This window comes from Rhipicephalus microplus, chromosome 1 (assembly GCF_043290135.1).
Source record: "Rhipicephalus microplus isolate Deutch F79 chromosome 1, USDA_Rmic, whole genome shotgun sequence".
Lineage (NCBI taxonomy): Eukaryota > Metazoa > Arthropoda > Arachnida > Ixodida > Ixodidae > Rhipicephalus > Rhipicephalus microplus.
This window is the reverse complement of record NC_134700.1, coordinates 181,749,846-181,853,286: the sequence shown is the minus strand read 5'-3', so window position 1 is coordinate 181,853,286 and position 103,441 is coordinate 181,749,846. Positions and strand designations below refer to the sequence as shown.

Sequence of the window (103,441 nt, the reverse complement as noted above, 5' to 3'; positions counted from 1 at the left end):
TCTCTCAATGTGACATCTGTCACAAATTTACACTTTCTTCTAAACGACAAAGTTTACGAATGAAGAAATTGTTTACTGAACCATTCTTAATTGAAAAGCAACCGATATAATTGAACCATCAGCCCAGGTATAGTTTCTGTGCAATTTATGAAGTCAGCTCACCTTTACAACTTCATGTCTCATATTAATAATCTTCCTACCCTCAATACAGTTAGGAGTGTTGCCATGAAAGTACTTTCTCATGTAAATAATTCTTTTGCCTGATTTACGCATTCAGGACAACTAAAAGAGCGGGCTAATGAGTATGAACTCTTGTATTATGTCTCTAGGCGTTTGAAGCAGCGGCCGGAACGCATCATAGCAGCCCTCGTCTATAGTGTTTTTATGAATATTGCTGCAAAGGCATGTGCTAATTGTCGGGCTACGTAAATTGTGTCACATTTTACGTTGTTATTTGTTTTCTGGTGTATGTTAATGTGATAAGGAGCATATTGTTGATCGTCATAATACCCTATCATGACTTCTGCGCAGCTGCGCTGCAGGTTATCTATCTATCTATCTATCTATCTATCTATCTATCTATCTATCTATCTATCTATCTATCTATCTATCTATCTATCTATCTATCTATCTGTCTGTCTGTCTGTCTGTCTGTCTGTCTGTCTGTCTGTCTGTCTGTCTGTCTGTCTGTCTGTCTGTCTATCTATCTATCTATCTATCTATCTATCTATCTATCTATCTATCTATCTATCTATCTATCTATCTATCTATCTGTCTGTCTGTCTGTCTGTCTGTCTGTCTGTCTGTCTGTCTGTCTGTCTGTCTGTCTGTCTGTCTGTCTGTCTGTCTGTCTGTCTGTCTGTCTGTCTGTCTATCTATCTATCTATCTATCTATCTATCTATCTATCTATCTATCTATCTATCTATCTATCTATCTATCTATCTAGCCACCTACGACTTTTAGCTCTCCTCGCCGTCCCGATAATAGTATCGGGGGTAAAATGAAGGCAACCTCATCCTTGACTCAAGTGCCTGGTAGTGGCCTCGCACGTCAAATTCCTGGTGCCCTGGTGTGTTCCTTGCTTTGCCTGTTCCATCGTGCCGCCGAAGTAAATCCCAGAGACCATACCGAAAGAGGCACGTGACTGAAATCTGCTCCGGTAGGTGTCACAATAATCCCAGCTTATCACAAGGAAAGCCTCCTCCCTTGCAATGATTTAATTCATAAATTTTCGGTAATTGTTCCAACAGATCAACCACCTTTGTGTTAAGTATTTAATTAATTACGCTCCACAACAATATCAATTCAATATAACACTTGACTTTAAACACAACCGTTGGTTTGGTACTACTTTCATTGACACACATTTTCGTACTACCCAGGAAACCGGAAAGTGGGGCTCGACAAGAAGCGCGTGTAAGAGAAACATCAGTGTCACTTGTTGATCCTACCCCTAGAAGAAAAAAAAAAGAAAAAGAGATAACACGAAAAGAAACACACTCTCACTGCATCATACAAAACAAGCACTTTATTAAAAAAAAACATTGGGATGAGTTGCAGCAGGGGCACCTCACGTGCGAAATAATGAACAAGAAATATAAATCCTCTTTGAATTAAGCACGGGCCTTTCAACGTCATAAGATGGCGGCTAGCCATTTCACGGAACTGCATAACAACGCAATATAAAAGAAATCAACCTAAAATATCAGGTAGAAAGAAAGCTACTGTCACACACTCGCAAGCACCTAGGCTATGCGTGACAGACACTCCGAGAATCGAATATCGCACGGGTAATACATGGCGTGAGCAGTGAAAAAACATTACGCGTAAATAACATTGTTCTGGTCATTCGCTCGCTCAATTCTAAGGCTGTAATTCACGTGTTATTCGCGAAGACACTGTGACACACTGAGTGTCACCCTGACTGGCACACTTTGTCTATATCACCACAAATTCTATCCGCCTTCTTGAAGTGCAAGCTTCCATTCCTACCTGTCAAAATCGATCAGGTTAAGTATACAAGTACGTTGCTGCTGCTCAGATGTGACGCTCTAACAGGATAACACTAAACACAGGGTGGCCAACAAAAGCCAGGGAGCTAAGCGAGCGAATGATCGCCGACACTTCAGCAATGCTAAAAATGGGATTCGTTTAACGCTATAGAAGCATAATTGAGTGAAGCAGATTTCGCACGTAGAATACTAAAAATAAATAGGCTTCAATAATACAGAGACAATGAGAAATATTGTACTGTTAGAATGGTCTCGCGGCGTGATCGCTTTGTTAAAAGCGCTCAAACACGGAAGCGCCATCAGTGAACACCATGCATGACAGCAGCTATACCAGTATACCATCTCTGGGCAGGGGCGTCGAGTAAAATACCCGCTGCTCATTCTTGCGATTCGCGATGGGAAATTGTGTTTGCATCGTCGCAGAATGAGCGGCGTTATCTCGCGACGCACACACAGCGAAGCCACATGCAAAGAAACAATAAACGAAACTTACAAACGCAATATAAAGGTCACACAGCAGCACCCACCGCGGCAGGACGCTGTCCACAAACAAACTCAATGAATAATGTCGATCACCATCCACTCTATTTTATAAATATGAATCAACTTCATAAAGAGAAAAAAAAGACAGGTTGTACTCTGACAAAAATGTGCGAAATTGAACACTTCGAATAACACACCACGCCAATGATCGTAGTAAGCATTGAGAAATAAAAAAGGGAAATCAAGTAAAGAGATATTCTAAAAGAAGTACATAAGGTAGAAAATAGGGGGATACATTCCCTAGTTAGTACAGAAGCCATTCATGCAAACAAAATATTAATTTCAAGATATATAGCTTGAAGCTTTTGTCAATGTAGGCTTGAAATAAATTGTACTGGTATACCAGGGTTGTTTCAGGCGCTAGGTGTTGTCTGCATATAGTGTTTACCGGCGCCACAACACACACAGCGACTCCTAGAGTGCGAACCAAGACGGGAGTTTCGTGCACATCTAGATACCTGTACATATGTCTTATCATCAGCCCATATCGAGATATATCGAAATGAGAACAGATAAGGAGCGATCAGACAGCTATTGTGGCTTATTTCAAAGTCTAATTAGATATGTCTTCCTAGTCGGTTGCAGGTTGCTTTCTTTTCCTCCTGTTTTTCGATTGGGTGTTTTATAATTCAAGTATTGTGTACACTGATAATACTACAAAAGAACAATAGCAGTAGCAAGAATAGCAATTTGCATTGTTAATGTATTATGCAGATTGATATCGCCATTGATAATGCAGATGCTTTTACGTATTCGCGTTTGGATTTACATCGGTATCGGATAACTTCGCAATGAAGCTTTTGTGTTCATCGTCATAAAAATGTGTACACGATCAAAAGCCTCCTTTTGCTTCTTCAGTTTAGCGCGATACAATGAAGCCATCCTTACTGGAAAAACAACAAAATAGGATTCGTCTGAGACAGAATAGGATTTGGGAAAATAAAGAACCTCACATACGACACTTGGACGAATATGTTTGATGTGAAACTATTGAACACACAACGTGCTAGTGTATATACACATACAGAATCAGCCTTGAATATAGCTGGCTTTGTGCATGCGTGCACCAAAGAAAAGTCAAAGAGAAAGGTTGTCAAGGCTCACGTAATACAGTATAAAAGCGGTATTTTCGCACAGGTAATGTTCGTGGAACAGGTAAGAACTAAACAATAACGCTAGACAGAAACAAGCCTGCCAGAACCACCACTGTACAGCCAGCAGGCTGAAACGTCGCGTCAAATGTAACCTACATCTTACCGATATCTTACCGACTAACAACCAGGTAATAAGAACATGTCATTACCGATGTCACAGTTATAGCTTCAAGAAAAGTGTACCACCGTTTTTCAAACACTTATAAGTGTTTTTCTAAACAACTAATCATATTTTTCTTTCTGAACTGAACTTCATGAGAGAGGTTGAATACGCAGACGTATAGTTCCCTCGATTTGGCATAGACTGCTCACTATCAGCACCGTTTCTACGCATTTCTTTGTTTCACACAGATGGAACAGTGGGCCACATGTATGGGAAAGACTTCCTTAACTGAAAATCTGACAACAGCCTTGCCTGAAGTAGTGCATGGATACCAGAAGCTCGAACACTAACCCTCCAACTGCGACGTGTTCGTTAAAACCATGTTTCACCGAAGGGATGGCGCACGTCATGTCAACAGGTTCACAGCTTCAACTTTTAACAGCCTATAGTAAGTGTCACGCGAAGTTGTTGGCAGTTGCTTAGTCTACCTCATTCTCTTAGTCTTGCTCCGATACCTTTGCCTGCCCGTGTAACTGGGTTCAGCTCAGTAGGTGTGACATCTGTCACGCTGCTGCTACTGAGCGGGCGTTATCATACACCCCCGTACAGGTGGTTTAGCTCACGTACCAACCAAGCTACTGACACCCAACACTCTACATCCGTATCGGTGGCCTTTGAAACGCCCGGGAGAATAAGTTAGGAGGGCCAGCGCGCTTAGTCCTTGTAAACGGGCAGTTCAATGGTTCTGTAGCCTCCGTCCTTGGTAGCCTGAACGACGCGGACGCGAGGCCCTTGAGTCTTGGGACGCTGCTTGTTGATGATGGACTTCTTGAAGAACTCGGCGGGCTTGCGGCGGCGCACCTTCTTGACGGTACGGGAGGCACCTGCTCTGGCACTGCCATCACTCGCACTTCTCGCGGCGATGCCGCGGCTGCCTCCGTACTCGACCGCACCTGGGGACGATCCCTGCGAGACCACCACGGGAGCCAGGACGGGCACGGCAGAGGCACTTCTTGCGACAGTGCCGCGGTTGCCTCCGTACTCGACGGCGACTGGGGACGCTGCCTGGGAGGCTACCACTGGAGTCAGGACGGGCACGACCGAGGCTGGTCGCGTGGCCACGCGCCGGAACGAGGGCTTTCGAAGCACTGGAACCTGTGAACACGACCGTCGTGTGTGAAAGTATGAGCCTCTGGATCATACTTGCGGTTTATCTCCGACATTCTTTGGGCATTGTAGATGAGTAGTTAGTCCCATATTGTGAGCTAATTAACTACTGCCCTTGGCTAACAATGAAGAAGAATGGGTTGTTTATTGCACCTAACCATATCAGCCAATATGTAAAAGACATTCATTAAAGAGAAAAAATAACAATGAGGTCAATCAGCTACCGCTACAACTCTCATTGTCTGTCAAGAACTTCAGAGTACAGATATATTCCATAATGTCGATTTGATGCCTGGTGGTGACGTTTGAAAGCTGTCGAAATTCAAAACGAAGTTAGCTCACAGCACACATGGTTATAATTGCTGGAGTCAGCCACTGAAGTCGGCTAGGACAAGGTGCCATGCTTAGATTGACTGCGTTTACTAATGCTCTTAAATGATTTGCTTCCTGGAAATAATACTAAAGTCTCCGCTAACGTACGCTGTACAATATCTGCGTTTTACATTTATGAATACTGAAATTTGAAATCATTATGTTGCTTTTACGATGGCGTTTTGACACCATCCGTCCAATTTCAGCAAAGCCATTGAAATGACTCGCAGGGTTGAAACACTTGCCGGCAGTGTCCGCAAGACAAAGTCTAGAACAAAATAACACGTCAGCGCCATCTTAATAAAAGTACACGCCGCCCCTCTATGATAATTTTTCATTCTACTATTGTTCAGAAAGCGTAGATAGGGGCGGCGGTATGAGGTCATGGGTTTGCATACCTGCTGGGAGTAAGCCTGCTGAATGGGGCCGTGTCTCGCCGATATTTCGCCGATTGGGTAGAGAGAGTGGTGCACGGGAACCTTCCTTAGAGGTGCGGCCACGAACGTCGGCGTCGCCGCAACGGTGGCCAGGTGCTGCACCTGCGTCAACGATCGAGAACACAATTGGTGGTCCTCCTGTTTGTTGCGTCGAGTGCAAATAACAGCGCCGGTTCCGCTCCATGCTCAATCGGCGAAAAATTTGTGCGTCGTTCATGCTCGAGTTTCGTTGTTTGGTTCCCAACCGAGAGTTCTCGTGCGCTACACCCAGTGGCTGATTCATAAGTTGTGGGGGAAGTGGGGGGAGGGGGGGGGGGGGCACAACGCGATCGTTTTCTATTCCTAAGCTTGTGTGGGCGCGCCACAGCCTTTCGGCCACTTCTAAACACCGATTAGGACCCATTAGGGGGGGGGGGGGGGAGGCACTGTGACATAAATAAGCTGTACTTGAATTGTGATGGGGTTATTGTGACGATAGTGACGATTAAACAAAATGACCCCCCCCCCCCCTACTTCTTTCCTCAAATACAAAGGCTCGATCCACCCCCAGCAACACCACACTTGTGGGCAGGCTTTAGATCAAATGTTTAACGATTTTGAGTGCCTCGTACACAACAATGAGAGAGCAGTGGGCCGTCCGCAATTGGAAGTTTCTAGACATGTTTAGAAAAATTATTGTCACAGACGTCAATAACATTTCAACAGAACATTTTACTCTTGGGCATATATTAACGATGAATACAAAACAGGCTCAATTTACATGAACAAGGATGCGTTTGGAAGAAGTGGTTTACGATTTACAGAACTGCGAACTGTACTATGGGAGAGCTGAAAGCCGTCCAACGGGCTAAGCTGTTTAGAAAAAAATGTTTAACGATTTCGAGTACTTCGTACTCAACTATGGGCGAGCACTGAGCCGTCCCGCTAAGCGTGTTTAGAAAAAGTGGGTAACGATTTAGAGTACCAGGTACTCTACTATGGGAGATCCTAAAGCCGTCCCGGAGTTCGGATCAACGTACCGTAACGTAACCGCTGTGAATCAACGGAAAGGATGGAATTTAAGTGCTGCGGCAACTTATCGCAAAAGGCTTGGATCTGGTAATCCTGTAGAAATGCGAGCCCCAAAGGTGCGCCGGTCTCGTGCTTAATTGTACGCAATGTTTTACAATAGCTGATGCCCTTTCGACCGTGAGCTTGCCAGCGATCAGCCGTTATTGATATGGCATCGCGATCTTTTATCTAGATTATTGAGTTGGCCTGTAATTTTAAGTTGCCATATTCCATTAAAGCCTGAATTTGAACGCGTGACTCTTCTTGTGTCCTGTAGCAGCTAAAGTGTTGTGCTACTAAGCACGTGGCACGCTACACAATGCCCGGCATGCAGGAAGGAAGCAGTTAAGAGAGTTCATTAAGCAAAATCTACCACTTCCTTCTCGGTCGATTGCATTGATGATGCCTTACCTCAAAGCTTTCTACACCTAAGTGGTTTCGCACTGCCTCAGAGATCGGAGGCATGCAAGGTTTGCCCAGCCCTATGGTGGCTTCGCCGTTGTGTTCCATATCGGCCCATCCCAGCTGCGATGTGACTTGATGAAATCATCGTATGATATGCCATGTCATGATGTGACGCCATAGTGAGGTTGGAAGACATCTCACATTTTGGCGACGTGTAATGTCACGGTGATGTCACACAGTGACGTCATATTGTGATTTTTTTAGGAGCGAAGCTCCTTAGAGACGAACAATGTACTCTGTCCGTTGGCGTGACACGCTTGGCACATACCAGCTCTATAGTGGGTATGTGCCACAGGGGGTGCGAGATGGCGGTACTTGCAGTGTTCGCTAGATGGACGCACAGACTGACGCACGGACGGAGGGCCAGACAGACTAGCAGACGGACGGATGGACGCCCGAACGGATGGACAGACGGATGGACGTACGCACGGATGGATGGGTGGACGCGCGTACTGAAGGACAGACGCATGGATGGTCACGCGGATGGACGAAAGCAAGAACGAACAGACGGACAGGGTGAAGGCCAATTCGCTTTACTCATCATTATTCACTCCGTGGATATGCTGTGATTTCGAACCGCCCGTGTTGACGCCGACTCCGTGGACGATCACTTTTCGCGCTTGACGAAACCTCTAAGGCTGTCGCTTTTGTAAAAGACGAAGCACGTCAAGCACAATGATGAAAAGCTGCGCTTTTGAACCCCCCCCCCCCCTCCTTTTTTCCGATAAGGAAAGGTGCCTGACTTTCTTGCTTATAGTTTATATTCGCACTACACCATATTTTCTAGCCTTCTGATTTTCGGTGGGCGTCACCGCATACCGTATTTGCAATGAAGAAGAGCTGGCTTATGTTTACCCTTATCCAAGAGATGGCTGTATTTTTTTTGTTGTTGTTGTTGCAGTTTTCTATGATGTGTGCACGCGAGCATGCATTTTCTATGCTTGCATATTTGAATAACAAACACCGCTTAAAAACAGGTTGAATGTGGCTGCCGACCGCACAACTTTTTAAGAGGCTGTTGAGATTGAATGGCTATGGCCCATTAATTTTCCCATTCGTTGTCAGGGAGAAATAAAAAAAAAACACAGAATGCCCACGAAGTCAATGATGACGAGTGGGCTAAGCTCCGGGGGTCATTAACCGTGAATTTCCCCATACATTGCCCACTCGATCATGCAATGACGTGAGAACACGTGCGTCTTTATTCATAACGAAGTGCACTCCATGACCGCCGCTGTCGAAAGAGAGAGAGCGCGCCGCGCCCCTAGCGGTGTTCTTTCAAACCGCAGCTTGCGCCAGCAGTGAGCGCTGGCACCGCCTCACCCTCTACCGGGCGCTTCCAGTACTAGCGTGTCACGCCGACGTACAGGGGACATGGCTCGAACCTAAAGAGCTTCGCCCCTAAAGTGCTCCTATTTCACGCAGCATGTCATGCTAATTTATGACCTAGCCACTCCCTTCTCTTACTGCGTGGTGTCTCTCGTTACTTTCACCTGTTAAATTTGATTGATATGTGGGGTTTAACGTCCCAAAATCACCATATGATTATGAGAGACGTCGTAGTGGAGGGCTTTGGAAATTTCGACCACCTTGGGTTTTTTTAACGTGCACCCAAATCTGAGCACACAAGCCTACAACATTTCCGCCTCCATCGGAAATGCAGCCGCCGCAGCCGGGCTTCAGTCCCGCGACCTGCGGTTCAGCAGCCGAGTACCTTAGCCACTAAACCACGGCGGCGGGGCTTCACCTGTTCGAGGGACCCGAAACATCCGTGGCTGAAAACCACCTCCAAAACAATAAAACACCCACACACGCATTACAATGCGGTAATGACCACGTGTGACTTGCTTTATGAACCCACCTGCTGCGGCGCCACCAGGCGGTATTGGTGCGGCGCTGCGGAGGCCGCGCTGGCGATGTGCGCGGCGGGCGGCTGCTGCGACTCGATTCGTGCCGAGGCGGGCGCCGAGTCCTGCGTGCCCGGCTCGTTGGTCTTGACCCAGGCACGGAAGCCGCGGTGGTCGGCCACGTACTGCACCTGCCGGAACAGGCCGGCCGCGTCGCGGAACCCGTACATGCCGGTCTTCACGCCGTCACCGGCGTCCTGCTCGTGCCTCGACTGACGGTTGCCGTACTCGTCCTGCGTCTCGTAGCCGAACTGGTACGGCTGTGGAGCGTAGACCTGCGCGTAAAACAGAGGTTAGAAAGCGTATAAGCCACAGGCCAGCGTCGTATAATAATAGTATTATAAGTTTGACGACGCTTACATCAACATGTGAGGGCATGTGTCAGAAGTTCCTATGGATGAATAAAACCAAAGTAAAACTTCTTGTTGGGTATAGTTGGCGCATGTTCCAAGAAAATTAGACGACGCCAAGGTGGTTCGTGTTGTCTAATTTTCTCGGAATAAAGCTTACTCAAGAAATAATAAAACTGTGGCACCTAACACACGAGTGAACACCTGAGTAAATCTTTGTTATGCTGTTAACGTTAGTTATGCTACTATTTACACGCTACGCATAAACACGTGCATTGGTTGCATGTGTGTTAACGAACATTACTTATACCATAAGCAATCACTGTACGTTGAAGAAGCGAAACTCAATTGATGCCAGACCGAATTCGCGAGTTTACAGTAGAATGAATGAATGAAATTGCTTTCACAGTTGATGAAGACATTCATTGTCCAACGCTGTCAACACAGGCCTAATACATTCAGGTAAGCTTATTTGCAAAATTAGCAGCATGGTGCCGGTCCAACATACCAGGTGACTGCTCCGTCCCTATATCTACCGAAGTATAAGAGTCCGGAAAACTGGCCTTTGTGTGCAAAGCGAGCCCTGAACGAATACTTTGAATTGCACCAAGACGCGATATTCGACGATAGTTATAGCCATACCAACTAGCTCAAGCTGCCACGCTTCTAAGTGATATTCGACCTTGTCAGCCCCTATAGCGAGTTATCTTTCTTCCCGACCTCTGACTGTGCCACCACATCTTTTACGCGAACGAATGTGGTTCATTGCGTCACCACTGAAGACGATTAGAAGATGAACAAGTGCGTTGTCTTCGAATCACGGTACTCTGCAGACATTCGCAACTTTTTCGAGCGACGCGATTCACCCTGAAGTCTGGCCAGCGTTTCGATGTTACGTTTCGGCGACACTCGGCACTCAATGGGGTTGCGAAACACAGCCGGATTTGATGGAATTCTCGCATTGGCTCGTGTGTGTAGCTTGGCAGTCCCAATCGGAGCGCGAGAAACGCACCATTTGGTTCAGGCAGAGTTCACGAGGACCGAAAGTCTGACTGCAAGCAGCTTGTGCAGGTCGTCGAAGCACCAAGCATCACGACTGGCGGGGCACCATGACTGATCCTGAATCCACACGCCAGGGAAAGCGTGCACCGAGTTTATGCGTCATCGCACGTTATCCACGGCGCTGCCTCAGCGTGCAAGACAGTCATAAAGAGTCCGTACACGAGAGTACGCGCCTGATTCCGAGAGCCGGCGAGAGGAGCGCTGACGCCGAAACACGTCGTGTCGACGCTGGTATGTATTCTGGATGAACAATAGGGCGCGCCACTGCGGACTCATGGCATGTCTTCCTTCCTCTTTCTTTTGTTTTTCTCTTTTGTTTCAACGATATGCGCACCAGTGTTACATCAGCCCTACGGTCAAGATGATCCGCATACCGTCGTCACGCACGAACTGCGCACCTTGTAAGTGTATATTACTGCGACGCATTGTACATTGTGCAACAGTATACGTGATCCGTGCGTATTATGCATGCACACGCTCAACGCTCAGTGCGGAGAGATTCCTGTACGCAGTGTATGACGACCTCGAACCAATGGGTCTGTGCCACGAAGTGGTTGTTATTGCGTCTTTTCTTGCGTTTGGCGCTCGCAGTTTGCATTCTCTGATATTTCAGGCGGAGAACTCGAACTTCTAGTGAGTCAACAGATTTCACGACATCTGGCGAGACCGAACGACACTTCGCGACTCCTCCTGAGACACGGCGAGATCTTGCGAGACGTGGCATTACATTACAATCTGGGCAAACTCACATGACCTCATCAGTGACGCCGCTACCATGACATTACCGATGACAGGACATCGATGACGTCACATGACATCGTCGCTTCGTGAAAAGCGGGCCATTCTCAACGGAAGCGCCACAAGGAATAAAACGTCGCAGCAGTAAGGTGGCTATGGAGCTCGACTGCTGACTCGAAGGGCGCGTAGTCAAGTCCCGACCGCATTTTGGTGGACGCGAAGCATTAGAGGCCCGTGTACTATCATTTGTGTGCGCGTTAGCACCACCCCAGGTAGTAAACACTTCCGGAGCTCTCTAATACGCCATTTCTCATATTCATATTACAATTTTTGGACGTGAAACCTCAACAATGTGCAGAAATGTTCAGGGGTAAACGGGTTATTTAATGAGCGTCGCGTGAGATCGAGCCCCCGCATTCGCACGTTCTCTTCTTAGCGTCAGGTAAAGAGTCCGTCGATCTTATTTATGCAATAATCATTCTCGGTGTCCTGCAGCACTCGCTGTGACATAACGAGGCACTGTTTTGGGGCAGCAACAAGCTCCAGAAATCTGATAGCCATAGCCCTGCTCGGACGACGTGACGCGAGCGCGCAAGTCGACGAGTGTCCGGCATGTGCGCAGCGCTGTCACGGACAACGCGGAACTGACCCTCTTAGTTCTCGAGGAAATTCGTGTGATAAAAGGCTATCCATGACCGAAGGCGCCTGCCTACCGCGCGGACACATGGAAGCATCAGCAGGATGTCCCTATACACACCTATAGCCACAGCATGATGAAAAAGAAAACTCCCGAAATCCTTATATTTGCTTATCAGTCCATTCTCTTTTTTTTTCGTTAGTGGTAGCACTCCATTCGCGTGAGTCTCACCCCAAAGCATGTCGACGCAAGAAAACTGAAGACGCTTTTTTTGTTTTCTTCTTAATTAATTGATTGATATGTGGGGTTTATCATCCCAAAACCACCATATGATCATGAGAGACGCCGAGGTGGAGTGCCGAGGAAATTTCGACCACCTGGGCTTCTTTTACGTGCACCCAAATCTCAGCCTACGGGGCTTACGGCAGTTTCACCTCCATCGAAAATGCAGCCGCCGAAGCCGGGATACGATCCCGCGACCTGTGCGTCTGCAACCGAGTAACTTTGCCACTAGACCATCGCGGCGGTACTCTTCTTATATGAAGCTTCAAAATAGAGCAGTCCAGCCAGGCGCCTTAATTTGCTCGCCAGACCAGACAGCAGAGGCCGCTGTTTTCACCCTGATATCGCTAAGCCTTCAATGTTAAGAGCTGATGGCAACAAAGTTGCGATGCGATGTGCGCCAATACGCATTACTTGAACCATATAACGTGAACTTTTTGTTGATTAAAATACGCAGGTATGGAGATTTTGAGACGATTAAAGCGTGGCTTCAGTTATTTCTTTTCGCTTCTGTGTCGAAATGGGGCACCGAGAATGAAGTCTTGGCGATCGTAAAGTTGATTGATTGATTGATTGATTGATTGATTGATTGATTGATATGTGGGGTTTAACGTCCCAAAACCACCATATGATTATGAGAGACGCCGTAGTGGAGGGCTCCGGAAATTTAGACAACCTGGGGTTCTTTAACGTGCGCCCAAATCTGAGCACATGGGCCTACAACATTTCCGCCTCCATCGGAAATGCAGCCCCCACAGCCGGGATTCGATCGCGCGACCGGTCGTGACGTTAAAAAGAGTGTGATTGGAGATTACCAATTTATTCGCGTGGATTTTAATGCTAACGCCATGAAGAAGCTCCAGGTGTCTGTACTATTGGTTTTTGAAAGGAATTAGCCAAGTCGCAACTAGGGATCACGTTTTCGATTTAGCGTTGTATGGTCACGGAGAGTTTATAACAGCAACAACAACAACAACAAACAACAACAACAACAAACAACAACAACAACAACAACAACAATAATAATAATAATAATAATAATAATAATAATAATAATAACAATAACAGCTAGGGCTTTACGACCCAAAGGCTCAATATGATAATGAGGGACGCCATAGTGAATGGCTCCGTAAATATCACCCCTCCCGTATTCTTTGGCCCACACTACTTCCTCACACAGTGAACGGGCCTCTACCATTGCGCCTCCATCGAAATGCGACTATGGCCGGAATCGAACCCGTGACCTACGAGTCAGCAGCTGAGCTCCGCAACCTTTACGCAGCACCGAACCGATCTGCGCATGGAATGTCGACATGCCGACACGCAACGTAATAGCGTATAGTGCAAGTGTCTTTAAGTGCCTTGATGATGACCACTTATCATCAGCTGCCAGAGGGCAACTGGTGCGCTAGCACAACGTAGGCCATGCCACGTATAGAAATGAGGGGAACAAGGGGAAGCAAGCGCAAAATAGCGAGGGAGAGAAATGGGAAAATAGGAATAAAAATAGAATGAGCAGAAGAGGAAGAAATAGATAATGGGAGAGATAAAAAGAAAAAAGAAGAACACCAGACCTGCTCGGAACGTGCAGCACAGTCACAGCAAAAGCTAGATGAGTGGCCTCTGCAGGGCCTATTCAAAACGCTAATTGGAGAACTGCTGCAATCACACTGCTGGGTACCCATACGCCATGAATAATCATAATTTTTGGTGTAGTAGGCCCGCATTCACTACGCTAGCATTCGTCATTCTTTGGACAAGCGTGATACCCGCTATACACTTGTTAGGAACTTTGTGCAATTTTTTATGCAGTGGTGGACGACTATGAGTACGGTTATGCGTGAAGTTGGGCTTTATTTTCATTTTAGTTTCATTTAAGTATCCTGCCGCCCGGTTCTTGGCCCATCCCCTTCTGTGGGAGAGCGCCATCCATCTGAGGTAATCAGCATCAGTATGCGCCACAATTCATAGGTGGTCAAGAACAAATCATTCTAACGAGTTGCACCCTTGAACTACCCACTCGTTACGCTATTCGCAATGTGTGACGCCTGGCTGTTCTTTTGATGTTCTAAAACGCTTTATTAATCATATTAACGCAATTCCTTTCCCAAAATCAAGCCTCCTAAGGCCAGTTTAGAAACAAGTTCGAAGCACCAGCCAGCGCGGCTCAATGGTAGAATACTGGACTCGAACGTAGTGGACCCGGGTTAGAATCCCATCGTGTGATTGGTGTTTTCTTATGTACTGCGTTTTTTTTTCTTTCGACACTGGGTTACAGACACTGGCGGCGGACAACTACGGCGCCGCGCTACCCGTGTTCTGATCTCATAACAGCTTTCGCTGTAATAGAGTGAAAAAGAAAAAAAATGAAGAGAAAGAGAGAAGGCTTCGTAGCTCTTCAATTCCTTCACACTTGGCATTGCTATAGTGCAAATCTGCCTTCAATTTTTCATACTTATGGTAGGTGAATTTTTCCATAACTTTGTTTACAGCTAGGAACTACCACTTCGATCAAGTCGCTTTCTTCTTAGTTTTGCGGTGTTACGTGCCAAGACGACGTTATGATGACATATCACTCAATTTAGTGCAAAACTGTGAACTAATTTTGGATACCCGAAGTTCTCCCATCGAGATTTACTTATTTTTATGGACCGAACGAAGCTGGCCACCCATTTGTAGCCGGATGTTTCAATTTTTTTCTTATCTTTGTCTTAGTCTTTGTTATTTTTTTTTACTTCACACTCTTCTTTCCCCCGTATCCCCCATTATCTTCATTTCCTCTGTTTCTTCTCTCCTCCAGAAAGAGTAAGCTGGCGTTGTGCCCCTCCAAGTGGAAGTAACCAGCTTGCTCTCTCCCTCTTTTCTCTGTGTCCTGTGTATCAGTGCATGCAAATCAAATAAATAAAAATAGGACATGCAAAGCGCACTCGTGTGTCTAGTATATATGTTGCACCTTAAGATACAGCGATGAAAATGAAAGGAATGCGCTGTCTCGGGATATCGTTGTAACAATTATGTCCACAGCCTGGCAGTTCCTTTGTCCCCAGCCAGCCGTTTTCTCCAATAACCCTCGCCGCCGAGCTTGGCAAATTAAGCGTGCCGTGAACGCAGCGCGTTCTATTTCGCGGGACATGCACACCCCCAGCACACGGCGGTGTCCCCGCGCCCGTCATCTTCGTACGCGTCGTCAATCTATTCTCGCATATTTCCCTCCCTCCTCAACGTTTCTCCCGAGAGCGGAGCCCTCATTAGATTGTCAGCGCCATCTGCAAAGGGTGGGGAAAAACAAAACTTCGCAATAATTACGCGCTCACCCGGCGGAGCAACGCAGCGCGGCAGAGAGTGAGAAACGCTTGCCAAAACACGCGGCTGCACCCGAACTCTAAATCGCATGCACATACCACTCGATACGGATACCAGTACGTCCAGCGAGACCTTCGCGCGGTAGATTCATATATTAGCGCGCCCATGCAGTGTACGGCCGTCTGCCGTGTCCAAAGCGCACGCTTTCCGCTTGCCTATTTCGTTCTCTTGTCTCTCTCGTGCGGCGCTGTGGAACGCTTGGGCGTGGTTCTGTGAATGCGTAGACTGGCGGGGACGCATGTCCGTTTCGAATGCATACCTGCGAAACCCGCCACCTGCCCGATTCGCTCGGAGGAAAAGGAGGCGAGAACCAGGAGCAGTGCACTGTAAGGTTCGAGAATCGCACGCAAAGCCGGGGAAGGAGACATGAGCGGGATTATACTGTTTGGCAGATTCTAGGGCTTTCTTTATGGTGGCGCACGGGGCGGTGATTTGTGCTAGCGACGGTGGTTACGTTTGCTTTTTCTTCTCGGAGACAAATTCACGGCACGTCAGCTGGTGATAAAATCTATGCGTGTTAAGCACGAAAATCAGTAAAGATATTTCCCGGAGAAACACAATGACTGTCGAAAGATACGATGCGGATTTGTTTATTACCGTGTTGTAATTTCCCCTTGCCGATTTTCAGTGTCGGCTATCCTAAGATGCCTGCCCATAATAACACGGAAGTACTTGTTGCTGTACTATAGTTGGTACATCATTATGAGGGAAAATTCTACGCGCCTCAAACACCACGAAAAGAATGAATAAGCAAAGAAAATAGGTTTTTATATATAGTGCTTCTTTATTCTTCTTGTGGCGTTTTAGGCGTCTAAACTTTTTCTTATAACACTATAACAACACATCTGTGCAACGCTTCCGATAATATACCTTCCCTTTTTCTTTTCTCCCTATTCTTTTCCTTCAACTGAGGAGCTAGTAAAGGTTAACTAGACTGTTAATTATAGAGTAGGAGACTGCAGGGCACATGAGTTTGACAAAAATTCTTTCCTTTATATATATAATAGTTTGCGTGTAATTTAGCAAAAGTCCAAATCGGGCGCTGTGCGCCTCTGAAAACATTCACATTGAGAGAAAGAGCTCGAAGACCTTACTTGTCCGTGTTAAAATTTTCTCCCACCACCGTTTAAGCAGCCCAGTCTGTCTGTTAGCGCAATGTTCGAGCCAAGTCTGATAGGCAACAGGTATATCAGATTACTATCCGGTTCCGGTAAGTGTTGCGCCACGGTAACCATGAACAGGACCCCCGTCTAGCAAGTGTTCTTATCTCACCATCAAAACCAACACCATTTTCGTCCACTTTGTTGTCTCAAAACCACTTGCGATACCAAACAGCGTGGTATGCGAGCAGCGATATTATCAATACAGCGTCTACTCCGGCTGTCTCAACTCAGTGACCATGTCAAAAGCAGCCTATTGCATATCTCAGATGAAGTTAAAAAATACGCGATTGGCGCAAAGCCCAGACTCCGTTGAAGGCGAGACCCATAAAATTTACTTTTTGTCGTCGACATTCTTAAGTGTGAAAAAAAATAAAAAAAAATGCAACCATTTCTTTTTTTGCAGACCCGGATTTCTTCGGCTTTGCCTACGTGCTGGTTGCAGTGTGTTTCGGGGCTTTGAAATGAGCGCGCATATCTACGTTAGAAAAGAAAGAAAAAAAGCTCAAAGCGACGCCTTTGCCTTTGCTGATTACGTTCGCCGCACCACGTATGTCGATCAGAAGGGGGGAGAAAAAGCAACACAACAAACGGAAAAGGCAAGGAATCGTACCGTGGAACTGGCCAGCAATTGCTCGTATGCACTGTTTCCACTCGCTGGCCTGATTCGAGCGCGCAGCGTGAGAATTAATCGATGCAATCAGTTTTCTGAAACGGGCTTGTTAGCCCTGCCTGCGCATTGGACAGAGAGCTTTACTGTACGCGATGACCCAGCCGATACGCTCGAGGCAAGGTCTTTCTGTGTTTCAAGAACACGCCACCGGGGAGACACGCTGGAAAAGCCCGCAGGACAAGGGACAACCACCCAGCGGGGTGCTATACACCGGGCCACGTAATGGGTAACAATTAAATCTTGAAAGGGCACCCATTGTGTTTGGGGCTCGTTAGGCGAGTATGCGAGCTTGGGTGTCTGCACGTTTCCAAATGAGGTACGCGGCGCATGGGTTAAAGACACCTATCATGTAAGCCTGGGTCGTAAAAACTTACACACACAGACAGGCACTCAAACATGCTTGCACGCGTGCGTGCAGAAAGAATTAAGGCCAATGGGCCCTGTAGGTACAGAGAAATGCTTGCACGGAGGTCTAAGGAAAGTGGTATGCAAGGACAGCGCTGGACAGTAATATTAGCAGCGGCCGCTAACCACGTAAAAACATGTCATAACCGTCCCTGCTGGCCTCCTGTTCTCAAAGTTCAGTTCAAGCAGCGAAGACATGCTGCAAGGCATTCAAGACGCATGCACCTTCGATTGGTTTGAAGTGCCGGTGATTGGAAGCGCATGAAAAAGACATTAATAAGATGATTACTTACCAAAGTCGCACAGTACCATAGGAGAGCTAATCCAGGTGTGGCGCGGTTAACTAAAACCAAGACTTCGATTCGATGCCACGCTGCACTTGTTTTCAGCGCCACTCCAGAAACACAGGACAGTGAAAGAGCAAAAGAGAAAGAAAAGATAGCGCCGTTTTTTCTTTCTGTTTTGCTCCTTCTCTGTCCTGTTTTTCTAGTGTTGCGCTGTAAACAAGTTCACAATAGATCCCAACCAACTAGCCCAACTTACCGTCTTACTGCACTATGTCTCGATGCCATGTTACAGCGACACAGTCAATACCACAACTTGTTACTTTCTCTTACGTTCGTTTACAATCGTTTTATTGTTTCAGGTGATGACGTAATTTGCTCGAGTTTTGCTGACTGTTCAAAAACTCGAATTAGACAGCTTATGAATTAGTTGTGTCTCTGATTCATGTGAGTGAAGTCGATGAAACGCAGGATCCCCTAAGTGTAGCACTCACTCTGCCAACAAAGTGTAAAATGGTCAGATTCTTTTTATTGGTTCTATTTGTCCCTTATTTTCGTTTTAACTAAAGTGTGACATCGCATAATCGCAAAATGTGACGATAGAAAATTGCAAAAATATTTTTCATCAGCCATTAAATTTTACTTCTGCACAGAAATCATGTGCATTGACGTTTGAGAAGGCCACAAATGTCATTTCACTTCAATTCTTTCTGTCAGGCTATCTGGCATATGCAGGAACCGCACTTCGATAGAATGACTTTCGAACAAACTAGTAATTTACACAGATAAGTCTCAGCGAAAAGCGCCTTGAGTAAAGCACGTTAGCTTCACATTATTTTTCATGGAGAATAGCATCTTGAAATAGATTACAGTATAGAAGGGACCATTTCGAAAGCGCAACATAATTCACTTAATAACTGATACACTAAATCAGCGACGAACCTCAGAAATACACGTCATTATAAAATCAAACGAAGCTTAATTTCAATATAGTTATATTCTTCCTGCAAGAATCTCCAGACTTTCTGACGTCGTTAACGAACATAGCACTAAAATGAAAAGCAAAACAAGCATATCATCCAGTTCTAACCGTACTTTGTGTACAAAATAAAATCTCAACTTTTGGATATGCACTACCTCGGCTATATGTCGTGAGTCTTCTCTCTTTGCTTAACTGCTTGTGTTTTCATCTTCATTGTGATAATAAGGCCCGGATCAACAAGCCAACGCGATCTCTATCTCGCGTGTTCTTTATCCGCTTTGTTCATTCAGTGTGCCTAATAAACAAAGCAAGCATACATTCGAAAAGCAATCTTCCACTTATCTTTTATCATGTTACAATTTTTGAGCCCTTATGACACGCGTGGACAATACAAAACCTTAATAAAAACGTGAGATAAGCATGACGTCGGTGAGATCAGAATGAGGAGAAAGTTCTCACCTCTTGGTCATCGTAGCCGGCTCGGGTTGAAGCAACCAGTGCGCACGCCAGAAAAGCCACCTGCAGAATAGAACAAAACGCTTAAGAGGGAATCACACAAGAATTTTATTAAAACTATCGACCAATCAGGCCATCAAACACTTGTAAGCTAAATGTCCATCATCGCTAAAGAGTGTTAGCTGGAAATGTTTTCATGTTTCGTAAAGGCGTGGGCCCGTGTCGATTGTGCAAAAAGCTTTCAGAAAAAAAAACGGTCTAAATAATGAACGCGAACCCCACAATACCAGGCCCAAAAAGGGCGGCAACCGAAGGAGAAGCTGACAGCTAAAGGAGACGGACAGAAAGAGATCGAGGATAGCTATTGCTCACAATCGAAGGGCGCTCCATCATGAGATCGCGTGCGACTGCATAACGCCCAAGCTTCGACCTATGAAAAGGTGTTTTTCTTTCTTTTTTTGTGTGTGTACCGTACTCCATTGTTGCTTCCCACCACAAGTAAACACCCTGCACTTTTGTGCGCAACAAAATGCACGATCGGAGATATTTGCTCCACGACGCATAATCTCGGGAACGCAATGGTCCTTTGCGTTAAAATAACGAACACACTGGCCTTTCGTGACTCGATCGATAGGGGTCGGCTTTACGTGATAGATTCTTGTCCAATTGCCAATACTTTCGAGTGCAAACATGAGTAGTATTTTGTGGATAGTCGAAATTGAGTGCACGAGACGGAAAAAGACAGAGCACTCGTGAGGCATAGCCAATGGGGTTAATTATATGCTGAGTCTGGTTGTGCTAAATGCGTCACTTGGTTTCTTATAAGCAGGAAAAAAATAGTAGCATGCGCATCGCCCGATGTGCTGGTGTTGGTGCTGCCTCCGTTAATGTTCACACTTCACAACTTACGTCATCTGGCCAACGCATGGCTGCGCAAAAGCCACAGTCAAGGATGTCACGAATACGGAACAACGATGCTCTTGGACGTATGCGCAACACTTTTCATGGAAACACGCTCCCACAGAATCTCCACATAAATTTTCAAACTTTTTATCATCCCCAGATAAATTTAAGAGTGAATGTACGACTGTGAATCTCGATTGGCCCTCTTTCCCTCAGGTAGCTATAGCTTGGTTTCGAAAGCGCAAACGATATACGGAACAACAGGAAGCTCAGCTATGGATCGTAATTGGTGTTTAGGTTGTCCTGTTTTCTTCCTTGCTGCGGCGGCTGCATTTCCGATGGAGGCGGAAATGTTGTAGGCCCGTGTGCTCAGATTTGGGTGCACGTTAAAGAACCCCAGGTGGTCAAAATTTCCGGAGCCCTCCACTACAGCGTCTCTCATAATCATATCGTGGTTTTGGGACGTTAAACCCCACATATCATCATTATCATCATCATCATAATCATCATCATCATCACTGTTTTCTTCCTTTCGTCCTGGTGTGCAAGAATTTTCTTCTTTTTATGATCAGACAATACAGCTCGAAACAAGATGCCCGCTACCGCCCTGCCACAGGCTGCCCTCTAATACGACCTCAATCTTGTTTGGAAGTCAAGAGCGGATCACTACCGGTTCGTCCGCAAACGTCAAACCGGCTTCGCCGTGCGGGGGTTGTCACCATCACGTTGTCGCATCGTCGACGTCCTATCGAACGAGCTGTCACACAAGCTGGATCTGTCCGAGTAGAGCTGCGCCCATGCCGAGCAAGTCAAGTGAACGGCAAGCGGCGTGCGGCTACTGTCAATCGCGTTGACACAAAGGCGTGCTGCACGCGCTGTGTACTGGACGCACGTGCACGCCCACGACTCTCCTCGCTTCAAAAGTTGAGCAGTCTTCTCCAGGCTCCGCATCGGCGAACAGATGCTCGCTCGGCGTGACAAGAACAGAAGCGCGAATGAATACATAAACGACAATCAATCGCGTGATAGCAACGCCCGTGTCAATGCCCTCGCGGAGTCTTCGATGCCACCACTCGGGAGAAACCGCTGTGCTATTCAAGCGATCACCTTAATCTATATGACCATTGCTGCCGCTGGTTCACGTTTTACAACCACTGACAATATAACGCGCACACGTCCTTTATTCTGACGCATCCAACTCGTGAAATGTCTCCTTTATATTATGCCTATTCACAGACTTTCCTTTGAGTCTAACCACAGCCGCACTGCATTGTTTAGGCACGTCCCCGGTCCAACATGTGCACCCTCAATGCCCTGTGCGACTTCACACGTAACTATAATGATAATTGGTTTAGTCTCAAAACCACAATACGATTATGAGAGGTGTCATGATGGATCGCTACAGAAATTTCGACCAAAGGGTTCTTTAACGTGCGCCGTAATCTAAGCATTCCACTTCCTTGTAAATTCGCCCACCGAAGCCGTGACTCGATTCCGCATCCTTCGGGTCAACACCACATTCACCAGACCATTGTGGCGGGTCGACACGAAACGAACATTCACCTCATCCGCCATTTATTTGTCATGTTTTTTAACGACTCCATAGCAGAGCCAAGTTCAATCATCTTGATGCAAGACCACCGCGCCGTGGTAGTCTAGTGGCTAAGGTACTCGGCTGCGTACCCGCAGGTCGTGGGATCAAATCCCAGCTGCGGCGGCTGCATTTCCGATGGAGGCACAAATGTTGTACGCCCGTGTGCTCAGATTTGGGCACACGTTAAAGAACCCCAGCGGGTTGAAATTTCCGGAGCCCTCCATTACGGCGTCTCTCATAATCATATGGTAGATTTGGGCCGTTAAACCCCACATATCAATCAATTGATGCAAGACCGCGGTCCGAAAAGAAGATTTTGGGACCTCGGATCACGGATTTGGACTTTACAAGGCCACTAAAACCCTCCTGAGCTACTTGAAGGCAACCGGACTAAAGGAGCGTCCACGAACTACCAGCGCGAGCTTGGATTGTGTCCGTTTTCATGACTGTTCATCTCTTTTTCTTCCTTTCTCTAGTTCTTTCTTGTATTATTCCCTCTCTCTCCCTCCCCACGTGTAGGGTAAGCAAATGAGTCTAGCTTGGTTAACCTCCCTGCCTTCCTCCTTCGTTCCCCTCTCCCTTCCGTCCTGAGTTAGGCGGTTTGTGGAATTCACGGAAGGTGCACAAAAAACTGTAGAAAGTAAACATGGCAGGAAAGCGTGTGTTTTAAGGACGTATAGGTTATACATTGTATGAGTGTCACTTTTCAGTATCACTTCTCTCTATTTTGATCTTCAGTTAGTACGCATTCCACGCTCATGTAATTAATTATTTTGCAACATTACGAGTACGATTCAAGGAGCGTGAAACAACGGTCGGAAGCCGTGAAATTCGAGACTGGCATGCAAAAATGTAGCAATACTAAATGATTACCAGAATTCGAAAGTGGGTTGCTCTACCCCGCGACGGAAGGCATACGAGGGGCTTCGAGCGTTGATTACCTATTGCAAAATACCTCGCGTGCACGCTGTCGGAACGGAGGACGCACGCCCTAGCATTTACGCCTTTCTTTGAAGTATTTTGTTGAGGTTTCTGACGTAAACGGAGATATGGCACAACTAGGGCGCTGTGTTCTCGAAGTTATTCTTCTCGAAACTAGGACGGTGTTTTCCGGAGTTTCTTATAAGGGAAAAAAATCGACGTTATTAGGAGTTTACCTCTGGTAAACCCCATATTATCCAAAATACGGGTTTAATTTTGCGCTTTACCTTGTTGAAATATGGTCTTATTAATATATACTTCCAGTGAAATTGCTTTACATTGTTGCTTATTACCCTGATTCTCTATTATTCATCTATTTTATCACTTTCTGTCTATTAACCCTGTTAGTAAGGCTGTTAATTGACGTGCACCGCTGTATATTCGCGACAGTGTACTTATGGGGTGGGGGGCAGCTATTCAAGCTGCTTCTTGGCCTTTTGTCCTATCATCGTCATCGTCTTGGCGAAAAATAAAGGACCTATAATTTTTTATTATTCTCAATACTCTGAAAAGTTTGATTAAATCATATGTGACCATAACGTTACGCGAACCCAGTTAGTGTATTTGAGATGACATAAAGGTTCGGCCACGCTAGAGACATTTTTGCTGTTTACGTACAGGTCGCTGACGGCTTCCGGTTTTGTGTGCCGACAATAAGTAGTAGCATTGTAACAAAACAAAAGCGCCCCCATCTCCCCCAAGGTAATCGTGAGGAAATGCGAACGCGTTTCTTGCTCAGAGAGTACATGGTGTAGTAATCTTAATGGCGTAAATTAATGATGAAACGAGGATCTGTACAGTAACCATTTATTTACACACTCATCAGCTAGCGAACGGTCGGAAGTGAGGCGCGCGCTTGACTCCTTATATATATATATATATATATATATATATATATATATATATATATATATATATATATATATATATATATATATATTATATTTGTAAGAGCGAGCGCACAGAACTGTGGGGCACAGGGAGGAGAGAGAGCGAGCGGCGAAGCACTAAACCTACCCTCTATTACTCTCTCTCTCCACATCCACAAACACGGGAGCTCCGCCGGGCTTCAACGATGCGAGTGCCCTCATACACCAGAGCGAGCTCTTCTTCTCCACTCACAATCCACTACTCCTCCCGCACCCCCTGCCCCGGTTGCTAGCGGCAAGGATAAGTGTGCGCACCCGCAGCTGTTGGTATGGGAGAGGGAGTGAGGGCGGAGAGACAGCACCTGTCGATGCGTGGACACCGACAGACACCTGACATGCCCCGACGATGAAATGCATTCGCATTTAAAGGAACACTAAGGTCAAATAACAATTTACGTCAAATGGAAAGCTCATTGTATGACAACACCTAAAACGACAATATTGTCAACAGTGCCATACTTACCGAGAAATTAAGGTAAATGCACAAGAATACAAGTGCTGCAGTTGGACATTTCCAAAATGATCCCAATGACATCAGACGGACCACCTACAATTAATCACTAGTAATCGATCTAAGTGCACTAAATAAAGAACTTTCCATGCATCAAGAGACGCAATGAAATGCTGCTTGTTCGTTTCTGTTTGATTCATGGAAAAAACACCCACCGGACGTTACTATGAGGAATGGCACGAGTAGTTCAAAAATTCAGTTTTCGAATGGTTACGCGGGACAGGTGGTGCTATCTAGTGGGGCGCAGTTGAAACAAAAGCGTGTGCAATTTCGAAGCCAATGGAGAGAAATTGATCAATGGCTGTTTTTGCTGGTGTGGCTCCCACTGCTTTCGTTATGCTGCAACTAGCGTAGTAAAGCCGGGCAACTTTGTGCAAGGCAACAGTTACGGGAGACGAACCGGTCGGTCCGCTTCTTGAGGATGGTAATTTGAAGCACGCTAACCCAATGCGGAGCACTAAAACGTGATTTTTTTTTCAAAATATGCCCTTCCTTAGTACAAAAGCACCGCTACGAGGTTTCTGGACTGCTATTTCAACAATCAACGTTGACTTAATAGTTGACTTTAGTGTCGCTTTAAAGTCTCAGCTTCTAGCCCGCTGATATTTAACACTTTAGTGCTCATGAGTGGCCACGATTGGGCTAGAGGGGCTCAAGTTTGACCTCGGATTGGCAAAATAATTCACATTTATCAATGTGATAGCGTTTAAGAGTTCATTTTGAAGAAATTACTGTGTCATCATCGATGTCGGCATGGGCGTCACTGGTGGCGAGCGAAAAATCACCATCTCGCACTTGACCGAAAAATCGGGAAAGATGCAAATAAAATTATTAATAAAAAAGATCCGGGTTCGAGTGAGGAATAACCCAAAGCTTTTTGCGTGGCAAGCAGACGTTCTACCACGCAGCCACGCGTGTCCTTGAAAATACAGTCAATATGTCTTCCTATGCTGGGAAAGGCAGTGAAAATATTGTTCATGCCTTACAAACACGTATGTACTGTATGTAGGCTTCACAATACAGCACGTAATGTCGCAGTGTTAATGCGTGGTACCAGTGCACATTGCTATCGAATGTCAGACTATATGATTATCATAATGACTCCATGGTTTAAAGCCGGCCACCCATTCCAAAATGTAGGCTTAAGACCATAGTGGGTGCATAGCAAGTTTGAAGAGATTTCACGCACATAATTGGTCTTGTTTCGAAAAATGCTACTCGTCACTGAGAATGCAGCCAAATGCGAAAGCTTCACTGTCACAAACCACCTTCAACATTATCGACTACATTGTCGTGGTTTTGGGACGTTAAACCCCACATATCGATCAATCAACTGTAGTAACCCACAATTTAAACTTTCCGGTATAAATCATACAATAAAAATGATGCACTAAGTGGTTGAAGTACACACTATGGATAAGATATCGCTATCGCGCTCAGCTCTTAAAGGCGAAGCTTAAGGATGCCCAATTTTTTTGTTCATCTAAGGTACACGTCATCAAAAGAATTAGTTCCTAACTTTAAGCGCATTTCTTTTACATGGAAGCAGAAAAAAAAAGAGTTTTTTTTTCCTTCTGTAGCCCCACCTAAGCATCAATCAGGCTTTCCGCTTCGGCTTTAGAGTGTGATAACTGAAACTCTGTTTACAAAAAAAAATTTTCGACAATTTAGAGTGGTAGTGTACTCGAGTTTTGGAGAGCGTCAAGTCGTCCCGGTATGCAAAGTCCGAAAACCGGGACTTAACAAGAAAATTCATTACCATGCAACAAAAAGCATTGCAGCTAATAACTAAAAGGCCAGATAGACATAGACATAGCAATTTATTTTCTGTTTTTCGTGTATTGTGTTTCACTGCTACCAACTTAAAGTGCTACAAACTTAAAGTGCGTATTGTGCTTCAATGCTACAACCTTAAAGTGATGGTTCTTATTTATAATCGTATAAAACAAGATTTTGCTTCATTCAGCAATATGTACCTCACTCGTCACATTGAATATAAGTTACGAAGGACGTCACTTGTTTCAGCACGATCTAGAACAAATTATGGTACCCAAACACTTGACCATCAAATAGTAGATATATGTAACAGTTTTCCGTCTGTAGTAGAATTATCACAGATAAGCAGATCTGTATATCATTTTAAAAAGAAAGTAAGATTACTCTTCGATCCAGGATGAAGTGCTTGATGCAATATGTTTTGCCACTTGCGATGCATACTTTTGTTCACCAGGTTGTACTTCACTGCATTTCAATTGTTAAGCTACGCACATTGTTAGCTCCACTTGAATTCTGAATTATGATGGATACTATTGCACCTCTTCATTCTATAAATCTATTCACAACTTTATTCTGATGGACATATACACATGAAATGGTGTTTTTAGGTTTTCGTACTTCTATAGCGATATTGCTTCAAATTCCATGACTTCTCTGCAGTGATGCTAACGAATTGTGCTGTACTGGATGTTTTTCGCTTTCCTCACCACTGTCCTTGTTTTGGTTTTTTAGTTTTTTTTTTGTTTTTTGTTCACGAAACTGTTTTTACGAGTATATGTCTCACTCCTTTTTTTTTTGTTTACGAGCCGGGATGTAGGCCTAGTCAGGAAACAGTTTCGTCTGTTCCCTTTTGCCTCATCTCGGTGGAATGTAAATGTTGTGTACACATGCCAGAATAAAGTATTATTATTATTATTATTATTATTATTATTATTATTATTATTATTATTATTATTATTATTATTATTATTATTATTATTATTATTATTATTATTATTATTATTATTATTATTATTGCTATTATTATTATTAATAAATTCACCAAAAATGTTGGATGATTTACAGTACTCGGTACTCTACTATGAGAGCGCATAAAGCGGTTACTAATGAAGCTGGCCTCAATCAAAACAGGAAAGTTTATTGCATACTAGTAACAGCACTTCAGGTAAGTACAACTGTTTGGTGTAACAAAATCACGTCAGTGGCACGTACAAACAAGAGAACGTAGACGCGATGCAACTTATAGCACTGCAATACTCTCACAGATCACTAGTCACTCAAGAAAACAAAGAGAAAAGGAAACACAAAAAGAACTAAATTTGAACAATATCACATATCATTTGTGAGGAGAAGCAAGATTTTTTTTTGTTTTAGCCACTGAGTTTTAAAACGGCAGTATGTGTTTAGAAAAAGTGGTTAGCAATTTAGAGTACTTCGTCGTCTGCTATGGGAGAGCTGAAAGCCGTCCCATGGATAAGCCTCACAACGGAAGTGTGTTTAGAAAAAGTTTATTCTCTCATGGGACGCAACAAACCTAAGGGACAAGCGTCTGCATAACAAGCACAATAACAAACAAAGGACAAAGCACAACATACATTACACATTTTAACAAAAGTGTCCAAGTCCGTAGGATGTCCATAGTTCATTCTACTAATAACTATACATACACTACATAAATGCACTAATCACAATATGGACAATGTACATGATGATTGTGCAGAATTTACAAGACTTGGTGAAGATGTTAGAAAATATGTACAACAGGTATCAATATTCATAGAAGTTACATACCTTACAACGTTAGAATGAAGTGCATATACAGAAGAGCTCACACCCATATGAGACATACACAAACACATAAAAATAGTAAACACATACTGATTACATGCACCAATCAGACATTGACAGGTGACCTGGCTATAGGAACCAGGCCAGGTGGAAGACTAATCGAACGCGTCTGTCAACTACGGACAGAAAGCGGCACGACCATTGTCGCAGAAATTCTTCCTCCCCAAGGAAGAACAATTCCTCCGACAGAAACGATAAGAGTTCAGAGTAGAGGCGTTCCAGAATCGGAAAAAGAGCACGACGACGATGACCTGCCGCAACAGCTTCGCTCCTATTACGCCATAAACAAAAAGCTGCCGCAGATATTAGAAGGCGTGCAAAGCGACTACGCGAGCAGTGACCAGATGTTACAAAGCGATTAACACCTAGGCCACAAAAACTAGTGTTAACTGACTTCCAAAACACCTTTGCAATGAGACATTGCTTCAGCATTTGCTGGTTAGACTCCTTTAACGGGCAGTTAGGACAAGTGGAAGATGGGACCATGCCCCACCTCTCCAGTCTGTCCCGTGTTGGGAGTACTCTCCATTCAAGACGCCACATAAAGTCACATAGGTGACCAGGCAAAAACGATGCCGTTATCGCGCTCCACGAGACATGTCTTGATCGTGCTAGACGGGCTGGAGGAACCAGAGAAAGCAGAAGAGCCGCCGTTGTATCCACAATGCGGCTTTCAAGAATGTCCACATCGGGACAAACCTGCTGCGCGTGTCGATAAAATGCTACTGCTGTTGAGTAAAATGCAGGCACGTTAAGTGTTTGCGGTGCTGAATTAAGCCGTGAATCTGGTAGTAAATAGCGTAACTTGGTGCCTAAGAAATAGCAGGCAAGATCACGCGTGGGGCACTAATCACCATGCAACAACCTAAGTAAGAATCGTGGGGAAAGCAGCCGGCAGCGAACAGAAACGGATGGGAATGCGAATCCATCGCAGTTTTTCGGTTGCCCATAGAGCTGCTCGGCAAACCAGCTCTGTTCCACCCGACCAGAAAAAAGAGCCAATGAGGGATTGCAACGACCTAGTGATTCGTAATGGGGGCTGTACGACATGAGAGATGTACCATGCACGGCCGCAAAACACGGTCTGTGCTAAATACCTTCTATCGAGCATCGGTAAATCATACTCTTGTGCTTCCCGGACGTGTCGTTTTACATCTTCGACTACTGAATTCCACAAGGAGGCTGATATGCCGTAGCAAGTATAATCAAGCCCCAAAATGCGAATGGAGTCACTTTTTTGAAGACCAAAAAAGGGACTTAGGCAGGCGTCTGGGCAACCAATAAATAAATATCGACATTTTCAAAAATTTAATGCAGCACCTGAAATCGTGCCATACGTAGCAAAAAGTCGTAGGCTACGGCATAAACTGTCTTCATTCTTCAAATACTACGTGATGTCATGAGCAAATGCTTTCACCGTCACGGTACCACTACCTGGAAGAAGAAGGCCTCTAACGTAAGGATCAGTGATTAGCGATTGAAGGAATGGTTTGAGGCTGAGTACAAAAAGTGCAGGGGATAAAGGACACCCCTGGCGAACACCACGGGTAACCGGAAATGGCGCACTCTCTAAACCATCAAGAAACAACGTGCTGCGTATATTTCGGTATGCGTTTCTGAGAAGCTCAACGAAGTTTTGTGAGAAGCCAAATGCTGCCATTACGCTAAATATAAAGCTATGTTCCAGGCGATCGAATGCCTTTTCCTGGTCAAGTGAAACCAAGAGTCCGCGAGCTGATTTTGTTAACGTGTACGCAACTATATCGCGCGTAACAAAGGAGAGACTGTGGATTTCTCTTCCAGGAATAGAGCATGCCTGATGATGACCTATTAAGGAGGGCATCAGGCTTCTCAAACGCCAAGTGATAACTGCCGCAAAAGTTTTATAACCAACGTTGAGGAGCGTTACTGGTCGCCACTTCTCTGGGCGAACTGACGATGGGTCATGTTAAGGTATTAAAACAATTCGACCATCGCGAAAGCTATCAGGAAAATCAAAGTTCTTGAAACAGCGGCAAATAACAGAGGTGAAAAGAGCACCAATGTCGTCCCAAAACGTTAAATAAAACTCAACAGGCAACCCATCCGGCCTGGGGGCCGAGCCACGCTTCATGGAAGACAGTGCCTCTTTCACTTCGTCAGCTGACGAACTTGTGCACAGTTGTTCAGCTACTTCAGATGAAATTTGAGGGAGCCTACTTAACATTGTGGCTGTCTCGGTGGTACCGCGATGTGATGACATTGTCGTACGAGCCATGTTGGCAAAGTGAGCTAGGAAAACTGATTGATCACGTGTCGGCGGCAACGCAGTGTGTAAGAATCTGACAGTCGGAGTTCCTAGTCGACTCGACGAGTTGAGAAGCGAGCTTTTCGCAAAGCGTAGAGCCTCAGGGTGAGCACAAGGATTACGTCTGCAACACCAAGCAGCCGCCGTCAATGACGAAGCTGCAATGAGGCGTTGAAAACGACCCCTTAAATCTCACTGCCATGCGCGCATCAAGGGAGTTAGTCGATCAACCCGAAGAGCAATACGCAGCTTTGTGGCAGTGTCCGCTAGTTCTTCGGACGTACGGCGTCTAAGGGCTCGCCTTGCTACTGAGCAGTGTAAACGCCACTGTGTCTTGAGCGCGTCCCACACCTCCGGACCACATCCCAAAAGAGAGGCGCACAAGATTCTATATAAACTGGAGCGCGTACGCGCGTCGTGCAGAATGCGGATGTCAAGACGCTAAGGCCTCACTGATGATGAAAAGGGAAAGTGAGATGAAAAGGGAAAGTCACATTCGTCTAGGCTAGAAGGGAGTCCGATACTACTGTCGACTTCGAGGCTGAAGCTGCTGTCTGACGAATCAGATGGTGGTAGGGCTGCAGCGTTAACGTTGTCGCCGCCTCCAACGACCTTGATCACGGATTGCTTGTCGAGACGCGTCAGTAAGGAACTCCCATGGCGTCTTGCTACTTCTTCAAGAAAGTCACGAGCCTGGCTTTCGGAATGATCCAATGGGCTTTGCTCATTCGGTTTCAATTCTGCTCCTGGCGAGACACCAGTGCCCGTAGATCTCACAATGTCGGCGTCTTCTGGGCACTCAGCTGCTAGGTTTAACGATGAGTCCGGTGCCTCGGTGCCTACCAGCGTCTCTTTCTCGGCTTGCGCCGACGTCGAACATGGTATGACATGTTTGCCTGGGGCAGACGCGAGGTCAATCGTGGTGGCTGTTTCTATCGCTGAGATTGGCAGACGTGGCGAGCTCGGGTTAGCCAAGCTTCACACTTCTTCATCGTTTAATGGAGCTCTCAGAATCTGATTCTGGCGTTCTTCGAGTACAGCTCCGGGTTCTCGTTCATCTGTTGCCGTTGGTGACACGGATGGTAGGGCAGGAAAGGTCCCCGCTGTAGCATCAGAATATTGTTACGTGAGTAACGAGACAAAGTATTGCGAATATATTCGAAAAATATATTTGCAAGAGCGGTTGCAGCACTGGCCAGTCTGGCTCCGAGCTCGAGCAGCCCGCGAGCCTCATCTTCTTCGTCGGGCGCACACGCGCATTCGCACTATGGTTTGTGGCAGCCTACAGGTAGCATATAACCCCCGTCGGCAAAGGCGCCGTCTCGGCGCATCTAGATGTCAAGATCATTGGGCGAGTGGTACTGCTTCAGGCGTGCGACGTGTACGATGTCGCTGGCCCTAGGGGTGGATGAAGACGGCGAGGCAGCAGGAGTGATTTCATAAGTGACGGGAGTCACCTCACGAAGCACTCTGTAGGGCCCTGTGTACCGAGAGAGCAGCTTGTCAGACAGGCCAACGTGCCTGGTCGGAGACCACAGCAGAACCAACGAACCGGGCGAAAAGTGCACATCGCGGTGTCGTTGGTCGTACCGACGCCGTTGGTTTGCTTGGGAGGTCAGAAGGCGAGCACGAGCGGTTTCGCGTGCGTGGGCGGCCCGGCTGATGGCGTCCAGAGCATATTGTGAAGTTGGAGCTGCTGGTAACGGAATCGTCGTATCGAGGGGTAATGTGGGTTCGCGGCCGAACAGCAAGAAAAAAGGGGAGTAACCAGCCGTGTCGTGGCGCGAAGAATTGTAGGCAAATGTCACGTATGGTAAAGCGATGTCCCAGTCAGAGTGATCTGAGGAAACGTACTTTGCAAGCATGTCAGTTAGGGTTCGGTTCAGGCGTTCTGTGAGGCCATTTGTTTGCGGATGGTACGACGTAGTGAGCTTGTGGCGTGTTGCACAAGAGCGTAGAATGTCCGCTATGACTTTCGATAGAAATGTGCGGCCTCGGTCCGTGAGCAGCTGGCGTGGAGCACCATGTTGCAAGATCACGTCGTGTAGAAGAAAATCGGCGACGTCAGTGGCGCAACTTGTTGGAAGGGCGCGTGTGATTGCGTAGCGTGTGGCGTAGTCTGTGGCCACAGCTATCCACCTGTTGCCAGCAGAAGACAGAGGAAAAGGGCCGAGTAAGTCCAAGCCGACGCGAAAGAAAGGTTCAGTAGAAATATCGAGTGGTTGAAGGCGCCCAGCCGGAAGCGTCGATGGTGTTTTGCGGCGCTGACATTCCTCACACGCCGCGACGTATCTTCTGACGGACCGTGCCAGACCTGGCCAATAGAAGCGACGGCGAATCCGGTCGTATGTGCGGGACACACCCAGGTGACCGGCAGTAGGAACGTCATGAAGTTCGTGGAGTACAGCCAAGCGGAGGTGTTTGGGTATGGCAAGCAGCAGAGATGGGCCGTCTGGATGGAAGTTATGCCGGTATAATGTGCCATTCTGGAGTACGAACGAGCGATAGGATCGGTTCGATGGGGAGGAGTCGAGGCGCTCAATGATAGCTCGTAGGGCTGCATCACGGCGTTGCTCGTCGGCTATGTGGTTCAGTTGAGAAACGGAGCACACGCAGGCGTCGTTGTCAGGTATGGTGGCCGATGGGTCAACTGGATAGCGAGAAAGGCAATCGGCGTCCTGGTGCAGGCGTCCAGACTTGTATATCACAGAAAAGGTGTATTCTTGCAGTCGCAGAGCCCAGCGACCAAGTCGACCTGTAGGATCTCTTAAGGATGAAAGCCAGCAGAGCGCGTGGTGGTCGGTGACGACGGAAAAGTGAGTGCCATATAAATATGGACGGAATTTTGAGACCGCCCAGACAAGAGCAAGGCATTCTCGCTCTGTGATCGAATAGTTACGCTCTGCAGGTGTAAGGAGGCGGCTAGCATACGCGATAACGCGGTCGTGTCCCTGTTGGCATTGGGCGAGAACGGCTCCGATACCGTGACCACTGGCATCAGTTCGGACCTCAGTTCGGGCAGATGGGTCAAAGTGGGCGAGGATAGGGGGCGTCGTCAAAAGTGTTATGAGGTGAGAGAAGGCGGCAGCTTGAGTGGACCCCCACGAAAATGGAACGCCTTTCTTCAAAAGATCGGTAAGTGGTTGGGCGATTGCCGCAAAATCTTTCACGAACCGCCTAAAGTAGGAGCAAAGTCCCACAAAGCTCCGGACATCTTTGGCGGATTGGGGTACTGGGAAATTCGTGACGGCACGAATTTTCTCAGGGTCCGGTCTCACACCAGAAGCATCGACAAGGTGGCCCAGCACGGTAATCTGTCGGCGGCCGAAGTGACACTTCGAGGAGTTCAACTGGAGGCCAGCTTTGCGGAAGACGTCGAGAATGGCCGACAGACGCTCAAGGTGGGTCTCAAACGTAGGTGCAAATACGAGGACGTCGTCTAGGTAACACAGGCATGTTGACCATTTGAACCCGTGTAGCAGAGAGTCCATCATACGTTCGAACGTGGCGGGGGCATTGCATAGGCCGAAGGGCATAACCTTGAATTGGTATAGGCCATCTGGAGTGATGAAGGCGGTCTTTTCTTGGTCTTTCTCGTCTACGGCAATCTGCCAATAACCAGAACGAAGGTCGATGGATGAAAAGTAGCGTGCGCCGTGGAGACAATCGAGGGCGTCATCAATACGTGGTAAAGGATACACGTCCTTTTTGGTGATTCGATTTAGATGCCGGTAATCGATGCAAAAACGCCATGTGTTGTCCTTCTTTTTAACCAGGACGACGGGTGACGCCCATGGGCTTGATGAGGGCTCAATAATGCCTTTAGTTAACATCTTATTCACTTCAGCTTGAATAATCTGGCGCTCCGACGCGGACACGCGATACGGTCGACGGTGAATGGGAGCAGCATCACCGGTGTTGATGCGGTGCTTTACAAGAGAAGTTTGGCCGAGTGGGCGGTCGTCAAGGTCGAAGATGTCACGGTAGGAAGCTAGAAGGCGTGCGAGAGCGGCTGATTGCGCTGGGGGAAGGTCAGGGTCGATCATGGGACGTATTGACATGTCGAGGCATGTGGCATCGAGTGGGCGACAAGGAAAATTGGGGCATGCGTCGGCTGCGAAAGTGGTGACGTGATCATCGGCTAAGGACCGCAACGTGGCAATTAGGATGCCTTCAGGGAGGACTTGCTTTGTGAAGCCGAAATTTATGACGGGTAGACGGGTCCGGTTGGAGGCTACAGTTACGATGCAGTGAGGGACGGTGACGTCACGTGCCAGTAGGACATCAGGAATCGGCGTGACGATGTAGTTCCCATCCAATACGGGTGAGGTCGTGGCGAATTCGGTGAATGTGAGGGCTTTAGGCGGTAAGCGGAGGAAGTTTGTGGCAGAAAGGCCGTGTTGAGGTTCAGGGTGAATATCCGGCTGAAGAGGAAGGTCTAAGCAAAGAGTACCAGCGGAACAGTCGATCAGAGCAGAATGGGTCGACAGGAAGTCCATCCCTAAGATGAGGTCATGAGGACAGTTCTGGAGCACCGTGAATAGAACAGGGATGTAACGGTCGGCGATGCGTATGCGAGCCGTACACATGCCAATGACAGGAACAGTGCCGCCATCGGCCACACGTACAGCTTCGGTAGCAGGGGGCGTGAGTACTTTTCTTAAGCGGCGACAAAGATGAACGCTGATTATGGACACATGAGCGCCAGTATCGACTAGTGCCGACAGAGAAATACCGTCCACGTGTACATCGACAAGATTTTTGTTCGTATGAAGCGTCAATGGAGGGTTTGGTTCAGACAGGGATGATGCAGCACTACCTCCAGGGGCTGCACTGTCTAGTTTTCCGTCGGGTACGATGAAAAGTTAGGCGGCGAGTGATGGCGGCGTGGCTGGGGCGACGGGGAACGACGGCGTTGAGGGGACGGAGAACGAGCAGGAAGGCGGCTGTTAGACGTGTCGAAAGCAGGGGCGGTACGGCTGGACGAATACCGGCGAAGATCTTCATATGGGCTATAAGGTGCGAAAAACTGGCTCCTATGTGGCGGCGTCCAGGAGGCACGGCAGTAGCGGGAGACATGTCCTACGCGGTGGCACCGGAAGCAGATCGGTTTGTCGTCAGGAGTTCGCCATTCCGCCGGGTTGCGAGATCGTGGAGCAACAAATGGGTCACGTCGAGGTGCATTAATGGGAATTGGTCTGGAGGAGGGGCAAGAGATGGGGCAAGCATCAGGGAACCCGCGGTTGGCGAATTCTTGTCGTACGACCGCCTGAATAACGGAGATCGCGGGGGTTGTCGGTATCGTATGTTCGAAAGAAGTGGGCTGAAGCGGCGCTGGACTTGCTGCTTCAAGTTCCCGTCGAACGATACGCGTTACACTCTGCTCAAAGGGCGGTGTGACGGTAGAATCGGAGCAGGTGGACGTAGCCGCCGTGTTTGGCAACCGAGAAAAAGGAGGGCGCACCCGACGGCTTTTTGCTGTTTCGAAACGGCGGCATTCCTGAATTACACGGTCGATGGTCGAGACGTTAGTGTACACCAGCAAATTGAAGGCGTCGTCCGCGATCCCCTTCAAAACGTGTCCAACCTTTTCAGCCTCAGACATCGCCTCGTCCACTTTTCGGCAAAGAGCGAGAACTTCTTGGATGTATGACACATACGATTCAGTTGGCGACTGGACACGGGTAGCCAGCTCCTGTCGTGCAGCTGCGTGGCGACCGGTCGGGTCCCCAAAGATGTCACGTAGCTTCTCCTTGAACGTGTCCCAGCTGGTGAGTTCGGACTCATTTGTCTCGTACCAGACACGCGGGGTTCCGTCCAAGTAGAAGAGAACATTAGCGAGCATCATGGTAGGGTCCCAACGGTGAGTTTGACTGACCCGTTCATAAAGGCGAAGCCATTTGTCGACGTCGAGGCCAGGTTGCGCAGAAAATGTCCCGGGATCACGTGGTGTTTGGACGGCGACAAAGGTTGTCGGAGAAGCCGCAGATGATGAAGCGGACGCGTTGTCACTGGAAGCCATGGCGGGAAGCTGGAGGATGCGGCCACTGCGGAGCTGCGTGGTGAGGACGGGGATCGTTCCACCTCCACCAAATATGTTACGTGAGTAACGAGACAAAGTATTGCGAATATATTCGAAAAATATATTTGCAAGAGCGGTTGCAGCACTGGCCAGTCTGGCTCCGAGCTCGAGCAGCCCGCGAGCCTCATCTTCTTCGTCGGGCGCACACGCGCATTCGCACTATGGTTTGTGGCAGCCTACAGGTAGCAATATGAACGACCCACAGGGCAGACGGTGGTAGGGTGGCTACCTCCACAACGTTGGCAGGGGCGGTCGCAACCTTCGCTTTTGTGTCCGTGCACGCCACCGCGACCACAGAATGGTGCTGTGCACTGTGCTCGATAATGACCACCAGAGCCACACCGACGACAAACACGTTGCAGACCGCGGTAGTCGAAGGTGACTCGATGACCAGAAACGCGAAGATAGTTGGGGACGGGATTTGTGGGACGCATTTCCACCGGACAAAGCGTGTGCCTGTGAGAACTCCGCGTCTGGCGCTCATGAAGCCAGCGGTCACAGTAAATACCTTGCCGTATGGGGACAAAGCCTGGACGAGTACCTCGTTGGAGACGAAGGCTGGTAAAAAAAGGCAGGCGACGTTAGTTACCTGCGGGCCGACGGGAACGACAGGGATACGCTCGCCACCGATGGTCAGGTAGCCAGCGTCGACGATGAGAGTCATGGAAGTCATGCTCTTGACAGTTACTTAGAAGTTCATGCCTCCCATGTGCTGAACGAAGTGTACCTCTGAGAGGCCAACTATTGAGGCCGTCACGTCGACGACGGTCTCCGGACTAGTCGCCGCAGGGACGACAACATCGAAGGCCTGCGCCTTCGAAGGCGTCCACGACGTCGATGGCGCCATGGCTAAATGAGGAGAACGTCCCTGACGTGGAACACGCAGGGACGTCAACAGGATCACTTCCCCTTCGTCTTCCTCTTCTTCCTGACGCACCAATGTGAGCGACAATGCCACGAAAGCTACCAGCACCCAGGGTTTTGTGCGTAAGCGCATCGTTGTAGCATTGGTGGGGACCAAGAACCTAAGCGAGTAGCCCGCTCATTTTGAACACTTTTCTCCCTGTTACTTGTCGAATATTTCAAAAGTATTTTCTTTTAAGCTGTACACAACATAAGAAAAGAGAGTGCTTAACTTCAAGCGTCTTCCTTTTATTTGAAAGTGAAAAAGATATTTTTTTTACTTGAGCACACCTTAAGACAGAAGCTTTCTGATTCGGTTTTAGTGATATTTGAAGTGACCTGAAGCCTCTTGCGAAGCACCACGTGCGGCTTAAATCTTGAAACCAAGCTAGAAGGCGAATACGCACGAGTGTAAATACTTTATTAGAAAACACTGATGCTTGTTTGTAGTAAAACGTTGATGCTTGTTGTAATTGACGCAGGCATACTTTACAAGGTTACTGATGGAGGTGCTCTGCTTTCGGTTGACGATTCTCAGTTTTCAAAATGCCCTTTGAACGTTGAGAAGGCCATATGAAAATTGGGGGAAATCATAAAGCTTATATAATAAATACGAATCAACAAAAAAAATTTTGCCGGTGTGCGCTTATCAGACTTTTTTGGAATAATCCGAAAACGCGGAGCTCTATACATAACATATATGAGTCCGAATCCCCAAAACTTCTCTTTCGTAGTTGCATTTTCTCATTAGTCAGCCAGTTTCATTGGTTATAGGTGTCACAATGCGACAAACTCTAATATTCTTTTTAAAAATTTTCAGTGCAAGACATTGTGAATGGTGGCCCTGGTATGCACACTTAACACAAAGAAAGAAGACTGAACGTAAAAAAGAAAAAATGCGCAGGTGGCTTTTCAAAATGTGCGTTCTCGAAGTATCACCAAAAAAACTGCCAATCAATTCGACTGGTCCACGCTGTTGCCGAGCACGATAATCAATTATTGGCAGTGCCCAACATAACGGTGACCGCCAGTGGAGACCTTCAACGGAGCCAATTGATTCAGACTTATTCGTATACGTTCTACCGCGGGGACCGCCAGCACTCAGAAACCAGCCGGCGACCCTTTCTCGGCGACACGATGCCGTAATTGCCCATTAAGACTCCTGGGTGCTTGGGAAATATACAGGTCATATTCGGGCAGTCCATCTACGTATAATTACCACAGAGGCGTTGTCGTTGGCGCTGATAATACCGTGCATTGTGACTTAGTCATGGTGCTGTGGACATTAGCCACGCCTTTAGGTTTTTTTAAAAAGATAGTAGGTGACCTGGCGGCACAGTGCACGCAAGACTTGCAGCAGTGTAGCAAAGATAACACTGCGTGCACGTACAAGGAGAAGCTAAACGAGCCCTCCAAAATGTGTGCTTCCCGCCTGTTTTGTGGGCTTTTATGTCTGTCGCCTCTGAATGTGCACTGCATCAAAGACTATAATGCCAATGGTTTCCCAGCTTTTCAAGGCTTTCCAGCAACGCTTTCAAGCCCGGAGTCATGTTCGGAAGGGAGATACGTATTGTAGTAATTTTTATATAACTGTGGAGAGCCTTAAGCGAAATAACATTTTGATATTATGTTGGCGTGTGATCTAGATCAAGCAGTAGGAACTCCAACACGCGTTCAGGAAAACACGGCATCCATTCTTGATCTCGTTTTTTATAGTAAAAGTTTCTCCAATGTATATGTATCTGTAGAAGACGGTCTGTCCGACCATAAGCTTGTCCTTTTCTCATGTTCTGTAGTAGATATATCTGACCAGGTGCCCTTACAGCGAAAAATGTTTAAAGACTTTAGTAGGGCTAATGGTGAATCTGTTCTCGACTATCTTGATTTGTCTTTCGACGGTTTTTCAGGCAATGATGCTAATTATCTGTGGAAAAAGTTCCGGTCGCTGTGTGAGTTTTGCCTCGAAAATTTTATTCCAAACAAAGCTAAAAAGTCAAACCACGGAAACGCTTGGATAACCAGAGAAATTATTCATTTAACGCGCAAGGTTAAGAAAACGAAAAGGCGGCAACCGAAAGGCCCGCTGCTTCAAAAGTTAAAAGATACACTTGCTAATAATATACGCGCAGCTAAACTTCATTACTTCTCGGTGACCCTGCCACAGTTCCTAAAAAGTGATCCGGCAAAATTCTGGCGCAAACTTCAGCCTAAGAAACAAAAATCAGTCGAATGTATTAAGCTCGGAGACGAGATTATTCGAGATTCTAAGCAAATCGCGATTGAATTTAACCGCTATTTCCACTCAGTGTTTTCTGACCCGTCCGTGTGTGCCAATTAAAATGATAACTGTATTAAGGTTGATCCAGATTTCATAACATTTGAAGGCATATTTGCCATGCTTCTTAATATCAAATCTAAAACATCATGTGGCCCAGACAACATCCCTAATGTATTTCTTCGTCGCTACGCCGAGTCACTCGCACGTTTCCTGGTTGAAATTTTTCGCTCGTCCTTTGTCGCAAGGCATTGTCCCGAAAGACTGGCTCATCGCCCGGGTGGTCCCAGTGTTTAAAAAAGGAGATAATGCCATCGTAACAAACTATAGGCCCATATCACTAACTGTGTCGTGTTGTAAACTCATGGAGCACATTATTTCGAACTACATTTTGAACTTCTTAGATGAGCGTAATATTCTGTCACCATTTCAGCATGGGTTTCGTAAGGGCCTTTCTACCACTACTCAGCTTATTACTTCTATTCATTCGTTCTCTGCTGTAATGGACAAATCAGGCCAAACCGACGTAGTTTTCATAGATTTCAGTAAAGCCTTCGACATAATTTCCCATTCAAAGTTAATTTTCAAGCTTAATTTACTCGGTCTTCCATCTACAATCGTAAACTGGATAAAAACTTACCTGCATTCCCGCGTTCGATTTGTAGATATAAATGGCTCTCATTCAGACTTCCTTCCTGTTAACTCCGGCGTCCCCCAGGGAAGTGTTCTGGGACCATTACTTTTCCTGATTTATATTAACGATGTAGTATCATGTGTTAAAGAAGGCGTTGAAATACGATTATTTGCAGATGACTGTTTGTTATCCAGCACAATTAATTCTTCTAATGATCAGCAAATTCTAAACGATAGCCTTGACGCAATAAATAATTGGTGCGACCTTTGGGACATGAAACTTAATATTGAGAAAACCGTATTTATGCGTATTACTAACAAAAAGCAACCATATGAACATCAGTACACAATCAATGGTCTTCCTATCTCGCGAACTGATAGCTTTAAATATCTTGGCGTTACAATTACTAGTAATCTAACATGGTCCTCCCACATTCTTAATGTATGCGCCTCAGCACGACGAAAACTAGGCTTACTAAGACATAAACTGAAAAATTCGCCTGCAAACATAAAGCTTCTTGCGTATAACACAATAGTACGACCATGCCTTGAATACGCATGCATAGTCTGGGATCCACATACAACAAAAGACATTGACAATCTCGAAAAAATCCAAAGATTAGCCGTCCGCTTCATTTACAACCGATACCGCCGTTATGACTCCCCGACAGAACTAATGCAGATGAATAAAATCCCTACTTTGGAATCTCGACGCAAAATGAATAGGCTAAAATTTCTTTTCCAATTATCACACGGGAATATCAGACTCGAAACATCGGCCTTCCTGACTCCATTATCATCGCGTCCCACCAGGAATTACCATTCTGCAAAGTTCTCGCCTATCACAGCGCGCACTAACAATTTTAAGTATTCTTTTTTTCCCCGCACTATAACCGACTGGAATAACCTCCCGCATGAAATTCTTTCATCTGACAATGTGCTGAAATCTATTGATCAAATGTTTGACTTGTAAATTTTTGTATTAATATTTTACAGTGTTTTCAAAATATTTTGTATTGTCCTGTTTATTGTTTTTACCTCGCTAAAGATTGTATAATTGTTCTAACGGCTCTGTAACACCCCCACTCCTGCTTGGGCCCATTTGTGGCCTGCAGTATTGTATAAATAAATAAATAAAAACATGCAGCTGCGCCACTAGGGACCGAGAGAGCGACCTTCAGATTTAGTTGAGGTTAAGTTTATGAGCACGTTAAAGAATCAAAGGTGGTCAGAATCAAACTGGAGTCTTCCACTACTGCGTGCCTCTCAATAGTGCATGTCATTATTACGGTACATAAGAAACTCAATTTCATTATATTGACTAACGTAATGCGAGATATCACATTGCAGGAGAATATATTTGCATCAACCACAATAGCAAAATCTACTTGGATCTATCCGTATGTGCGCCTGTTCGCACTTACTATAGCTGCCTTAAGTTCTTACATTCTTTCTTATTCGCTTCTCAAGAGTAACTTCTGCATTTAATATTTAGAGGCTTGCATCTACTTCCGATGTTCGCGTGCATTGCCAAGTACCACGACCATATAATCTCGATCCATCGAACTGAGCGTTAAACTCACGCACTTTCTGTATATCAAGTCAGTGGGGAAAAAACAACGGCACATTCTAATTTGTATCTCAAGCGAGTTGGCCCAGATAAACCAAAATGATCTATTTTGGCGTCGATCGCACCGCTGACAAGCACTATACTTGACACAGCGTTTAAATGCACCGAACGCCGAAAAATGGGACCTGCGCAATTTATATCGTAAATGTGCTGCACGTAAACGTAGGCCGGACGTTATCGATATCCTATTGCATTGCCCACCGGAAGTACTGCGCTCTCTTCCGGGTACGCTGACGCATGGCCCTCATAGTGTGAGCAAATGAAGTGTCATTTAAATAGTGCACAGAAGCCGTGAAACCAGGAGAGCGAGCAGGCACGTGATAGACTGCAGAGCAACATTGACATCGCCATCGATCTCGCACCTTGCACAAGTATATTTAGACAGCCTACGGAATGTTTGAAAAATAGGTTTAGCCTTGGGACATTCTACAGACTGTATAAATTTATTTTAGCAAGTTGCCCTGGTCGGTGTAATGAATGAACGTAACCACCCGTCAGTTCACTCGGGTAGGTCGTTTATACTCATTTATTATTTTCATTTCCATTTACTTATATATGTAATATAACTTGAACCAGTTTGTGCAATTCTCCTCAAGCTGCATGTCCGTTTGCCTGAGAAATGATCATGCTAGTTGCACATTAAGGCCGCTATTTATTGACGATTCTTAGACTCGGCTCTTCCATTGTTTTTTTCATTCACTTCCGCGTAGTTACACAAGCAAGGGCAATGTTACAGTCCACCTACAAAATGTTCTCTGTGGCTTTTTTGGAACTATATCCTAAGCTTCTAAAAACGTTCAGTTGACAAATGGGAGACAATCGACAAAACAGGAAGGTAACCCGAATATTCAGAGTGTTTAATACGACGTCAGTGGCAAAGACTGTGTTATAGACGTCTATAAATACAATATAGACACAAACAAGTACAAGTTTTACCCATGTATTTAAGTGCTACAATCAAATTTTAAGTACCGTAGTGAAGTGAAAGGCATCTTTATATAAGTAGGTGCATGTACTTATGACTGCTTCCGAAATTGGGGTTGACCACAGGAACACCCAATTCAATATTTACTTCACGAAGCGATCGATTGTTACAGTGTTGGTCTACTGAGTCCCTCGGCCTCAGCGGCTGTATCTCGATAGAGGTGGAAAGGTAGAAGCCCGCCTATCATGCAATGTCAGCATGCACAATAAATATCTCAAAGTTGTTGAAATTGTCCTTTTCTTTCCACTATAAGATACACGGCCCTTCCCTTAGCCCGAGTCGCTTTGGAACGTTAAGCGCTATAAAACCAATCCCATTCACGACGCTTCCAAAGAAATCATACGGGAAATCGATTTAGATTGGTCTCCGCCGGTAGTCGGCCTGTGCAGTACGCAGGCAGGAAGACCCCCAATCGTAGACAGTTACGATGCCAGTGGAGTAACATCGGGACGGCATCAAGCTCTCCCATAGTAGATTACCGAGTACTCTAAATCGTTAACCACTTCTTCTAAACACACAGGAAGACCTCCGTGAAAGCTGGCATGTTTGGTTCTCTTTGCACTCGGGCAGCGAACTCACACCGCTGTTATATCGTCAACCTAGATGTCCAAAGAAGACGCCAGCTTGTTTGATGAATCGCTTCACGTGCGCCACCACGGCCTTGCGGTGCTACGGGTCGACCAGTGGAGCGTGTTCGACTGCGCTCCCTTCCTTGGCGGTCAACCTCAATAAACTATCACTCGAGCGTTTCATTGGAAACATTTGGCCAGAGTGCAGGTATATTTATAGCGCGCATGATCCCTTTCGCACATGTCTATCTTTTCTTTTCGCGTTCATCTTTTCTGTGTATGCCGCGTTAAATGGACGTTAAGACGGCAGCCTTCTATGTATAACTGAAAGTTCTGAAAATCACCGACTTAGGGTGAATGGACTCAATTGCGTACGGCATGCAGAGCAAAAAAAAGTGACATACTTTGTGTAATAATATATTTCTGATAAACCATCCGTGTGTAAATAAGCATGACAGCCAGGCCTTCTCTCACTAACCGAGCGTGAACAGCTGTCTTCCATATTGCATCCAGCCGAGAAAATGGCAAATCAAAGCAGTTGCTATAGAGTTATAAGCTGTGCTACGCTTTCAATGGACCGAATCAGAAACGACAATTCGCGGAATTGGCTTTATCACGCGCGGTACTGCCTGGCCCGCGAAGAAATGCGGCACACGATGTTCTGCTGCTGAAAGCCACGGGCGACCACTGGTCATACAAAAAAAAAAGATGAAATATCATTCGGGGTGGTGGGTGCAAGGGTACCGCCAAAAAGCGCGGAGCGCGTTTGCGAACGTCCGCGTTTGTCAATCAAGTGGGAGCGCGCGTAGACGAGGAAGGTCGCGCTTCGCTTTCTCCCCAGGAATCTAGGTCGTGGCGATTCGAGAACACGCGCGAACACACGCCGCTGCACACCCCGTATAGCCGCAGGAATATTAAAGCCCTCGGGGTAAGTGTTCGCTCGCGGGTATACGCCAGCACTGATCAGACATTCATTTATGCTGAGTATACTCGTGTCGCCCTTACATCTCATGCGCAAGTGTCTGGGACAGCTGTCATATAGCTCGCTTGCGAGCAGCCTTAATCGAGGTGTCATGCGTGTATCTCATACACAATCTTGCATCAAACTATACCATCGAGGACTGCGTGCTCTATAAGTAAACCGGAAGGCAAGGCACACAGAGGCGCGTGCTTCTGGGGTCTTTGCGTCCGAAACGGGGTGAGCCACAGAGACTCTAATCCAGTTTTGCGGTTCCAATGCATTACACCACACAGCAGTTATACCGCTGGGCACGATTCGGAAGTTTTGGAGATCGATGGTATCGAAGGCCAATGAAATGTAACGGTTTGCCTCCGCGGACAGAGCGTGCTCTGAGTGGATACGGCTCACTTGCGCTATCCGGGAACGATGAGAAAACACGTTGAAGGTTGTAAAAACGCTTGAAAGACGGAAGCCTCGCGTTAATTACGCAATAGCTGCGAAATAGAGCCTGAAACGAGGAACTGCAGCGTGAAGGTATATACACGCGTGGCGGTCGAAGGGATGGACTTCATTTACCCGTACACGTTAACTGGCGAACGAACATGGCGTCGGTAAACGTATTCGTGCACGCGGGAGTTACAAGCATCTATATACAGTTGGGGAAATTGGTTTCTTTGTTTTCCTGGAGACCTTTCGGTTTCCCCGATTCGCTTCTTATTTCGAGATGACGGGGCGTTCGGAAACGACATTTCAGGCCGTTCGTTTTCACTCAAGCGAGCGAAACTGATCGCGCGCGTGTTACATGACTCCACGTGCAATGATGCACACGCGACTTCGAAACGGACGAGTGATTTATACGCTGTTCACTTGCTTGCGTCCTTGCTTGTGTACTAGTTCTCTCACACGACCTCACTCCGATTCTAGATGGTCATCGCGGCTGCCATGCAGGGAAACACCGCGCGACGAACCTCCTCTTTGCCGCGAATCGTGCCCGACCGTTTTTTTTTTTTTTTTTTTGATGCAGGCGGAAGCGCGCACACTTCATTTTTTTCGCATCACGCCTCGATTCCCGTCGCTCGGCGCGAAACTTGGCTAAAGACAAGTAATTTTATATTACTGCTTTTTTTTTTCGGGGCAAACGTCCGGCTTTGGCTTCCGCTCACTTGTCCATCCGTTTGCCGGTATACTTCCAGGAAATGCTACGCATCTCTTCATTCTCGCCATGCTTTCTTCGTAATGTCGAGCACTACGGAAGAAAAAAAAAAGATGTATATATCTCCATTATGTGCAGCGAACGCGTTTATATACTGACGTGGTGATGCTCGGTCCGTCACGAAGTAGGTTGAACTAGAAATCTCGCAGTGCAATATTGCTGCTTCTTGACGTTTTTTTTTTCCTCGCAGCATCTTCACGAACGAGAAGAAATGTATGAGTACGCCTGCTACGTTTGTTATCTCACGCTTGTGTGACCTCTTGGAGCGCTGAACCTTTTAGTCTATGAATTTGCTGACTTGCACAATTAACATGTTTCATGTCACCAATATAATACCGAACAGACGTCAAGTATTACAAGGTATATTCGTTTCTGCATCACTATGACGTAATAAGAATTTTAATAATGGTATTACGAACATCATAAATCAAATCATATTACCTCTATTTTCGGCATTCTGATATCATTCCACTTTGTGCACGTTATTTTTTGGGATGCACTCGCCACAACTTTTGTGTCCTGATTAGAACACTTAAATGTGACTTTTTCTTTCGTCAAGGAGGCCAGGAATGCCGTTCTACCATCGGTATTCCTTGAATAGCACTGCTGAAAACTATGGATTTGTGGAATTTATACAAATATGGCACGGCATTGTCCAGCAGCTGACGTTTCCCTGTGACGTGTGCCACTGCCGTTCGTACAATAGCTTCCAACGGGCATTATCACAGTTATACTTCCTCCAACAAGCACCACAGCGATAGATTTTTGCGTCATAATACGTCATCGCGGGCACTGGACGTCCTGACTTTCACGCCGGTTTCCGTACCTAATTTTCACAACTGCGGCCTCGTGTATTTGGAAATAAAGTAGTTCGCCATTCGATCGAACAAAGCGTAATGCTCGCATGCCAAACGCTGGTATTTCTCGCGCTGGCCGCCGGGCTGCTTCTGTACACACACGCGAACAACGAGAGCACGCCAACACCGAGCCTCAGGTACGAACGCACTCAGGCAGCGCACGCGCCAGCACGCGCGCGCCGTTAGCGCGCGCTTACTCGCGTGGCCCAACGTGCTCGACGCAAGGGTGTTTTGGCGTGGGCGTTCTCGCGTCCGCCGCGTTCCACTTGCGCGCCGCGTGAGCGGCTGGCAAGCGGTGGGCGCCACCGATCGCTATAGATCTCCATCGACGTCAGGTCAAGCACGTATTTCTGCTTCCAATGGCCAGCTCACGTTCTCTTTTTCTTCTTTCTTTTTCAGCCACGTAGCTCATTTCTTTAGGTTGCGTTCACTGTTGTTCATTGTCACGCGCACACACTCTCTCCCCCTCGATTGAGAGAGAGAGAGAGAATGCGCTTGACGCGACGTCATGCACTGCCAATCTTTTGAGAGTGCCCGCTACAAAGGTGTGAAACCGAGATCCAGGCACATTTTTCGGGGCAATTCCGATAAGTTTATAGGTGAACATGCCCGTACAAAAGTAATTCGTACAAAAAACTGACAGGAAATATTCATCTATTAATGGGACAAAACAGAATCTTTTCATGTCGTTTGAAGAAGTAGGGTACATAACGGGATGATAGGGCCCATGTCGCTACGTCTTTCAGATAAAGGATCCAGCTATCTAGGCGAGCAAGGCCTACACTGGATATTCTTTAGTAAACTTGAATCTGCCGCCTCCACCGCCAAACGCCACGTAACTTTTCATGCACTTCGCATCCATGCATCCTGTCCACAGTTTTTTTTTTATTACCGATTATTTCTTTGAATACGGCTCGTTTGTTACCAATAGGCTGGGTTTATGCTTTCTTTTCCTTGAGTGTTCCCCGTTCGCCTTCTAGTATTCTTTTGTTTTTCATTGCGACAATTGTTTACACTGTGTCACTTCACCAATCGTTTTGGTTACAAAAGCGTATGACGTAGTAAGAAGAGCGAGTTCATATTGCACGAACGTAGGTGAAACTCCTCCACTGAAGAACGAAGTCTTTCCTTCACAAAGGCAGCTGCGTCTCGTATCTAGGTGGAGGCTATAGTGAACTATATAGAACCAGTTCAGTATAACGGAGGCCAACTCGTTCATGGTCCCGCTGTCTCCTGTCCCACACACCGAAATCGTAACATGCTCTCGCAGCCAGAGACCACGCTCTTTCGAGACGCCGTCGAAGGACATCGATGAACCTAGGCCTCTCACCGGCATCTTCGGACGCTGAGCGTTGCTTCTCCGAATTGCAACCATGTAACGCGAAGGGATTAAATAGAAATTCGAACGTGTTTGAGTGCAGGTAGCACTCTTGATACGCTAACGAAAAGGAAAGAGACGTCGGCGAATTATTTGAAGCGACGGAACCGAAGACACTAGGCATACGCGTGCGCACAGGGCAAACGGGCGGAGCGGGAGGAGTGGGGGGGCGCTGCTGTCAATCACTCATCATCTGATGGGTGGGGACACGTCTGTGTCATGCTCTCACTCTGTCATAACTTTCCGGACATTATTTATGGTCTTGAATTGCAGCCATGTGAGCTTTTGACAAAAATGGCAGCTGAGGACACCTGGTATTGCATTTCAAGGACGGTCTATACTTCAAAGCTTCACTCCCGAAAGCCGTAGACCAAAATTAGTTTATTGTGAGAAGCGCTTCATCGATCCGCCTTCAGTTAGGCATTCACTGTTCCCGTCCCCTTTCCCCGGTTAAGGGTAGCATACCAGTCCTTCCAGAGGGGTTAACATCGCTTCGTTCCTTCCAGCCCCGCCGCGGTGGTCTAGTGGCTAAGGTACTCGGCTGTTGAACCGCAGGTCACGGGATCGAATCCCGGCTGCGGCGGCTGCATTTCCGCTGGAGGCGGAAGTGCTGTAGGCCCATGTGCTCAGATTTGGGTGCACGTTAAATAACCCCACGTGGTCGAAATTTCCGCAGCCCTTCACTACGGCGTCTCTCATAATCATATGGTGGTTTTGGGACGTTAAACCCCACATATCAATTGATCAATTCCTTCCCTCCCTCCTTCCATCCTTCCTTCCTTTGCACTCGACCAATCGGCATTACGGTGGAATCCCGCTATTATTGCGAACCCTGAAAGGAACGCGGCTCAGCTTCAAGAAGGGCACCATCAGCAATCGATGTTCGCAGTGGCCTTCATTTTACAGCCAGTGGCGCTTAGCTCTCCAAGCCCAGTGGACCGGGCCCAGTGGAGCTAAGTTTCGGTGATTGCGCGTGAACAAATTTATTTAGCGTCTTAAGGCCGAAGGCTACAAACAAAGACAGAATTAAGTGCGATGCGGTGATGAGCAGTCACGCTGACAGCGTGATTCTGATAAGTGGTACGTTGATCCTCGGCCCCCAGGAAAATGTTACAACTACACACTTTTGTCGCTCGCCTACAAGTCTGCCTATCATTCGCACGTAGCCGCCCCAAACGTGTTAGCAGCGCATTCTTTTTTGTTATGTTCATTTCATGGCCGAAGGACCAGACCTCAAACAAGCCAGCCTGAAAGCTGCTCAAGATGGAAGCGCCCGAGAGTGTTATTTAAAGTGTCAGTGTATACCAAGGAGGACAAGTAAGGAGGTAGCTTCTCCGTCCCAACTTCCTGGCGAGAAGCCGCCTGAAGGATGCATGCATGCAAAAGTAGGTTCCGTTTGATAGCTTGTTTGACATGCGATGGAGGAAGAGTTTCAGTAAATGAGTTGCTTCCAGAGATTGCCTCTTCAATGAAACCGCTGACAAAGTCCACGGGAGCGACGCGTATAGAAGGAACTTCAAGTTATCCGAGGCAAAGTCTTCGTTGAAGTGTCAGAACCTATGTGCATATAGAGACAGAATCTGACCATCCCTGCTTATTACTGTGTCGGCAGCAAAGGCGTTCACGAGAGCCTTGCCTTGGGGCATAATGTATACAGCTGTCTTTCGTCGTGCGCTTGGTGTTCACATACACTCGCAGCCGGGGTTCGTCGTATGATGCTACGCGCATGAAACGCTGCGATATAAAATGAGGATGTGTCTTTTAGCTAAAGGTAGGGTTGTTAACTAGTTTGGAAGCACCGGTATGCTATCCTACACAAGGAAAAGGGATAAGCCCTAAAGAAATATTGTGTGTCATCATTTCTGATTCCCGTTTGTTGTTTATCACTTCCTTACACTCTATAAATACTGACTACAGCTTCAACGTCACCGTGTGCGTATATTTGTTAAGATCTCTACAGCTACGTCTCCCGGCGATTAAGAGTAGAGAACTTATATATAGTAACGCACAGAAGCTTCTTGCCGCTATGCAATCTTACAATACCACCAATATCACCTGCGTGTAGTGGAATCGTACCTTATCCACTATCGAGTCTCGCATCCGTTAACGTATTAGCTATCCTATAATACGACCAGCGTATTGGGAACCCACAAGTTGCCCACCAAAGTCTTATTTTACTCAGCGTCAATGCCGAAGTTAGAAATCAGCCCTTATCTAACTCGCCCATTGTATTCGTGATAGACAAGCAGCATGATGTAACTGCCGTTTAACTACGCCGTTTTAGGAGTAACTGCAGAGATCACAATCGACTTCAGTCATTCAGTGCCCACGCTGCTTGGCGGAGACAAAAAGGCCAGCCACTGAATCACTCGTCGATCTGCAAACCGTAACCGCGCACACAGCTGGTTGTTAGCCGCGCACGCGGTCATTCGAGTCTCACATGGACTCCGCGCGACACGGTGCACCGTTATCCACTCTGTGCGCCTTGTCTCGCAGGCAAGGCAGCGCGCGCAGTAATCGGCGCGCCGAAGCTCAATCGTTCTTTGTTTATACGGCCACCGTTAGGACGCGGTGGCGCAACGGCGGCGGAAGCCAAGCGCGACCGACGACGAGAAGCGGCCCTTCGCATGGCGCTTATTAGTGAGAGAGCGCGCGCGCTTACAAACAGGCGTACTACAGCACGTTCAATGATACGCATGCACCGGCACAGCCCGGTCACCCAGCTTTTGCACTTCAATGTAGAAGAGTTCCTACATAGGCGAGGCTGTTCGTTCACCTCAATGAAGTACGGGCGTCAATCACAAAGTAGAGTGCGCACAGGTGAGTATGACTCGTCGTGCAGCGTGCTACTCTTTATTGGAATCACCTCCCTGTCGTCCGTTACGTGGAATCAGACTGGCTGTTATAGAATGCACCAGGGTTTTCACTTGTTCACCAAAAAGAAGTGTGCGTTTACAAGCTCGAAGAAGGGTTCAAAAATACTCGTAAGCATGCGTGGCACAAGTATGGGTTGCAGTTACGTGTCGTGCATTTCTTTGCTAGTATTAACAAGTGGTAATGGTAATAAAAAGAGACGTGCAAGTTCGCGGGGATATGGCTGGTTTGGTAGCCTAGTTGACACTGACACCCAAAGTAGAATAACCAGGGACGACGCAACACTGAACTTACGGACATTAAGCGAGAGGTGCGTGAACAGTGTAAGAGAGGAAGGGGTGGAGCAACTGCAGGGTCACACCACCACGCTAAACCCATCCCATGTAGAAAACACCTAAATCAAGTAGGCAACCACGTAATTGAACGATTGAAAAACATGTGCCAATTACATTTCTTTTATTCGTCCAGTTCTAAAGCATGTTACAGAAAATCGTTCCAAATATACGAAGAATGTTGCGTGGAACCATAGCCTGACGTCGTGCTCAGTCGCGCGCTCCTTCAAGTCTACTGCGCACACTCACATACGCCCACGCGCAGCGCACATACCCAGATCCATATAGATGAAAGCGGGAGGAGGTGCCGAGGTGTTACTTGTCGGTTGACGATCTCGCCGGCCGATTTCTTGCTTGCGTTTTTTTTTTTTTATGACGCGGCGTGCGTGCGCCGTCCGCCAACTGTTTACGCGCCGAGATCGGTGTGTACACATTAAAGAGATATCAAACAAAAGACCGCCCTGACGGCATCTGTGTTTCGCGGTCAGCGCACAAAGAAGCGCCTTTGTCTTCTTTTCGTTCTCAGTGTGCGGTGCGTTGACTGCCGAACTGATTTGCCGAGAGGAATGCGGACCTACTTCTTCGGCGTGGAGGCGACCTTTGCGCGTCGCTTCGAAGAGTGAAACAAACAGGAGGCCCGTGTGTTCACCGCCGGTCGCGTGATTTCGGTGCAAACAACGCAGCCGCAACTTCCGTTCCGCACACAACAGTCCGTGTGGCCAACTTTCACGCCGTTTTGTCGAGCGTTTGAGATGTGGAAGTTTGTCCGCGGCACTGGTGCGGCGGCATGCTCTTGACACGTGCGATCGAATGTGACGAAAGTTCGCGGAAGAGCACGCGAACGAGTGCGCTTGGTCGTCCGGTTCGTGTGCTTATTGTGTTTTTTTTTTCAGTGAATTTGTAGTAAAGAGGAGAAGGTCGAGCCACGGTGCTGTGTTTCTTAAGCAACCTCAATTCATGCTAGTTTGTTCGGAAAAGAAGAAGACTGTGTGCCGATTTGCGCACGATTGACGGCTCTTCATTCTGCCTGTACTCTCTCCCTTTTTAAGCTGATGTTCACTGTGCGAAGGAGAAGGCGCTGTGACAGGCAGTTGTCTTGATTCCTAGACTCTAGAGACTATCATATGAGGCGCTTTTCTCGCGTTTACTTAGACCTCACTGTCCTTGAAGGAAGAAACGTTGAGCGTGTGTGTGTTCATGCGTGTGTCTGTGTACGCACACGAAAATCAAGATGACCTCATGTTTTGGTTTCGCGAGTTGCGTGCCACCAGGTTCCCACAAGTTGGGCGCCCTCCCTATACACTTCGTTTTACCGTGCACCAGGCCAAAAACGTGCCTCATCTATTTTACCTGCCTGTACTATCAGCGTCAAATGAAACCCGAGAGGCAAGCCTTTGTGATGGTATAGTGCGCGCCGTCCACTTATCACTATGGGCAGGCACGCATATATGCGCAGAGCTACCGGACAGGATGCGCGCGCCTGTCAACCGTAATAATTGGACGGCGGGCATTATACCAACGCCAAGGCTTGCTGCTGTTAGGGCTTCATTTGACGCAGATAGTCCATCGTGGTACCATAGCTCTGCTTCCCACAACAACCGCGACTGCATGACTATGTTTTCATGACTGGTCGTTTAACGTATGCCTATAGGTACCTTTACAAAACCTTATGAGGTCACTTTTTGAGGTGAATACCCAAACATTACCGAGCGTCATGCCTGTGCAATCATCAATCTATCAGGAAAAACCGTTTCGCTTCCGGTGCGCACTTGGAATCGAACCTGGTACCTAATGAATTAGAAGCGTACGCTCAACCATGTAGCCACCCCAGCGATCTAAAATAGTCAAAAACGCGTGCAAGATCAATGACACCGATATACCACTACGCAATTACAGACAAAAACCGAGAACCCTAACCGGCAAAATATCCCGCAGAAACGCAAGAACATTGCTGCAGGGAATAAGGAAAGATAAGCTCAGTGGCCGCGAAAAATGTGCGCCGAGACCTATGTGAAGAAAGGGGCGCGAATAGCCATAGATATTTCGGCAAATCTTTCTCGACTCCTGTTAGCCGTGAACGAGTGTAGAGCCCGTAAGAGGGCGTACGCGAGGTTTCCTCGCGCACTGCGTCACGCAACAGATGTAGCGACTTTCACGTATACACGTGAGTTTACGAGCATCCTCGAGAGAGCAGAGCATCGGTACGGTTCAAGTCCGCAGACATGCGTATGTACGAGCGAAGCGTGACGGAGCCAGCATGCAGCGGTGTGCGCTACCATCCCGGCGTGTTGCGTGTGTTCTTTAGCATCCTCACTTTGCGATTCGGTTCTCAAGTGTGCGATTTAAACGGTGGTGGATTACGAGGGTGTGGAACTCTGAAAAGCGTCGTACGTTGAAGCCAAGACGAAGTCAGAAGTTTAATGCGAGCGGTGTTCGGGCAATGTGACTGCCCCAAGTCACGAGGGCCTGTCACCTTGGCCCTGAAAGACGTGTTTTCTTCTCAGCTCAGTGGAGCGTAAAAGTGCCGGGACGAGGGGGGGGGGGGGGGGCGGAGGTGTCTATAATTTTGGAACGAGAGCGGGTGCAACTCGCCGCTCTTGCGGGCGACGTTTTCTTGCGCTATTTATTGCGTATAATAAAGGTGAACGCACGGCTCTTTAAGCCTAGAAAGTGCCACATAGAAGATACACGTCATTGAAATGAACATGGTTTTCGTACGCTCATTTTGTTTTATTTTCAGCTACCTTTGTTTTCTACGTTTTCAACCACCCTACTTACGAGTGATTCAAGAAATCACAGGCAAGGGGCTTGCGTGGTCGTCCTATTACAAACGCACAGGTTGATCTCAATTAGGCGGATTGATTTCCTAGCTATGGCAACGCCATTTCAGTGGGTATGGAATGCAAAACCACTCCTGTACTACGACTCAGGTGCATGTTTAAGAACTTCGCGTGCTCAAAAGCAACACGAAGCATCATACTGATGTTATGTTTTTTTTTCCACGCACAAAGCCCCCCCCCCCCCTTCCTCACACATCTGGTGAGTGGTATTCGACGAGGGGCGACGTTTTCCTTGCCGGCAGTTACTGTGGTCAACCGGACTAACAAACAATCGGCTGTTCGTGTGTGGATGTGTGCGTGCCTGAACGTGCGTGTGCGTGTGTGTTTGTGTGTTTTTGCTTTCTGTATTGCAATGTGGCTATGGATAGAGATACATACATCATTTACCTGGGAGGGTGGCATAACATGTGTTTGGTGTATCCACTGTATACTATAGTTAAAGAAGGGCCGAAATAGCGTATGGTTTGACAAAGTAGGTGTACCGTATGTAGAAATTTCGCAAGCCATGAATCGGAAATCAGCGTATTAGTTTTGAGAACACCGCTTACCGTTTTCAGAGGAACTGGAACTATTCCTACGTTGAAGCAGAAAGCAGCAGCAGCAATCTACTGCGCTTATGATGCCATCGGATAACATTAAACTTATCGTACTTAAACTTCGTCGTCGGCGTAGACGCCTCCCATCGCTCCGGGCTCTTCTCACCACCGCTGTTGCCATTTCCCGTTGCCTAGCATTCTCCCGTAGTGCGTACTCGGGGATCTTCGGCTCACCACCGTTGTTTCGATGCCATTTGTTGTTGGGCTAACGGTTGCCTCCTTCGTTTTTAGCGGAACACTGATGAGGTGCGAGATTTACCAAATATCTGTGGCACTTACCCATTCCCGCTGATTACATATTTATGGATCCGCTCACAAGGAACGATTTGCAAGATAGCTTCGCTATTAAAAAGGCGTGTCACAAAAACTTGCGCATGCATTAGACAAAAAGCTATAGAAATGGCTCATCGTGCTATCTCTCACACAATACAAATCACATTTCGATTGCCGAGCACAAAGTACAAATCAAGTGGATCCTAACACCGTGAGAAAAAAATGTTTACAGGAAATAGCGTACCAACCACTAATTGTCGGCGCGATGTCTGATGGCGTACGCTTCTGGCATCTTTATGCCCACCGGTGGTGAAAGTGACAAGGTAGAAGCACTTTCTTGTTTTTTGTTTGTTTTTTGCGAGAACAAAACAGCGGGGGAGCTAAAAGGAGGCAATATTTCCCCCGAAGTGCACTCACTCAGGCAACGACGATATGCGTGGTGAAAGAAAACAAAAAACGTTTTATTCTTAGAAACGGCACGAGCTTCTCGGAGAAGGCAGCACTCTTCGTGTGAGGTCTACTCTTCTATAGGAAGCTGCATTCACACGATCGCGTAACTCGAGGCTGTCAAGATGGGCCCCTCCGAAAGGCCGGTATAACTGCAGCCTCTCGTCGTGCCAGTGCAAAGCGTCGAGGAAGATGCGTGGTGATTACTACCGCATAGAAACATTCAGGACCTTGCAAAACAAGAAAGCGGCGCGTGCACGATGAAGTCGTCAACGAAAAGTCGTGTATACAGCTTCAATGGATGGGCGATCTATTTATATATATGGAAACTATTTCAGGAAGTGTGTCGGAATTCGCGTGTCTTTTTAAAAAAAGAAGTTAACAATATTGTTAAACATGAAACAAAGTTATATGTTTTTCATTTGCCACGAAGATCCTTAAAGAGACACACTAACTCTTTTTGGGTTGCCCAACTCTCCAAAGAGAGTTCATGCGTCATGTACGCGGCAAGCTAGGACACCAAAAAAGAAGTCAAGTGACTCTTTTTTTTTCTTGTAGTGTAATCTCCTATAACAGGTGCTTTCACCTATTTTTGTTTGCACACCCAAAGAGTGAAAGTTGAACGACCTTGTGGTCGTCTCTTACGATGATTTGACTTATCGGGGGCTCTTCGACACAGTGCATCAGTATTTGTCGAAAACACTTTATGATTATAAAATACTGTCGCAATCAGCAAAATGGCCCCATTTTTTTTCCACATTACGTACTTACAACACTCTACAACCATCGTGCTACGTCAATGTAGTGGGGAAGTTTGACTTTCCTTTCGCAAACGTCCTGCCCTCTGGAAGCGCTTCCTCCACGGGAGCTTATGCGACGAAATATAGCACCTCGATAAAGGTTCTTACACACGCACAACAGCTTCGGCTAAGAATACGTTCTGGCATTGAGTGAACGTAACAGCCGTAATACGCCTGCTGTTTTTCTTCAGCTAAGGTGACCTGGATTGCAGTAACCCCTCGCCATAAACTAAATAGCTCCACTCACCCCTCGATTATACCTGAAAAATATATAAAAACACTGCTTAGACACAGGACGAAGGAAGGAAGTGACTCCCACAGCGCTGAACTTGCAACAGTTTAATAAACAACAACAACAACATGTACGTTTCTAAAAGGCGAGCGCGCGTGCTCATTTTCAAAGATGATAGACCAATCAAACATTAGGCACAGCTTCATGTCAGCTTCCTACACAGCCCTCTTTAACAGGCCCATTTGTTTTGATGATAAGGCCAGGGAAGGTTGGCTTACGCGGTCACTCGCTTTCCAAGATATGTGCATTGAATGCCTCGGCCACATATCTTATGTAATAGGTGTCATAATGCCCAAACAAGACTCTTGTGTGTGCAAAAAAAAACGATACGTACACACTCACTCAAGACAATGCCTGGACAAACTTGTTGATTTCTTTTCTAGTGAAGTATTACGCTCAAGAAGAAAGGTATCCGGCACAAGACAGCCATTTTACTTGAGGAAAACTTGAATAACATATTGGTGTTTGGCCGCATGCATGTACAGCTTCAGACAACAGTTCATTAACGCCATACTTGGCCCCTACTTTCCTAAACATGTGGAAAAAAAAGTGATGAAGCATGAAGTGTAGCGCATTATATGCACCTCATTTCACACTTCATGTGTTACGAAAAAGTCAATGAGTCTGACTTCTTTAGCGTTCACTACAACCTCTTTCTGCAGGGATTGAATGGACGTCGCTTCATGTAATGACCTTTAATAGCGTTTATCAACCTAACGGTATCGCGTTGCCTTCCTTTGTCAATGGTCACGTTATAGTTCTTATCCGCAGTACCGAATGCAACAATAAAGAAAACCGTCACTTCGAACCGACGTCGCCTTGTCGACCTACTTTTCCGTTCACAAACGTTCGCGCCGAGCGCTACAGAAACAGCAACGTTAACTGCCGTATACTTAAACTTGACGCGCCTAGATGGCTCGGTTATCACGCGCCTGGAAGTTTAGCCGTTTGTACGCTGCATCCATATACACTGGGACGGAATTCTCGCAAGTGGTGGTTAAAGGTTCAAAGCCCGAATTCCGGGTGTCATAAAAAAAAATAAGAAGAAAGAGAGTAAAGGAGGAGCGACGACATCACCTAAACGTCGCTGCTCCTTTGACGTTTAGTCGCGAATGCAGAAAACGTTTTTCTAGGTCGCGCCTGTAGTCTGTCACGAGGCTACGAGATGTGCGAACGCGAGCGCACTTCAGCCAGTTCGCGAAAAGCTTTTCCGCGTCGTTCGGTCCGATGAGGGGCGGTGTGCGTACCCCACCAAGCGGCGAGCGTGGCAAAACGGCACGGGGAAAACCTTTTCCCAAGTCAGGGTCAAGCGAATGAAGTATGCGAAAATTTTTCGGTGATTTCGCCCATGCAACGTGGACCTCTTTCATTTTTTCTCAGACAGCTCGCTAGTCATGATAGTTCTCTCTTATTTGGAGCAACCTATCGAAAGATGACCTGTACTATAGTGCACGCCTGCGTGAAAAAGCAAAACGTGTTGCCTGTCCTCTCAGCTATTAGGCATGAAGTTGAAACTTCTCTGTCTCAGTTTTTTTCTTTCTTTCGCATTTCAGTAAGGGGCAAGACATTGTACGTTGTTCAGAAAAAAAAAACATTCCGCCACTTATATTGTCCTTTATTTTCTAAACGAAATATACACGTTCCAAGGTATGTATTACTGCAAGTAACGTACTGCATCATTAGTGAGTAACAATGTAATTGACTCAGGGAATCGCGAAAATACTTCATGCAGTGCAAGCCATTTGTCTTTCTGAATGGGTCGATCATGTGAGAAGAAACAACTTACGAAATAATGCGGAAAATACGTAAAGAAATGCCACAGGAGCCTGTAATGAACTATGCGCTCACTCGCTTGTTCGTTCATGATGCTTCAAACACTGCACCTAAAACCACAAATATCTCGCAATTTCGTCATCTTGAACATAGCTATACGCTGCTCACACTCAAACGCGCACTACAAACATTCGTTTCAAATACTCGCCGCGCTTCCCTATCACCTCGTTGTTCGACAACCGCGGCTAAACCTGATTCCCGAGCGTCAGGCAACAACAAAAACAACTTGCGTTGCGGCTCGCGAAGCGCGAGAGGCGCCAGCGCACAAACTGGACCAATATTTCGTGGCCCGATCGCCAATCGACAAAGTTGGGGCTACGGCAGAAGGCAACCAAGCACATGCCTCCCTCTCAGCGCATCGTGCAACGACCCATTTCGGTGCTTTCAGTTCCCATCCACTCCTCCTATCTCGAGGAAGAAAAAAAAAAGAATATTTTTTATGCTACGCCTATATCGTGGGAATCCAGGCGTCGTCGTATCCTAATTCTATCGAGCTTTCTCTGTGCGAACGTTGGTTTCAACAAAGCTCCCTTATCGTCTTCTCTATGTCCTTTGATTATGATACACCTCTACTACGACAATGCATTCAACAGCAGAGGACGGTTTAGTTGCCATGGCATATAGTGTGTTCAAATATTCTTTCTGCAGCGCTTTCCTTCGCCACAATAATTGTTGCAGTTTAACGTCCTAAAACCTCGACATGATTATGGAGGACGGGATATCGGTGGGCTCAAAAAATTTTCAGCCCTCAAGTTTCTTTAAGGTATTTTAAAATATAATCGTGCTAGCGTCAAGCGTTCTCGCCTCCACCAAAAATACGGCCGCCGCGTCCAGGATTCGATCCCGCGACCTGCAGATAAGCATTATAGAGCACCACAACCACCAGACCACCGCGAAAGGTTACAGCGCTCACCAAGATGAACTCTGTGAATACGAATGTTCAGATTTTGTTTGTCGTCAAGTCCACATTTACAATCATGCATGTTCCTTTGAATTGGCGCCAGCAGAAGTTTGTGTACACTGGTGTTGTAGATGTTGGTCAAATGGGGTTATATACTCGTACAAAGCAGGTATACTGTTGATTATCTACCCACACATCCACTTATGATTCTATTTGTTAAATATACCGCAGTATTATTATTCTGTTGTTGTAAGCGAACACACCGAAGAGCCACAATGGTCACAAGCGTTTATTCAGATGATTAGAACGTGAAAAAGATGATGATGATGTTGTTGATATGTCTTTTTTTCTTCTCGTTACTTGTGGTCTTCTCCTTCTTCTTCCTATCTTTATATCTATCCCGTGCAACGACCTGGACCGCCCAGCATCTTGCCACTCCTATTCTTATACGTTCGTTTTGCGCTTGGACTCGATAAACACAAAAACAAAACATGAATTGACATTTATGTTAAATCTGAACTATTTCAGCAAGCTTATATAGTAAGTGCGATCACACCTTTGATCGCAACATAATCAATATGAAATGATTACGCATTCATTATCGGAGCAGTGCTGGTTTTGTTGTAAGTATAGCTTGCTGTGCCAGCACTTTCAACTGTCCGAATAGGCACAATGTGAGCGCTATCATACAAGCGCAAAGAAAAATGGTACCACTCCTTACGAAGCTGATTTCGACACATTTCTCATATTAATCTCCTCATTGATATACATTAAGGCCAGTACGAGCTCGGTTTCGCTCCTGAAATGCGACATCAGTGCCTTTTTTTTTAAGGTTCAGTCCATGCACTGCAAGATCAGATAATTCCCAAGCCTACCATTAACTCCCCTAGATGCCTGATCAAGCTGAAAGCATCAATATCGCCTCGCAATCAGGCAGCCTTTAGATTCCAGCTGCCGCCCAGTTGCCCTCAAACACGCGAGCACAGTGCATTCTCAAGTTCTCACCCAAGATAAGAAACGCATTAGAGCGAAACTAATTGATGACGTCGAGACGGAAACGAGCATTAAGGACGGAGTGTTACGCGGAAAGAGTCAGCTTTCTTATTTGCTGTTTTTACGGGGCCTGCCCGGCGGTTTTTTTCCACAGCTCCTACACGCTCGCCCAGTTTTTGTTTCGCGCATGTTTCAATTCTTCGGGCGAAATTGCCAAGGAGCCGATGCATATAATAAGAAATAGATGCCATATATCCATATGGAGTCGGCTCTGGCGTATATATCGAGCACTGGCTATAGACAGTCAAGGATGTCAGCCAAACCGCGCCCGCCGCCGGCCACGCCAAACGAGCGTAGCCTTGGAGGCGGTGTCGTGTCGGGTGAGGGCGAATCGGACCATAGCCTCAGGGGGCAGCGCAGGTCTGCCATGCACCCGAGTACGTCAACGCCTGCGTTCGGTGGGCTTGCGCACATAAATTACCGTGGATCTCGGAGAACGTAGGGTATTCTGTCTTCTGGGTACAAAAAAAAAAAGCTGTCAGGGATTCAAGCCCCGAAACTGTGATATCATTGTCACGGACGCCGTAACGAAGGGTTCCGGAAATTTACGTCATCTGGTGTTGTTGAGCGTGCACCTAAGCCTAAGTACACTGTCCTCAAATATTTCGGATCTATCGAAATCCGGCCACCACGGCTGCAATTCGGGCCTTCGACCTTCGGGTTAGCAGTCCAGTGACCATTGTTACCACTAGACCATTGTTAGAAGGAATGGCTGTTCAGCTGAAAAGACGCTTTCACCATTAAGGCGCACTTTCCAAACAAAGTTGAAAGTATAGGCTGAGTTGCTCCACTTAATGTCGCGACTGTCCCAAAGTTCATTTCATTTTCCTGTATTCTCACCTTCTTTGTCATTTACATTTTCTGAATCATCCGTAATGGGAATTTCTCAGAAAGGGCGTAAATGAGTAAGCACGTGATGATGAAGCAGGTTATTAACGGCAATCTTGAAGCAGGACACAGCTCATTCATAACTTTTTAGTGAAGGCGGAAAATTATCAGATTCGCCTAATCGAAAAACACGGTCCAAATGGCGGAGAAAAAATTGGTCAAGTTCTATAAGTACGTGTCCTCGTTAAATTTGCTACGCAAACAAAGTCAGAGGCATAACTACGTCATAAATTGAAGCGTGTTCAGATTAACCACTCGTTCAAATAATGAAAAATAAAGCTTTCCATCATCACCTCTTAAGAGGACTTCTAATGCCAAGGGTTACCACTTATCACTTCGTCCGACGTGACCTGTGTGACCTCTTTTTTTTTAACATTCGTTTATCTTCTTGACAGTGGTCATTATCACTCTAGCAATGCTCGTGACATCCATTCAACCTGGTTAACCTCCCTGACATTCATTTGCTTTTCTCTCTCGTGATATCCAACTACGCCGGCAACGAAACCGTTTTCCTTGACGTGAACCGTAACAAAAGTCTGAAGAGTCCAGCCATGACAATACATCGGGTTTTGCGTCGTCCATTGTTTTCGAAGAGACCCACGTCCATGCGCAACTAACCCAAAGCACGTCTTACAAATTGTTTCGATCCGCAGAAATGCGAGCGTGCATACCTGAATAGGTTAGAAAAACAAGGAACCCATTGCCGTTCACTGATTGAGTGCTCATGTTTCAAGGACGCTGTTTCGAAGGGGCGTTTAAGTGCGAGGGCCTTGCCCCACAAACGCGACATTCCGTGTGGTTGGCAACAAAAGCGATGCGCCTTGTAAAAGACGCAGCCCCACGCACTTATACGCGCCGTTGGAGAAGCAACGTGTGCCTACCTCCACGTACTCAACACTCGATTGTCGTCTAACATGCGAGAGCGCTTCCAACTGCTGTCGGTTTCGACACGAGGCATTCTCATCTCCACGATTCTCGAGCACCCGAGGAAAATGGGTACAGCGTCATTCAATTTGAAAGTGCCCTTTACGCCACACTATTGTGTAGTGCCGTTCGACTGTGACGTAATAAAATAGATAGCCGACGACAGGGGAATAGAGACATCAAAGAATCGCATTTATTCTTGTGTCCGCCTTGGTGGTACAGCGGTTACGGTGGTCGGCTGTTGACCCGAAGGTCGAGGGTTCGATGTCGGTCACGTGGTCGCACTACGATGGAGGTCAAATGGCAGAGGCCCGTGTACTGAGCGGTGTTTTTGCGAATTACGAACACTCGGTGATCAAAATGTCCGGACCCTTTCACTAGGGCGCGCCTCACAATCATATTGCAGTTTTGGTACTCAAAACTCTGGAATTTATTGGAGCTTATTCCTATTTTGACATGTTCCTTCGTGTAAATACCCGGAAGTTAATCAAGACGTTGCCCATCGAAGTGACATAGCCGCTCTTTTGAAATGTAAATATATTGAAATTAATCTTGAGCAGCAGTGTCTACGTTGTGCACTATACAGCGTTGCATGGCTGGTAGATACAAATTGACTGGTGCTGGCCCGAAGGCCTTATTTTGTAGTTCTGACACGCGCTGTGAATGCAAAATGGCCTCGTCTGCTGGCCCATCTTCACGACTAGTCACAGAATCGAGCCACCAAAGGCCACCTTCATGCGGGGACCCCGGCTACCGGACTATCGTAACGAGGAACTCGTGCCGCGATCAATAAAGACGCCCGTGAACCGCGTATTTATGAAGAGCTGACATGCTTGTTCGCCAGGACAGATCACCTTTATAAGGTAATCTGTTTTGTTTTGTCGCCTAAAAGATCTACTAAGGACAGCTGCCGAACAGGCACTTCGTCCTCTTCGTCAAACACACACGCGCATCGTCCCAGAAAGTGTCAGTATGCACGTAGCCGTATTATAGCTAATTGCCTTGGTAGCTGAACGAGAAAAAAAACATAATGGTAGTTTTACACCTAAGGAGTACCCGTTAGCAGGGTCATTAGTGCTTCGCTCGTTTAGCAACGCGAAGAAACATACTCCTAGGGCTGTGGAGACTGAATGCTCAACTATGAGTTTCTTGTACTGTTACGTGCTTAAGGCGAGCGTTCATCAAGCCATATGACTACAGCAGAATATATCATCTCGGTATTGCAATATCTTGAACCTTCACCGCTAGATTCATATTGATGTAGCGCTACTTTACTGTACTATTGGCGGCAGCGAAAGGCTTTTATGCAAATGGGTTCAGTGTTCATGCCCCTTTTTCCTCTTTGTCATTTTGTACTTGTGTATGGATATCTTATAATAATAACCTCTATCGGTGTCGGTACGATAGACCTTCAATCGAGTAACATTTTATGGCATTTCCTATTGAAATGGCACCATAAGACAGTGCCATCACCTCCTGTCATCTTCTGATCACGAGAGGAGGACATTGTTTGCTGCTTTAATGATACGATGGCAGACGACTCAGCGTTGACACAAGAAAAAAAAAAAGCTTCAGCCATAGGCCTCATACAGCCATCCACACGGATAGTCACTTGCTGCATACTGCAACGACGGCTAGGATTGTGCGACTATCTTTGATTACGTGGTGAAAGTCCTTGTGTGTGCGTGAGTATCAGTTCACATTATTTTCTCCTCTCTTTTTCTTTTTTCTTCGTTTGCTCTATCGGTTTGCTTCTCGCTTCACATATCCCACGTGTTGGTAGAAGACGATTAAGGTCCAATCTTGTTAGACCCTCTCACATTTCGTCTCCACATATCAATCTACATTTACCTTTATTATAAGTTTACAACTGCCAAAAACAAGACGTTTCAATAACTAATAGAATGTCCCATATTTAGTGTACAATGCTGTACCTTCATACAAGGGGGAGGGGTACAGGAGACAGAGGGAAGGCAAATACTCTGAGTGGACAGAGAAAAACTGGTACACTACCCGACACTTTAGAAATGAATAAGGTCACTTTATTTGCACGATGTGCGTACGGAGTATACTTATTGACTGTGAATAAAAGTGGCAAAATGGCTTTGTTATTCCAAAACGTCCGCATACATTTCTGGTCAACATGCCTGAAGATATAAGTATTGCAATCAAACACCTATGAACCACACGCTGTCTCAGAGAAAATATAGAATTCGTTATTTTTCGTGAATAATTTATACGACGTTTAGTAGGTGCTTGGTAAGTTTCAATAAAAATTAAAAAGAACTATTTCAACTGTATCACTGTGAAGACCACTTTTGAAAATCAACAAAGTTTTGAAATCTCTTGCAAGAAGAATGGCGAGCAAGCTAAAGAACTTATTCCAATCACCTTAGATGCTGAGTCTTTGGTCAGAGGCAATATATTTCCTCATCACGTAACGGCGAAATGAACAGGCTTCCATAAGATATACCAGGTTAGGCTAAGACTCTTCCGCTTCCTGCCCCATGCCACTGTTATGGCAACGTGGTGTTCCTCAAATAGTAACGCTGCAGGTAGAAGGGCCTGTATACTGCCAGTGTTACCGACAACAACGTAACGAACAAAGACAGCAGAAAACAAAGCGCCGGAAAACAAAGCGGGCGGTGGCCGCCTCTTCGTTGCCCGTGCGACGAGAGTCAAGACGCTTTCCGTTACAAAGAACCTCGACCACTGCCGCACACCACCATCACTGTCGCCTTTACTTAAGAAAGCAAGCCAGACAACGGGTGTAAGAACACGCCGGCACGCATTCTTTGCTGCATACACAGCTCCGAGTCTTCGTAAAGTAAGGCAAGGTCCCCTGCGCACGACGCTTTGGAACCTCCGCTCTTGTGGCTATGCTATAAATACGTGTTCTCGGCGATTCTTTTCTTCTCTCTCTCTCTTGCACTGTTTCTTCCATCAAAGCTATGGGACAACGGCTCTATAGCTTCTGCAACTGCGGCAGCACAGTCACAAATTTCGTCCATGTGAAAAATGTAAGAGAGATATACGAACTTCACCGGTTCGACCAACAAAAGCTGTTATAGAAATGCTTAACCTCGCAAGCTAAAATGTAAAACAAGGTCCGCACCTCTACTTCACGCGTCAGAACGAGACAAGACGTGCGGACATGCAGTTCAATCATCTGCACGGTTCCTGCGTCCGTGAACGTCGAAATTCGTTTTTCGCGGCTCCCACGCTCTGCACGTTTCCCGCGTCAACCTTGCATCGCGACAGAAGCGTTCTTCTATCTTACTCTTTCCTCTCACACCCTTACCCGTTTCCCTTCTGCCACGGCTGTAGAGTGATTACGTCCTCTGCACTGCGTGCCTCGATCAAGAGCACTGCTCCGGCATTCTCCCACGTTCAGAACGTGATCCATTCCGTTGTCAGTCGTGCGTGTATATATATATTTATACAAAAGCAAGGCGCTATAGCGCTGTATAGTATACCTGAGGGACGCCGGCAGCGCAGACACAGCGTCCTTGCCGAGCGGCAACAAATTTGCGCAATCTGTGAATTCCTTCTCCGTGCGTGCGCGGAAGGCTAAGACAACGTCGTATCGCAGCTAATCTTGATCGCAGCGCGCGCGCGCGCGCGCCCGCAAGAATGTGGTACGTATACGCTATATACCAGCAGTGCAGAACTTGATCGGCACTCAGTCCGTGCGCGGTGGCAATAAGCTTGCGAACACACGGCTTCTTTCTTGCTATCTGACAGAAAAAAACCCGCGAGCACGCGTGCGAGTCTTGTTCAGATAAATTATCCCGCGAACGTGAGACATCAGCGCGACGCGCACTGCATAAAACGATCGTGTGGGTCGGGCTAAGAGAGCCCGACCCACAAGCAAAGCGGGCTCTCTTAGCCCGCTTTGCGATCTTGTCGCCGCGGCCACACCAGACACGTTTTTCTCCTCCTGCGTGCGACAACAGCCCCAACACAGAGAGGGAAACACGCGGAGAAGGTGTGTACGGTAGCCGGCTCCATTACGATGTAGGCACTGAGCCGTGTCGCCTGTAGGCAGACAGAAATTAGGTGCCTTCTTCCTTTTCCTCATGAACCACTAACAACAACAACAACAACAACATTACGATGACCGCAGCCCGAGGACGTTTGCGTGCAAGCGCGATGTGTACGTGAGTGCTCGATCTCGAAGCTGGCACGTTACATGACGGTGTAGGCGTCGGCGCGCTGCACCGATATGCCAAGACAAAATTATATAAGGAGACTCAGATGCACGTGTAGATCTGCGCGAGCGAAAAACTGGCGGCGCCATCGGGTGCGAGCTCGTATGCACACGTTACCCGAGACGTATCGACGAGAACGAGAAAAATAAAAAGAACGGGCTTCCGTTGAATGGCCCTGCCTCTTCCCTTTTTTGTCATTTTTTAGGTAGTCGTAGGAACTGTGATGTAAACTTTTCGTTAATGCATGAATATTGCTTGAAGCGCCTGCGGAGCAGCAGGGAACCTGGTCGCAATTGCTATAAGAACGCAAAATAGTAACACAGAACAGTCCTAATGTACATGCACCTACGTTATTAAAGATATTTTCGCAGTGTTCGACGGGAAGTATGCGGAAGCTAGGGGGGAGGGGGCAAGATAGAAGGGGCTGGTCGTGAGACTATTCTGTGCCACTCGGCAAAAACGGAGATAGCCTTGTTTAAGTAATTGCTCAGTGGTATGACGCCGTGCAGGCGTCGTATCTGTACACAGTGTGAGTAGCTGTGACGGCTTCGCAGAAGCGTAATTCGACGGAATAATTGACTCGGCCTATGTAATCAAGCGCGGCGCACGAGACGATATAAGGTTTCCGTTCGACGAAAGGGGCTGGCGCTTGCCGCAGTGTATACACTGATAAAGGTCGAAATCTATAATATTACGAAACGAACCTCAGGGCAGATCTTTAGGTACCTTAGATTGTGTCCTCTAATTATAACTCGCCCCATTTCTGTACGCCGTAGTCGAGGGCTCCGGAAATTTCGACCACCTGGTGTTCTTTAACGTGCACCCAAATCTGAGTACACGGGCCTACAATATTTCCGCCTCCATCGGAAATGCAGCCGCCACAGCCAGGATTTGATCCCGCGACCTGCGGGTCAGCAGCCGAGTACCTTAGCCACTAGACCACCGTGGCGGGGCATTTCCGATTTTTTACAGTGAATTTACGGACACTGCTCACCCAATAAATGACTCTTTCATTAGTAAGAGTTTGAATACTTAGCACAACCTAAAACTTCGGGTGGGCGATAACACGAAATACTATCCCTTCTAATGCAATGACAGCACACGCAGGCTACAATTCATGGACAAATTCTGCGAACGGTTCAAAAGAAAAAAAAACAGCGTCAGAAACAGGAGATTGCAATTCTTCGCAGTATATACCAAGGACCATCCCTCAAGAATGACAATCTGATCCACGCTAAATTGCAGTGGGGTTCATGTATAACCAGCTCGAGGTAGTGCGGTAAGTATACCTCCAGCTCCATTCTCACTATAATTCCTGGAGCAAACTTCGCGTACACTGTGTAGCCGCGCAATGCGCGCATTATAGTTAACAGCATAACCACTACGTAATCATATCCACCACCCTCTAGCTTAACGCTCAACGTGCCCCGCCGTGGTGGTCTAGTGGATAAGGTACTCGGCTGCTGACACGTAGGTCACGGGATCGAATCCCGGCTGCGGCGGCTGCATTTCCGATGGAGGTGGAAATGTTGTAGGCCCGTGTGCTCAGATTTGGGTGCACGTTAAAGAACCCCAGGTGGTCGAAATTTCCGGAGCCCTCCACTACGGCGTCTCTCATAATCATATGGTGGTTTTGGGACGTCAAACCCCATATATCAATCATATAACACTCAACGTTACCCTCACACTCTTTTGGAACTCGCTATCAGTGATCGCCAGGTGCACTCAGGAGAACCACATTGTCGGGGCGATTAACAGAAGAGGTGTGACGACGACAATGGTGGCCAACCATTTCGAGGTAACAGCAAAAGAAGTGCTAACGCGTGCGCACCGTCATAATACACCCAATCTCTCGAAACAGCAAATTATCGGAGTGCGTCCGCCCGTCAAGTTTAAGACTTAGCTAGTCAACATAGGCGAGCCCCATACGATCACATCTCTTTCCAGTTTACGGGAACGAGTTCGGTTATACCTGCGCCAATGCGCCGATACGCCACGCTCTATAATTCCAGTCACGCAGTGCGTATTAAACGTTACAGCATGCTGCAACGCATGCCAGACACTGCCGAACTATCGCATGTTTTGCCTTGTGGCTTTTCAATCTCAAAGAACGAAGGCAAACGCAAGGACGGTGTTCTATTATCTGCTTGATTGACGACAGTCCTTATACAACGTTAGCAATCAAGGAGCGCGCTTGTCCGCCGTGGTTGGTGTTGCTTTCCTGCCGATTACGTGCCACACCCCGATGCAGGGTTTGCTCGTTTCCCTATATCAACCCGCGTGCGTACAAAGCTGTAAAGCAACTCGGAGCAAGCGGCAACGTGACAGAACTGCAAATGGCCAGAAAGCTCGTGAAAGTTGCGTGCGGCGCACCACATAACCGCTCCAACTCATGCGGTTTCGCGAAGTCCAGATGTGAAAAGAAACGATCGCCTCCTGCATGTCCACCTCAAAGCCGTTTGGGCGGCTACACGCAACAGGTTGCACGAGACGTTTTATTCAAAAAGCAGTTCATATACCTTTCTATGTGTAAACGCGCGGTACAGGAAGCAAAGAGTGGCGTAGTATTTAACGAAGGCCACCACCACACCGTGGAGTGTAGACAGTGCGTGTGCTTTGAGATATAACGCACGTCATTGCGGTTCCGCTGTAATGAATAGCCAAAATCAAAATCCTCGCGCGAGCGGTTGCCTTGACGGCGAATAATGAAGCGGGATTTGAATGCACGCATCGCTTCTGAAGAGGGCCGTGCTTGATTTGGCGTTACGACTGCTTCCCATTCCGTCTGCCGAAATGTCGCCACGTTTAGACCTCTGCTGTGCTGCCTTTTGTCTCAGGTGTCTCCGGGTTTTCCTCCTCAAAGCTGTGGTATTGTGCCAGAAAAAGAAAGAAAGAAAGAAAGAAAGAAAGGAAGGAAGAAAGAAAGAAAGAAAGAAAGAAAGAAAGAAAGAAAGAAAGAAAGAAAGAAAGAAAGAAAGAAAGAAAGAAAGAAAGAAAGAAAGAAAGAAAGAAAGAAAGAAAGAAAGAACGCTTCCTTCATCTGGCACGTCATAATCCTACATACCGTAAAGGTTTGACAGCTTCTGTTCAAAAAGAACTCGAAGAAAGAGGGCCGTGTGGGTCTGGGCAGTGTATCAACGTCATCGGCCATTCGAAAAAAAAAATGTTGCCCACGAGCACGGACACTTAGGGATCCGGGTGGCTGTGAACAATGGCCAGTCGTCGATCAGCTGCCGTGGATATCCTGCTAGAGCTACACCTCGCGCGTTTATAACGGGCAGTGGCGCACGCGCGTACACACCCAGCGGAATGTATAGCCCAAGAGGTGGCCGGTACTGTATATGCAACACCGCTTTTGGCAGCTTTTGGCTAAGGTGGGGCGAGCCGCGCACAGCTCGCTTCCCGTTTCAGACGCTAAGCACGCCGCGGTGGCGGTAGACTTTCCTTGCAATGCCGTCGCTGTTACGAGGTCGCGAGACCTTGGCGCCCGCCGCAGGGCGACGGTGTCTTGCGGTCTGCGGCACGTCCTTCAGAGGTCGCGTCGATGGCTGAGTGCTATCAACTTCCGCGCCGCCAGAGGCGTTGCCCATGTATGTACGTACGTGACACGGCCTTTGCACGCTGAGCGGCTGCTTTAATTGTGATCGCCTCTCGTCGGGCTTGTAATGTGTCCGCGTGCGCGATTGTTGGAACGCTCTCCTCTGTATCGCACCCCTCGGAGCAGTTTATACAGGGACGGGGTAATGGGAAAAAAAGAAAGCAAGGTGCGCCTTCCGTCGTTTGCCAACGAGGCGGGGAGAAACCGACAAAAAGGGAGGGGTAACTCTAATGCGGAAATTAAGGACGATAACTGCGAGATTGGTAGTAAGCGGTTTGCTACCATGCATTAGGAAAGGAGCAAAGGGAGCCAGAAAAGTAATAGGAAGATGAAAGAGCGATGTAGGTAAGTTGAAAACCACACGTGTCGTAATCGGTCAACAAGGCGGGCCACTCGCAGATATTTTAGAAGCACTTTCATTGCTTTGTTTTACAGCGAAAGCTGTTAAGAGATCATGACTCGGGGTGCTAGCGCGCTGCATTTTTCCGTCGCTGCCACAGCCGCCAGCGCCGCCGGTGTCCGTAAATACTATCGCACGAAATAAGAAAACTGTAAGTAAAAAAACACCAACGAAAGAACGGGATTCGAACGCTGCGTTCCAGCCCGGTATTCTACCACTGAGCCACGTCAGCGCTTGGGACTCGTTTCCAAACTCGCCTTATGCAGGTTTGAGGTTAAGAAAGAAATCGCGTTCATGTGAGTATTAAATCATTTTAGAACAGCAAAAGAACAACCAGGTGTCACAGAATGCGAATCGTGCGATGATCGGACCGGTGAATGCTCCGACCATTACAAAAGCTTGATATTGTCCACCTATTAACTAAGGCGCATACTCATTGTGGGGGATTGTTGTTGTTGTTGTTGTTGCCCCTTCGCACTGGCACATACCCACTATGGGGGATTGGCCATGAAATCTAGAAGTATCCTATATGAGATATATTAAAAGGTTTATCCTTAATGAAAAAACTAATGATGTAATAGAAAATAATAATTAACTAAAAAGGAATATTAAACTAAACAAATAATTGAAGATTGAATCAAGAAGAGAAAAGGTGAGGTAATACTACAGTAGAAGACAGAAATTTTGAGTAGACCAGACAATCGAGCTTATCTCACCCGGTCACAATCAAATGAATATGCAAATTTCATTCAAAATTAGACAAGTGTCTTCAGAAATATATTTAAGCAGGCATTATTATGACATGCGCTTTGATTCTCGAATGAAATTGCATACAGCATCGAATACGCTCCTGTGGCAATGTCCCAAGCTCCTGTGGCAATGTCCCAAGATTGTGGGGATTACAAGCGCTTCCGACATGATTCTTCATCGTCGTCAGCCACAGAACACAAAAAACTGCACAAAGTTTCTTACAACTGTGCAGAGGGTACCACGCTTCTCAGAACACTGACGAAAGATGGCGTAATGAATGCCTGCCTATACTATATACACAACGACTGATGCCGTAGTGGGTACTCTGTAAGTGTGCTTGCAGCAGCTACTCGAAGAGTGTTTTAAAAAAAAAAACCTCTGAAAAGTCATGTAGCCATGTGTCGTTGGGTAGAGGTGGTGCATTATTATACCATGTATGTAGGTGTTGATTTGTAGGCGTCTGAAAATCACGCTCTCTTCTTTGGTTTGTCTTGGATGGGGTGGAGGGTACACATGGCTACATGTGTCCGCTCTGCAGCGTACCAGACACCCTGGCACACTTGCTCGTGGAATGCCAGTGTCATGCAAACCACGACGTGCAACAGGAGCGGGACCAAGTCCGAAGAATAAACGACGACCACCTAATGGAAACGTGGGAGGCCAAGCTCGTCCTCGAGGACCTGGAAGACCATGCAACGACAACTCGTCGCCAGGGCCAAAAGGGCAGTAGAAGCCAAAGGGTTTTAGGACTAAGGAGCCCTCCCACCTCAGGGTAACACCGGGCCTCGCTCAGAACACTGTTTCTAAATAAACGTTTATTTCTCTCTCTATCTATTCCAGCTTTCCTGTAACCGTGCTGCGCGTTACGCACCGACCTGGCGGTTTTTGTGCAGCTCGGGCTTTCCGGCATTCTAAGATGGGTTGCCAAAAAGGCGGCTGTTCCCCTAAGTTCGAAAAAACTGCAGCGAGGCACTGTTTTTTGCGTTGTATTGAGGACTATGACACAGGGGTAGCATCTATGGCTTCATCACTACCACGGTGGTTACAGGCATAGAGTTTCTCTAATATACACTAGAGGGAACTTTGGCGCTAGTGTCTATGGGAGCTGCAACGCACGGCGCTTCAGCGAGCATGAGAATGATGGGTAGTACACACATTTGTCTAATATTCGTACTTATGACCTGCTTTTGGCTCGTGTGTGTTCGTGTGGCTTGGAGCTGTTTTCTTACGAAACAACTATTAGCAAATGTTCAGCGGTTGCGCTTCATCATTTTATTTTTTTTACTTACTTTCCAAATCGGCTCACGAAGTTCAAAGAGTTCAATCTTTCTTTCAAAACAAAACCGAAACACAGCAATAAACGAAGCCGCAAGTACGATTCGCCGCCCGCAAGTACGAAGACTATAGGCAAATGTGTGTGCTGCCCATCATTCCCATAGTCGCTGAACGATCGCAGCACCAGAGTGCCCTCTAGTTACTTTTAGGAAACTCTATAGTTACAGGCAGTATACTGTCTGCAACTCTCAAGCAGTAATCAGCCGCAACGAGAAGAAACGCGTTTGGATTGTCTCGGAACAATTTTTCTATCGAAAAAAAATTAAACTGATAGCAACACACTTTGATAATGGATAGTGCGAACGTTTAAAAGTTTCGCATTAGTCGAAAACCCAACGAACTGCTGAGTTATTTGTTCGAGAGATTTGAGAGCACCGGGCAATGAGCCGCTTGGCATTCGACCGATTTCCGGAGCAATCGCTCACTTTCCACCACGAAATAGGTCTCGCCGCTCTTAATGGACCACGCAATATCAGAAGAAAAAAAACTAAGACAACCTTCTCATTTCTTTTTTTTTCTTCTCATCGCGGGCATTATAATATCCACGGGTAGAGCTGCCAGGTAAATTGCAGCGCGAGCGACTAATGACGCAATCGGTTTCATGCGGGTACTGCTGGACCACGAGGGAATGCATGGTTGGCACTTATTGTAAAAAGCGGAAGCAGGGTTGGCAATGCAGACGCTGCCGCATTCAAATCAGCCCGTATAAACGCTAGAAATTAACCGGTTCGTATCGTGCACACGTGTGCGAGTCTTGCGCAAGCCTTTGAGGCAACATCAACAGCTCAAGAACTTTGAAAGTATTCTGCCATGACGCCGAGGTTGAAATGTCCAAGCCTGGATAGAAGAAGGCCGTGCGGACAGCTGGCTAGCTCCTTCACGTGCGATTTCAAAACAGTTGGTAATGATACAGCATCATTTAGAATTCGAATCAGCAGCAATGGAAAACCTTCCTGCCTTGACAGTCCTAAACAGTGTGGGGATAAGTTGACCAGCTCTTCATTGGGTCAGCACGCTTTGGTGAATGTGATGTCATCGCCCTTTGCTGCAACGAAAACCCTTAACCTTACTCGCTATACTGCACTTTTGCAGTTTATTTTTCACAACATCTTTTTAGAACTACAACACTGAGATCCCAGAGATCGCGTAAGGCGTGAAGTGTATTGCAGTTTCAGTTTACTGCTGTAGTTGTACGAGTACTTGTAGTTGTACGAAACTATTTTTCGGGCTACTGCTCTAGTGATCAGGTTTTAGTTAACTGCATATAACGGACATTAGAAAGTGTGGAGGCGGAGAGGGGTCACACCATGAGCATGCAGTAAATTGGACGTTGATTAGGTATTCTCATAATAACCTAAATGGACGGTACCTTAAATACGTGACAGAAGAAATAATATATTGAAGCGACTAAAACCAAAAGCTGGTGACTGCATTACAGTGAGAGAAAAAATGCAAAAAGCAACCGTGTACACCTATATTTACACGCACGTTGAACTACAGATCGTCCACGTATTCGTATGGCGAAAGCGACCAGCTGAGCTGTTCGGTCAATTTTATGAAGTGAAAGGTTTTCGTCACGTTAAGGAATCTAGAAATATACAAAACAAGGGTCTCAAAGACAACAACAAAGTAGATATATTATGCGCTATCTCTTCAAGTGATATTACGCGGAAGGTGACAAAAGCTGATGCTGTGAAAATGCAATAACCTCTCCTTCTCATCTCCTTCATCTGTTTAGTTTATCTCGGCGCAGCAAGATCGTACTATACGATCGTTGAACTCAAGACATTCAAAATGATCGAGAGTTCATCACCGGTCGGCGACGCCACCCTTAATTCCGGTATGGCCCGTATATGAATGACCCTCTCGGCTAGACGGTGTCCCCTGTGACCAGCACGAGTTGCCCTTCATGAAGACGCGCACGTGAGTGCAGTGCGCAATCGAGCCGTGGCGAGAGGAATTCCTCATGCGCTGTTTTTTTTCCCCCTTGTAGGCACCCAACGCTTCGCGCATACCAACGCGTCTGCCGGGAAGTCTAACGCCAAAATACAGGGCGGGTCGACACGGTTTCTTTCGCTGCTTCTGTTCTGTTGCCGTACGTCACTCCGGCTGGCCCTGATTTCAACTGCGTTGTACATTGACCCGTTTCAAATGACGCGAAGTGTCGGTATCTTATGTGCTCGAGCAATATTTTAGACCGGAATATTCATTTCACAGTCATAAAAGCAGCACTCATGATGGGAAATCGGCTCAATTTCGGAGTGAGTTAAGCCATGAAGGAAAGCGTAGTCATTGAATTAAGGCAAGAAACAGGTTTTCAATAATATAATCTACACAAATACCAGCCTATTTACATGACGTATTCAGTCCATGTATGAGAGCACCATGCGTTTACGAAACTGGCCTCGGATGTGGGCACGCCCACAACACCGGTTATATAACTGAGTTTTTTTAGCCAGTTACAAAACGCAGTACACCGGTGTACTCTACATGGGCGCAAGGCGCCATGCATGAAGTGCACCTTCTAACCTACTTGCTTGCGAAGATGACCACATTAAGTGTGCACGCGTCACGGTCATTCTTCCTCTTTGGATGTATTTTTGTTGATATCTGGGACGCCTCACTGCTGTCCGTTACAAACAATTCTTTTCCAAACACAGAAGAAGTTGTGTAAGTTTCAAGAGTGGTGCACGTATTTACGTAAACGAATGAATCGTCGTGAGTAGAAAACACGAGGCACCTCTTCTAGCCCGATAAAACAGTCCAAGCAGTGGTTGTGCGAAAAAGGGAAAATCTGTAGACAGCCGTCGACAGTGAAATTACATAGGTATGTGCGTCGTTTTTTTTTAAAGGCCGATGTCGTTCATTCTGCGCTTGCACGCTTCATATATTTCTCTTTTCGCGCGTGACAACAGCCATCACGCTTATTACAAGTGCCAACAGTTCTGTCTCCCTTTGATGTGACTCGGCGAATGAATCGCTAACATCTCTCCCGGCGCATGAAGCACATGCATGCGGTACGGTCTTGGGAATGTCGACTCCTTGCCGCAATTTCCTCGCGTAGCGATTCACTTATCTGAGCGTAGTTTTACTGCCTACCCTTTTAAAGAAGCCGTGACGCCCAGTCTCAGACAAAAAGAACATTCGAAACACGCAACAGGCGTCCACGGCTTCTTCAAGCATCGCAACAAGCCACTTCCGTGTACAACGACTTCAACGACCGCAACGCGCTTCTCTAATTTTACTACCCTCCTTTCCCTCTCACTTTCCCGTGACATTTACTGGCACCGGCAGAAACACGTACCATTGCTCGCGTCGATACCTACGCTCCGTCGTCGTGGCTCGCGCGCACGCTGCGAGAAACCAGCATTGTTTATGTATTCGCACTCTTTTTCATAACGGTTAACCGAGTTTCGCTTCTTTTCCTTCGTTCTTGGCAATTCAGTTCCGAGCTTCGCGCAAAAATTTCGGGTCCACTGCTACACGCTTGAAAACGACCGAAAAAATAAGCAATACGAAAAGCAAACTTCTTGTGGAACGAGCGGAAGTGAAACATGCCCTTATACCGTGCAAAAGTGGCACCGACACTGTATACTATAAATGCACAGCACTTACAGCGGCAAAAGGCTCCAGAATAAAAAAAAAAAGTACTAGTGAATTGGGTAAAAGGTGCGTTTACCCCAGTAGTGATACAGTATTTGTTAAGAGTGTTCTTTTTCCTTTTATTAATTTCTTCATCTTTCCATTACACGCTGCTCAAAAAGACGTGGTTTGATGTATCCATCGCGCGAAAGCCCAGTTTTTTCGCTTTTTTTTTCGTCTAATGGCTTGCTTTCATCTTTCCGTGGTGCCTTAAACGTGGCCTTATGGGTCTGACTGCCACCACGGGCAGATTAGGAGCACACGAGATGCAGGTTGACGGGAAAGGAAGAGAGGAGATTATATAGAGTCACTTGGGGCGCATGCATTGACGTTAGCTGAAGCTGAAAATGATGGAGAGAGAGAGAGAGTAAATATTCGTTCGCTTTCTTTATTCTTACTTAGTTAATTAAGCGCGATACAAACACAGAAAGAAGATAGAAGCAGGCCGTCAGACAGGTGGGACCAGTTGAAGAAGGAAAATAAGAGGACAGAGGAAGCTGATTCGGTCATTAAGCCTCGGAAGCCCAGTGTATTGGAACACTTCGCGAAACAGGAATTTATCGCGTCGCTGCGAACGAAGTTAGTAACAACTTCGGGACAGGCCGCGGTGCTTAAGTCGTTTCCGCAGAACCTGCTTCCATGGCGATGACGGCGCGCTAGCTCTCTTGAGAGATGTGGGAACGTTAAAACAATTTGTCCTTGTATGGTGGTTATACGAAAACAGAATAAAGTTTTTATGTGCTGCACGCATGCATGTAAACAGGCATCGATAAACTTTCCCATTCCGCATTATAAGTGAAGATTCGCATCGCTTGTCACTGATAGTGCGCCATACGTGTATACAGCTTTACAGGCAATCACATTATAATCGAAGCTGTGCCCGCCATAAAACGAATTATGAATTTTGCTAAGTTACTCAGTCCTTAATTTGTCTCTGTTCTGACATTGAACTGAACGAGTTTGTCGAATGGCTTTGTTAAGATTCATTGCTGTAAGACAACGTTATCTGCTGGTTTCTGCGTATGCACGGGCTCTAAGAGCAACGTTCACTGATAATATTCGATTATCATGGGTTTTTCGCTGCCCCAAGGCGGACTAGCGATAGCAGTATAAAAAATGTATCACAATTACCAACTCTCTTCCTCGTTTTCAACAGGAATGAATCTACCGTTCTTTTTTAACTATAATGCATAAACAAGCAGGAAAATTATTTTTTTCGTGTAGAAACCTGTTCGTATAGAATTAATTATCAGAAACTTCAAGGAGAAAAAGGCCAGCTTTGAAACAGTTCAGTTGTTTGCTGTATGATATCACAGTACTGATTTCATAGGCGTTGCATCAGATTACGTATAAACTGGAACAGTAAGGTGGACATTACGAAACAATCTTAAAGGCAGCCGGGTGTTCCTAGTCTCTATGAGCCGATCAATTATATCAGATTGCCCATTATAGGTTTCACATTGTCCGTATACTTACGCATTATTAGGTCAAGTGGAATAAACGCGTGACACTACAACTCTACGTGCGTCCAACCTACACGGGTATTTCGACAGTGTATGGTGAATAATTGATCATCTGAAAATTAATTGTAACTAAATAAGTCAGGTGGTAAAATAATTGCGTGCCTTTGTATTTTAATAGAGCTGATGAGCACGTGTTTAACAAGAAGTGTTGCCTGAGCCATAGCCTTCGAAATTCCATGTCCAATTCATTATCTATTCTATCTTCCATATTCATGTCTCCGTGTTCCCATAACTTTCTGCCTCATGTAAATGTTATCCACGTTGCTCAATCAATGATGACCAGCTGAGCTTTTAAAAGCAGAAAGGAAGTAACTATAGTGGATGAACTTCTACAGGCCTTCCTATTTAAAAAAAACAATAAACATATACGCATGTCCCAGGCGACCAGTACTTTCTTTGACTACATGAAAAATAGACAGGCGCCAATTTTATGCTCCTTGTCTACTTTGAAAAGAATGCGCGTTTTTCGAACCCAAGTGTAGTGCGGTAGTTTTCGATAAGCAGACATACGACACTGTAATATGTAGGCGGTTACTTGTAACGTTATAGCTGAATATATGCAAAGCACAAAATCTTCGGTGGCCATGATATGCACCCATGTGCATTCTTTTTTGAAGCTCTGCACGATTCGTACCCTTGTATCAAAAGCAGAGACCTCAGCAAAATAAGTACAGTTCTTTCTTCTCCTAGACATCTCAGCAGCACAAGCAAATGATGCTTTGTAATGCGAAAGTGGTTTTATGTTCGCGATGCAGAGTGCATGTAGACCTCACAGCTTAAAGTGAATTGAGGTATGACTAGCCTCAGGGTGTACTGATAAAGATATCAAAATGTTCTAGGTCTATATAGCAAACAGCTCTTCTTATACATAAAAAAAATAATTTGGACGTTATAACTTCAGATGTGTTTTCTATACTACGTGCCACATAACCAGCGCGAATTCAATGGATGTCATGCGGCTTTTTAAGTCTTTACAAATACAATTGTCCCGTTCGCTTGAATTATTTACCTGCAGCGCTGGTCTTCTTCGTAACAAAACCTCACTTAGGTCATTTTAGATGTCATTTAAAGTGGGGAAGAGGTGACACAGGGAATTTATTAGGTCGAGCAAATATTAGTTTGAAAGCCTAAGAATATTAGTTTTGTCATCAATTAAGGTTAAACACAACATTGTCATGTAACAGGTGAGCTTTCCTAATCGTTTTTTTTTTAAATCCTTTATGTCAACTGCGTCATTGAAGCACGGAAATATACTGCACAAATGGCTGCACCCTGCTGGAGGCCGTACACGACAACACCCTTCTTGCATCATTTTATTTGCACTTCTGGACAAGGCTACGTGCTCACACCTGTCGTTTAAAAAACCCCAATGAAACAAACTGTTCGCATGATTGCATACAGCACGCCCTTCAACCCGGACTAATTATTACCCTCGTACTAGTGAAAGCGTACACTCTAGTATAACCGGTAGGTTGTGATTCACAATCGGAGAATTATACGGTATTGCTTCTCGCCTTCTTAATGTCCTTTGCAGTAGTATAGGGAAGTTTGATCAATCACTCGCGCAAGGGTCCAGCATTGCAATTAAGAACGCAACACCTGACGCCACGCTGAGGGCTTAACGCTGTCCCTGCTAGCTGAGCAGCTAAACTGGAGACTCTAATGGGATTGCCTAGATGAAGTGTCATGCACAAGCCAACTCGGCGTTCATGCAGACTGCACTAGGAAACAAAACCCTCAATCGCTGCATTTTTTAATACGTGGTGCATCAGTCTTATGAAGGCGTGACAAGAAGACATGGATACAAGGGAGGAGAACAGGACAACACAAACATGGAATCTGCGCTGTCTTGTTCACCATTTACTCGCTTTACCCGCTTTTATAATGGCTTCCTTACCATCAGTTTAGTTGTGTGTATTCACAAACGTTAGCATGACGACGTTATAATGACGCGTTTACGTACAAAGACTTAATTTCCCGACTGCAACTACATTGCGTCATGCTGGATTATTGAGACTCACGACTTTTCTCTCTCTGTGTGTGTTTTTCACCAACCCATCCCATTCACCAAGTGTAAGACAGCGAGCTGGACAAAGTCGCGCCTACCTCCCTTCGTCTTTGTCTCTGTCCACCCGTAGGGCCATTCGATAAGATGCGAAGTTGATTGTGGAATCAGTGCGTTCAGAAACATGTTGCAGTTTAACAAAAACAAATTCTTGCGTCGTATTAAAATCATCCCCTGGAGCTGACTGCAAAGAATTAATTACTATAGCGTGGCCTTGTTGATACATTTCCGATGGCTACGCTACCCGTTTTTCGAGATTGCGCACACTTTTTCCCGAAACAATGAAATATATATATTTTTATGTGGTACTAAAGATCAGTAATAAATGTTCTGTGATGCTCAAGAATTATGCATTGACTTTTGTACATTACGCCAATTTTCGTTCCATGAAGGATAGAGAGTTACCGTACTCACGCACTTTGTTTTGGCGGTGAGCTTGTCATACCTCCTCATCTGTTTCCCTCCCGTTTACGCTGATAGACATGCTGAGTGCGTTCATTTAAACCGAGTAGACGAAATAGTTTTCGTAAAAAGCTGGACTCGGGCATTAATTCGGCCATCACGTAGGGAGAAGAGGGCAACAACGTGCCACTGCACGTCTTAAGAACGACTGCTATGTGCATGCTGTCACCCGTTACTGCATACTGAACGCCGGCTGTTTATGCACGGCCATAGTTTCTTATCACTGTTTGTTTATTTCCTTTTTTCGGGTGGATTTCTCCTACTCCGTTTAGAGTACTAAAGCATCTCTAAGCTATCTTTCTTTTTTGTGTGGACATTGTAGAAGCGTAAATATGAGTTACAGCGGACATTAAACAGACAGAGTGATGCAATAAGCAGATGTCGCATTCGCTTACTATACCGAGTGGTTTGGTTACCAGTAGATTCAAGGCGGCAGGATGAATCGAAACAATGGCTGGTGGACCTCAACTACTGACAGGACTTTCATTGCCAGTCACAGCTTCTAGCTGCATTATTCAACGAAAGCCGAACTGACAAGTGCACCATGCCTCTGCCGTCACAGTGACGTCTTCAAGGAAGCGTATCAATCATGTACAAAACTACACTCGAACACGAACTACATTGCCTTTATACTCGTTAAGTTCATTGCAACTTCGCATTTAGAGTTCTATTGAATGACGTTTCCCACACCGAGTAGCAGTCTTAAGAAACCCCCTCGAATAAGTCTTTTCTCTTCACATGCTCTTCGTAGGCCGTTCCTGTATTACCCATCGGCACAATTATACAACTGGCTTACTGCACGTGGTGTAATGTTCAACAAATAGAGTTGAACGATTACTGACTTCTTTGTTTTTATCAAGATTGTTTGCTGCTTTATTCTCGTGTTAAGTGTAGATGATGGAATCAAAACAAGCTTCCGTTCGGTTACGCAAACAAACGTACAGTATTGGCGTTTTGGAACAATGCGTAAGCACTATTACGCATGTCTAGTAGGTTGGGTGCCTAAAACAATAAATACAATGTATCGGCAGGAATTCCTTATAAGGAACGTAAACTAGTGAAGATTTCCATTATTAGGGTGCAATTTGCTTTATAGAGTTACGCGTACACTTTAAAATTTAGACCACCGAAAAACAAGATATCCTATGGTGAATAGCAAACTAGATCAGTAAAGAAATAAATTAATACAAAACCTGTCGTAAGTATGCACGCCATTGGCGTTGGCATGTCGGCGTTAATTAGCAGCTTTTCGTAATTGTCTTAATGAACGAAATGAAATGGCGTCCTCACTTTAACGTCATTTTGTCTATGACCAAAAGAGAGAGACGAAAAATTCCTCGATTGCAAGGCATGCGAGTACCGGTAAGTTGTGGTTGTGTTTTAGGCTGTGCGTCCAGTTCTATTTCTTTTCATCTTTTTTTTTTCACTCTCAATTCGTAAGTTCGTCAGATGATACGAACTTCGTTCGAAATGAAGCTAACAAAGCTTACCTGAAGCAGCTTCATCCCGGCGATTTCGGTTTCACGTCCGACGGCGAAGCAACGCAAAAGAAAATGACACAGCAAGCAGCGTCTGGCGAGAACCCGTATAGACGTTCACACACGAAACACTTTCCAGTCGGCGGCGCCGAACGGCGCTTTCAAACACCGGCTGTAGCGGCGCGAAGGTCCGAGAGCGTCAAGAGACGGCGTCGACGCGAGCGAATCGCTTCGCTCTAACCCAACGAGTCGACGACGTTCGATCGAGTCGTGTCGTGTCGAGAAGCAACCTTTCCGGAGAGTTCGCGAGTGTCGATCGGTTGCTGCTGCGCGAGAAGACTGCGCCGGCTGCTCTGGACGCAGAGTGCTTTTTGTCGCGCCGCCTCCGTCTAGCGGGGAAGAGTTTTTTTTCTCGCTCCCTTTGTTTTTGTTTTGCTGAGCGCTCTCTTAATGCACTACACGCTGCGGGCGGGCAGAGCACTCTCCCACTTGCGCTCACCCAACGAGGCCGCCGCGACTTGCCTCCTCTTCACTTCTACCTCTCTCTACATCGCCGCAGCGCCTTCGGTGCGGAAGCAAAGCGCTGGTGGAAAAAAGCAACCACTTTCTCCCCGAGGGTAGCCTTCCCCGCGAAACTCTCCCGTCAGGTCTCTTCGTTTTCCACGGTGCCCGCGCGGGACAGGACTCGCCATCGACTCGCCGCCTTAACAATACCTCCCAGTTTACACGTATCTCCACACCATTCGGTACGCAATGCCTCGCCTCCCGACTCGTTCACTTGCAGTTTCTGGCATCGCGTAACCCTAGCAATAGGTGTGAGGCGAACGCGTTAGAAAGCGTCGGTTTCCTGCACGTCAAAACGTGCTGGCCGCTGTGGCCTCGCATGCTGTTCCGTAATCTTTGCGCACCGTGCGCCCAGCTAAGAGTGAACGATTCGCATGCTTTAGTCGTGATGAACACTCTTCATCTTTCTCACGAACGCTGCCAGCTTCTCTCGATCTTTTTCCCCGAAAATGGTTTCTTCTTTGCCCCCCCCCCCCCCCCTTCTCTCGTCCTCCCCCAATACCAGGCTACACACAGTACTCGTTATTTAGTATTTTTTTTGTTCAATTTCAAATATTTTTTGTTTGGAACGATTCGCAGTCAGGAGAAAGGGGAAAAAAACGAGGCGGTTGTGATGTGTGAAAGATACGCTCGTGCAAAGACGTAACTTTCCGCGAGCATCGAGCAGCTAGGTGACCTCACGACGTTTTCACCGCTTTCTCTCCCTTTCATCTGAGTCTTAATGACGGCATTAATGTCACGCGCTATTCATAACGACCATCGCTTAATGTTGCGTGATAAATGCGCGCCTCATTCTTTGTGTCGGTGTGGAGTGAAGGGCAGCAGCCGCTTCCGAAGACCACCCGCGTTTACGAAGAAGTGATTGACTAGACGAAAGCAGCGTGACCCAAAAACAGCTTTGTTCGCACGGAGGCTGCAGACATTGGGCTTGTATTTCATTACACACAGATAGCCTGTGTACCTTCTGGATGCGTGCTCCCATCAGCGTATAATTACCGTCCATTTAGTTCAACTTTCAGTCATTCTTATAGTTTACAATTCCTTTTAACACTCACACGGTTTCTTAGCAAAATGTACTCGAAAAGAACACGCACCTCTATTGTCGAAAGGTCAATTAATAAACAGGTATGTAGAATGTAGCAAAGCTCTTGCAGTGAAGTTGCCACTGGGATATCACAGCGACTGTAATGAAAAGTAAGCTTCGGAAGTAGTACATAATTACCTTAGACGTCTTGGCAACAGTCCTTGTATTCATGTAAGGGGCCACCGGTACAAGGACAATTGAGGTAACGATTGTGAGTGGCATGTGCAGAGTGCCGCAGCATAATGAACTTGTGCAGACAACAACAAAAAATAAGAGAAGAAGGAGAAAGGGGAAGAGGTATTAGAAGAGCTAACTGAAGCACCTCTATGGCTGAGGATGATAGCGCGATGATAAGGTGACAGGACAGGTAGCGAGGGCAGACTGCAAGAACTGCTCGTCCGTATTCCTTCTGGGCTCTTTCGACTAATATTTTCACTGTTGTAGTCTCGAGCAGCTTTTGCTACATCTGTGTTCGGCGCACACTTAGGTGCATTAATAATAATAATAATAATAATAATAATAATAATAATAATAATAATAATAATAATAATAATAATAATAATAATAATAATAATAATAATAATAAACGTCTTCACGAGGCCTATGTGATTTTTTAAAGATCTTCAGCAATTAGCGACGAAATGATCCAATCTAGTTTCACACCTTTATTTTTTAGCCACCATGGTCTTCCCAGTCATTTAAACTACTTACTGAAATTGCCAACGAAACGCGTACTTGGTTTACTTCCCGGATTTTCTTTTCACCTCCTTCTCCAGTGTGTTTCCGCATACACTAGTTTTCTCCTTCCTCCTCTCTCTCTATTATTTTCCTCTCTTTTCCCCTTAAGTGTAGGGTAGCAAACCAGTTACAACCTACTTAACCTCCCTGATTTTCGTTTGCCTCTATCTCTCTCTCTTCTCCTGTGCTTCTTCCTTCACACTCTGCAGAAGCCTTTTCACAGGAATAATCCCTGAACCAATCTATTGAAGAATGGAGCTGTTCAGAAATGAAGGGAAAAACAGCGCGTACTGACAAGTGCGGAGAGACACAAGGAACACAGACGCCTGCGTCTGTGCCTCTTTGTGTCTGTAAAGTGTGCCTTAAGGAAGCTGGATGATTGGCCTTTCACCCTGAAGAAGATATCGGGATCATGCACGTACTTCAGCCCAAAAAGCCACACGATCCCTCCTACGATTCTTGAAGGCGACGTCTCTGTGCGACCACCTGTGAAACCTGAACTGTGTGTGTGGTGTGTTATGTGCAATGTGTATCTCCTCCTCCTCTCTCTCTTTCTCAATCAGTCCCCTCTCCCCTGTGTAGGGTAGCAAACTGGACTTAGTCTAGTTAACCTCCCTACCTTGTGATATTTTTTCTTCTCTCTTTGTGTCTGTCCGCCCTCGTCAGTACGCGCTGTTTTCGCCTCCATTTCTGTACAACCAACTATAGCTTGAAACGTGTTATTCCTGTTCAGAAAACTGCCAATATACCGGACTTCTATTCCGACAGCTATACCATGGCATTCATTGGCGTTGTCACGTTCCTTCATAAATCCTGCTGATTTCTAAAATCATGATGAAGTCACAGGATGACAACATTGATGGCGTCATGTTACACTAAGGTCTTGCGAATTTAGGTGTATCTATTGCAAACACCACACACACACACACACACACACACACACACACACACACACACACACACACACACACACACACACACACACACACACACACACACACACACACACACACACACACACACACACACACACACACACACACACACGCACACACACACACACACACACACATTCACGCTGGTACCACGTGTCTTTTGATCTACCATTTTTTACACAGCTTTTCTTTTATCGCGTCATTCTTATTGACACCGAAGCCAACCCCGCCGACAATAGCTCGCATTGTACGGTCACATTTATCTAACCTCATGAGACATCTGAGGCTGTCGCCTAGAAGGGCTCTTGAAGTAGATCTGAAAATACAAAGAACAAACGTGTCATTGTTTATCTTCTTTTCGGTACAATTCATGACGCCGACATTCTGTCCGAGTGACGTCATGACAAAATAAGGTCTTTACTGGTCTAGATAGGAGATAGATGAGTTGTGAATTTTATCCTGTATACCCTCTTTTGCCATGCAGTCGCTCTCCCCTTCTGGCTTGTATCACACGATTATCGTGTACGATTCCCTGATTTCACCATAATTTCACTTCGGTTTTCAAGTCTTTTACTGCGCAATCGGCTATAACCACGTGTTGGCGAAAAGCGTGATAAGCTTCTCAAAAATTTCAAGATGGATATGTTCCAACTGGGCCAAATCGCTGTTTTGATTCAGTTAAGCTTCCCAAAGGGTCAGTGCTTAATGCAGACATTGTTCACGTACCTAAAAAAAATAGGTCGTGAGGAGGACATATTGCGCTGGTAAGAAGGGTAGTGAATGGGAGAAAGAAACCACTTTCTCGTCATTGAACCTTGTGGCACGCCATTTTGCATGCCATGCCACAAGTTTCAATATTAGGGCTTATCTCGTTTCTTATATACATTAATGATATTTTTTTATTCCTCACACTGCTGAAATAGTCCTCTATGCAGATGATACGAGCATTTTTTCTTCTAGTTTACCTCACCTCCTGGACTCGGTGAACATATAGCTCCAACATTTCTCAGACCGGTTGAGTTATAACTATTTAAACCTAAATGTCAGCAAAACTATATTTATTATATTACATGCCACTAATAAATCAGTTCCTTTATCCCCTCCACTATTATTTAAGACGCAGGTATACTGGAACAAGTCTCTCAATATAAATTTCTTGCCGTACGATTCCACGAAAATTTACGATGGACACCACACATAGAATTACTTGTAAGCAACATATACCAGACCTTGCTACTAAAATCATTAAAACATCAATTATACTTTTCTTTAATTCATTCCTCCTTTCACTTTTGTGTTCTTATTTGGGGAGTTACGCCAAGGTCTTATCTAAATAGCTTGTATTTCGTGCAAAAAAAAAGAGCCCTTCACTTCATTCGTAGCTTATCATACCACGAACACGTGTATTCGCATTTTTAATCAGAGCACATTCTTTGCATTAGTGAGATATATAACCAGCATCTCTCTGAGCTCATATTTTTAAAATACATAATTGACTCTGAGTGATCTTTCACCACCTACACTAACAACACTGGAACCTACAACTTTAAACATCCCACTTTTTTGAAATCAAGAACTAGAACTAGCTAAGGTCAGCAGCTTTTAAAATGGCAAATTCCTAATTTACTCAACAGTCATCCCGAAGTACTAACTCTCATGATGTATGATTTTTCCATATTGTCATTCAGGAAGTAGGCGAAGATGTACTTCTTAGAGCATGATTGCACTTAGTTATGCCATTTTCTTATATTTGTGGGCATGAAGTATTATATATGTCCCCACTTTTCTGACTATTCGTGTACAAAAACATGTGTTTATTATCCCATATTAAACACTGTTGTCCGCACCACTGTTGCCTCTTTAACCCTTGTGTTTATTTGCTTTGCAATGACACGTGTATGTAATTTACCCATTTTCCGAAGCCTTGTTGTAATCATTATTTTTATAAGCTCTCTCTTGCATCTTCTCAATTTGATTGTGTTCTTGTGTTATTATTTTTTTTGCCAGTGCAGTCGCTTTGCATAGAAAATGTATGATGTGGTGCTAGATGCCTAGTCAGGTAATTCATAATGTCGCATTTCGTCCCCTGCACCACGGCAATCATATATTGTAAAATAAATAAATAAAAAAATAAATAAAAATTGGTTTAGCGGCCCTTTAATGTAAGGGGTATTACTTCTACATGCCACGCGTAGTACAATCCAATGCGCGGTATAGACCTCTACGTGTGGTTCTGCTCTTGTCCAGAAAGAAGTAATCTTCCTTAAATTATGACCAAATGAGTGTTCGGCCACGCGCGTGTCGCACAGATTGTGTTCCCAGAATGACCGAAGAAGTGCCTGCGCGAAAAACTAGACAATTAATACTTAACTCTATGCTACACGCGGGCAAGTAGCTAGGTTTCTCCTTTTTTTTTTTTCGGAGGGAGCTCAAGGTCTAACTGTTGAAAAAAAAGTATTTTCATGGCAATTGAAAAGTAGAAATAAAGAAAAGTTGCCCGGAAATATAGAAGGTGCCTTATTATTCTAAGAAAAGGAGAACAAAGTGGAACGCAGCACAAGAGAGAGTTATTCAGCGATTGGAAACAAATTTAGACAGTGCAGGAAAGCTCGTGCGTGCGCATCATAAAGAATGCTTCCCTACCAAATGATCTCGACTGAGGAGGCCCATACAGAGTCTGTAACGGGAAAACGAGTGACAAAAAGAAAAACGTGGCTGATCCCGCGATGTGGAAATTGGAATAACACGAAAGTGAAACGTGTCTTCACAGAGGTAGTTAAGCGTTTATTGCGCATTCTTTAGCAAAAGCAACAAAATGCAAGGTCACGTGAGGAACAGCAAGCAGCTGGAAACTTACAGCGCACGCCTCAAGCATGAAGCACGCGCCAAATTAGCATACACAGACGAGCGCGAAGTAATAACGGTCACAGCTCGACACTCAGAGCGCGCTGCTTAAACGGAAATGAAGACGCAAGAAATGAATGCACAAGTACACACAAAACAAACGGGAACAACTGTCCCAATTCTTACTTTGTTGTGTCAGCGGCGCGCTTTTTTTGAACGCGGCTGCGGCAGCGAGCGAAGTGACCTTCGTTCGCTCCCGAAATACGAGTCTGATAAGCACGCGCAAAGGAGAGACCACGCTCTGTGGAGGCGGTGCTCCGTGAAGGCCACGACCAGTAGAGCGCGCCCAACGCAAGCCGGTCGCGCTATCTCTGTATTTATAATGAAAACGCGCTAAAGATTCCGAGCTCTGAGCACCACCAAACGGTGTATGGTGTATATAAATGGCTTGCCGTTACGTTTCACGACATAGTGGTTAGCGCCGGGCGCTGTGAATCGAGAAGTTGTTGGTTTGACGCCGCGAGACAGAATATTTTCTTCTAGTTTTTTTTCCTTTGCAATCTGTTAGTGTGTATTTTACAACGTCACTTCCGTGACAGATACACGTCAGCGGAGCCTAGGTGACAACCTGGCATAAAATACTTTCTTGTTAAAAAAAAGAGGGTGGGAGAATGCAAGGGAACCAGTCGTCCACTTACGCATGTGCGGCAAAGGTATTATCGGATGCTTTCTCGGCTGAACTTCTCTCACTCTGTCTTAACAACAGGCCTGTGACAAGAACGGGAGCCATCTTATGGCAGGCAGAAATGTTTAAACAAAGAACATACACATTCGGGAAAACAGTTTTATTGGACGACAAAGAACTAAAACAGATGCTTCTCTGACACAAAAGAGGCAGAATAGCAATTATTTTAGCAAAAAATTTTGACGAATGACCCTGCCAATAGTTTTACCATATAGTAAAGGTCAATGCAAAAGAAAACAAAAAAGTCGGCCGCATCTTCCCAAGGGGAAAACTCAAGCAAATGTGTCGCAGAGGGGGAGGGGGTGTTTTTCAGGATCGTTCTTCAGGAATAATAAGTGGGTAAGAACCCCTCTGACTTGGTGGACGGGTGACCTCCCAAAACTTTGATGGTTTGCCTTTTATGAACGACACAGCATTGTTAAAGTGGTAACTTCTCACACTCGGCATAGTAGATTGTAAACTGCTTTTGAGGTAGGACATTAGTAACAACAAAGAGACAATAAAGCCAAGGAAAGCATCGAGAATGTTATTTCTGGTAATTACGATGTGAATACGAAGAATGTAAAGTAGATGAAAAGATAATTTCTTCCCGATAGGGACCAAATTTGCGGCCTGTGGGATGATGACCACTACTGCGCGGCTCAGTTGGCAGAAAACATCAGACGCATTATTCGAAGGTCGCAGGTTCGGTCCCTGCCAGCAACAAGTTATCTTTTCATCCACTTTTTCGTCTTGAAATTTATGTTACAATTACTACTAATCACATCTTCTGTACTTTTATTGTTCGTGTTGTGTGTTGACACTCAGTAATATTGTGGTTAACAAACTTTAAAAGTTCCCATCTTTGGTTATTTTGATAGAAGTTTGACATAATTCTTTGGTTGGTTTGCCGGCGGAGTTTGAGCTCCGAAAACGCCTCAGGCTACCCGTCGTGCTCTAGAGCAGGGCTCCGGTGGATTTCGATGACAGGTGGTCCTTTGGCAGGGCCTCCAGCGTTTCACTTGCGTCTAAAGGCGACCGTTGCGACCGGGATCAAGCTTGCGTCTCGCAGGTCAGCATTCAAGCACAGTAACCACTATTCCATTGCGGCAGCATAGCCTGAAGCAATGCTCGTGTTCTTAGAGAAAATGGAGCGATTTTAGAATAATAAGTACGCTAGGATTGAAAACCACTGAGCTGTTTCTAACGCGAATGCTGATATGAGTGGAAAATCAGCAATTACGTGCTTTTGGCAAAAAGGTGAAAAAATAAATGTATTTTGTTCTCTGCTGTGCGATAGCATTATGCAGCTGCTCCTTTACTCTCTGTCAATCATCTGCTGGCGAATTAACGGACTGCCCATTACCTAAGTGTTTTTACTTGTTTATTTATTTCGTTTTAAGGGCGAAGCACCCTATACGATATAGGCTTGTCCATTGTCCACCGGTGACGATGTCGCTGATGACGATGAAGAAATTAACCACATCATCTCAAAGGGAACCCATGGGATGCAAAAGAGCAGCGTTGCGCATGGGTGGCGTCACGGGTTGAACGGGCTAACACAGATGCTGCGGTGAGCGTTGGAGGATACGTTTGAAGTGATGGCTGGCGTAGGTCTTGTCGTTCTTTGAAAGTGGACATGGGCGCTGGATCAAAGCTGGCTCGCATTTCACCTGGACTATCACGGCGCCGCAATTTTTTTCATATAAATAGAATTTATGCGTACTAAAGACGTCTGCGTGCCCCCCCCCCCCCAATTTTCACACAAGGATGTTTGCACCCCCCCCCCCGCCAAAAGTATGTGTAAAATTTTACACATACTCGAGATATTTGTGTGCTTAGGATGATTTCGTGCCCCACACCCTGAAATTTTCACACATACTTAGGATATTTCCATGCCACCCAAAAATTTCACAAATACTTAGGAGGTTTTCGTACTTAGGATGTTAACATGCCCCCTCCCCAAAATTTTCGCACATGCTTAAAATGTTTGCGTACTTGAGATGTTTGCGTGCCGCTGTCCAAAATTTCTACATATACTGAAGATGATTGCGTGGGAAGCAAAAAAATGGCCATTTCAAGGGGGTGCTCCTCCTGAAATCAAGGAGAGTCCCCCCGCCCCCCTTCGCCTCTGAAAAAAATTCATGGCTACGCGCCTGAGACGTTTAGGGTAAATGTTCGACCATTCAGAATACGATGCACTATACTACGGAAAAGCATTAAGCTGTCCAAGTTTCCGTCAGCGTGACGCTTACGAAAAGAGGTTAACGATTCAGAGTACTTTGTGTGTTTGAAATTAATTGTACATGCGTTCGAGCGCTACACGCACTCTACTATAGGACAGCTGTAAGCTGTCCCGGTGAAACAAATATGTCACAAGAACTATTGACAGAATACTTACTGAAATTTTAGTGGTGGCGCCAAAGCAACTCTGTCAGAGTATTGCGACTGAGTAGCAAACTCAATAACAGGACAAAATAATATAGCTAATTCCGGAAGCCTCCCAACTGACACAACTATGTACTGCAAGTAATTTAATGTCACCAAGTTCATTCCTATCTAAATCTAAACAAAGAAGCGTGGGAAACAGCCCTGGTGCATTTAGAGCTATTCTTTTATTTGAAAACAAGGAAATGCTGTGTACGGATTAAAGCAGAGTTAAGAATAAGCCTTTTTTTCGTTCTAACACATGCGATAAAAAGTTCTATAACAACGCAAGCACGCTGCAGCTATCTCACCCACAAAACCACGTGCGGTCGCGTTACCATACAGAAAAGGCGATGTTGGATAGGATAAACTTTCATTGGATCCTACAAAACACAGATCATTGCGCCGCGAGCTGCTCCGACGTCGGGACCGACAGGCCGAGAACGTCAGTAGCTTCGCGGGATAGAGGTCAGACCTGGTGAGGCTCTGCCCAGGCGGCGCTGCGATAAACGTCGCCACCAGCGCCCTCATCACCGCGCTGGCCATGACTGGGTAGTGCAAGGAGCCGTTCGCAAGTGAACGTCCATAGGCCCTTCTCTTTCTTTCGTGTTGAGACGCGATTTCCTGAATATCAAGGACATGGAAAGCTTCTTACGTCAATATAACCTCGCTTCAGAAGAGTAGGAAGCTGATCAAAGTGAACTGCAGGTACAATTAAAAATATATTTCGGTTATTTGTAATCTAAGTGGAAGAGAGCATCGCACGGCATCGAGATCGAGGCGGGCGATTTGACGTGCGTTCGGTAACGCCTAAATGCGTAAATTTAGGCATACGCGTGTTGCCGAAGCGATGAAGTGCATACACGAGCAATGTGTCTTACGATTAGTGGTACGAAGCTCACCGGCACGAACTGCCCTGGTGATTTTCGCCTTTGCAATTGCATGCTCCCTCCGTCGCTCGCTTCCTGCGCGCTGAAATGCTTTATTGCGCATCCTACAATGTTTTGTTGACGGTTGTCTTCCGTTTGTATTTACTGAAAATAGAATACATTCGTGTACACTTTCTCGGTGTACAACGAAAGGAAAAACCGAGGTCCCCGAGAAAGCTTCGGCAATCGCGGACACCAACTGCATGCAAGAAAAACCTGATAGTATGATAGTAGTCATGACCAGCATTTTGCGATTTACTTGTATGGCATACGTGTTCATGTTTGCTATAGGTAAAGTGCAGAACTTGGAACCTTCAAAGTCTACGTGCGCGATGCTGTGTGAAGGCAACCACCCCAGATTATCGGCGGTTGTGGCGTGTGCGAACTTTATCGCGCGCGTCAGCAGTCTATATACTGTTGCACGGCGCGCACCGCGAACAGAGGCTGTGTTCAAAGTTACCACGGTTCTCCATCTAAGCTACGGGTCTCCGTCTAGTCTAAGTTACCACGGTTCTCCGTCTAAGCTACTCAAAACCAAAAACAGACGGCCGACATTATCACACTTCATCATGTGACTGCCTGTGGATAACGTGAATAATTCGCTTACCCAACACGTCCACAACCACCCATATCCAGCGCTCTCGCTGTTCTGCTTAACTACAGGTATGGAAATCGGGAAACCTGATGTCCTTTACGTCCGTTTCGATTCACAACGCAACAGTAACGTTGACTGAGGTCTTTCTTCGTAGAGCACGGAGCTGTTGCGTCTGCTTGTCCTTATCGTTCTGGCGAGTGAACCAGCACGCACGTAATAGTGGTTTTGTGACGCGTCCGACTAGCGGAAAGAATATTGCATCTTTTTTTTTCTAGCTGTTCAATGCACAAGCACACCTAATATTTAGCTCAATCATTGTTTCGCCCGTGCTAGTTGCACCTGGTTGTGTAGCAAACTGTGCAAGGAATTCGGACTTTGCACTACCCGAAACTGCATCGACAGGTGCACTACGTGTCTGCGAAATTCCAGAGCCTGACTTCAATTGATCTATGGCCCAAAGTTGCCAAGTCAAGGATGGGCTGCGGAGTGCCGCCTCTCATTTGGCAGAGGTGATGTTAGGTAAAGAGCGATTTTGACACAAAGCTGTTACGCGTCAGCCCAGTCAGTGACCTTTTCTCTCCTCTGTAACGTTCCTTCCCCCTTCTCCCCTTCCCCAGTGCAAGGTAGCCTACCTGGGCTCAGCCCTGGTTAACCTCCCTGCCTTTCTCCTTGTGTTCTCTCTCTCTCTGCCAGAGCATGTCATGTAGCGAAGCTATTTTCTCACGATATGGGCGGAGGTTGCTTGGACATTGTTCACGTTCAACATTTGTGAGATAGGATACGTATAGGTTTGCAATATCCTCAATGTACAAAGCTTGTGGTCTATTGAGATTTTGCGATATGGGAGGAAAGTTATTCAGGATAAAAGTGTTTAGTGAGCTCTTTACTATATATACGTTGTGGAAATTTCTCAGATATCCCCATCCCCGTTCAAGCGCATGCCCTGAGTGTCGCGGTTGGCGAGGCCTCGCGCCGCCTTGCGTGCTGCTCAAAGGGGCCATGACACGGTCACCCAGCCGTCTAGAGTTTTCAGCGAGAACGAGAAGTAGGGGGTCTTCTACACCTATGCAGATGTGAAAAGTGGGCTATAAAAATATTTCTGTTCAAAACAATCCCTAAAAGTCGGCGTCTGTAAACGACGCCAAACGTTGGCAACCACCCTTTTACCATGGGGCGCGTGACTTCTTATGCAGTAAGGAGCCAAAACCGTCGTTATCTATCAAAGCCTCAGCCGCTGCAAATCGTTAATATTGAATGCCGAATCGCGGAAAGCCGCAATGTCTCGTTTTCACGCGCAGCTCATCACATACGCACAAAAATGTCATTCGTCGCATTGCAGACGGTCGCACAGCTAGATGTTTGTTACGTCACGGCTCGAGAGCGCGCCAGGGTTGCTCGACTGTGCGGCCGTTCGCTCGTTTATAAAAATTTTTAGTTATACAATATTCACTCGACCTATTGCACTAAAATTTCGCGAACCTACTTGTAAATGAACAAGGCATAACCCCCATAACACAGATTATGATCGAACATTAAATGTCATGTCCCCTTTATTTGAGGTTGGGAGTGAAATCTGATTCATCCCTTATGAGCAGGGAACGAACTTAACAGTTGATGAGCAATAGAAAAGGCGACGACTCTGGTTGGAATAACAGAGAGGTAAGCTATAGCTCATATATACTCATGTTAAAAGAGTGGGCTTACAAGACTGTGCACAAGAGAAGTCCTGCCCACACAAACGCGTTGTCTTGGCTTGTCTCGTGTCCTTGTATGCTCAACCAGTCCTGTAGTACTAAGTCTCGGGTGTTGTGGTATTATTTTATCAAGAATAACCTAAAGGAGCGTGCCAAAATGCTGCAGCACGCACACATATAGAAGTCGGTACCCTGTTGCATCTGAACGCATGAAGGACAGGAATAAAACGAGAAGGAGGTCGGGAAAATGTGAGAAAGTGGGGCTTTTTTTCCCCCTGGGCACTCATCTTATTACGGCGATTGCCGAGCAACAACAGGTGGCGTTTTACGCAGTTCCTCACGCCGATCACAGTTCGTGAGGCGTGTAAGAAAACACGAGCACGTCGTGTCGTCATCTGCCCAGAGATGCCAGCACCATTAGGACGTACGGATGCCGTCAGCTTAGCGGACGTTCTTGCTCGCTGAGAAAAGACTTCCCTGTAGGGCTGTACGCGTAAGTCCACCGCTTCCTCTGACCTTTCCGTTAATTTGTGCGGCCGAATAAAGCAAGTTTCTCACAGCCGTAATACGCTCCGAGGAGTCCACTGCAGGCATACGCTCGCTCATTAGACGAAGACAGTTATTAACTCAAGGAATAGTTGTGTGTCATGCAGCGCCTTAATCTCAAGCGATGCGCCGAGCCCTATGTGCATGCAGTCATGAAAATACTGGTCAATCTCCGCAATGTTGCATCGCATGTGATGCAGAGCACAATGATTACACTACAACTAACCTATGTTCATAGCGAATGTCTGGTGAGCATGAACAGTCGCGGAATCCTCGTCTCTATTCGTCACAAGACGATCCGCTTTCATACGAATTACCGCACGAGAACCAAAGTAATGGGTACCTATCGTAACCCACGCTGCTTTAATAAGCTAAGTCACTGATAATCAAAGGCTGTCTTATGTGTAGCTAGAGTGAAACCATCAAACAAAAAGCACGTTCAAGTTCGCTATCCCAACATAACCATTCGCGCAAGTTAAGAAATTCTTAAATGAAGGCCAATGGAATTCCGAAATTAATTCCTCTTGAAGTTCAAGGCTACCCATCCAGCGCATACTATTAATGTAAAAGGATTACGTGCCTCGTGATAAGCTGACCTCTATAAACACGGCGTGGAGCGTTAAAGCACCCGTGACCCTTGATAAAGCTGAAATATAGATCAGTGTTCGGAGTCTACATCGAAACCAGACATGTATACTGCGTGACGGTCACATGGTCTAACGCAGAGTCACGCCAGTGCTTGAACTTATTTTGGAAAAATAAAATAATTTTGGAGCCGAAATGATGCACGAGGAAGAATTAGTGGGCGTAATATTTCGTGCCAGACGCGTAAAATCGCTGCAGGTGTCCCACCGCGTGTACTGCGCAACGAGCGAATAGCGCTAAGGTCTCTTTTCAATACGCAGGGCTCAGCGATAATTCATCATCATCATCATCATCATCATCATCACCATGAGCAGCAGCAGCAGCAGCAGCAGCAGCAGCAGCAGAGAGATCCGGAGCACCAGAAAAGTATGCAGCTATGTAGGTTCACGTATTCATAAGCGTTCGCACAGGGGTGGGGGGGTTGCCGAGGGGGGGGGGGACAGCCGCGCCGCTAGTGATATAAAGAATCACATAAGTTTGCCGAATACTTTGACTGACTACGGGGGGGGGGGGGGGGGAGGGGGAGCTGCGACACTCCAGAAAGTAATGTCAGTAAGGTAATTAAAACTCCCTTATTGATTGTATCGTTACAGATGTTCAAAAACCTTCGAAAGAACCCCCTTTTCGCCCATACATGGGCTTCAGCGTGGCTTCTATCTCACAAATGCATTGCGGTTGTCCTCCTTGGGAATGACTTTTGATGCGGCGGTGCAAGCTGCTCTCACCCAAAACACTGTCACAGTATGATTGCCCTTATGGGGGGGGGGGGGATAAGCTGCGTAGAAAAGAGAAAGCAAAAAGCAGGGGTGAGCCAAGTCCGGTCTGTACAGCGGCTCGGGGATCATTGACACCCTGCTTTAAACAGGTAGTCGGGAACGATGCAGGCACTGTGGGCCGGCCAATTATTATGTTGCAACGCTCAGTTGTCTGTGATGTCCGGCAAGATGCCTCGGACCCTGTGTTCAGTCTTTCGAGGACCACATAAAATTTGAAGTTCACAGTGGTTCCAGGTTCCAAAAACTCGTAATAAGCGTGGAAATACAAACGATGAGCGTGATCTTAAAGTTTAATTTGCTCATCCTGGCTTTCATCTGGCGAGGGAACGAGGGCGTGCGCCGATCCGATGATCGCCTTTTGGTCCCTGGATCATATTCAAATGCCCGATTCTAGTCATCTATAATGACGTTTTCAAAAATTTTCGATCACGTTGGCACCTGTCGAGGTTTTCTTGGCACGTTGCAACGCGGCGTGATTTATCAGTGAGCACTTGTGGAATGCTTTTTGCACACTTTCCACATATTGACATCGCTTGAAACGATTGCATCACCTTAAGCTTTCGAAACTTGTCGGTCATTAAACAAACACCTAACCGTCGGTATGAATTCAACAGTTTTCTGCTGAACTTCACACGTCATATTGACAGCGAGTGTTGCTGTTAATGGCTACTTTTTGACCCGTTTGGTGACGAAAATTTCTAGTTGGCACCATGGCTATTTTTTTCCTACTTTAAAATGTCTTACTGAGGGGTAATTCCAGACGCCTAAAGCACCACAGGAAAAAATTATCACAGAGAAAGAGCGTCAACTCGCAACTGATTTCAGTTGAATCAGTTGCGAGTTGACGCTCTTTCTCTGTGATTATTTCTTCCTGTGGTGCTTTAGGCGTCTAAAATTACGCCTCAGTATGACGAACCAACTAGCCCAATAACAAGTACTTCTTGAAACTTCTTCTTTACTGCTTCAAGATGGCTTTATTTATAAGCAAATAGTAAAGAGTATGTTCATAATACCACTCCTGTTCTATTTCGCTACCAATTCGGCGGCAATATTAAATGACACAGTCACTTTAGCTACATTTGGCTTGAGTTGTGGCGCCTTTAAAATTCCACCCAATGGTAACCCTGTTGTCAGCCGTGGTGTTAGCGGATGGCCATCCGTGGTCCTCATCTTCGACCTCTTTCCCTTCTTCCGAAAATGCTTTTTGCCACCGAAACAATTGCCGATCTGTCAGGGCATGCTCTTTGTAAGCAGCCTCGTTGATAACAACAGCTTCAACAGGCCTCTTGCAAAGTTTAACGCAAAACTTGGCAACAAATCTTTGTCCTTACGAGCGCTTTGTTCTCACTTGTCCGAGAATAATTGAAAGGTTTGACGGATAAGCCCGCTCTATACACTCTCCGATGCTCGGAAAGCTCTGAATGACAGAGCGCTTTAGCTGGGTTCCCCCAATTCCAGTTTTAACCGGTTACACCATGCTCTGACGCACAGTTGCATCGAAACAAATTCACTGACATTACTTTCAGGACAGACCCTGTATGTTACATCACTAAACTGTTCCCATTTTAAAACTTGGCCACGTATCTGCATGTTACACTGCAAATGTCATCGAAAGACGATATTCTTGCGTGCGGAGAGAGTGAACGAAATGTTCATTTGATTTTCTGCGCAAGAAAAATCGGTGAATGGTATTCTGGAGGCTCTGCGTTAGAGTGCCTCGAGCGTGCAGCGGAGCCGAACGAGAGCATCAAGTCACGTCACACGTGAGACATAGCGCTATCTGGCAGTTATCTTGGGAAACGAAGCGCGCAGCGTGCGCGCCCGTATCGGAAGTGATAAGGTGTAGAACGCAAGGCGATGGGTAGGTGCCACCACCGTGTCGTCTTAGCAAAGCGTTGGAAACACTTGCCTTTTCGTGCAAGCGTTGCACGGTCAGCGCAGCGTGATAAACGCTATGGTCCTTATAATTAATTATGTATGCCTTTTCTAGTAAAGGCACACATACAGAATATTGACGTGTTGTTATGGTGCCCCAGATATGCCCAATAATTGTTTTTGAATTGACAGTCACACAAGTATTAACGCTGTACCTTGAGCAATATTGGTGGGCGTAGCAGATGGGGTCGGCCGTTTGGGGTATTGTCTGGTGCCGTTTAGAGTGCCGTTAGGGGGGACAAACCGACAAATGTACAGACAGACAGACAGACAGGCAGACAGACAGACAGACAGACCAAAAATTTTGCGTCGAAGGTCCCCAACAATGACCATCGTCTTTAAAGAAATCATAGCGCACAATCCAGCGGCCGTGGTCATACAAAAACAAAAGTGGCTGCATATAGGGCGTTCAAAGGGGGTATCTAATGCGAAAATCATGTTCTTTTTCGTTCCATACCATTTGTCTTACATGAGTGCAAACAGACTTTCCCGTTCTTGTGTTAATAGAGCATCTCCCGAATTTCTTTTGCGGCTATTGACCAACCAGGCAGCTTAGGGTTCCTTATGCTAATTATGAGTTCCTTATGAGCAACTGTGGGAAATTTGAGTTCGGTACGACGTTGATCAGCGCTAAAGGTGTACCGGTAAGTAGACGTAAGAAGTTGTTGCTTTAGCATCTGTTGTGCCGAAAAGTGTACGTCGTTCTAACGTTTAGTACCATTTTAGTCCGAAAATAAGCGCATGGTTGTCGAGCCTGCAGATATATGGTATAGTCATATGACATGGTAGTTGCATAGGCCACCACCACTTTTCCTTCGATGACAAACAACCCGATATTTCACACTACTCCAGGAACTCAGTATGTTTATTTGCTAGTTTACGCTTGCTCATTTGTTTCTTGGTTTTGGCCGCACCCTGTTTATAACTGATTGATTGATATGTGGTGTTTAACGTCCCAAAACCACTATATGATTATGAGAGACGCCGTAGTGGAGGGCACTGGAAATTTCGACCACCTGGGGTTCTTTAACGTGCACCCAAATCTGAACACACGGGCCTACAACATTTCCGCCTCCATCGGATATGCAGCCACCGCAGCCGGGCTGTTTATAACTGCATAATATCCACAATATTGAATAAACAAAGAAAGAAAGTTTTATACTCGCTGACGTTGCTTTATCAGGATTTCAAATAATTGGTTCTGCTTCTATAGTACTACGGCATAGCCGGTTCAAATTTTAAGTGTTAATTACCTCGTTATGCTTGAAGTAGGTACACTATCTTAGCATAGAGGTAACATGGTTTGTTTGTTATGTCTATAAGTCATAGTAATCGTTGTGTATATTAACTGAAATAGAAAGAAGGAAAGAGAAGGCAGAGGGTGGATAGGCTATATCTGCAAAAGTGGCTTATTGCAGTACTTAGTACACATCGGCGTGAAAATATTGACAGATTCTCTATCGAGCTCATTAGTAAGCTTCATTCAATAAGGCGGGTATAAGAAACCCTTATTGCGGCCATACATCGCACCGAAGTACCAGGCGGTGCTCGCTGTGTCCGAGCAATTTGTCGTCGCTGCGGGGGGTCTCTGCACGGAAGCTCGCAGAGCACCGCGTCACGCCTTGAGCGAAAGCAGCGCGCGTATCCGATTTGGCGATCACGAGGGTTAATTAAAAAGTAAATTGATTGCGAGGGCCTCTTAAAGGAAAAAAACGCCATGATGAAAAACGCTCACGACGCCTGACTCTTCACAGTGTTGTCACGCCGAACCTCGGCGGAAGCGCTCGCGGTGTATCAGCGGCGGCAAACAACCGCAGAAACGCCGTATATGCAGCGACGTGCCCCGGGAATCCATCAAACTACATACAAGCGAACTAGCGCATGGCGTTCACGCTGCTACCGATTTGATAGGCGCGCGACACGGGCTACCGGTGATGGGGCGCCGCGCACGTATCGGTGGCGAGCCTCCTTAGCGTGAGTGGCGGCCTCGATGGGTTGAAGACGGGCGTAAAACACGGCGCTAGCCGGGCTTTCGGCGCGGAGGCGTTGCATGGGACGTCCCGACGCCGAAGCCATCTCGGTGCAGTGACGGCTGGCCGTGCGACACGTTTGTGGCGTCACGCCTATCGTCCGCGTGAGCCGCCCAGCTCGCCCAGCTCGCGGTCGGGCCCTTCGAGAGGGTATTGCTTCAGAGAATTTGACACCTCGTTGGCCACGTTCGCTGAAATAGCCGAAGGTGCTGTAGAGGCGAGCGTCTGCGCAATCGGAGCCAGCTCAATAGGTTGAAGAAAATATTGCCACGGTCATTGGCGTGAACTGTATCGTAAGTGGCGAGGTCGTTGCTTTGATTATTCGTGTTTGAAAAGCCGCACGGTTATCTATGAAAAAGTAGATTATGTCAGTAACACACATCAAAACATACAATAAACAATTATACATATGCGTATAGCAAACGACATTCGTTTTGCGCGTTATTTTCTAGGTGGAAATTTTTCATGTGGTGTTTCGCGACGAGCGAAGTCTTGGATATCGGATCTCGCGTAAGAAAAGCTGCCTACAGAAAAATGAGGTGCTGGAAGTACGCATGCCTGTATGCATCGCGCAGAAGAGAATGAGGTCGATCAGCTCATGTGTGAGTTACCGAATTGAACATGCTCCAGTAGCGAGACGTACAATAGATGGGAAAACTTTAAGTTAAAGAAATTCTTCCGGTGAAAGTGGAACCCTCAGTCCAGGGCCCCAGTGGCCTTACCATCTTGCGAGCTCTGTCGATCGGCCTGAGCTGTTCTTAGGATTTGAGCAGGACAGCGCAGCCTCCCAATGATCCGGTGTGTGTGTGTTGCTTAGCATTACCTTTGAGTGTCGGGAGGCCTGTGTTACGTGATGAAAAGTTAGGTGTTGTCCGCATAGCAAACATTTGCTGTCATATTTGCCGGATTGATTTTGCCGAGAAGACTAAGGTTGGGGTACATATTAGTCTGCAGCTGTCTCCAGGCAACCTACTGCTCCCTGCGGAGGTCATTGAATGGCGAGGGGGTATATCCTCCTCTGGGCTTTCTGGAGCTCTAAAATTGCTCCATCGCGTCCAGTAACTGTGGCTGGTTACTCGTCGTTGTGTGCCCCCCGGTCGACGTATGCTGGGGCATTGGCGTCGGCAAGCTCATCCCCTGTCACAGTTTTATGCATACCACCCAGAAATCTCAATACACTCAAAACTATCATGCAGTGGAAGTTGCATCGACTAAGCACTCCGCCTTTTGATGAAGTGCCTTCTGTTTTTTTTTTCTTCTTCGCTATCTAAACTCAGGTGTTCTTTTTTCTCTCACTCGACATCCTACTGTTGATTCCAGCGCTGGCAGACCACTGGAAGATGAAAAAGTGTCAGCAGGAACGAGGAGAGAAGCGAGGGACACCAGTCTAGTAGCATGGTCTTCATGGCTAGTGTAAATAAAAGCCCTTTTTAGCCATCTCGACGGAATCGAGTTCTTCTACGGCTGCACTACGCCATATCGCACACAGTATTGCATGCAATAGAGAACCGTCTTTTCACGGTGAAGCTGTGTACCTCTACCCCACAACAATTTCGTCTCCGTAGACAAAAAACAAAAAAAAACAAAACGTCATGTCTCTAAGCCACCTACATACTGTATATTGCCACGGGCATGGAATGAGGCTGCGCGGGCTCCATTATAGGTATGCGCCACTTTTAAAACGAAGAGAGAACAAAGAAGAAAAATAAGATGGTAAGGTCGTGTTTCTAGAGATCTGTTTGGCTTGACGTCCAGTGTTCCTGTAGAGAGAGGTTCTGTGTCATTCATACGAACGTGATATTCTCTGGTGGGTGTGCTGGGTAGTGTTGTATGCACAACAGCTGTTGCGCCAGTGTCAAGGAATGCGCTGAACACCGGAAAATTCAGTATGCCTACTTTTACGTTGAGGTAAAAGGAGGCACGATACGCACTTGGTTTGAAAACCATGAAGCTACCATGAAAGCGTTCTGCATTCAACTACTGAATACCTTCCGAAGTGCTGACCGAAAAGAGCGAGCATACCATCTCACTTCCCGGAATCAGCAGCCAAACGAAAGCGTTGTCATACTCCTTGAGGAAATGCCTCGGCTGTTCCGGCGATATTGATATTCATAGTGTTCTGTATTACTCACATACCTGATACAAAATATGCACAGTCTGTAAGGCCCCATAGCTATAAGCTATTGGGGGTCCCATTATAAATATGCATGACAGAAACTGTAGTACTTCTAGTTAATTTCAACAGAAACGAAAAAAAATGGCAGCATATCCACGGGGTGAATGATGGAGAGTGGGGTGAAGCATCCGTCCGTCCATTCGTTCTTGCTTCCATACGTCCATGCCTCCATCTGTGTGACCATCCGCGCGTCCATCCGCCTGTCCGTGTGTGCGTCTGTTCGTGCGTCTGCACGTGCGTCCATCCCCGCGTTCGTCCATGCATCCGACCCTGTGTCCGTCCACGCGTCAATCCATCCGTGCAGCCATCCGTGCGTCCGTCCATGCATCTGTCTGTGTGTCCGTTCGTTCATCTATAGTCAACACTCCAAGTACCACCACCTCGCATCTTTTCATCATAGGATGGATGGATAGATGGATGTGGCCGTACCCTTTAGATCGGGCGGCGGCTAACGCCACCTAGCCGTGATACTTAGTGAACTAACCATTACAGCTATCTTTTTTTTCCTTTAAATAATGAAGTTGAGGATTCGTACTTCGCAGTGAAGGGTTTAATTTTCACTCGTGCCTTGACTTTAGCCACAAATCAGATAACCTCCTTCTAGTTAAGTCTACCCGCATAAAGTCTATTTTGCCCTCGCTGTCCCTAAATCCCAGTGCTTTGAAAAACTCTGCGCCATCATTCTGAATTATAGAGTGAAGCCCTTTACAGAACATTATCAAGTGTTCGGCAGTTTCTTCTTCCTCTCCACACGCACTGCATACTGTGTCGACCCCTTCGTATTTGGCCCGATATGTCTTGGTTCGCAGTACTCCCGTCCTGGCCTCAAACAGTAGAGAACTACCCCGAGTATTATCATAGATCCTTTCCTTGGCAATTTCCTGCTTAAAAGTTCGATAGATCTCTAGTGCGGACTTCTTAATCATGCCCATTCTCCACATGTCAGTCTCCGTTTCCTTCACTTTCTTCTTGACCGATAGTTCTTTTTGGTTTGGCCACCTGCTGTTTTCTAAGTATTTACCAGTCAACTTCCTGGTTCGCTTCCTCCATTTTGTATCGACATTCTTCATGTACAAGTAGCTGAAAACCTTCCTAGCCCAACGCTCTTCCCCCATTTCTCTCAATCGCTTTCTTATTCCGCATATGCACCGCCATCCAGCGGACATTCCAAGGACTAAACGAGAGGTGGCACACGCACGCTTTCTTACGTCTTGCGCTTCGCGTCTACTTCTCACCTTTAACCACCTCGAGTTCATGGTATATACTAGTTCACTGTATTTATAGCACTGCGGCCCGACGCTCGCTAAACCTTTCTAAAACCAAGGAGGTTATGCCCAGCAAGTATAACGTAGCAACCCTTTTTT

The 103,441-nt window shown here is 46.3% G+C and overlaps 1 protein-coding gene across 1 annotated transcript; it reads right to left on the bottom strand.

The window, feature by feature from the left end:
• Positions 1 to 4,316: 4,316 nt before the first annotated feature.
• On the bottom strand, positions 4,317 to 81,668 carry LOC119178543 (uncharacterized). Its single transcript, XM_037429750.2, has 5 exons — positions 81,448 to 81,668; positions 19,607 to 19,666; positions 9,166 to 9,486; positions 5,751 to 5,891; positions 4,317 to 4,968 (listed from the first exon to the last, which is right to left on the bottom strand). Exons 1-5 carry the CDS (start codon positions 81,460 to 81,462, stop codon positions 4,528 to 4,530), a joined length of 978 nt encoding a protein of 325 aa, XP_037285647.2. The 5' UTR covers positions 81,463 to 81,668; the 3' UTR covers positions 4,317 to 4,527.
• Positions 81,669 to 103,441: the final 21,773 nt, after the last annotated feature.

Bases quoted from the DNA above. Each gene is read 5' to 3' on its own strand.
- LOC119178543 (XM_037429750.2), bottom strand. The intron at 9,487-19,606 runs GTGAGAACTTTC...TTTTACGCGCAG, and splicing joins CCGGCTACGATGACCAAGAG to GTCTACGCTCCACAGCCGTA. The intron at 4,969-5,750 runs GTATGCAAACCC...TCGTGTTCACAG, and splicing joins AGCAGGCTTACTCCCAGCAG to GTTCCAGTGCTTCGAAAGCC.